We start from the raw sequence: 129,439 nt of genomic DNA on the forward strand, positions 1-129,439 counted from the left end.
TTTTAATATACCCCCAGTCAATAATTACTTTTGTATACCAAATTTAAATGTGGTTAAACAGCTTGTTTAACCTCCGAAGCATAAGTATACTGAGTATACTTAAAGCATTACCTTAACAAAGTTAAACTCAACCTAAGCCTATCCAAAAGCAGTTTAATGCTATTCTCCTTTTTTAATATACCCCCAGTCAATAATTACCTTAGCATACCAAATTTAAATGTGGTTAAACAGCTTGTTGTCCATTTGAACAATGACCTTAAATGAAAGTCCCACACTTTCTACTTATTTAAATCCGGTAGTATCTTCTCAAATCTTTCTGGCTTCTCAAATGGTTATCCATATCAATCCGGAACCTTAAATAGTTTATTGTTCTTAAATAGGATCAGGCACGTATGCAGGAATTTTTTTCCGGGAGGGGGGGGGGCAAAACCTTCGAAACAGCAGGTATAAAGTAGCAATTTTTTATTTAGTAATGCAAAAAGCACCTATATTGGAAAATACAGATTAACTTTAATCTGTAATATTGTAGCGGATGGGGAGAAGAAGACTGAAGCCTCGAAAGTACGTTTTAGGCTCATATTATGTTCATAGTGATTTACAACCAGTGTTTAATCTATTATCCCACTGAAAGGGAAATTTTAGGGTTAACAGTGCAATATGGGTGCTGGGGGGAGTTGTTACTGTATTGCAACAAGAGCTCATATGGCACTTATGACGAGGCAAGAAGAGCCAAGAGCTCATATGGTATGAGCTCGAGCAAAATTCTTAGAATCAATAGATTGATTTAAAAGGAAAATAAAAAAATGCCGGTCAGGATTTAAAATAAGAGCTCTGAGTCACGATGTCCTTCTAAATATCAACATTCATTAAGATCGGATCACCCACTCGTAAGTTATAAATACCTCATTTTTTCTAATTTTTCCTCTCCCTTTAGCCCCCCAGAGGGTCGAATGGGGAAAAACGACTTTATCAAGTCAATTTGTGCAGCTTCCTGACACGCCTACTAATTTTCATCGTCCTAACACGTCCAGAAGCACCATACTCGCCAAATCACTGAACAACTCCCCCAAAGAGAGTGAATCTAGTACGGTTACATCAATCACGTATTAAGGAGAGTTGCTTGTTCTATCCACCAAGCTTCATCCCGGTTCCTCCACTCTAAGTGTTTTCCAAGATTTCTCACTCCAACTCCCCCAATGTCAAAAGATCTGGTCAGGATTTGAAATAAGAGCTCTGAGACATGAATTCCTTCTAAATATCAAATTTCATTAAGATCACCTATTCGTAAGATAAAAATCCCCAAATTTTCACGTTTTCCAAGAATTCCGGTTTCCCCCTCCAACTCCCCCCAATGTCACAGGATCTGGTCGGAATTTAAAATTAGAGCTTTCAAGCACAAGATCCTTCTAAATATCAAATTACATTAAGATCTGGTCACCCTTTCGTAAGTTACAAATACCTAATTTTTCCAAATTACCCCCCCCCCGCGCTCCACCAAAGAGAGCAGATCTGGTCGGGTTATGTCAGTCACGTATCTTAGACAGGTCTTTATTCTTCCCATACAGTTTCATCCTGATCTCTCCGCTTTAAGTATTTTCTAAGATTTCCGCCCCCCCCCAATGACGCTGGATCTGGTCGAGATTTAAAGTAAGAGATCTGAGTTACGAGGTCCTTCTAAATATGAAGTTTCATGAAAATCCGAACACTCCTTCGTAAGTTAAAAATACGTCATTTTTTCTAATTTTTCAGAATTATCCCCCCCCCATAGAGCGTATCTGTTCCAATTATGTAAATCACGCTCTAAGACTTCTGATTATTTTTCCCATCAAGTTTCATCCCGATCCCTCCAATCTAAGCGTTTTCCATGATTTTAGGTCCCCCCCAAAAAAATTCCTCCAAATGTCACCAGATCCAGTCAGGATTTAAAATAAGAGCTTTGAGACACGATATCCTTCTAAATATCGAATTTCATTGAGATCTGATCCCCCGTTCGTAAGTTAAAAATACCTCATTTTTTCTAATTTTTCAGAATTACCCCCCCCCCCCAACTACCCCAAAGAGAGCGGATCTGTTCCGGTTATGTCAATCATGTATCTAGGACTTGTGCTTATTTTTCCCACTCTAAGTGTTTTCCAAGATTTTAGGTTTCCCCCTCCCAACTCCCCCCAATGTCACCAGATCCGGTCGGGATTTAAAACAACAGCTCTGAAACACCATATCCTTCCAAACATCAAATTTCATTAAGATCTGATCAACTGTTCGTAAGTTAAAAATACTTCATTTTTTCTTCTTTTTTTTCCGAATTAACGGGCCCCCACTCCCCCAGATGGTCAAATTATTAAAACGACTATTTCTAATTTAATATGGTCCGGTTCCTGATACGCCTGCCAAATTTCATCGTCCTAGCTTACCTGGAAGTGCCTAAAGTAGCAAAACCGGGACCGACAGACTGACAGACAGATTTTGCGATTGCTATAGGTCACTTGGTTAATACCAAGTGCCGTAAAAACGTAGATTTTAATGAAAAACGATAGTTTCCAAAATTGATCCATTAAAAGCTGTACTTTATCTTGACAAGGGGGAGGGATAAACGACCAAGGATAATTCTATTTTGCTGTGGAAACGCTCTCTTTCCAAAAAAAAAAAAAAAAAAAAAAAAAAACAGTACAATTGCTAATTACTTCAAAGAGGGTAAAAAGTTAGACAGAAAATGGGTTAATAATTGGGCAAAGACTTGACTGGATAATTGCATGCTGTAAAATCCCCCCAAAAAGGCTTCAAACATGTATCTAGATTCTTAATAAATGTCTTAATTTTGCCAGAAATCCCATGAAACCATGAGGAAATTACACATTTCACAAAAAAAAATTTGGGGGGAAGGGCCCGAAGGCCCCTCCCCCTGCGTACGTGCCAGTATAGGATCCTGTCTTGAATATACTTGTCCTGTCTGACACCCTAGGTTGACCAAAGACGAATGTTTTAAAATTGAAAGTATTCAAAAAAGAGCAATAAAAATTTAAAAAAGATTAAATTAAAAAAAAAAACAACTAAAGTTTGACTCTTTCTCTCAACTCTTCTTTTTAAAACAGTAAAAAAACTTTAGCGTAAAGAGCAGGGCGTTGATGAGGAAGCAGCCCTTTTCATATACTAAGTAATTACTGTTCATTTTAAGTTTTAATGTCGCTCTTTACTTTCAGTTGAAAACACTTGTTTTTTTTTCAAATTTAATTTCGGAACGTTTTTGAATCAATGCATGTTTCGATTTTGGCTCTCCGCAGAGGAATAATTAAAACGAAATTTGCTTTTTTTTTTTTTTTTGGCTAAATTGCTTTCTCATAATTTTGATTGAATGATTTTGAGAAAAAAGAGCAGAGGAGGAAGGCTTGTTGCCCTCTTATTTTTCGGTTAATTAAAAGGGCAACTAGAACTTTTAATTTTTTACGAATCTTTTCATTAGTAAAAGATATACATAACTTATAAATTAGCTTACGTAAAGAACCTTTTATTCTCATGTTTTTATTACATATATGAGAGGGTTCGCCCCCTCGTCAGTACCTCTCTCTTTACACTAAATCTTAATTTTTGTCCCAATTCATTAAGAATGACCCCTGAATCACAAAAGCCGTAGAATAAATAGTTGACATTACTAAAAATACTTTAGCGTAAAGAGCGAGGTATTAGGAAGAGGTGAGCCCCTCATATGGGTAATAATTTCGGTTCGTTTTAATGCTGCTCCTCACTTCCAGATGAAAAAAAACTTTTTCATATTTATTTTTTCATTGTTTTTTTTTAATAATGCTTATGAACCCTGCGCTCCCTTCCTGGAAATTTTCTCCCCCCCCCCTTATGCGTAATAATCTCTGTTCGTTTTAAGTTTTATTACTGGTTCTTACTTTCAGCTGAAAAAACTTTTCATATTTATTTTTTCCTTTTTTTAAATAATACAAGCAAATCCTTCGCCTCCTTCACAGAATTTATCTTCTCCCATGACATATTCCTCCAAGGGAAGATCTTCCCACGTAGACCCCTCACCTCACCCCCCCCCCCCGCCAAACCTAAAAATCCCCCTGAAAATGTCTGTACACTTCCAATAACCATTACTGTATGTAAACACTGGTTAAAGTTTTTAACTAGTATCCCCTCCTTCGGGGACTATGGGGGAGTAAGTTAGCCCAAGGACATAATTATTATGTTTTTCGTCTCTGCGGAACAGAATGGTTATCTCAAAGTTTTTATCCATTGATTTTGTGAAAAAAATGAGCGTGGAAGGGGGCCTAGGTGCCCTCCAATTTTTTTAATCACTTAAAAAGGGCACTAGAACTTTTAATTTGCGTTAGAATGAGCCCTCTCGCGACACTCTAGAACCACTTGGTCGATATGATTACCTCTGGGGAAAAAACAAAAACAAACAAACACGCACCCGTGATCGGTCTTAAAAATAAAAAAAAACTCCACATTTTTATAGATAGGAACTCCTACAGTAGGGTTCTCTGATACACTGAATACGATGGTATGATTTTCGTTAAGATAATATGACTTTTAACGTGTGTTTCCCCTATTTTCCAAAACAAGGAAAATTTTCTCAGGCTCGTAACATTTGATAAGTAAGATTAAATTTGATGAAATTTATATGTTTAAAATCAGCATAAAAATCTAATTCATTTTATATAAGAGTAATAGTAGTAGTGCGTAAACATTTCGTTTTTGGTAAATTGGTGATTTCTCTTTTCATTTTCGTAAGGTTCAAAATTAATACACTTAGTCGTTCCTGAGTTACACCCTTTTGATAATCCCTCACGCGAATAACGTGTGTTGATTTGTTTCAACACTCCACTATTCTTAGAAAGGCTCATCTCAATAGCCTGCGTCTTCTTGGAAAGTATGGCTGAAGGGAATTTGGCATCCAAAAAGACATAATTACGAGAGCTTTTAACAATGTTGAACAAGATATTTTTCTCGAAATTTTCATTAGATTTGTTTTTGGAAATGATAAACGAGGGGGAGAAGGGGGCTCATTCATTTTTTATTATTAGAATGGGAACTACAACTCCCAGATTTTCTAATCACATTAGCCCCATCCAAAGTTTATATCCTCAGGGTGTAACTTATAATCTTTGCCCCTGGGCTCTGGGTAGGGGGGTATCAACTCTGAAGAAATTTTATATGTTCTTGAACTATTTTTAACAGCATTCTTGAATTTTATATTAGATACGTTTAGGGGAAATAGTGCTTTGTGGGGGCACTAGCTACCCTTCATCAGTTTTGACCCTCTAAAGGGAGCTAGAACTTTAAATTTCCAATCAAATGTGCCTTCTATAAAGTTTATTCGAACCCCCTTTCCATAAGAACCTTATATGGTCCAGAGCATAACTTATAATCCTTCGGCAGGAGTTGTTTTTCAACCCTGAGCACCTTGTTATATGATCTTTTGACTATTTTGAATAAAATAGCTGTTTCAAAATTTCTCTTAGATACATTTGGGTTAAAGAATACATGGGGAGGGTTAGCTACCCTCCGATCAGTTTTGACTCTTGGGAACTATATCTCTTGATTTTCAAATGAATGAGCCCTGTAAAAATTTCCTATGATTATATTTTTCCATAAAAACCTTATATGCTAACAATATGATATTAGTCCAGCTTATAGCATTTACTGCAAAGGCTTAGGGGGAAGGTATCATCCCCAAAAACATAATTACTGGACTACTGAATTTTGTTGAACAAAATGAACATCGTAAATTTTGATTAGATGTGCCTAGAGATATGATGGGCGTGACGCAGTGCCTTCCAATTACTTTTGACTCTCAAAAATACACCAGAACATTCAATTTTCAATCGAATTAGCTCCTTGTGAAGTTTCTACGGCAACTCTTTCTGAACGAAGTGGCCAGGTCAGAAGTTAGAAAATGTATTTTTTCCTTTTTTTTACATAATCAAACAGTTTGTAGTAATGAACTGTAAGTAAGGAGCGACTCGGCAAAATAGTAGCCGAAACTCTAAAAGTGGGATTTTAATGTCAATAGATACATTAAAAGAATCAGCTTATTATGTTGATTACAAATATATAAGATTCATAAAGTTTAGTTTTACCCATAAAAAGTTACGAGCCTGAAATAATTTGCCTGATTTTTGAAATAAGGGGAAACACCCCCAAAAAGTAACACAATAACTCAATCAGATTCAGCGTACCAGATACCCCTACTGCAGAAGTTTCGAGCTCTTATATGCAAAAATGTGCATATAGCCTGAGGAAAGTTTTAGCCTGAGGAAAGATGTGTGTTTTATTTTATTTTTCCAAGACGTTTTATTTTGTTTTTTTCAAAGATGTTTTTTTGTTCAAATTTTGTTTTTTCGAGGACCATTTAAAAATGGTCTTCGACGATAGGGAGAGGGTGCATTCGAACAGAAATTAAAAGTTCTAGTGCCGTTTTTAAGTGAGCAAATAGATTGGAGGGCGACTGGGCCCACTGTTTGAAGCCCAATGACAACGTTTTTGAAGAAACTGAATTTCAGAAGGAAGACAGGGGAGGAAGGGGGACTAACACAACTAAAGTTTTCCCACCCACTACTTCATAGCAAATTAGGCCCGTGCATGTGACTTTGTTGTTGGCTTTTTCCGTTTATTGTTTATTTTTCAGCAGAAGCTATGAAATCCGATCAAAAAGATCGTCTAAAAGGCAAAATAAAGAAGAGGGAAGAAAAAAATAAGAATCTTGAAGGAAATGATGAAAGTGAACATGGTGAAAGTGAGGCGCATTGGGAAAGTCAAGACGATCCAAATAAGCTGTGGTGTATTTGCCAGACGCCACATAACAATCGATTCATGGTTTGTTGCGACAGTTGTGACAAGTGGTATCATGGCAAGTGCGTCGGAGTTACAAGGATTCTCGGTAAGTATGGAGCAGATTTGTACCACCTCTATCAAAAAGTACCCCCCCCCCAAAAAAAAAAAATACAACTGCAGGGGGTTGGTTTCCAATACCCTTTCAACTCATAAAAAAATGGAATAGAACTTTCAATTGTTGACGTAGTTTACATCCTCCATAGTCTTTGTGACAATGAAGCCGAGGTAGGAATCAGGAAAGGGAAATCGAAGAAAGGTCTTCCCAGAAAAATCCTGGAGATTGTGTATAAATTTTTACCTCCATCAGGGCCGTAGCTCCAATATTTGTATTCAAGAGAGAGCAAGAGGGGGCCCACCTCCGAATTGTCAATGAGTATGGGATATACTTGAGGGAAAGGAGTGGAGGTTCTGGTTCTATGTATTCTTTTCTTAATTTATTTATCTATTCCCTAGACGGATTTATTCTCTAGACAATTTAATCCTGTTGAGATTTATCCTGGACAATAATCCTCAACATATCCATGCATAAAAGTGAGTTGGAAAGGAGAAAGCAAGACATAAGAAGAGCGTCGTATAAGAATTCTGGCAAATGCCCCCTTTGTAAAATTTCCCCTGAAAACCTCCCTCCTCGTGAAAAATTTCTCCCATTGAAAATCACACCAACACGAAATTGCCCCCTCCCCTCTATCAAAAAAATATATCCGTACTTCCCAATAACAAATACTATACGTAAAAATTGAGCGAGTTTTGTAACTTAAAGACTTTTCCCCGGGACTTGGGGGTCAGGATATCTGACAATATCTCCATATTGTCTCTTTATTTTTGTTGAATTTAGCACAGCCTCGCAAGCCTCGCTTATGTTGTGCTATTCATTAAGAAATGTTTATTTCTTATAAAATTGTTCTACTACTACTACTACTACTACTACTAAAGGAATAGTTATTCGGCCTTTCAACTATTCTGAACAGAATAGCTATGACAAAATTTCGATAACACGATTTTGAGAAAAAGGGGCATAAGGGGCTCTATTACTATACAATCTTTTGGTCACTTAGAAAGGGCACTATGATTTTTCATTTATGTTAGAATAAGCCCTCTTCTGATATTCCTGGACAACAGAGTCCATACATTCACCCATGAAAAAAAAAATAAACACATATCCATGACCTTTCTTCTGGCAAAAATACAAAATTCCACATATTTGAAAATTGGAGCTTGAAAGCTCTACAGTAGGCATCTCGGATACGCTGAACCTAATTGTGTAATTTTAAACAAGATTCTATGAATTTTACGTGGCGTTTCCCTTTTTTCAAAATTCAGGCACATTTTTTCGGGCTGATTGTCTCTGATGGGTAACGCTAAACTTAATGTAACTTATAGGTTTAAAATCAGAGTAATTTTATTTTTTACAGTTCTGGCTACGATTAACCCAAGACGTTCCTTATTTACAGTTTGTTACCAAGTACTGTTTGATATCATATTTGATAGTCTAATACATGCTAAAATGGTGTTCAATCATTGACTAACCCTTCACTCTTCCATTCAAAAACTTTAGACCTCTTCCAAAACCAGTTTTAAATAGGGCTCAAATGGTTAATATCTGTAAATGTTTTAGCTGATATTAGTGAGACGTGGATTTGCCCACTTTGCAGAGAAAAGAACGAAAATAATGGAAGAAAAGAAAATAACTGCAGGCAATCCAGGAAGTGCCCCAAAAAGCAGAAGCTGCTAGATCCAGGGAAGAGTAAAGATACTAAACTCTCAAACCAGGTAATTGCATAGATTATGTTGGTATTATAATGGTGTTATAATTATTATTATAATTATGATAGTAGAAATTATTCTATAAATGAATGGCTTTGTTCCCTCCTCAACGCCCTACTCTTTACGCTAAAGTTTTTTATTGTTTTCAAAAGCAGAATCAAGACAAAAAGTCAAACTTTACCGCAAAGAGCAGGGCGTTGAGGAGTGGACAGTTCATTTCATATACGGAATAAATTCTATTCGTTTTAAGTTTTAATATAGCTCTTTGCTTTCAGCTAAAAGAACTTGTTTTTGTATTTAATTTCTGGACGTTTTTGAATTAATACTGGTTTTGATTTTGGCTTATCGTACATGAATAATTAAAACGAAAGTTGCTTGTTAATTTTTGCTTTTTTGGCTAAATGGCTTTCTAAAAGTTGTGATTGGAAGATTTTGAGAAAGAAAGGGGGTAGAGGAGGCGGTCTAATTGCCCCCAAATTTATTTGGTTACTTATAAAGGCCACTAGAACTTTGAATTTTATCTACGAACGTTTTTATTGGTAATAAATGCACGTAACTTACAAATTCACTTACGTAACGAACTTCTTTATTCGTATATTTTTATTACTTATATGAGTGGCTTTGCCCCTACATCAATACTTCACTCTCTACACTAGACTTTGAATTTTTTTTTCCAATTCCTTAAGAATGACCCCGGACTCACAAAAGCCATTTAATTAGAATAAATAGCTCTGTTTGTTATAAGTTTTAATATTTCTCCTTACTTTCAGTTGAAAAAACTTATATTTTTAATTTGATTTCTCACTCACAAAAGCCATTTAATTAGAATAAATAGCTCTGTTCGTTATAAGTTTTAATATTGCTCCTTACTTTCAGTTGAAAAAACTTAAATTTTTCATTTCATTTCTCATTTTTTTTTAAATAAAGCAAGAAAATTCCAACTAGAAATCCCCCATGATAAATTCCTACATCGAAAGATTTCTCCCTATAGCCCCTCCCCCACCCCTCGCACCATAAAAAAAATCCCCCTGAAAACATCTGTATACTTCCCAATAACATATACTTTAAGTAAACAATGGGCAAAGTTCCTTCTTCTATGAAAAGTACCTCCATTGAAAGATCCTCCTACGTGACCCCCTCCCTCTGACCCTTCCCCCATAGGAAAAAAAAACAAAATATGTGTATACTTTGAAATTACCAACAATATATGTAAACAATTGGCAAAGTTCACAACTTTAAGTCCTTCCCCTGGGGACTCTGGGGATTAAGTCGTCCTTGAAGACATAGTTATTAGATTTTTTGACTATACTGAATAAAATGCCTATCGTAAAATTTTGATCTGGTGACTTAGGGAAAAATAAGCGTGGGAGGGGGCCTACTTACCCTCCATTTTTGGCCGTTTAAAACGGGCACTAGAACTTTTATTTATTGTTAGAATGAGCCCTTCTCACGACATTCTAGGACCTCTGGGTCGATACGATCACCCGTAGGAAAAAAAAACCCACATAAACATGCATCCATGATCTTTCTTCTGGCAAAAAATACAAAATTCTACATGTTTCAAACAGTTCGTGGTAACGAACAGTAGCAAGTAGCGGCCCGGCTCAATAGTAAACGAAAGTCTAAAAAACAGAATTTTGATACTAATCGATGCATCAAAAGAATTAGGTTTTTATGTTCATTTTAAATATACAAGTTTCATCAAATTTGGTTTTACCCATCAAAAGATACGAGCCTGAGAAAATTTGCCTTATTTTGGAAAATAGGGGAAAACACTACTTAAAAGTCATAGAATTGACGAAATTTTTTGTTTAATTTTTTAACATTTTTGAATTAATAAATGTTTTGATTTTGGGTCACCGTACATGAATTAAGTTTATTTTTGCTAACTGGCTTTCTTATATTTTCGTTAAGATTCTATGACTTTCAGGGGATGTTTCTCCCTTTTTTCTACAATAAGGCAAATTTTCTCAGGCTCGTAACTTTTGATGTGTAAGACTAAACTAGATGAAACTTAAATATTTCAAATTAGCATAAAATACAATTCTTTTGATGTAACTATTGGTATCAAAGTTCCATTTTTTAGAGTTTCGATTACTATTGAGCCGGGTCACTCCTTACCAGAGTTCGTTACCACGAACTGTTTGAAAACAAAACTTGCAAATTTTATTTGTGTTTTTCTTTGGCTAAATGGCTTTCTCTTATTTTGGATCGGAGGATATTGAGAAAAAAGGGGTGGGGGAGGAGGCCTAGTCGCCCTCCAGTTTTTGGTTACTTAAAAAGGCAACTCGAACTTTCAATTTTTTACAAACGCATTAGAAAAAATATACGTAGGCTACCTTAAAAATTAACTTGAGTAACGAACTTCTATATTCGTATATTTTTTTACGTATATGATGGAGTTTGTCCCCTTGTTAATACCTTGCTCTTTATACTAAAGCTTAAATTTTGTCCCAATTCTTTAAGAATGACCCCAGAATAACAAAGGTCGTAGAACAAATTGTTAAAATTATTAAAAGTACTTTAGCGTAAAGAGCGAGGTATTTAGGAGGAGATGAACCCTTCCTGTGCGTAACAATTTCTGTTTCTTTTTAGTTTTAATGCTGCTCCTTACTTTCAGTTGAATAAACTTTTTCATATTTATATTTTTATTGTTTTTCTTAAATAATGCTATAAAATCCTGCGCCCCCTTCATGGAATTCCTTTCACCCTATGACAAATTACTCCAAGGAAATATCCTTCCACGTAGCTTCCTCTCCTTAACCTCTCCCCCCAACCAAACAAATCCACTTGAAAACGTCTGTACACTGCCCAATAACCATTACTGTGTGTAAACACTGGTCAAATGTGTAACTTGCAGCCCCTTCCCCAGGGACTCTGGGGGAGTAAGTCGTCACAAAGACATAGCTATTATGTTCTTCGACTATGCTAAACACAATTATTATCTCAAAATTTTGATCCGTTGACTTTGGGCAAAAAATGAGTGGGGGAGGGGGCCTATCTGCCCTCCAATTTTTTTAGTCACTTAAAAAGGACACAAAAACATTTAATTTTCGTTAAAATGAGCCCTCTTGCGACACTCTAGGAACACTGGGTCGATACTATTACCCCTGGGAAAAAGAAAAAAACAACAACAAATAATTAACATGCACATGTGATCAGTCTTCTGGCAAAAAATACAAAGTTGCACATTTTTGTGGATAGGAGCTTGAAACTTATACAGTGGGGCTCTCTTATACACTGAATGTGATGGTGTTATTTTCGTTAAAATTTCAATTTTATATTGTTTTAAAAAGTAGAGTTGTGAGAAAGAGTCAAAATTTACCATAAAGAGTGAGCGTAAAAAACTTTAGAGTAAAGAACGACGTGTTGAGGAGGGGACAACCCCTTGCATATACGGAATAATTTTTGTTTGTCTTAAGTTTTAATGTCGCTCCTTACTTGCAGTTAAAAACTTTTTTTTTTTTAAATTTAGATACAAGTTTGAAATCTCTGCAGTAGGATTTTCTAATACGCTGAATCTAATGGTTTAATTTTTATTAATATTGTATGACTTTTATAGCGTGTAACCCCTTTTATTGAAAACAATGTAAATTTTATCAGGCTCTTGTGATGAGTAAGACTAACTTGATGAAACTCATATATTTAAAATCAAAATTTGAATTTTCTTTATGTATCTATTGGCATTAAGATTCTTTTTTTTAGAGTTTCGGTTACTATTGAGCTGGGTCACTCCTTACTACAGTTCATTACCACGAACTATTTGAAACAGGTTTTCCTGAGATATAATCTAAGCATTTTTTTTTTCTGAAAACTAGGTTCTCTTCTTTCCAAGACTCTTCAAAAGATTGATGTTACTATTCAATTAAATAAAAAATCAAATTTTTTTTAACTGAAAGTAAGGAGCGACAATAAAAGTTAAAACGAACAGAAATCATTCCGTATATGAAAGGGGCTGTCTCCTCCTCACCACCCCCCTCTTTACGCTATAAATCAAGTCTTTAAATTGACAGTAAGGAGCGACATTAAAACTTAATGTCGTAACCTGTAAAGGGGACACAAGGAATTATTTCAGTTCGTTTTAAGTTCTAATGTCACTTCTTACTTTCAGTTAAAACAAACATGTTTTTTTTTATTTAATCTATGAACGTAGAGTCACAGGGAATCAGAGAGGCTTCTTTCATGCTGCCAAACCTTTACTTCTTGGTGACATAAAATACTGCCTACCATATTTGCTACTTCATAATCCATACTTAATCCATTATTCCATATTTCCTCCACTGAACAATCTTAAAAATCTTACTTACCTGATAAGACCATGAACTTTTTTACTCATCTATAACGGCTTTTAGATAAGCTGATTTAAATAGTACGTTCCCAGAACCAAGCCATATTCACTAGCCTAAAGTTTCTTCGCTAAGAAATTACAAAATCTTCTCTAACTACAAAACTGTTAACGTTTCTGTTTACACCTTACCATCTCTTACAGTAAACTAGCTACACCTTTCTAATTTGTCGCTTTTCTGGAATCTCCATTTTTACAGAATTTGTATCTCTCACCCTTCTAAAATAAATTGATCAACCTCTTCTCATTATCAAATGCTCTTCTCATTATCAAATGCACCTTTCTCTTCTCATTATCAAATGCACCTTTCCAAATCCACAGAGGGTTCTTATTTCCACTCTTTCCTAGGCTTCCAGTATTCGGGTTACAGTGGTAGCTAGCATCCTGTTTTTACTGTCACTAAGATAATGGATGAGACCAGCCAAACAATTGCCTTAGCGTGCTTCATTATTATATTTGGTGTTGCATATTTGCTCGAAATGAACAAAAGATTAATAAAAAAAGAAAAAAAATTAAAATTAAATTTCAATTTAAAAATGTAAACATGGATGATGAAAATAGACATTGATTTCTGGCCAGGCACGTGTCTCGACATGGGATTCTAGCCAGACACGAAATTGAACGCCGCTTTATATCCTTTTTAATGAAATCCATGCCTCATCACCAGCACGATCAAAACCATGATAAGCTTCTTGCAAGAGAAAACAAATCGGAGAGAACAATATTTTCCTAGGTGTCTACCCCTCTTTCTCTTCTCTCACTTTTCCTGTCTCTCTCCCGCTCTCTATTTCTAGATGATATTGTCATGGAGCTGCTGAAGGAAATTAGATAAGCTTTATTATTATTATTATTACCCTACTTTAGAACACAAACTACGACTCATACGCTATTTATTGAATACCCTCTTTTGAGTTTTAGATGGAAGCATTACATTACACATAGACTATTTTTTCACTTTTTAGTTCATTTCATAAATAATGAAGACGTCCATTTCATTTCCTTCTTTCTATTATTTTTGTTAATTATTATTCTTGTTCACTGCAACGCTATCCGTTATTGCAAGCTTCGATCTTTTATAAATTTAAAATAAATGCGTAGATCTAATACAAACAATAGATTTCTATAAAAAAAAAAAAATGTATTTCCTTCTTATTGTAAGTTCTTTTCTTTTCTTTGAAGAATGATGTACCGGAATTGAAAAGTAGACCTGAATATGCCACTGGACGGCGGCAGCCAGTCAAAACTACTGCCAAACGAGTTGGAGCCACACATGTCAAACCTATGGCATCGAAGCCTTCTGTTTATGGACAGCAGATAGCGCCTACTGCACAATTCGCTCCTCAACATAATATCGCCCCACAGCCTCCTACTTATGGACAACAACGTACTACTAATGCGACACCTATTACGTCATTCCCTTCTCAGCAAGTTGCTCCTGCTCAACCCTCTTTATATGGAAATCAGCGTCCATCGACTCCGTCAATTGTTTCTCAGCAAGCTCCACCGCTAATTACTTCTCAGCAAGCTCCACCGCCTATTGATTCTCAGCAAGCACCGTCCATTCAAGCCATGCAACAGGCAGCATATGGAACTTCTGGATCCAGTACCTTTTTGCCTGCTGCTCAAGCTGCGACGGCTTCTATGCCCGCTAAACCAGTGTTTCAACCAACTGTACCTTTCCCAATGGCGCCACAGGCATTACCTACCTCAGGTTTGGCTTTATCAATTATTTTAGATCAATGGATTAATTATTTTAGATTTTTGAATTTTTGTTATGTCTTCTGCCTTGAAGAATTAACCCTCCCCCCAACTCCCCCAAAGAGAGCGGATCCGTTCCGGCTGTGAATCACGTATCTGGGACTTGTGCTTATTTTTCCCACCAAGTTTCATCCCCATCCCTCCATTCTAAGCGTTTTCCAAGACTTTAGGTCCCCCCCCAAACGTCACAGGATCCGGTCTGGATTTCAAATAAGTGCTCTGAGACACGATATCCTTCCAAACATCAAATTTCATTAAGATCACATCATTTCTTCGTAAGCTAAAAATACCTCGTATTTCAAATTTTTCAGTAATAGCCAATCCCCACAACTCCCCCAAAGAGAGCGGATCCGTTCTGGTTATGTCAATCCCTTATCTAGGACTTGTGATTATTTTTCCAACCAAGTTTCATCCTGGTCCTTCCACTCTAAGCGTTTTTCAAGATTTTAGGCTCCCCCCAAACTCCTCCAGATGTCACCGAATCCGGTCAGGATTTACAATAAGAGCTCTGAGACACGATATCCTTCCCAACATCAAATTTCATTAAGATCCGATCACTCCTTCGTAAGTTAAAAATAACTCATTTTTCTAATTTCTCAGAGATAAGCCTCCTTCCCCCCAAACTCCACCAAGTGAGCGGATCTGTACCGGCTATGTCAATCACTTATCTAAGACTTGTGCTTATTTTTCCCACCAAGTTTCATCTAGATCCCTCCACTCTAAGCGTTATCAAAGATTTTAGGTCCCCCCCCCCCCAATGTCAAGGGATCCCGTCGCGATTTAAAATAAAGGCTCTAAGAGACGATATCCTTCCGAACATGAAATTTCATTAAGATCTGATCACCCTTCAGTAAGTTAAAATGGATCTTATAAACCTAAGTAAAAGACCAACATTGTGCTTAATTAATGGTCATAAAGGGACATCCTGTTATTAAACAAGGAGATAAAATTCAGTGACCTAATTACCAAAGAAACCAATTACCAATTCTATTAAACAAACAATTAAAGTTGTACCTATAGCTTTAAAGTTAAATCAGTTTGAATTTGTCTGTTGGGGCAACACCATCAATAAATGGATCCTTCAATGTTAGAAACTTCAAATGGTGCAGGGGACGCTGCAGGGCAGGGTGGTTCAGCAAGCATGGGCTCTCAAACAGGAAGTTTAGAATCACTTGGCACAAATAGAGCAAGTTCTGCGATGTTTCCAGATGGTGTCTCGGTTTCGTTCCCTTTGGGAAGATTCCCAACTGGTACAGTTCCGTTAAATGGAGCATTTCCAGGATTTGGTTCGCAGTTTTCGTCCCCTCAAGATTTATTAGAAGAGGGAAAAGAAGAGCCTTTTCTTACAAAAGTCAATAATGATTTTTCACTTCTGCAGCTTGGTGAGCCCTTTGTTTCTTGTTAAACATTATTTGCTATAAATAGCCCCCTCAAAGAATCAACTTTCTGCAATTTTATGCATCAAAATAGGCTATTCCTTCCCCACCCCCCCTCAAAAAGCTTAAAAAATTAAGAAGTACTGATTTTTATTCATATTTCAATACCAATACCCTACTGTGATCACAACTGTTCTCTAATGATGGTATGTTTTTGCATCGGAAAACTGATTTCCCAAGCTAACTCCAGCTTCTTTTTTCTCAAAAAATACCTCATTTTTTTCTGGATTTGAATGGCCAATAAGAAATCTTGAAAATTGAACAATTTAAGAGATTTATGGGAAATTCCTGGGAGGGTGTAAAGAAGGAGACTTGGCACGTCAGCACTTTTAGGTGAATTACGGAATTCTGACTTGATTTAAAATATGTATTTATCATTTTATTCTTTGGTAAGTGTTGTAATTTCTCTTTTTGTCATTAGTGTTCTTAGTTAAAAGCTCTTAGCTGTTCTAAATCTGTTCTAATCAAAAATGATATCTCCCTTTAGATTAAACTTAAAAATAGACGCCTTTCGATTAGAGTTAAGAAATGACAATATTTCTCTGTCAATGTCAATAACCCAGCTTAATTAATTGTGATTAAATTTTTTTCATTTAAGCTTTTCTGAAACTGATGTATAGAAGCGGTTACCTTATTTTACCTCATCTCGAGATTTAAAGGGAATGGTAATTATACAAATTCAAAAATAAATTAGAAAAATATTTAAATCAATAATGATATGGCTACGAGGTAAAAATCTCTTTTAGATATTTAATTTTTATTATCTATTTTCATTTTCGGTATTTTCAAAATTTAAAATTAAAGAGACACTGGAAATGAATAAAAATAAGATGAATAGTTTTTACTGTAAGTCTGAAAATATTCTGTCTATGTGTAACCCTTTCCCTTTTTCCAGAATTTAAAAATGACTGAGAGAAAAAATGTTTTTTTTCAAATTAAACTAATATATATAGTTCAAGATTATTATATACTCTTGAAAAACTACCCCCCCCCAAGTATGGAAAAATTGCAATATTTGGCAAAAAAAAACTCAGGATTATTTTGTTAGTGACTTAAATATAACAGCCTGAAATCCCTGGCTGAATGGTCGGTATCTGAGGCATATGAGCATAATGATTACCCGTTACTATGTAGTAAAACATGTTACGAAAAATTTCACCATCGCTATAATTTGTACCACCAACCTGCAGAACACCAGCCCGGTGATTCCTTTATTACTTGTTTCATTTTTCAAAGGTGAGTGAATCACTTTTGCTTCAGACAAAATTTATGCTCATTATTGCCGTTATTGTTAGTGTCTTTAACTTCTTTCTTTCATCCTTTGCCGTTCAATAGAGCATTTCACTTTTTCAGATGACGAGCCTTGTCGTCGCCTACTGATTACTGCTCCCCAGGCGGTAAACCAGGAGAAATTGTATGGCGTGGCTAATTTGTGCACACCTGGTCTGGAAAGGTTTTATAGGCAACAAAACATAAAATCTCCGATTGTAAGTTTTCTTCATTATATTAAATTTTATTTGAATGATAAATTTATTTCTTTGACGTGTTAACACCTGGTTTAGACGGTTTTTATAATAGGACGGACTGCTTAAAATCACCAAGGGCAAGTTTTCTTGCACAAGTTTTCTTGCAAAAAATTGCGGGGGGGGAGCCTCAAAAATTAACCCAATTTTTGATAATAAGGGGGAACACCTGCATAACATATAGTCATCTTAATGAAAATCACACCATCAGATTTAGTATGTCAGATAATTATACTGTAAAGGTTTCAAGCTCTTGTATACAATTAAATAAAATAAACAAGTTTTTTCAACTGAAAGTAAGGAGCAACTTTAAAAATTAAAGTAAACAGAAACACTAGGTATATGAAGAAGGCTGCCTTCTCCTCAACACTTCGCTTTTCACGCTAAAATTTTTGGTACTTTTGAAAAAAAAGCTTCTTATTGTTCCAGTTAAACGACCCTCGTGTTTCAGGAGTCGTTCTGAAGGAATTGGGAAAAAATTCCAATTTTAGCGTAAAGAGGAAGGCATTATTATCTAATGTCTGATCGTTTCAAAATAATCACAGGAAATCTAGCTCATCTCCATAGATAAATACCCTCCCCACTGATATATCATCAAGACAATTTAATCCCAGTGAAAGGCTCCACGCGTAAAATTGATACGGAAAAGAGAGCAAGAAATATAAAAATAATTTTGTATAGGAATTATGGCAAATTCACCAAATGTATGATTTCCTCTGACACGTTCAGCCCCTGGACACTTCCCTCCCCGTGGAAATTTCCCTCTTGGAAAACACCCCTGCAGAAAATTCGTCTTTCCACCCTAAAATGTATGCAGGCTTCTAAATAACAAATACTATGCTATAACTACATACTATAACTCGAAAACTTTTCCCGTTGAGCTTTGAGGGAGGGGTGTCATGTTATATCCAAAGGTATAGTTATTGGGGGTTTTCTCTATGATAAATGAAATAGACGTCTCGAAATTTTAATCCGGCGATTTTGGAAAAAAGGGGAGATGGAGTGGGCCTAGTTGTCCTTCAATCTCTTTGGTCAATTAAGAAGGGCATTATAACTTTTAATTTCCTTTTGAATGAGCCCTCTCTTAATATTGTAGAGCCACTGGGTAAACATGATCATCCTGGGGAAAAAACAAACTTGCATCCATGATCTTTCTTCTGGCAAAAAAATACAAAACTATAGATTTTTGTAGATTTAAGCTTGGAACCTCCACACCAGGGTTCTCAGATACGCTGAAACTGATGGTGTGATTTTTAATATGATTCTACTACTTTCAAGGGGTGTTTCTGCTTTTTCAGAAAATAAGGCAACTTTTCTGAGGGTCGTTACCTTTGACGGGTAAGACTAAACTTAATGAAACGTGTTTTGATTTTATTTGGATTTTAACTTGTATCAATTGTTATCAAAGTTCTGTGTTTTACAGTTTAGGTTACTTTTGAGCCAGGGCGCTCCTTACTTACAGTTCCTTACTATGAAATTTTTAACAAGTGGGATTTTACCAGAAGTAAGATCATAGATCCGTGTTTATTTGTTCTTTTTTCTTTGTTTTTTTTTTCCCAAGGGATGGTTGGAACCACTGATCCTAGAAGATTGAGAGAGCTCTTTTGAACGGTAACTATTGCTTTGGCTCATATTAAAAGTAAAAGCTTATTGCGAAAAGAAACTTATGGGGATTTCAGAAAAAAAGCAGAAAAGTGAAGCTCCTCAAAAGTTGTGTCAGATTAAAATGAAAAGCATACCATTGGAAATGTCATTGTCGAAAACCTTGAACAGATATATTACAGTGCCCTTCTTTGAAAAACAAGGAAAATCACTTCTTTTGTATGGGTAGCCCTGATCTGTCTCCCGTTGTTTTGTTCCTTTTTTTTATGCAGGGCAAGTGGGTTATCAGAACATTTAAAGAGAAATGTTTAACGTCTTATAAAAAATCTACTTCATATATTTATGAGCTTTTGCACTAAAGTTTTATTTTTGGAATATTTCTTAAGGGATTGGGCTATTAGACTATTAAATAAAAAACAAGTTGTTTTAACGGAAAGTAAGGAGCAACATTAACACTTAAAACGAACAAAAATTACCTCGTAAATGAAAGTGGCTGCTTCCTCATCAACTATTTTCTTTACGCTAAAGTTTGACTCTTTCTCTTAACTCTACTTTTTAAAACAGTAAAAAAACTTTAGCGTAAAAAGCGGGGCGTTGATGAGGAAGCAGCCCCTTTCATTTACAGCCCCATATCATTCAGCTGTAAAGAAATTTCTCAGTACAGATACCATATCGGATTATTGGGAACACCGTTTCGAGGTTCTGTACTGGAGCAGTTCTAGTCTCTTTTTATTGATCAATCCCACTATTTTTCCTGGGAAGGGTTTACTTTTACATCTCCAAAGACCGCTTTGTTCATAAGATTTGTGTATAGTTTTTCAGCCTGCAGAATTGATTCATTAACACTGAAATTTTCTTTGAGAGAGACTTTGAAAAGCAGAATAGCATGTAGAACGGCTCATTATTGTATGTCAGAATAGTTGCCTTCTTGTAGTGTGGGAAAAAAGAGGTTGCAACGCTGAAAAGGGTAAAATCACATATTGATGGCTATGAAACTTTTGTCTGATACATTGTACATAAATTTGCTTTTAGTTTTGCGCTCAGCTGGTCGTTTTACACTGGGACGGTGCTTCACATACAGGAAAACAAATATTTGCCAAGAGTTCAAGTTTTTTGTTGAAAAAACTGAAAAAATTGACTTGAAATGTAAAAAAAACTAGTTTATTGTCGACCTGGAATATGCAACTTTGGATATGTTTTTGACCTTATTCTTCCTATAACATGTCATAAAATAATTTATGTTGCAAGTTGTGTGCAGCACTGGCTTGTTTGCCAGTAATACATATCAGTAACACCAGCACAAATAAACCTACTGTGATATTCCCCTATGTTTATAGGACTATATAAAATTAGTATTTTACTGAGAGCACAATATCCAAGTAAAAAAGAATATTGATATAGGAGTTAAGAGAAAGTGTGCAGCGTCATAACATCAACTAATATATAAGGATTTCATAGTCTTACTCTGTCTATGATATAATTAACTTTCAGCTTGTGTTCAAAATGGATTTCCCTAGAATGCTTTATTTTCATATTGTAACCTTTTTATTGTTTAATGTTTTCAGTAAAGTGCAAGTTTTCTATATCCTTCAAACGTAGTGAAGCATTATTAGTTGGTTTATTTTTACTATTTTTTCATCGTATAGATTTAGGTAATGAGAAGGGGTCAACCCTTCTTGTTTACCTACTAATTTATGTTTCTTTTGAGTTTTTATTATTTTCAATATGCTTTAGCTCAAATATCAGACAAATTCAGGAGGTATTGTCATGGATCGTGGTATTCATCTGCACGGGCTATATGTAATATTAAATGTAGCATAGGTCGATAACTTTGTAGTTGTATTTAAAGATGTCACTCGGAAGAGTAGCTCGTATTTCATAATATTGATGAGACTCAGATTATAAATTCTATTGATAAAAATGGAAAATTATTTTGTTTTTCTCCCTCAAACAAATATTTTTTTTCCTTTTTCAGCAACAGCATGCGATGTTCGTCGCAGAGTATAAAACCACCAGCCAAGCAACAAATGCACTGGAGATGCTGCAGGGTCTAAATTCAATGCTTTTTGACTGTCCTGGTCAACTCTTTGTCAAATTCTGTTAGAAAAAATTTGTCAAATTCTACTAGAAAATTTTGAGATAGTACTATACCTTTAGATTTAACATGACCCACCAGAGTCCCTGGGGATCGGTTTTAAAGTTGTGAATTTGTGCCTTATTTACGTAGAATATTTTCTATTTCTAAGTAGACAGACATTAATTTTGGAGGGATTGGGATTTTGTGCCTGGGCTGGAATTCAATTGCGATAATTTTACAGGGAAGGAAAACTTGCATGGATTACATTTTTACAGAAAATTTTCCACTGGGGGATTTCTACAGGATTTTTTTTTCAATTTGTCTTACGCTACTTTCTCTTATTTTCAATTTTGTATGCGAAGAGTGTCCGGAGGAAAGATTTAGCTTGTTTTGAATTCCGGAAAACTTTCTATGGAAGGGAGGATTTCCAATGTGATCAGAAAAACGATTAAAGCTTAAAGTCTTTTTTCAAATGAAAGTATACTAAATCGTCTGCAAGAAATTTCACGAAGAATTCAGGGGATTTTTCACAAGGATGGAATGGTCTGCAATAATTTTAAAAGGGGTGTCTTTTTTCGTGTAGGCGGGGGGGGGCTTTCAACGGAGGAGTTTCTCCTGAGTTGAGGTTATTGTTCGTACAGGATGAGGTAGATTTACTGGTATTATTCGAAAAATGATTAGAAATCAAACAATTTTCTCAACTGAAAGTAAGGAACAACACTAAAACTCAAATGATAAAAAATTATTCCGTATATGAAGAGTTTATCCCTTCTCAGTAAATTACTCTTTACTCTAATGTTTGACAATTTGACTCAATTCCTTTAGAAAAACTCCTGAAACATAGGAGCCACTTGTGAAAATTTAGATTGAAGAGCAAGTATTGAGGAGGGGTACGACCCCTTCATGTATGGAATAAAATTTCTGTTCGCTTTGAATTTAGTGTTGCTCCTTACTTTCAGTTGAAAAGACTCATTTTACTTATTTAATAAGTGTAGAATTGCATAGTTCGGGAATAACACTGTGTTTTTAAGTTATTTATAATTTATATCGTTTTTTAGTAATATTTATAGTAATGTTTTTAAAAGTAATGTCTTTTAAGTAATCTTTGTTATATCCTGAATTTTGACCAATAAATGAACATTCAGTGAAAATATGTGTTTACTAGGGTTTCCAAAAGCTCGAACAATTCTCCGAATCTCCATTTGAAGCTTGAGTGAAATTCAATTTTACTGCCTTTGATTACTGCCAGTTGTCCTAGAATGTTGCGAGAGGGCTCATTCTAACGGAAATGAAAAGTTCTAGTGCCATATTTAAGCGACCAAAAAATTTGGAGGGCACCTAGGCCCCCTCCCACGCTAATTATTTTCCCAAAGTCAACGGATCAAAATTCTGAGATAGCCATTTTATTCAGCGTAGTCAAAAACCTTTTAACTATGTCTTTGGGGACGTCTTACTCCCCCACAGCCCCCATGGGAGGGGCAAAAAGTTACAAACTTTGACCAATGCTTACATATAGTAATGGTTATTGGGAAGTGTTCAGGAGGATTTTTTGGTTGGGGGAGGGGTTGAGAAGAGGGGTATATGCTGAGGGAACTTTCCATCGAGGATTTCGTCATGGGGGAAGAAAATTTCCATGAAGGGAGTGCAGGATTTACTAGCATTATTAAAAAAAATAATGAAAAATAAATATGAAAAAGTTTTTTTTTCAGCGGGAAGTAAGGAGCAGCATTAAAACTTAAAACAAACAGAAATTATTACCCATATGAGAGGCTCACCTCCTCCTAATACCTCGCTCTTTACGCTAAAGTATTTTTAGTAATTTCAACTATTTATTCTACGCCTTTTGTGATTCGGGGGTCATTCTTAATGAATTGGGACAAAATTTAAGCTTTAGTGTAAAGAGCGAGGTACTAACGAGGGGCAAAACCCCTTCATATATGTAATAAAAACATGAGAATACAAAAGTTCTTTATGTGAGCTAATTTAAAAGTTACGTATATCTTTTACTAATAAAAAGATTCGTAAAAAATTAAAAGTTCTAGTTGCCTTTTTAAGTAACAAAAAAATCGGAAAGCAACTAGGCTTCCTCCCCCGCTCTTTTTTTGCTCAAAATTATGAGAAAGCCATTTAGCCAAAAAAAAAATATATACAAATTTTGTTTTAATTATTCCTCTGTGGAGAGCCAAAATCAAAACATGCATTGATAAAAACGTTCAGAAATTAAATAAAAAAAAAAAGTTTTTTTTAATGAAAGTAAGGAGCGACACTAAAACTTAAAACGAACAGAAATTACTTACCACGAACTGTTTGAAAAGCTCTTCTTTTCCCTCTTCTAATAAATCTTAATTCTAGTTTTTCAAACAGTAAAAAACTTTAGCGTAAAGAGCGGGGCGTTGATGAGTAAAGAGGGACGGGCGGTACGCAAAGAGCAGGGCGTTGATGTTTCCTCATCAACGCCCCGCTCTTTACGCTAAAGTTTTTTACTGTTTGAAAAACTAGAATTAAGATTTATTAGAAGAGGGAAAAGAAGATCTTTTCAGACAGTTCGTGGTAACGAGCGACCCGGCTCAATAGTAAACGAAACTCTAAAAAAACGGAATTTTGATGCTAAAAAATACATCAAAAGAATCGGATTTTCATGCTGATTTTAAATATATAAGTTTCATCAAATTTAGTCTTTGTCATCAAAAGTTACGAGCCTGAGAAAATTTGCCTCATTTTGGGAAAAAGGGGGAAACACTCCCTAAAAGTCATATAGTCCTAACAAAAATCACACCATCACATTCAGTTTATCAGAGAACCCTATAGCAAAAATTTCAAGCTCCTATCTACAAAATGTGGAATTTCATATTTTTTGAAAGAAGACAGATCACGGGTGCGTGTTTTTTTTTTTTTTTTTTTTTTTTCCAGGGGTCATCGTATCGACCAAGTGGTCCTAGAATATCGCAACAGTGCTCATTCTAACGGAAATGAAAAGTTCTAGTGCCTTTTTTAAGTGACCAAAACATTGGAGGGCACCTAGGCCCCCTCCTATGCCAAAATTTTTCCCAAAGTCAACGGATCAAAATTTTGAGATAGTTATTTTGTTGCACATAGTCAAAAACCATAATGACTATGTCTTTGGGGATGACTTACTCCCCCACACTCCCTAGGGGAGGGGCTGCAAGTTACAAACTTTGACCAGTGTTTACATACAGTAATGATTATTGGGAAGTGTGCAGACGTTTTCAGGGGGATTTTTTTGGTTTGGGGGTGGAATTGAGGGGGGGGGACTATGTGGGAGGACCGTTCCTTGGAGGAATATGTCATGGGGGAAGATAAAATGAGTGAAAATGGTGCAAGATTTTCTAGCATTACTATAAAAAAAAAACAATTAAAAAATTAACATGAAAAAGTTTTTTCAATTGAAAGTAAGAAGTAGCTTTAAAACCCAAAACGAACGAAGATTATTACGCATATGAGGGGATCTTCTCCTCCTAAATACCTTGTTCTTTATGCTAAAGTATTTTTAGTAATTTCAACTATTTTTTCTGCGGCCTTTCTGATTCAGGGGTCATTCTTAAAGAATTGGGACAAAAATCAAGCTTTAGCGTAAAGAGCGAGGTATTAACGAGAGGAAAAAAACCCTCATATACATAATAAAAATATAAGAATATAAAAGTTTGTTACGTAAGTTAATTCTTAAGTTACGCATATTTTTACTAATAAAAACGTTTGTCAAAAATTAAAAGTTCTAGTTACCTTTTTAAATAACCGAAAAATTGCAGGGCAACTATGCCTCCTTCCCCACCCCTTATTTCTCAAAATCGTCTGATCAAAACTAAGAAAAAGCTATTTAGCCAAAAAAAGAGTTAGTATGCAAATTTCATTTTAATAATTTATGTGCGGAGAGCCAAAATCAAACATGCATTAATTCAAAAATGTTCAGAAATTAAATAAAAAAAACTAGTTTTTTTAACTGAAAGTCAGGAGCGACATTAAAACTTAAAACGAACAGAAATTACTCCATATATGAAAATGGCTGTTCCATTCTCAATACCCCGCTCTTTACGCTAAAGTTTTTTACTGTTTAATAAAGTAGATTTGAGAGAAAGAGTTAAACTTTAGATTCTACTTTTTAAAACAATTAGAAACTCTTTATGTATACTATATACTAATATATGTAAACACTGGTCAAACTTTGTAACTTGCAGCCCCTCCCACGGAAATTGTTTGGGAATAAGTCGTCCCCAAAGACATAGTTATTAGGTTTTTCGACTATTCTGAACAATATGGTAATCTCAGAATTTTGATCCGGGGATATTGGGAGAAAATGAGCGTGAAAGGGGGCCTAGGTGCCCTCTAATTTTTTTGGTCGCTTAAAAAGGACACTAGAACTTTTAATTTCTGTTAGAATTAGTCCTCTCGACATTCTAGGATTATTGGATCGACACCATCACCCCTGAGCAAAAAAACAAACAAATAAATTGAAAAAACTGTTGTTTTTGTGATAAAAATTTTTTTTGTCACTAAAAAACAAACAAATAGGATTATTGGGAGGATAAGATCACCCCTGGGGAACACTCATCTGTGATTTGTCTTCTGGCAAAAGATACAAGATTCCACATTTCTGTAGATAAGAGCTTGAAACTTCTACAGTTGGGTTCTCTCATACGCTGGATTTGATGGTATGACTTTAGTTAAGATTCTATAGCTTTTAGGGGATGTTTCCCCCTATCTTCTACAATAAGGCAAATTTTTTCAGGCTTGTAAATTTTGTTGAGTAAGTCTAAACTTTAAGAAACTTATATATTTAAAATCAGCATTAAAATACAATTCTTTTGTTATTATCAAATTAGTAATCAAAATTCCGTCTTTTAGAGTGTGGGGTACTATTGAGCCGAGTCGCTCCTTATTACAGTTTGTTAGTAAGTTGTTTATCAAACAGTTTTTTGATAACGAAACTTAAGCAGGGTACAATACGGCTCAAAAGAAACCAATAATAAGAGCCAGAGTTTTGATAACAATAGACACATCAAAGAAATTGAATTTTGAAGTTGACTCACAATAAATAAAATTTATCAAGTTCAATGTTACCCATTGAAAGCTACGAGACTGAAAAATTAACTCAATTTTGAAAAAAGGGGGAACACTTTCATAACATAAAGTTATCTTAATGAAAATCACACCATCAGATTTAGTATGTCATAGAGTTTCACTGTAAAGGTTTCAAGCTGCTGTATACAATTAAATAAAGTAAAACAAATTTTTTTCAACTGAAAGTAAGGAGCAATTTTAAATGGAAAGTTCCCTCTTGAAAACCCCCCAGCAGAAAATTCGTCTTCCCACCCTAAAATGTATGCAGGATTCCAAATAACAAGTACTATGCTATATACTATAGCTTGAAGACTTTTCACGTGGGGCTACGAGGGAGGGGGGTCATGTTATATCCAAAAGTATAGTAATTGGGGTATTCAACTATGATAAATGAAATGGCAATCTTGAAATATTAATCGGATGATTTTGGAAAAAACAGGAGGATTCACAATTTTTTTTTTTAATTTATCCAGCACAATAATCCTCAACATATCCATGCATAAAAGTAAAAGTTTTTCAGTTCAGTTGAAAAAACAGAAAGTTGAAAAAATTAGTTCAACTCAAAAATTAGTTCATTTAGTGATAAATGAAATGGCAATCTTGAAATATTAATCGGGTGATTTTGGAAAAAAGGGGAGGAGTCACAAATTTTTTTTGAAACTTATCCAGCACAATAATCCTCAACATATCCATGCATAAAAGTAAAAGTTTTTCAGTTCAGTTGAAAAAACTGAAAGTTGAAAAAATTAGTTCATTACAACATCAACAAAGGAATAATTGAAAAGTGATATATATTGTGGTTAATTACCTGTGACAGACTCATAGACTGTTGCTCAAATTTGTGGCTACAAGTATATATTTTCCATTGAATTTGGAAGTTTGAGAGGAATTTTACCTGCAGAAGTGTTCCAGGGTACTGCAGTCATTATACGGTCCTGCTATCTATCAGCAAGAGCTCCTCAGTCACTTTAAGCTGATAGGGAGCACTGCAGACAGCCTTTTCTTCTGCTTATTATTAACATTGTCACAATAATCATCGTTGTGTATATAAATATGAAATGCAGTCTGCAAGGACAGTAGCTTACAATTAAGAACAATAGACTATGAAATTGAGTTTACCTAATAATCTAATCCAATTAGTTGAATATTGGCTAAGGTTTGTTGTTCATATATTTTGATTAGTTTATTATCAGGAGTACTGATTTAGGATTCATTTGCAAAGGATCTAATCCATCACCTTGTTTGACCAGTTTTGAGTGAAGTAAGCGTGAGCAATAGCATAGCCAAGCAAGTGGGGCTTATGTCCGTTTAATTTGATTTAACCTTGGCAGCTATTATTGTGTTATTACAATAAAGGATAATTTTAGTCACTCAGATTACTCTGGAGAAAGCCCTTAAGGACTTGTCTTTGAAGCTTGGCTTGTGGCCATTTCTGCATTGTAATCAGAAATTAAAGGTCAGTTATCTGCACAATTCTCTGAAATGATGTCTGAAATTCAGTTGCTGAATTCAAAGCTCTCAGAAAAGGACAAACTAATCTCTGAGCTGAACTTGAGGATTGAACAACAGGAGCAACAATTACTGGAACTAGAGGTTAAAGACTTTAAGTTTAATCTTGTGCTTGGTTTAAGAAAGGAAAAAATGGCAAAACCCTTGAGCAAAACCTTCAAGATTTACTCAGAAGTTCTCTAGAGATTAAAGACAATATTCAGATTACTAGGTCATTCAGAGTCAAGCAAAAACAAAGCAATGTTTCTGTTTGTGGGAATACCAAGAAACCTAGTTTACTGCCTGTTGTCTTATCTTGCAGCAAGGATTCAGACATTCTTACTGTCATGAAATCAGTAGGTAAACTAAAATGTTCTTCACTGTGTTTTTGCACTGATTTGCCACCCACCCTAATTGTAATTAGAGCCCAGCTGCTTGCCAAAGCTAAGGCTTAAAGGACTAAAAAAATACCTGCATGTACAACTAAGGCAAATAGGCGCTGTTCTTAAGTTGGAGTATCACAATGCATCAAATGAGCAGTGGTCAGACAACAGTGACTAATCTAATTATCATTGTGCAGGTTGCCAAAGATTTTTTTTTGTTTTGCTTTTAAGATTGCCCAATGTTTAACTATGTTTCTCATGAATTTTTTTTTTTTTTTTTTACTTATGTATTTTGGTTTATTTTTAAAAACATCAGTTCAAAAATTATATGTGCTTTTTAGTTATTATCAGTACTCAGTAGACTAGAGATCCAATATTCTGGGTTTTGCAGTTCAGCTGCCCAGGACATGATGCAATAATGGTAAGGTTATATGATTGAAAATCATTTGGACATGCTGGGGAGTGACAGACTGATGTCTTTTGAGACAAGGCCACTTAATTTTGCTTTTTTTTGCAAATCTTTATTACTGAAAATCATAATTCAGTTGTAAATAATTCCCCATCAGCTTATTATTCATCTTTGCATGATGTTGCTAATACACCAATCCTGAATGATGTGTCAATTGGATTTATGAACATCCAAGGTCTTCTGAGTAGTTTGAATAAAATAGTTACTTTACTCCCTTCAAAATCTGTTAGTATTCTTGGTGTTTGTGATTGAATCTTTTTTGAATGAAATAACTGTACCAAATGTTGAAGTTCCTGGTTATGTTTTTACAGCAAACAATCAGTCAACTAAGAGTAAGGAGGGTTTGGGATTTTCTATTAAAGAGGAAATTTCATTTTGCCAGCTTTCTGAAATGCTTTGTGAAATTATTGCAATTGAATCTAAATTAGGGCTACAAACTGTACAAGCATGTTTTGTATATAGGCCACCTTTGTCATCTGTTTTCCTAAAAGTTAGTAGTCATTGGCTAGTTGTGAGGTGATGCTAATGGGTGACTTTAATATTGACCTAATGGATTATGAAAATGATACACCTACATCTAATTTCCTTTCCCTTTTATTTTCAAGGTTTCTTTCCCCTGTGTATAATATTTCCTGTTGTGTGACTGCTCCTTCAGCAAAATTACTTGATAACATTTTTCTTAAAAGATCAATTAAGAGTAGTAAAGCAAACTTTATTTTTCAATTTAATTTTGCTAAATAGACATTTAAAAAGGCCCCTTGCCACAAACAGAAGAATGTGGTAGGCTAAGCATTTTCATTGTGATTTCACCCAAGAATAGGAAACTTTTGACTTAAGGACCATCAGATCATTTTACTACTTTAAACTAGAAATAAACTATGTCAGTTCCTGCATATTTCTTGAGATCAGTGCAAAATGGCAATCTTTTCCATTCTTTGGCAATGTTTTCCCCACCAATATCCTCTGCCAAATTCGGAAACTGGACACGTAGTGGGATAATGGTTAAAAATGAGTGCCCAGGAGACACAGCTATCTTTGGGTGCAGCTTTAGCTGACAAGAATTTGAACTGAAAAACCTTTTCCTTATTATGTTGCTCAGTTCTATCATGTATTCTGTACACAATGTTTTGAATGCAATTTCAGCTGATAACAAAATATTGTTGTTGATAAATATAACAACTACATGACTGCCATAGTCTACTTCTTTCATATCTCAAAAGTGCTGTGGGTCCTTGAGCTGTATTAAAGGTGCTTCTGTTGTCTCCATGCAGCATGGCTTCATAAAATGGTTCATAATCACTTTATACAGCTCACTAAATTGACTACACAACATGTAAATTTAAATATCCTCCAACTGAAACAACTGATTAAGGTCAGTAAAAAATGTTAGGATATACAAGAGAAAAGGAAAATAAGCTTTGAATGTAGGAGACAATTATTTTTCGAGTATAGCTGTTGCATTGGCTGGCTTGTTTCCTTTTTTAAATCTTTCACTCCAAAAAATAAGTATCAAACAATCCCATTGTTTGAGACAACGCATAGTAACTGGAAGCTGGGGAAAACACCTAGTTGTGGAATGGTGCAGGATTCTGCGTTCGTTAAGCTCCATACACTTCTGTATTTTGGCAAGCACACCAGCCCTTTTTGGGCTTCTGCCAATGTAATTGTATAGGTCTTAACAGAGTTCTTTAACGTCTGTAGATATCTTATGACTTGCTGCACTGGCAAACAAATGGATGGAGGGGCATGTACACCAAAGAACAAATAGGTTTGGTAAATCCAGTGAAAGCTTTGCTTGCACACCACCTTTTCCCCCCATCATCACAGATGCATTAATGATTCAAAACCAATCAGATTCTGCTTTGGCACACCCATCGATTTAAGAAGAAGTTTTGTTAACACTGTAAATATATATATATATATATATATATATATATATATATATATATATATATATATATATATATATATATATATATATATATATATATATATATATATATATATATATATATATATGTATATATATATGTTTAGCTGTGCGCTGTTGTACTTCAACCAATTACAAGAATGAGTCCATCACAACTTTCTTCCATCCACCATTCTTAGTTTCGTTCACTTTACCGACATGACAAATAACAACAACAAGGCTTTTTCAATTACTCACTTCAGTACATTAGTCAATGATTACCTAATAACAAGTCTTTCTAACTAAGTTCCACAAGTCCACATAAAGTTACTTCTCCAGTTATTTAACTAATCACATGTTTATTTTTTGTGCAACCACACCAAACATCTTTTGTTGTTTCTAAGTTAGGAAATGCTCTTTTTAAGGTTTCTGGAAGCTCTTTCATAATATCAATTGCCAAGTTATGCCTCACCAAAAATCCACTTTAAATCTGTACAGCCTGCCTGATTTTCTGACTTTTTAGAAGCTTTTCATTCGTTTCATATTATCTATTGAGGACTGTACCATGGGGGCAGTAACTTACCCTCAAGGTCAATATTCCAATTTGGTGTAAGTTTTCTTTTGTCCTTCTGCCTCCTTGTGATAGCTTTCTTCGCTCCAACAGCTGTTTCGACGTGTGATTCTGCCTCATCAGTAACTGAAGGCGCTTCTTAATCTTCTAAACTGTTGCTACAGCTAGCAGCAATAGAAGAAGAAAAAGCTATCCGAATGAATGTCCTCTTCCCTTGCTATAACAGTGCTTGCAGACCGGCTCAACTCTGAATATACCTTAGCACTCCAACAGCCAGATTGTTCTATTATATTTTTTATATTACAGTTTCTTAAATTTTAAGAGTCAATAGATTGCTTTAAAAGAAAAATCAGAGGCTTAATGCCAGTCAGGATTCAAAATAAGAGCTCTGAGTCATAAGGTCCTTCTAAATATAAAGATTCATGTAGATCCGATCACCCACTCATAAGGTAAAAATACCTGAATTTTTCTGATTTTTCCTCTCCATTCAGCCCCTTAGATGGTTGAATCGGGGAAAACGACTTTATCAAGTCAACTTGTGTAGCTCCTTATCACGCTTACCAATTTTAATGGTCCTAGCACATTCTGAAGCACCAAACTCGCCAAAGCACTGAACCCCAACCCCTAACTCCCCCAAAGAGAGCGGAATCACTCTGGTAACGTCAGTTATATATCTACGACATTTCTTCCTCCAACTCCCCCCAATGTCAACACATCTGGTCAGAATTTGAAATAAGATCTCTGAGACACGAGTTCCTTCTAAATATGAAATTTCATTAAGATTTTATCACTCTTTGGTAAATTAAAAATACCTAATTTTTTCTAATTTCTTAGAATTAACCCTCCCCCCAACTCCCCTAAAGAGAGTGGATCTGTTCCGGCCATGTCAATCACGTATCTGGGACTTGTGCTTATTTTTCCCACCAAGTTTCATCCCGATTCCTCCACTCTAAGCGTTTTCCAAGACTTTAGGTCCCCCCCCCCCAAACGTAACAGGATCCGGTCTGGATTTCAAATAAGAGCTTTGAGACACGATATCCTTCCAAACATCAAATTTCATTAAGATCAGATCACTTTTTCGTAAGCTAAAAATACCTCATATTTTCTAATTTTTCAGAAATAGCCCATACCCCCAACTCCCCCAATGAGAGTGGATCCGTTCTGGTTATGTCAATAACTTATCTAGGACTTGTGATTATTTTTCCAACCAAGTTTCATCCTGGTCCTTCCACTCTAAGCGTTTTTCAAGATTTTAGGCTCCCCCCAAACTCCTCCAGATGTCACCGAATCCAGTCAGGATTTGCAATAAGACCTCTGAGACACGACACCCTTCGCAACATCAAATTTCATTAAGATCCGATCACTCCTTCGTAAGTTAAAAAATAACTCATTTTTCTAATTTTTCAGAGATAAGCCTCCCCCCCCTCAACTCCACCAAGTGAGCGGATCTGTACCAGCTATGTCAATCACTTATCTAAGACTTGTGCTTATTTTTCCCACCAAGTTTCGTCTAGATCCCTCCACTTTAAGCGTTTTCAAAGATTTTAGGTCCCCCCCTCCCCCAATGTCACGGGATCCCATCAGGATTTAAAATAAAGGCTCTAAAAGACAATATTCTTCCGAGCATGAAATTTAATAAAATTCAGTGATCTAATTATCAAAGAAACCAATTACCAATTCTATTAAACAAAAAATTAAAGTCGTGCCTACAGCTTTAAAGCCAAATCAGTTTGAATTTGTCTGTTGGGGCAACACTATCAATAAATGGATCATTCAATGTTAGAAACTTCAAATGGTGCAGGGGATGCTGAGGGGCATGGTGGTTCAGCAATCGTGGGCTCGCAAACAGGAAGTTTAGAATCACTTGGCACAAATAGAGCAGGTTCTGCGATGTTTCCAGATGTTGTCTCGGTTTCGTTCCCTATGGGAAGATTCCCAACTGGTACAGATCCGTTAAATGGAGCATTTCCAGGATTTGGTTCGCAGTTTTCGTCCCCCCAAGATTTATTAGAAGAGGGAAAAGAAGAGCCTTTTCTCACAAAAGTCAACAATGATTTTTCACTTCTGCAGCTTGGTGAGCCCTTAGCTTCTTGTTAAAACTTTTTTTGCTATAAATAGCCTCCTCAAAGAATTACTTTATGTATCAAAATAGGATATCCCCCCCCCCTTCAAAAAGCTTAAAAAATTAAGAAGTACTGATTTTTATGGCACTTGGTATTAACCAAGTGACATATAGCAATCGCCAATTCTGTCGGTCTGTCTGTCTGTCTGTTGGTCCCGGTTTTGCTGCTATAGGTACTTCCAGGTAAGCTAGGACGATGAAATTTGGCAAGTGTATCAGGGACCGGACCAGATTAAATTAGAAATAGTTGTTTTCCCGATTTGACCACCTGGGGGGGGGGGGCGGTTAATTCGGAAAAAATAGAAAAAATGAAGTATTTTTAACTTATGAGCGGGTGATTGGATCTTCATGAAATTTTATGTTTGGAATGATATTGTGTCTCAAAGCTCTTATTTTAAATCCCGACCGGGTCTGATGACATTGGGGGGGAGTTGGAGGGGGAAAACCTAAAATCTTAGAAAACACTTAGAGTGGAGGGATCGGGATGAAACTTGATGGGAAAAATAAGCGCAAGTCCCAGATGCATGATTGACATAATCAGAACTGATTTGTTCTCTTTGGGGTAGTTTTTTTTTTGGGGGGGGGAGTAATTCTTAAAAATTAGAAAAATGAGGTATTTTCAACTTACGAACGGGTGATCGGATCTCAATAAAATTTGATGTTTAGAAGGATATCGTGTCTTAGAGCTCTTATTTTAAATCCCGACCGGATCTGGTGATGGGGGTGGGGAGTTGGGAGGGGGAAACCTAAAACTTGGAAAACACTTAGAGTGGAGGGATCGGGATGAAACATGGGGGGAAAATTAAACAAAAGTCCTAGATAGATGATTGACATAAACGGAACGGATCCGCTCTCTTTGGGGTAGTTGGGGGGGGGTATTTCTTAAAAATTGAAAAAATGAGGTATTTTGAACTAACGAACGGGTGATCGGATCTCAATGAAATTTGATATTTAGATGGATATCGTGGCTCAGAGCTCTTATTTTAAACCCGACCGGATCTGGTGACATTTGGGGGGGGGTTGGGAGGGGGAAACCTAAAACTTGGAAAACACTTAGAGTGGAGAGATCGGGATGAAACTTGGTGGGGAAAAAACACGAGTCCCAGACACTTGATTGACATAACCAGAACGGATCCGCTCTCTTTGGGGTAGTTGGGGGAGGGGGTTAATTCTGAAAAATTAGAAATAAGGAGGTATTTTTAACTTACGAACGGGTGATTGGATCTCCATGAAATTTGATATTAGAAGGATATCGTGTCTCGAAGCTCTTATTTTAAATCCTGACCGGATCTGGTGACATTGGGGGAAGTTTGGGGTGGGGAAACCTAAAATGATGGAAAACGCTTAGATTGGAGGGATTGGGATGAAACTTGGTTGGAAAAATAAGCAGAAGTCTTGCATACGTGATTTACATAATTGGAACGGATTCGCTCAATTGCGGGGGGGTAATTCTGAAAAATAAGAAAAATGACGTATTTTTAACTTACGAAGGAGTGATCGGATCTTCATGAAACTTCATATTTAGAAGGATCTCGTAACTCAGATCTCTTATTTTAAATCTCAACCGGATCCAGCGTAATTGGAGGGGGGGCAGTTGAGGGGAACCAGAAATCTTAGAAAATACTTAAGAGGTGAGATCAGGATGAAACTGGATGGGAAGAATCAAAACCTGTCTAAGATACGTGACTGACATAACTGGACCGGATCTGCTCTCTTTGGTGGAGTTGGGGGGAGGGGGTAATTTTGAAAATTGAGGCATCTGTAACTTACGAAAGGGTGATCAGATCTTAATCAAATTTGATATTTAGAAGGATCTTGTGCTTTAAAGCTGTAATTTTAAATACCGATCAGATCCTGTGACATTCGGGAGATTTGGAGAGGGAAACCGGAATTCTTGGAAAACGTGAAAATTGAGGTATTTTTATTTTACGAATAGGTGATCGGATCGTAATGAAATTTGATATTTAGAAGGAATTCATGTCTCAGAGCTCTTATTTCAAATCCCGACCAGATCTTTTGACATTGGGGGGAGTTGGAGGGGGAAATCTTGGAAAAACACTTGGAGCGTAGGAATCGGGATGAAGCTTGGTGGATAGAAGAAACAAATGTCCTTGATACGTGATTGACTGAACCATACTGGATTCGCTTTTTTTTGGGGAGTTGAGGGGAGGGGTTCAGTGATTTGGCGAGTTTGGTCGTTTCCCAGATTCGACCATCTGGGGGGCAAAAGGGAGAGGAAAAATTAAAAAAATTAGGTATTTATAACTTACGACTGGGTGATCAGATCTTAATGAATTTTGATATTTAGAAGGACTTTGTGACTCAGAGCTCTTATTTTAAATCTTGACCGGCATTAAGCCTCTTATTTTCCTTTTTAAATCAATCTATTGATTTATAGAATTTTGCTAGAGCTCATACCATATGATCTCTTGGCTCTTAGCTCTTCTTGCCTCGTCACAAGTGCCATATGAGCTCTTAGCTCTTGTTATTCATCTTTCAATACCAATACCCTTCCGTGATCACAACTGTTCTCTAATGATGGTATGTTTTTGCATCAGAAAACTGATTTCCCAAGCTAACTCCAGCTTCTTTTTTTTTTCAAAAAATACCACATTTTTTTCTGGATTTGAATGGCCAATAAGAAATCTTGAAAGTTGAACAATTTAAGAGATTTATGGGAAATTCCTGGGAGGGTGTAAAGAAGGAGACTTGGCACGTCAGCACTTTCAGGTGAATTACGGAATTCTGACTTGATTTAAAATATGCATTTATTGTTTTATTCTTTGGTAAGTGTTGGAATTTCTCTTTTTGTCATTAGTGTTCTTAGTTGAAAACTCTTAGCTGTTCTAAATCTGTTCTTAAATTTTTTTCATTTAAGCTTTTTCTGAAACTGGTGTATAGAAGCGGTTACCTTATTTTACCTCATCTCAAGATTCAAAGGGAATGGTAATTATACAAATTCAAAAATAAATTAGAAAAATATTTAAATCAATAATGATATGGCTACGAGGTAAAAATCTCTTTTAGATATTTAAATTTTATTATCTATTTTTAGTTTCGGTATTTTCAAAATTTAAAATTAAAGAGGCACTGAAAATAAATAAAAATAAGATGAATATTTTTTACTGTAAGTCTGAAAATATTCTGTTTATGTGTAACCCTTTCCCTTTTTCCAGAATTTAAAAATGACTGAGAGAAAAAATGTTTTTTTTCAAATTAAACTATACGTATAGTTCAAGAGTATTATATAGTCTAGAAAAACTACCCCCCCCCCCAAGCATGGAAAAATTGCAATATTTGGCAAAAAAACTACTCAGGATTATTTTGTTAGTGACTTAAATATAATAGCCTGAAATCCCTGGCTGAATGGTCGGTATCTGAGGCATATGAGCATAATGATTATCCGTTACTATGTAGTAAAACATGTTACGAAAAATTTCACCGTCGCTATAATTTGTACCATCAACCTGCAGAACACCAGCCCAGTGATTCCTTTATCAATTTTTTCATTTTGCAAAGGTGAGTGAATCACTTCTGCTCCAGACAAAATTTATGCTCACTATTGCCGTTATGGTTAGTGTCTTTAACTTCTTATGTTTTATTTTCTTTGCTGTTCAATAGAGCATTTCACTTTTTTTTCAGATGACGAGCCTTGTCGTCGCCTATTGATCACCGCTCCCCAGGTGGTTAACCATGAGAAATTGCATACCGTGGTTAATGTCTGTACACCTGGGTTGGAAAGGTTTTATAGGAAAGAAAACACAACATCTCCGAGTGTAAGTTTTCTTCATTATATTAAATTTTATTTGAATGATAAATTTATTTCTTTGACGTGTTAACACCTGGTTTAGACTGTTTTTATAATAGGACGGACTGCTTAAAATCACCAATTGCAAGTTTTCTTCATTGCATTAATATTTTTTGTATATAAAAAAAAAAAATGTAATTCTCTAGGCAATACTAAGTTCTTTACGTTATTTAGATTTTTTACACTTTTTTTTTTTTGCTAAATGGCTTTCTCGTAGTTTTGATCGAACGATTTTGAGAAAAAAATTGCGGGGGGGGGGCCTTAAAAATTAACCCAATTTTTGAAAATAGGTTAACACCTTCATAACATATAGTCATCTTAATGAAAATCACACCATCAGATTTAGTATGTCAGATAATTATACTGTAAAGGTTTCAAGCTCATGTATATAATTAAATAAAATAAAACAAGTTTTTTCAACTGAAAGTAAGGAGCAACTTTAAAAATTAAAGCAAACAGAAACAGTAGGTATATGAAGGAGGCTGCCTTCTCCTCAACACCCCGCTTTTCACGCTAAAATTTTGGGTACTTTTGAAAAAAGCTTCTTATTGTTCCAGTTAAACGACCCTCGTGTTTCAGGAGTCGTTCTGAAGGAATTGGGAAAAAATTCCAATTTTAGCGTAAAGAGGAAGGTATTATTATCTAATGTCTGATCGTTTCAAAATAATCACAGGAAATCTAGCTCCATCTCCATAGATAAATGCCCTCCCCACTGATATACCATCAAGACAATTTAATCCCAGTGAAAGGCTCCATGCGTAAAATTGGAAAAGAGAGAAAAGACGGAAAAGAGAGCAAGAAATATAAAAATAATTTTGTATAGGAATTATGGCAAATTCACCAAATGTATGATTTCCTCTGACACGTTCAGCCCCTGGACACTTCCCTCCCCATGGAAATTTCCCTTTTGGAAAACACCCCTGCAGAAAATTCGTCTTCCCACCCTAAAATGTATGCAGGCTTCTGAATAACAAATACTATGCTATAACTACATACTATAACTCGAAAACTTTTCCCGTGGAGCTTTGAGGGAGGGTTGTCATGTTATATCCAAAGGTATAGTTATTGGGGGTTTTCTCTATGATATAACCCCCTCTATGATACGCTAAAGTTTGACTCTTTCTCTTAACTCTACTTTTTAAAACAGTAAAAATACTTTAGCGTAAAAAGCGGGGCGTTGATGAGGACGCGGCCCCTTTCATTTACAGCCCCATATCATTCAGCTGTAAAGAAATTTCTCAGTATAGATACCATATCGGATTATTGGGAACACCGTTTCGAGGTTCTGTACTGGAGCAGTTCCAGTCTCTTTTTATTGATCAATCCCACTATTTTTCCTGGGAAGGGTTTACTTTTACATCTCCAAAGACCGCTTTGTTCATAAGATTTGTGTATAGTTTTTCAGCCTGCAGAATTGATTCATTAACACTGAAATTTTCTTTGAGAGAGACTTTGAAAAGCAGAATAGCATGTAGAACGGCTCATTACTGTATGTCAGAATAGTTGCCTTCTTGTAGTGTGGGAAAAAAGAGGTTGCAACGCTGAAAAGGGTAAACTCACATATTGATGGCTATGAAACTTTTGTCTCATACATTGTACATCAAATTTGCTTTTAGTTTTGCGCTCAGCTGTTCGTTTTGCACTGGGACGCTGCTTCACATACAGGAAAACAAATATTTGCCAAGAGTTCAAGTTTTGTTGTTGAAAAAACTGGAAAAACGGACACGAAATGTAAAAAAAAAACTAGTTTATTGTCAACCTAGAATATGCAACTTTGGATATGTATTTTACCTTATTCTTCCTATAACAAGTCATAAAAATAATTTCTGTTGCAAGTTGTGTGCAGCACTGGCTTGTTTGCCAGTAATACATATCAGTAACACCAGCACAAATAAACCTACTGTGATATTCCCCTATGTTTATAGGACTATATAAAATTAGTATTTTACTGAGAGCACAAAATCCAAGTAAAAAAGAATATTGATATAGGAGTTAAGAGAAAGTGTGTAGCGTCATAACATCAACTAATATATAAGGATTGCATAGTCTTACGCTGTCTATGATATAATTAACTTTCAGCTTGTGTTCAAAATAGATATCCCTAGAATGCTTTATTTTCATATTGTAACCTTTTTATTGTTTAGTGTTTTCAGTAAAGTGCAAGTTTTCTATATCCTTCAAACGCAGTGAAGCATTATTAGTTGGTTTATTTTTACTAGTTTTTGATCGTATAGATTTAGGTAATGAGGAGGGTCAACCCCTCTTGTTTACCTACTAATTTATGTTTCTTTTGAGTTTTTATTAATTTCAATATGCTTTAGCTCAAATATCAGACAAATTCAGGAGGTATTGTTATGGATCGTGGTATTCATCTGCACGGGCTATATGTAATATTAAATGTAGCATAGGTTGATAACTTTGTAGTTGTATTTAAAGATGTCACTCGGAGGAATAGCTCGTATTTCATAATATTGCTGAGACTCAGATTATAAATTCTAAGGAAAAAGATGGAAAATTAGTTTGTTTTTCTCCCTCAAACAAATGTTTTTCTTCCTTTTTCAGCAACAACACGCGATGTTCGTCGCAGAGTATAAAACCACCAGCCAAGCAACAAATGCAATGGGGAAGGTATTGAGTCTAAACTCAATACTATTTAACTGTACTGGTCAATTCTTTGTCGAATTCTGTTAGGAAATTTTTTTATATAGTGCCATACCTTTAGATTAACATGACCCACCAGAGTCCCTGGGGATCGGTTTTTAAGTTATGAATGTGTGCCTTATTTACGTAGAATATTTGCTATTGCTAAGTAGACAGACATTATTCTTGGGGGGAGTGGGATTTTGTGTTTGGGCTAGAATTCAATGGTAATAATTTTACGGGGAAGGAAAGTCTGCATGGAGTAAATTTCTACAGAAAATTTTCCAGTGGGGGATTTCACAGGATTTCTACAGGATTTTTTTTTTTAATTTTTCTTACGTTTATTGTCAGCTCAATTTTGTATGCAGAGTGTCAGGAGGAAAGTTTTAGCTTGTTTTGGTTTCGGAGAAAAATTTCTATGGAAGGGGGAATTTCCGAAGTGATCAGAAAAACGATTAGAGCTTATAGTCTTTTTTCAAATGAAAGTATACTAAATCGTCTACAAGAAATTTTACGAAGAATTGAGGGGATTTTTTAACTAGGATGGAATGGTCCGGAATAATTTTAAGAGTTGTGTATTTTCGTGTGGGCAGGGAGGGCTTTCAAGGGAAGAGTTTCTCCTGAGGGGAGGTTATTCTTCGTACAGGATGAGCTAGATTTACTTGTATTATTCAAAAAATGATTAGAAATTCAACAATTTTTTCAACTGGAAGTAAGGAGCAACACTAAAAAATCAAAAATTATTCCGTATCTGAAGAGTTTGTCCCCTCCTCAATAATTTACTCTTTACTCTAAAGTTTGACAATTTGACTCAATTTCTTTTGAACAACTCCCGAAACACAGGAGATACTCGTGAAAATTTAGATTGAAGTAAGGTATTGAGGAGGGGTGCAATCCCTTCATATATGGAATGATTTCTGTTTGCTTTGAATTTGGTGTTGTTCCTTACCTTCAGTTGAAAAAACTTGTTTTACTTATTTAATAAATTTAGAAATGCATAGTTCGGGAACACAATTCTGTGTTGGAAGTACAATGTCTGGTTGGGTCCAAATCATCCTACATCCCTATAAATTTCTCCTCAAGATTTCTTTAGGCAACTATTGAAAGCTGGGTCTACTTTGGCGAATCTTACAGTTACATCATTGACCCCTGTCTCAGCCCAATTAATAGCCACAAAAAGACTATCACTCCTACAGACCAGGATGCTGACAATTCAGCATTTCCTCAGAAAAAGCGAGGCTTTTTACAGGAGTTCCAATTCAAATAAATAGGGGGGGGGGTTTACTTTTGTTAGAGAACTATCTAGCGGAGCTTTCTTATTGTATTTTTCTGATAAATAATACTAAAAAAGAATTTCAGCACTATTTTTCAATATGAGGGAAGAGGGCAAGCTTATAAAATTCTTTTTTATGAAAATACTAGAGCTAGTAATTTAATAATTTCGTGGCGATGCAACATTGGAATTCCTATTTTTTTGCTGTCACTGGCATTGCTTCAAAAGCTTAACATGAAACGATATAAATTGGAAAGGATAAATAAAAAGAGTAATAAAACTCCAAATAATGTTAGAAATTTGCCAATCCTTTGAAATTTTTTTAATACTATTTGCTATTTGACTGCCCTTGTCAACTCTTTGTCAAATTCTATTAGAAAATATTTGAGATAGTACTATACCTTTAGATTTAACACGACCCACCATAGTCCCTGGGGATCGGTTTTTAAGTTATGAATTTGTGCATTATTTACGTAGAATATTTTCTATTTCTAAGTAGACAAACATTATTTTTGGAGGGATTGAGATTTTATGCCTGGGCTGGAATTCAATTGGGAAAGTTTTACGGTGAAGGAAAACTTGAATGGATTACATTTCTACAAAAAAATTTTCCACTTGGGGATTTCTACAGGATTTTGTTTTTTTTAATTTGTCTTACGCTACTTTCTCTTATTTTCAATTTTGTATGCGAAGAGTGTCCGGAGGAAAGATTTAGCTTGTTTTGAATTCTGGGAAAAATTTATATGGAAGGGGGAATTTCCGAAATGATCAGAAAAACGATTAGAGCTTAAAGTCTTTTTTCAAATGAAAGTATACTAAATCGTCTGCAAGAAATTTCACGAAGAATTCAGGGGATTTTTCACAAGGATGGAATGGTCCGGAATAATTTTAAGAGGGGTGTCTTTTCGTGTGGGCGGGGGGGGGGGGCTTTCAACGAAAGAGTTTCTCCTGAGGGGAGGTTATTGTTCGTACAAGATGAGCTAGATTTACTGGTATTATTTGAAAAATGAAAAGAAATTAAACGATTTTTTCAACTGAAAGTAAGGAGCAACACTAAAACTCAAATGAGCGAATATTACTCCGTATGTGAAGAGTTTGTCCCCTCCTCAATAAATTACTCTTTACTCTAAAGTTTGACAATTTGACTCAATTTCTTTAAAACAACTCCTGAAACACAGGAGCCACTTGTGAAAATTTAGATTGAAGAGCAAGGTATTGAATTTCTGTTCGCTTTGAATTTAGTGTTGCTCCTTACTTTCAGTTGAAAAGACTCGTTTTACTTATTTAATAGTGTAGAATTGCATAGTTCGGGAATAACACTGTGTTTTTAAGTTTTTTTTATAATAAATATCGTTTTTTAGTAATATTTATAGTAATGTCTTTTAAGTAATCTTTGTTATATCCTGAATTTTGACCATTCAGTGAAAAAATGTGTTTACTAGGATTTCGAAAAGCTCGGATAATTCTCAGAATCTCCATTTGAAGCTTGAGTGAAATTCAATTTTACTGCCTTTGATTGGAAGTACAATGTCTGGTTGGGTCCAAATCATCCTACATCCCGGTGGAGTTCTCCTCAAGATTTCTTTAGGCAACTCTTGAAAGCTGGGTCTACTTTGGCGAATATTACTGTGACATCATTGACCCCTGAGACAGTGGTCAATGATATCACTCCTACAGACCAGGGTGCAGACAATTCAGCATTTGCTCAGAAAAAGCGAGGCTTTTTTACGGGAGTTCCAACTTACATGAATAGAGGGGCGGGGTTTACTTTAGTTAGAGAACTATCTAGGGGAGCCTTCTTATAGTATTGTTCTGATAAAAAATACTAAAAAAGGATTTCATTGGCATTGTTTCAAAAGCTTAACCTGAAAGGAAATAAATTGGAAAGGATAAATAAAAAGAGTAATAAGACTACGAATAATTTTAGAACTTTTTCTGTAAGTTTGCCAATCGATCGAATAATCTAAATAATATAAATTTGCCAATAGATGGAAGAATACAAACATCAGTAAAAAAAAAAAATACTTGAATTGTACCACGATTTTGTAAAATATACAATATTTTGTGGGATTGTACTAAATTATACCAGTAGCCTAGAGGTAAATTGTACAAAAATGGTACAGTTGTACCATGTTTGGTATCATTGCACTAATTGGCTAAGAGATTCTGATTTACATGAATGAATCTTAAAAACATAAATAGAGACCAACATTGTGCATAATTAATCAAATAGTTCGTAGTAACGAACTGTTTAAATATATAAGTTTCATCAAGTTTAGTCTTACCCATCAAAAGTTACGAGCCTGAGAAAATTTGCGTTACTTTAGAAAATAGGGGAAAACAACCCCTAAAATACATAGAATCTTAACGAAAGTCCCACCATCAGATTCAGCGTATCAGAGAACCCTACAGTAGAAGTTTCAAGCTCCTATCTATAAAAATGTGGAATTTTGTATTTTTTGCCAGAAGGCAGATCAAGGATGCGTGTTTGTTTGTTGGTTTGTTTTTTTTCCCTTGGGGTGATCGTATCGACCCAGTTGTCCTAGAATGTTGAAAGAGGGCTCATTCTAACGGAAATGAAAAGTTCTAGTGCCCTATTTAAGCGACCAAAAAATTTGGAGGGCACCTAGGCCCCCTCCCACGCTAATTATTTTCCCAAAGTCAACGGATCAAAATTCTGAGATAGCCATTTTATTCAGCGTAGTCGAAAAACCTTATTACTATGTCTTTGGGGACGATTTACTCCCCCACAGTCCCCGTGGGAGGGGCAACAAGTTACAAACTGACCAGTACTTACAAATAGTAATGGTTATTGGGAAGTGTACAGGCGTTTTCAGGAGGATTTTTTGGTTGGGGGAGGGGTTGAGAAGAGGGGGATATGCTGAGGGAGCTTTCCATCGAGGATTTTGTCATGGGGGAAGAAAATTCCCATGAAGGGAGCGCAGGATTTACTAGCATTATTAAAAAAAACAATGAAAAAATAAATATGAAAAAGTTTTTTTTCAGCGGGAAGTAAGGAGCAGCATTAAAACTTAAAACAAACAGAAATTATTACCCATATGAGGGGCTCACCTCCTCCTAATACCTCGCTCTTTACGCTAAAGTATTTTTAGTAATTTCAACAATTTATTCTACGGCTTTTGTGATTCAGGGGTCATTCTTAATGATTTGGGACAAAATTTAAGCTTTAATGTAAAGAGCGAGGTACTGACGAGGGGGCAAACCCCTTCATATATGTAATAAAAACATGAGAATACTAAAGTTCTTTATGTAAGCTAATTTATAAGTTACGTGTATCTTTTACTAATAAAAAGATTCGTAAAAAATCATAAGTTCTAGTTGTCTTTTTAAGTAACCAAAAAATCGGAGGGCAACTAGGCTTCCTCCCCCGCTCTTTTTTTGCTCAAAATCATTCGATCAAAATTATGAAAAAGCCATTTAGCCAAAAGAAAAAATATATACAAATTTCGTTTTAATTATTCCTCTGTGGAGAGCCTAAATCAAAACATTCATAAAATTGAGATTTTATGTTCAGAAATTAAACAAAAAAAAATTTTTTTTGAATGTAAGTAAGGAGCGACATTAAAACTTAAAACGAACAGAAATTACTTCGTATGTGAAAGGGGCTGCTTCCTCATCAACACCCCGCTTTTTACGCTAAAGTTTGACTCTTTCTCTCAACTCTTCTTTTTAAAACAGTAAAAAACTTTAGCGTAAAGAGCGGGGCGTTGATGAGTAAAGAGGGACGGGTGGTACGCAAAGAGCGGAGCGTTGATGTTTCCTCATCAACGCCCCGCTCTTTAAGCTAAAGTGTTTTACTGTTTGAAAAACTAGAATTAAGATTTATTAGAAGAGGGAAAAGAAGAGTTTTTCAAACAGTTCGTGGTAACGAGCGACCCGGCTCAATAGTAAACGAAACTCTAAAAAACGGAATTTTGATGCTAAAAAATGCATCAAAAGAATGGGATTTTCATGCTGATTTTAAATATATAAGTTTCATCAAATTTAGTATTTGTCATCAAAAGTTACGAGCCTGAGAAAATTTGCCTCATTTTGGGAAATAGGGGAAAACACCCCCTAAAAGTCATATAATCTTAACGAAAATCATACCATCACATTCAGTTTACCCTATTGTAAAGAGATTTAAGAAGTATTTTTCACCTCAAACTAATCTGGAGTAGACAATTTTGTTTTTCATTTCCTTCAGCCAAGTCTGTGTTAATAGTTAAGAGAGTATATTTTACGCCCACCTTGACTTGAGACCTGGCTATGCTTTTTTTTTTCTCACACTTAAAACCTCTAGCAGGGCACCATATGGCCAACTATTCTTTCTGGCGTACCTCGACGAGGTCCTTTGCGTGGTAATATTCTTTAGGAGATGCATTTCCTACTGCTAGGTCTGGGTATACTAGCTTCAGCTTTCACCCCTTTTACACATCTGTCCTTTTTTTTTAACAAAATATTCTGGCCCTCAATCAGCTTTCTTCTAGTCCCATAGAAAAAAATTGGGACAAAATATCAAATTGGCTGAGGAGTTTGTTGTCTACAGCAACAAAATCTACTGTTTATCTTCTGCCGCTTTTATTCCGCGTCTACTTTTCACTTTGATAGCTATAAGTTCTGCAGCTTCGGCAAAAATTGTCCTTTTCCTCAGCCAACTTACTCGGCTTTCCTTATTCCATACCCTTTTTCTTTGTTTTTGAGGACCTTTATCAACATTACCGGGAAAAATATTAGAAATAATCCCCTCATCCTCAGAAATTATCATTTAAACAATGGGTGTGTTCTCGGACATTCTAACGGAAATGAAAAGTTCTAGTGCCCTATTTAAGTGACCAAAAAATTTGGAGGGCACCTATTCCCCCTCCCACGCTAATTATTTTCCCAAAGTCAACGGATCAAAATTCTGAGATAGCCATTTTATTCAGCGTAGTCGAAAAACCTTATTACTATGTCTTTGGGGACGACTTACTCCCCCACAGTCCCCGTGGGAGGGGCAACAAGTTATAAACTTTGACCAGTGCTTACAAATAGTAATGGTTATTGGGAAGTGTACAGGCGTTTTCAGGAGGATTTTTTGGTTGGGGGAGGGGTTGAGAAGAGGGGGATATGCTGAGGGAACTTTCCATCGAGGATTTTGTCACGGGGGAAGAAAATTCCCATGAAGGGAGCGCAGGATAAAGTTTTTTTTTTCAGCGGGAAGTAAGGAGCAGCATTAAAACTTAAAACAAACAGAAATTATTACCCATATGAGGGGCCACCTCCTCCTAATACCTTGCTCTTTACGCTAAAGTATTTTTAGTAATTTCAGCAATTTATTCTACGGCTTTTGTGATTCAGGGTCATTCTTAACGAATTGGGACAAAATTTAAGCTTTAATGCAAAGAGCGAGGTACTGACGAGGGGACAAACCCCTTCATATATGTAATAAAAACATGAGAATACTAAAGTTCTTTATGTAAGCTAATTTATATGTTACGTGTATCTTTTACTAATAAAAAGATTCGTAAAAAATCAGAAGTTCTAGTTGCCTTTTTAAGTAACCAAAAAATCGGAGGGCAACTAGGCTTCCTCCCCCACTCTTTTTTTGCTCAAAATCATTTGATCAAAATTATGAACAAGCCATTTAGCCAAAAGAAAAAACATATACAAATTTCGTTTTAATTATTCCTCTGTGGAGAGCCTAAATCAAAACATTCATAACATTGAGATTTTTTGTTCAGAAATTAAATAAAAAAACAAGTTTTTTTGAATGAAAGTAAGGAGCGACATTAAAACTTAAAACGAACAGAAATTACTTCGTTTGTGAAAGGGGCTGCTTCCTCATCAACACCCCGCTCTTTACGCTAAAGTTTGACTCTTTCTCTCAACTCTTCTTTTTAAAACAGTAAAAAACTTTAGCGTAAAGAGCGGGGCGTTGATGAGTAAAGAGGGACGGGCGGTACGCAAAGAGCGGGGCGTTGATGTTTCCTCATCAACGCCCCGCTCTTTAAGCTAAAGTGTTTTACTGTTTGAAAAACTAGAATTAAGATTTATTAGAAGAGGGAAAAGAAGAGCTTTTCAAACAGTTCGTGGTAACGAGCGACCCATCTCAATAGTAAACGAAACTCTAAAAAACGGAATTTTGATGCTAAAAAATACATCAAAAGAATTGGATTTTCATGCTGATTTTAAATATTTAAGTTTCATCAAATTTAGTCTTTGTCATCAAAAGTTACGAGCCTGGGAAAAATTTGCCTCATTTTGGGAAATAGGGGGAAACACTCCCTAAAAGTAATATAATCTTAACGAAAATCATACCATCACATTCAGTTTATCAGAGAACCCTATAGCAAAAATTTCAAGCTCCTATCTACAAAAATGTGGAATTTCATATTTTTTGGAAGAAGACAGATCACGGGTGCGTGTTTTTTTTATTCTCTCCCAGGGGTCATCGTATCGACCAAGTGGTCCTAGAACGTCGCAACAGTGCTCATTCTAACGGAAATGAAAAGTTCTAGTGCCCTTTTTAAGCGACCAAAAACATTAGAGGGCACCTAGGCCCCCTCCCATGCTAATATTTTCCCCAAAGTCAACGGATCAAAATTTTCAGATAGCTATTTTGTTGCACATAGTCGAAAACCATAATGACTATGTCTTTGGGGATGACTTACTCCCCCACACTCCCTGGGGGAGGGGCTGCAAGTTACAAACTTTGACCAGTGTTTACATACAGTAATGATTATTGGGAAGTGTACAAACGTTTTCAGGGGGATTGTTTTGCTTTGGGGGTGGGATTGAAGGGGGGACTATGTGGGAGGATCGTTCCTTGGAGGAATATGTCATGGGGGAAGATAAAATGAGTGAAAATGGTGCAGGATTTTCTAGCAGTACTATAAAAAAAAACAATAAAAAAATTAACATGAAAAAGTTTTTTCAATTGAAAGTAAGGAGTAGCTTTAAAACTTAAAACGAACAGAGATTATTACGCATATGAGGGGATCTTCTCCTCCTAAATACTTCGTTCTTTATGCTAAAGTATTTTTAGTAATTTCAACTATTTATTCTGCGGCCTTTCTGATTCAGGGGTCATTCTTAAAGAATTGGGACAAAACTTAAGCTTTAGCGTAAAGAGCGAGGTTCAATTAACTAAAATGAGCTAAAGGCTTATATACTATTCTGTCAGATGAAGTGAATCAATCTTTTGCATTGTTAAAACAACAAACTCGATTAAACTCGAAATTAAACTTGCATGAGGCTGATTATGAAAAATTCCTTGATCTTCTTCATTTTGAAAGTATGTTTCATGGTAAAAAGTTTTATTTAATATAGTTTCCTTTTTTTCTTCGTTTATACCGATTAGCTTGTACATAATAAATTTCTATTCTTTTCCTAAAAATTGTAATATCCCGAAACAATAATCAATTAGTTTTGGTTCGTTAAATATTTTATTATGGCGCAGAAGATCAAATAGATCGCCTGCTGCTGTCGAATCGAGAGTTTACTATTTAAGGAAAAAGCTGTTGCTCTTTGGTGCTGTTGGAGCCTGCTTTCTAATCGTTCGGAGGATATATCTGTTTAAAATTTTCTTAAAGAATAAGGTGTTCTATTTTTATACACAATTTATACACAATTATTTTATTTCTATTCTTTTCCTAAAAATAGTAATATCCCGAAATAGTAATCAATTAGTTATGTTTCGTTAAATATTTTATTATGGCGTGGAAGATCAAATAGATCGCCCACTGCAGCCGGATCGAAAGTTTACTCTTTAAAGAAAAATCTGTTGCTCTTTGGTGATGTTGCAGTGTACTTTCTAATTTTTGGGGAAGGTGTGTTCCATTTGCATCATTTTGTTATTGGGGAGCTGCATCTTTGTCTGAATCTACTAAATACTCTTCGGCAAATATGTGTACATTTTTTTTTGAAATTCCTTTATATTCCTTTGAGTTTTATGTTTTTAGATGTTGTCGAAGCTTTACCAAGTGACCTTCAGAAGCAGGCTGACAGTTCAGACCCTTTCATTTTTCCCAAGCTTGAAGATTACCCAATGGGTACTATTCCGAGCATTTCGGTACCACTTAACTTCGAATCTCACTCTCAGGAATTTGGCTCCAGGTCCATTACTGATCAAGGTACAAATTTCAGAATGGGACTCTACTCGCAACACAGTCTGATTAGCATATTCAAAACCTTGGAGCTTCCAAACTTGCATACTTTTATGGGGATTAAGTAAAAAAAAAGGAAAAAAAAGAAAGAAAAATATTTCCGTCAGTGAACGGTTGAAGTTAAAGGCTTAGGGAGAATGGGAATTTTTACGGAAAATGGAGCCATGCTTACTATTTAGTATCATCAATGGTTGTGTCTTGGAGGAATAAAACGCAAGGTTTAAAACCCCCTCCCGAAATATTTCTTGGATTCGTAAATTGTCTTAAAATATATTAAGAAAAAGCAATGTTAAGTCACCCATCAAATTGTTTCAGTACCTTTTCCGGACTAAAATCATTTTGGCAATAAGTAATAAACACTGCTCAAACAGTTCGTGGTAACGAACTGTAGTAAGGAGTGACCTGGCGCAATAGTAACCAAAACTCTAAAAAAGGGATACTTTTGATACCAATAGCTACATCAAAAGGATCGCATTTTGATGCTGGTTTTAAATATATAAGCTTCATCAAGTTTAATCTTACCCATCAAAAGTTACGGACCTGAGAAAAATTCCCCTATTTTAGAAAATAACAGACGTTTTCTGGAGGATTTCTAGGTTGGGTGGGGGTTGACAAGGGGCGGATATGTTGGGGGAACTTTCCTTGGAGAAATTTGTAATGGGGGAAGAAAAGTGTCATGAAGGGAGCGCAGGATTCTCTAGCATTATTAAAAAAAAAACGATGCAAAAATAAATATGAAAAAGTTTTTTTTCAACTGAAAGTAAGGAGAAGCATTGAAACTTAAAACGAACAGAGATTATTACGCATATGATGGGCTCACCTCCTCCTAATACCTCGCTCTTTACGCTAAAGCATTTTTAGTAATTTCAACTATTTATTCTACGGCTTTTGTGATTCAAGGGTCATTCCTAAGAAACTGGGAAAAAATTTAAGCTTTAGTGTAAAAGCGAGGTACTGACGAGGGGGAGAACCCCGTAGTATACATAATAAAAATATGAGAATATAGAAGTTCTTTACGTAAGCTAATTTGTAAGTTACGTATATCTTTTTACTAATAAAAAGATTCGTAAAATTAAAAGTTCGAGTTGCCTTTTTAAAAAGCCAAAATCGGAGGGCAACTAGGTCTCCTCCCCCACTCTTTTTTTCTCAAAATAATTCGATCAAAACTATGAAAAACTCAATTAGCCAAAAAAATAAATATGCTATTTTTGTTTTAATTATTCATCTGCGGAGCACCAAAATCAAAACATGCATTGATTCAAAGACGTTCAGAAATTAAATAAAAAATCAAGTTTTTCAACGGAAAGTATGGAGTGAGATAAAACTTAAAACGAACAAACATTACTTCGTATATGAAAGGGGCTGCTTCCTCATCAAAGCCCCACTCTTTACGCTGAAGTTTTTTAATGTTTTAAAAAGTAGAGTTAAGAGAAAGAGTCAAATTTTAGTTAAAGAGCAGGGAGTTGATGAGGAAGCAGCCGCTTTCATATACGAAGTAATTTTTGTTCGTTTTAAGTTTTAATGTAGCTCCTTAATTTCAATTAAAAAAACTTGTTTTTTTTTTATTTAATCTACATATAGGACCATCTCTTCACGAATCCCACCATTTCTTCGCTTGTTTTTGGATTCTTCTGTTTTAAATATATTTTCAATTTTCTGTGGGTATTTTCTAAAAAATTTTGCATTACTTTTTGTTCCATCACTTCTGTAATCTTTTCTTCAATCTAACACCCTATACTTTTCTAGCTCCAGCCATTTAAACAAATATTTTTCGATTTGTAGCCGTATTCTTTGCGTTTTATCGTTCCTATTTTGCATTTTTGTTAAATTAATCATTTCTATTTTCATTTCCTTAAAGTTCTTAACTAATACGTGTAATCGTCCCTGTGTTGCACCCTTTTGAATTTCCCTCATGCGAATAACGTATGTTGCTGATCATTTCTCTTTTCACCTTCTTTTTATAAATAAGTTATTGTAAACTTGATTGAATCTATTTTCCTTTTCATCTTTGCGTATACCCATTAACTTATACACAATTATTTTTATTTATATTCTTTTCCTAAAAACGGTAACATCCCGAAAGAGTAATCAATTAGTTATATTTTGTTAAATATTTTTATTTGCATAACTTTGTTATTTGGAACTGCATCTTTGTCTGAATCTACTAAATACTCTTCGTCAAATGTTTGTACATTTTTTGTCAAAATTTTTTATATTCCCTTGAATTATATGTTTTTAGATTTTGTTGAGGCTTTACCAAGACACATTCAGAAGCAAGTTGACAGTCCAGACCCTTTCATTTTTCCCTAGCTTGAAGATAGCTCGATGAGTACTTTTCCGAGCATTTCGGTACCATCTAACATTGAATCTGACCCTCAGGAATTTGGCTCCACATTCAATACTGATCAAGGTAAAAATTTCAGAGTGTGATTCTACTCACATCACAGTCTGATTAGCATATTCAAAACCTCGTAGCTCCCAAACTTGGATACTCTTATAAGGATTAAGTAAAAAAAAGAAAGAAATAAAGAAATATTTCTGTCAATGGACGCTTGAAGTTAAAGACTTAGGGAGAATATGCTTACTATTTTGTATCAACCAGGGTTGTATCTAGGGGGTGAAAACGCTAGGTTTGAAAACCCCTCCCAAAAAATTTCTTGTATTTGTAAGATGGTCTTGAAATACAGTAAAAAAAAATAATGATCTTAACTTGCCCATGAAATTATTTCAGTAGCTTTTCTGGACCAAAATAATTTTTGGTAATAATTTATAACCATTGTCATATATATAGGACCTGCCATTTCTTCGCTTGTTTTTAGGTTCTCCTGTTTTAAATATATTTTCAATTCTCTGTGGGCATTTTCTTAAAATTGTTCTATTTTTTTTCTATTACTTCTGTCATCTTTTCTTCAATCTCCTCTGGGTCTTCTAACACTCTATAATTTTCTAGCTCCAGCTATTTTAAACGCATATCTTTCAATCTGTAGCCGTGTTCTTTGTATGTTTCGTTGTCTCGCTTTCTTTTGCTTCTTAACCTTCTTTGAAAGTACTCAGGGGAAAGCTGAAACTTTTCAAAAATGGCTTGCTTTAATCTGCCAAAGTCTTTTAAGTAGCATATCGGTAATGCCTTAAAAACAGTTTCTGATATGAGTTAAGGAAAGTTCAAGTTAATGTCAACCAGTTTTCTCTCGGCTATCCGTTTAATTCTACAGTTTCTTTTCAAAATTAAAGAATCCTTGATAACATATATGTTCATGTGTTTATATATGTTATACGTATATACATATATACGCATATATACATACATATGTATATGCATATATACGTATATGCTCATATATGACATTTTTATCTTAATGCTACTAGTCTTTCAAGTAATTGCAATAGAAGTAGTATTTTTTTTTTTGTCGTTGAAGAAGTAGTTGTAATATTAAATTGAAATTTTCCAAAGTCAATGAATCAATGAAAAGAAAATTACTCCTGAAACCATGACTTGTGCCTTTCTATATTGAGAGAGTTGATTCAGAGTTTGTACAATACATATCTTTATGACCTGAAGTGATTTATTAAACCCTTTCCTAATAATGTCATTTCTCAAGTCATTTTATCCAAAACACGAGAATGACTAGGAGAGTGTGCCCCGAATGTCGTTGCAGGGCAACTTTAAACTGTTGAATATGTAGTGACTGTACATCGTACTTCCACGAACAGTGTGCCGGAATTAAACTTTCCAGATGGACCAAAAGTCGGCTGTGCCTAGATGTTTCCGCGAAAAAAGATAGTTTAAACAAGGATAGTTCAATAAAGATTATTGTTTTTGCTGATACTTTTCCCAGTCTGCCCCAGCCTCCCCAAATTACTCCTCCACGTCTTCTATCAGGTAATGAACTGGCGAACACCATGATGGAAATCTGATCACCCCCCCCCCCAAGCTCCGAACCTTCCTAGTATTAACGATCACCTCGAAGTCAACAAATCTAGTCCCTTCTGCTAGACAGAAACTTCTACTTGTAACACTTATTTTCCAACCACCCTATCGGACTTCTCACTCCTTTCCCTTGTATCAATGAGAGATAAATTGGAATTATTAAGCAAGGAAATATCAAACAATTCATGATAAAGAACTGTAGTAAGGAGCGACCCGGCTCAATTGTAATCGAAGCTCTAAAAAAGCGGAATTTTGTTGCCAATAGTTACTTCAAAGGAATCAAATTTTTATGCTGATATTATTTCAAATTTTTAAGCTGATGATGTAAATTTCATCAAGCTTGGTTTTACCATTAAAAAGTTACAAACCTAAGAAAATTTGCCTTATTTTAGAAAATAGGGGGACATTCTCCCTAAATAATGTAGAATCTTAACGAAGATCACACCATCAGATTCAGCGTATCAGTGAACCCTACTGTAGAAGTTTCATGCTCCTATCTACAAGAATGTAGAATTTTGTATTTTTTGCCAGAAGACAGATCAGGGATGCGTGGTTTTGTTTTTTGTTTTTTCATGGACTCAGTGGTCGCAGAATGTCACGAGAGGGCTTATTCTAAAAGAAATTAAAACAACCATTCATTCAATAGCGTTCAGAAATTAAATACAAAAACAACTTTTTTTTTCGACTGAAAGTAATGAGCGACATAAAACTTAGAGCGAACAGAAATTATTCCGTATATGAAAGGGATTGTCCCTCCACGCCACGCTCTTTACGCTAAAGTGTTTTTTTATTGTTTTAAAAAGTAGAGTTGTGAGAAAGAGTCAAACTTTAGTGTAAAAAAGGGGGCTGTTGAGGACGGGACAACCACTTTCACATACGGAATAATTTCCGTTTGTGTTAAGTTTTAATATCGCTCCTTATTTTCAGTTGAAAAAACTCTTTTTTTGTATCTAATCTGCAATCACAGACCTAAGGTCAAGTCTAAGTGAAATCCCTCCAAAGTCATTTGATGTTAATTAGGATCAAAATCAGAAATAATTATTAATAAATCTCATCTCAAAAAATATTTAAATGTTTTCTGTAACAAAGGGGAGATGAAACAAGTTTGTATTTTTAAAAAAGTTCAGTTACCTAGGTGGTAACATGATTAAGAGTTTATCTGACCTAGATAACACAAAATCAAATGCTAATGAATGCGAATTAAATGTCATGACTATTAAGATAAACAATCATGAATTGACTACAGATAAGGGTATATGCAAATATGTGTGGAATGCTATTGGCAAAAAAGAAAAATATCTGCATGTTTCCAAAAATTATAATATTGAGGGTGAATGTAAGGTTTCTGACTCCCAACTATTACACCAGAAAGTTATTACTAAGTTTGGAAGTGGTCGTTGCTTTGGCTGTGGTCGGATTCATTTGTATCATTGCTATGGCGCATTCAAAAAACTTGTCCAATACCCGAAAGAATTCTCGCCAACTGTCAAACTCTCTCCCGAGTATTATCACTATGAACATTGGTCAGTCGAAAACGAAGCTTACCAGACCAGCCCACTGTTCCCAACAGACCTAAAAAGCAACATGAATATGAATTGTCAATGGCACCAAACAAACCCATTCAGAAGACCTCCATGTTACGCTCCAGCTCCATCTCAATTCAATTGCCAAATCATTCCATGTTATCAGTCCTGTTATTTGTATCAAATGAACACAAGAATCTGCAACAAGTATCCAATAGGAAATCAAGAAACCCTGGTATGACACATCGCTTCTCCTCCTACTCATTTCCTAGAATCCCTCTGGCGAATGTAAGGTCATTGGTAAATAAAATGGACGAACTATTCTTGACAAAAATCAGATTAGTATTACTTTTCTTACCAAAAAAAGGGCCTACCATTGAAGATTTTTGCTCTATTCCTAATTATGACTCTCATTTTAAGTCCAGATTTGACAAAAATGTTATCCCTCTATCTCATGGTGGAGGTATGGCTTTTTTGTTGGTCTACTGTCCCGAATCTGATTCTTTCATTATCTGAAATAGAGAACAACTGCTAATCCAGTGTTCTATGGCTCTTGACCAGATCCAAAAACCTCCCAAATGAAGTATCCTCCTCGTAGTAGATTTAAGAAGAAGCCGAAGGCATATCCGCAATTACCCTGAAGATATTGACAGAATTCGCTGCAAGTACCCTTATGCTGCAATTACATTACGTAGTGATTTTAATGAACTACACCAAAAGTGGCTTAGCTCTGCTCTTAGCTTTGATCAAGTGGTCAAGTCGCCTACATGCAGTTATAAAACCCTAGATTTGATTTTTACCAACGATGAAGATTACTATTGTGCCCCCAAAACAGCCTCTTCAGTTGGGGCATGTATCAATCTACGACGAGAAGGCCCCCTATCTCAAAGCAAAACTTAGCTTCAAATCTTGGGCTAATATCCGATGTCTTACCAATGGTAATGAAACGGCTTCTAAATTTTCAGTTGAACTTTTCCAGTCATACTGGAACTCTGTTCAAATGAGAAAAGTTACTCGAAAATCTAACTGCAAACCATAGATAAAAAAAAAATGTGCCTAATAAATGAACGAAACTTCGAGACACTGTTGGTAGCGAAATCCGTAAAGTAAGAAAGGAGCATGGTACTTTTGTGCTAAATAAGTTATTGTATTCTAACCCTAAGAAACCCCAAAAAACTATCCAAGATCTCACGGGAAAGAGCTCATCAAAGTTTTTCTCACTGGATAGTAATGGTGCCCCAGTGAGTGCAGATATCATAAATAATTATTTTGCTTCAATTTATAAAATACACCTGCCTCTCCGAAGCATACCGCCCAACAGTTCAGTGAGTGATATTTTTGTGATTGAAATAGATCAGACCCAACTTAAACTCGAAAATCTCGACACAAAAAAGTCAGTATACCCAGGTGAAATCCCTACCAAATTGATTGTGAAATATGCCCAGTATTTAAGTGTACCTCTAAGTGCTATTTTTAACCAATGTAAAGTTTTATTTATAGTTTCCTTTTTGACAATATTCAAGATAAAATCAACCCAAATCAGTGTGGCTTTAGGCCTGCAAAACTTTTGACGGCTAGAATCATCAGACAGATATGGTTATCCATATCAATCCGGAACCTTAAATAGTTTATTGTTCTTAAATAGGATCAGGCACGTATGCAGGAATTTTTTTCCGGGGGGGGGGGGGCAAAACCTTCGAGACAGCAGATATGAAGTAGCAATTTTTTATTTAGTAATGCATAAAGCACGTATATTGGAAAATATAGATTAACTTTAGTCTGTAATATTGTAGCAGATGAGGGGAAGAAGACTGAAGCCTCAAAAGTACGTTTTAGGCTCATGTTATGTTCATAGTGATTTACAACCAGTGTTTAATCAATTATATCCCACTGAAAGGGAAATTTTAGGGTTAACAGTACAATATGGGTGCTGTGGGGGGTAGTTACTCTATTGCAACAAGAGCTCATATGGCACTTATGACGAGGCAAGAAGAGCCAAGAGCTCATATGGTATGAGCTCTAACAAAATTCTTAGAATCAATAGATTGATTTAAAAGGAAAATAAAAAAATGCCGGTAAGGATTTATAATAAGAGCTCTGAGTCACGATGTCCTTCTAAATATCAAAATTCATTAAGATCGGATCACCCACTCGTAAGTTATAAATACCTCATTTTTTCTAATTTTTCCTCTCCCTTTAGCCCCCCAGAGGGTCGAATCGGGAAAAACGACTTTATCAAGTCAATTTGTGCAGCTTCCTGACACGCCTACCAATTTTCATCGTCCTAACACGTCCAGAAGCACCATACTCGCCAAATCACTGAACGACTCCCCCCAACTCCCCCAAAGAGAGTGAATCTAGTACGGTTACGTCAATCACATATTAAGGAGAGTTGCTTATTCTATCCACCAAGCTTCATCCCGATTCCTCCACTCCAAGTGTTTTCCAAGATTTCTCACTCCAACTCCCCCAATGTCAAAAGATCTGGTCAGGATTTGAAATAAGAGCTCTGAGACATGAATTCCTTCTAAATATCAAATTTCATTAAGATCTGATCGCCTATTCGTAAGATAAAAATCCCCCAATTTTCACATTTTCCAAGAATTCCGGTTTCCCCCTTCAACTCCCCCCAATGTCAGGATCTGGTCGAAATTTAAAATTAGAGCTTTCAAGCACAAGATCCTTCTAAATATCAAATTTCATTAAGATCTGGTCACCCTTTCGTAATTTACAAATACCTCATTTTTTCAAATTATCCCCCCCCCGCTCCACCAAAGAGAGCAGATCTGGTCCGGTTATGTCAGTCACGTATCTTAGACAGGTTTTTATTCTTTCCATACAGTTTCATCCTGATCTCTCCGCTTTAAGTATTTTCTAAGATTTCCAGTCCCCCCCCCCCCCAACTGCCCTCCCCCCAATGACACTGGATCTGGTCGAGATTTAAAGTAACAGATCTGAGTTACGAGGTCCTTCTAATTATGAAGTTTCATGAAATTCCGAACACTCCTTCGTAAGTTAAAAATACGTCATTTTCTTCTAATTTTTCAGAATTACCCCCCCCCCCCCCCAATAGAGCGGATCTGTTCCAATTATGTAAATCACGTATCTAAGACTTCTGCTTATTTTTCCCACCAAGTTTCATCCTGATCCCTCCAATCTAAGCGTTTTCCATGATTTTAGGTTCCTCCCCCCAAAAATCCTCCCAATGTCACCAGATCCAGTCAGGATTTAAAATCCAGTCAGGATTTCTAATTTTTCAGAATTACCCCCCCCCCCCCAACTACCCCCAAGAGAGCGGATCCGTTCCGGTTATATCAATCATGTACCTAGGACTTGTGCTTATTTTTCCCACTCTAAGTGTTTTCCAAGATTTTAGGTTCCCCCCCCCAACTCCCCCCCCAATGTTACCAGATCCGGTCGGGATTTAAAATAACAGCTCTGAGACACGATATCCTTCCAAACATCAAATTTCATTAAGATCTGATCAACTGTTCGTAAGTTAAAAATACTTCATTTTTTCTTTTTTTTTCGAATTAACGGGCCCTCCACTCACCCCAGATGGTCAAATTGGGAAAACGACTATTTCTAATTTAATATGGTCCGGTCCCTGATACGCCCGCCAAATTTCATCGTCCTAGCTTACCTGGAAGTGCCTAAAGTAGCAAAACCGGGACCGACACACTGACAGACAGATTTTGCGATTGCTATAGGTCACTTGGTTAATACCAAGTGCCATAAAAACGTAGATTTTAATGAAAAACGATAGTTTCCAAAATTGATCCATTAAAAGCTGTACTTTATCCTGACAAGGGGGAGGGATAAACGCCCTAATATCAAGGATAATTCTATTTTGCCGTGGAAACGCTCTCTTTACAAAAAAAAAAACAACAAAAAAAAAACAGTACAATTGCTAATTACTTCAAAGAGGGTAAAAAGTTAGACAGAAAATGGGTTAATAATTGGGCAATGACTTGACTGGATAATTGCATGCTGTAAAATCCCCCAAAAAAGGCTTCAAACATGTATCTAGATTCTTAATAAATGTCCTAATTTTGCCAGAAATCCCAAGAAACCATGAGGAAATTATACATTTCACAAAATTTCGGGGGGTAGGCAGGGCCCAAAGCCTCCCCCCCCCTGCGTACGTGCCAGCATAGGATCCTGTCTTGAATATACTTGTCCTGTCTGACACCCTAGGTTGACCAAAGACAAATGTTTAAAAATTGAAAGTATTCAAAAAAGAGCAATAAAAATTTTACTGGGAACGTCCTATACTGCTTCCTTGAAGGTTTGGTTAGACTTGAACTTGCTACATTGATATCACGACGTCACATCCTTACCAATAGCATTGGTCACGAGTGCCCAAAGTCACATCTGTCACATCGTTACCAATAACTTTGGTCACAAGTGCCTTAATTCTGACTATCATCAACATCTTCTTCCCTCCTTCAAAGAAAATCCCCCAATCCTTCCTCATACGAGACTTAAAGCTCGTAGAACTCCACCTACCCAACTTGATTTGTGTCGTCGAATGTTGACCGTGAGGTGCAAAAACTCTTTTGTCCCCTATTTTGTTTCTCATTTTAATAATTTATTTAACTTTTTGTTTTATGTTTATCCCTTAACATTTGTTTTATCATTGCAACTGTTCTGACGTGCTTATGCTAGCTTTTGTGCTATTTTAGCCAATAAATCATACTCTATTCAAATTCTATTATATTACTATTAGTACAAGTAGTAATGGCATTCGTATAGGCAGTGACATGCAAATATTACCTTTTTATCAATTGGTATTCCCCTTCAAGTATTCTCTAAAAGTTCAAATTGAATGGCCAAATCCATTCTTGAGATACGCCCTTTTGACAATCTGCATGCAAATAGTGAACAGTAGAAGCTACAATTGTTGTAATAGCAGTAATATTAGCAGCATTATTAATAGGAGTATAAGCAAGTACATGTTGCCTTTTAGTCAGTTGAACATCCCACTTATCATGCCCCAGAAGTTTCATCTTGATGCGGTAAGCCGTTCCAAAAATATTGTTGATTCGTTCATATCAGCAATTTGTATGCACAAAGTATTTTTTTAATTTTGTTCAACTTTCCGCTCAATGTTTCTCCGGACGTTTATTTCATTATCCTTAGCCTAGATTAAATTAAAATAAACAACTAAAGTTTGACTCTTTCTCTCAACTCTTCTTTTTAAAACAGTAAAAAACTTTAGCGTAAAGAGCGGGGCGTTGATGAGGAAGCAGCCCTTTTCATATACGAAGTAATTTCTGTTCATTTTAAGTTTTAATGTCGCTCTTTACTTTCAGTTGAAAACACTTGTTTTTTTTTCAAATTTAATTTCGGAACGTTTTTGAATCAATGCATGTTTCGATTTTGGCTCTCCGCAGAGGAATAATTAAAACGAAATTTGCTTCTTTTTTTTTTTGGCTAAATTGCTTTCTCATAATTTTGATTGAATGATTTTGAGAAAAAAGAGCAGAGGAGAAAGGCTTGTTGCCCTCCAATTTTTCGGTTAATTAAAAGGGCAACTAGAACTTTTAATTTTTTACGAATCTTTTTATTAGTAAAAGATATACATAACTTATAAATTAGCTTACGTAAAGAACCTTTTATTCTCATGTTTTTATTACATATATGAGAGGGTTCGCCCCCTCGTCAGTACCTCTCTCTTTACACTAAATCTTAAATTTTGTCCCAATTCATTAAGAATGACCCCTGAATCACAAAAGCCGTAGAATAAATAGTTGACATTACTAAAAATACTTTAGCGTAAAGAGCGAGGTATTAGGAAGAGGTGAGCCCCTCATATGGGTAATAATTTCGGTTCGTTTTAATGCTGCTCCTCACTTCCAGATGAAAAAAAACTTTTTCATATTTATTTTTTTACTGTTTTTTTTTTAATAATGCTTATGAATCCTGCGCTCCCTTCATGGAAATTTTCTCCTCCCCACCTTATGCATAATAATCTCTGTTCGTTTTAAGTTTTATTGCTGGTTCTTACTTTCAGCTGAAAAAACTTTTCATATTTATTTTTTCCTTTTTTAAATAATACAAGAAAATCCTTCGCCTCTTTCACAGAATTTCTCTTCTCCCATGACATATTCCTCCAAGGGAAGATCTTCCCACGTAGACCCCTCACCTCAACCCCCCCGCCAAACCTAAAAATCCCCCTGAAAATGTCTGTACACTTCCAATAACCATTACTGTATGTAAACACTGGTTAAAGTTTTTGACTAGTATCTCCTCCTTCGGGGACTATGGGGGAGTAAGTTAGCCCAAGGACATAATTATTATGTTTTTCGTCTCTGCTGAACAGAATGGTTATCTCAAAGTTTTTATCCATTGATTTTGGGAAAAAAATGAGCGTGGAAGGGGGCCTAGGTGCCCTCCAATTTTTTAATCACTTAAAAAGGGCACTAGAACTTTTAATTTCCGTTAGAATGAGTCCTCTCGCGACACTCTAGAACCACTTGGACGATATGATTACCTCTGGGAAAAAAAAACAAAAAACAAACAAACACGCACCCGTGATCGGTCTCAAAATAAAAAAAACTCCACATTTTTGTAGATAGGAGCTCCTACAGTAAGGTTCTCTGATACACTGAATACGATGGTATGATTTTCATTAAGATAATATGACTTTTAACGTGTGTTTCCCCTATTTTCCAAAACAAGGAAAATTTTCTCATGCTCGTAACATTTGATAAGTAAGATTAAATTTGATGAAATTTATATGTTTAAAATCAGCATAAAAATCTAATTCATTTTATGTAAGAGTAATAGTGGTAGTAATAGTAGTAGCGCGTAAACATTTCATTTTTGGTAAATTGGTGATTTCTCTTTTCATTTTCGTAAGGTTCAAAATTAATACACTTAGTCGTTCCTGAGTTACACCCTTTTGATAATCCCTCATGCGAATAACGTGTGTTGATTTGTTTCAACACTCCACTATTCTTAGAAAGGCTCATCTCAATAGCCTGCGTCTTCTTGGAAAGTATGGCTGAAGGGAATTTGGCATCCAAAAAGAAATAATTACGAGAGCTTTTAACAATGTTGAACAGAATATTTTTCTCGAAATTTTCATTAGATTTGTTTTTGGAAATGATAAACGAGGGGGAGAAGGGGGTTCATTCATTTTTTATTATTAGAATGGGATCTACAACTCCCAGATTTTCTAATCACATTAGCCCCATCCAAAGTTTATATCCTCAGGGTGTAACTTATAATCTTTGCCCCTGGGCTCTGGGCAGGGGGGGTATCAACTCTGAAGAAATTTTTATATGTTCTTGAACCATTTTTAACAGCATTCTTGAATTTTATATTAGATACGTTTAGGGGAAATAGTGCTTTGTGGGGGCACTAGCTACCCTTCATCAGTTTTGACCCTCTAAAGGGAGCTAGAACTTTAAATTTCCAATCAAATGTACCTTCTCTAAAGCTTATTCGAACACCTCTTCCATGAGAACCTTATATGGTCCAGAGCATAACTTAAAATCCTTCGGCAGGAGTTTTTTTTTCAACCCTGAGCACCTTGTTATATTATCTTTTGACTATTTTGAATAAAATAGCTGTTTCAAAATTTCTCTTAGATACATTTGGGTAAAAGAATACATGGGGAGGGTTAGCTACCCTCCGATCAGTTTTGACTCTTGGGCACTATATCTCTTGATTTTCAAATGAATGAGCCCTGTAAAAATTTCCTATGATTATCTTTTTCCATAAAAACCTTATATGCTAACAATATGAAACTAGTCCAGCTTATAGCATTTACTGTAAAGGCTTAGGGGGAAGGTATCATCCCCAAAAACATAATTACTGGACTACTGAATTTTGTTGAACAAAATGAACATCGTAAATTTTGATTAGATGTGCCTAGAGATATGATGGGCGTGACGCAGTGCCTTCCAATTACTTTTGACTCTGAAAAATACACCAGAATATTCAATTTTCAATCGAATTAGCTCCTTGTGAAGTTTCTACGGCAACTCTTTCTGAACGAAGTGGCCAGGTCAGAAGTTAGAAAATGTATTTTTTCCTTTTTTTTACATAATCAAACAGTTTGTAGTAATGAACTTTAAGTAAGGAGCGACTCGGCAAAATAGTAGACGAAACTCTAAAAGTGGGATTTTAATGTCAATAGATACATTAAAAGAATCAGCTTATTATGTTGATTACAAATATATAAGATTCATAAAGTTTAGTTTTACCCATAAAAAGTTACGAGCCTGAAATAATTTGCCTGATTTTTGAAATAAGGGGAAACACCCCCAAAAAGTAACACAATAACTCAATCAGATTCAGCGTACCAGATACCCCTACTGCAGAAGTTTCGAGCTCTTATATGCAAAAATGTGCATATAGCCTGAGGAAAGATGTGTGTTTTATTTTGTTTTTCCAAGACGTTTTATTTTGTTTTTTCAAAGATGTGTGTTTTATTTTGTTTTTTCGAGGACCATTTAAAAATAGTCTTCGAAGATAGGGAGAGGGTGCATTCGAACAGAAATTAAAAGTTCTAGTGCCGTTTTTAAGTGAGCAAATAGATTGGAGGGCGACTGGGCCCACTGTTTGAAGCCCAATGACAAAGTTTTTGAAGAAACTGAATTTCAGAAGGAAGACGGGGGAGGAAGGGGGACTAACACAACTAAAGTTTTCCCACCCACTACCTCATAGCAAATTAGGCCCGTGCATGTGACTTTGTTGTTGGCTTTTTCCGTTTATTGTTTATTTTTCAGCGGAAGCTAAGAAATCCGATCAAAAAGATCGTCTAAAAGGCAAAATAAAGAAGGGGGAAGAAAAAAAAATAAAAATCTTGAAGGAAATGATGAAAGTGAACATGGTGAAAGTGAGGCGCATTGGGAAAGTGAAGACGATCCAAATAAGCTGTGGTGTATTTGCCAGACGCCACATAACAATCGATTTATGGTTTGCTGCGACAGCTGTGACGAGTGGTATCATGGCCAATGCGTCGGAGTTACAAGGATTCTCGGTAAGTATGGAGCAGATTTGTACCACCTCCATCAAAACGTAACCCCCCCCCCCAAAAAAAAATACAACTGCAGCGGGTTGGTTTCCAATCCCCTTTCAACTCATAAAAAAATGGAATAGAACTTTCAATTGTTGACGTAGTTTACATCCTCCATAGTCTTTGTAACAATGAAGCCGAGGTAGGAATCAGGAAAGGGAAATCGAAGAAAGGTCTTCCCAGAAAAATCCTGGAGATTGTGTATAAATTTTTACCTCCATCAGGGGCGTAGCTCCAATATTTGTATTCAAGGGAGAGCAAGAGGGGGCCCACCTCCGAATTGTCACTGAGCATGGGATATACTTGAGGGAAAGGAGTGGAGGTTCTGGTTCTATTTATTCTTTTCTTAATTTATTTATCTATTCCCTAAACAGATTTATTCTCTAGACAATTTAATCCTGTTGAAATTTATCCTGGACAATAATCCTCAACATATCCATGCATAAAAGTGAGTTGGAAAGGAGAAAGCAAGACATAAGAAGAGTGTCGTATAAGAATTCTGGCAAATGCCCCCTTTGTAAAATTTCCCCTGAAAAATTAACCCCCTGAAAACTTCCCTCCTCGTGAAAAATTTCTCCCGTTGAAAATCACACCAACACGAAATTGCCCCCTCCCCTCTATCCAAAAAATATATCCGTACTTCCCAATAACAAATACTATACGTAAACATTGAGCGAGTTTTGTAACTTAAAGACTTTTCCCCAGGACTTGGGGGTCATGATATCTGACAATATCTCTGTATTGTCTCTTTATTGTCTCTTTTTTATTCTCTTTATTTCTTTTTATTTTCGTTGAATTTAGCACAGCCTCGCAAGCTTCGCTTATGTTGTGCTATTCATTAAGAAATGTTTATTTCTAATAAAACTGTTCTACTACTACTATTACTACTACTACTACTAAAGGAATAGTTATTCGGCCTTTCAACTATTCTGAACAAAATAGCTATGACGAAATTTCGATAACACGATTTTGAGAAAAAGGGGCGTAAGGGGTTCTATTACTATACAATCTTTTGGTCACTTAGAAAGGGCACTATGATTTTTCATTTATGTTAGAATGAGCCCTCTTCTGATATTCCTGGACAACAGAGTCCATACATTCACCCCTGAAAAAAAAATAAACACATATCCATGACCTTTCTTCTGGCAAAAATACAAAATTCCACATTTTTGAAAATTGGAGCTTGAAAGCTCTACAGTAGGCATCTCGGATACGCTGAACCTAATTGTGTAATTTTAAACAATATTTTATTAATTTTACGTGGTGTTTCCCTTTTTTCAAAATTCAGGCACATTTTTTTGGGCAGATTGTCTCTCATGGGTAACACTAAACTTAATGTAATTTATAGGTTTAAAATCAGAGTAATTCTATTTTTTACAGTTCTGGCTACGATTAACCCAAGACGTTCCTTATTTACAGTTCGTTACCAAGTACTGTTTGATATCATATTTGATGGTCTAATACATGCTAAAATGGTGTTCAATGATTGACCAACCCTTCACTCTTCCATTCAAAAACTTTAGACCTCTTCCAAAACCAGTTTTAAATAGGGCTCAAATGGTTAATATCTGTAAATGTTTTAGGTGAAATTAGTGAGACGTGGATTTGCCCACTTTGCAGAGAAAAGAACGAAAATAATAGAAGAAAAGAAAAAAATTGCAGGCAATCCAGGAAGTGCCCCAAAAAACAGAAGCTGTTAGATCCAGGGAAGAGTAAAGATACTAACCTTTCAAACCAGGTAATTGCATAGATTATGTTGGTATTATAATGGAGTTATAATTATCATTATAATTATGATAGCAGAAATTATTCTGTATATGAATGGATTTATTACCTCCTCAACACCCTACTCTTTACGCTAAAGTTTTTTTTTGTTTTCAAAAGCAGAATCAAGACAAAAAGTCAAACTTTACCGCAAAGAGCAGGGCGTTGAGGAGTGGACAGTTCCTTTCATATACGGAATAAATTCTATTCGTTTTAAGTTTTAATATAGCTCTTTGCTTTCAGCTAAAAGAACTTGTTTTTGTATTTAATTTCTGAACGTTTTTGAATTAATACTGGTTTTGATTTTGGCTTATCGTACATGAATAATTAAAACGAAAATTGCTTGTTTAATTTTTGCTTTTTTGGCTAAATGGCTTTCTAAAAGTTGTGATTGGAAGATTTTGAGAAAGAAAGGGGGTAGAGGAGGCGGTCTAATTGCCCCCAAATTTATTTGGTTACTTATAAAGGCCAATAGAACTTTGAATTTTATTTACGAACGTTTTTATTGGTAATAAATGCACGTAACTTACAAATTCACTTACGTAACGAACTTCTTTATTCGTATATTTTTATTATTTATATGAGTGGCTTTGCCCCTACGTCAATACATCACTCTCTACCCTAGACTTTGAATTTTTTTTTCCAATTCCTTAAGAATGACCCTGGACTCACAAAAGCCATTTAATTAGAATAAATAGCTCTGTTTGTTATAAGTTTTAATATTTCTCCTTACTTTCAGTTGAAAAAACTTATATTTTTAATTTCATTTCTCACTCACAAAAGCCATTTAATTAGAATAAATAGCTCTGTTCGTTATAAGTTTTAATATTGCTCCTTACTTTCAGTTGAAAAAACTTATATTTTTCATTTCATTTCTCATTTTTTAAAATAAAGCAAGAAAATTCCAACCAGAAATCCCCCATGATAAATTCCTACATGGAAAGATTTCTCCCTATAGCCCCTCCCCCCGTCGCACCATAAAAAAATCCCCCTGAAAACGTCTGTATACTTCCCAATAACATTTACTTTAAGTAAACAATGGGCAAAGTTCCTTCTTCTATGAAAAGTTCCTCCATGGAAAGATCTTCCTACGTGACCCCCTCCCTCTGACCCTCCTCCCATAGGAAAAAAAACAAAATGTGTGTACACTTTGAAATTACCAACAATATATGTAAACAATGGACAAAGTTCACAACTTTCAGTCCTTCCCCTGGGGACTCTGGGGATTAAGTCGTCCTTGAAGACATAGTTATTAGATTTTTTGACTATGCTGAATAAAATAGTTATCGTAAAATTTAGATCTGGTGACTTAGGGAAAAATAAGCGTGGGAGGGGGCCTACTTACCCTCCATTTTTGGCCGTTTAAAACGGGCACTAGAACTTTTATTTATTGTTAGAATGAGCCCTTCTCACGACATTAAAGGACCTCTGGGTCGATACGATCTTTCTTCTGGCAAAAAATACAAAATTCCACATGTTTTAAACAGTTCGTGGTAACGAACAGTAGCAAGTAGCGACCCGGCTCAATCGTAAACGAAAGTATAAAAAACATAATTTTGATACTAATCGATACATCAAAAGAATTAGGTTGTTATATTCATTTTAAATATACAAGTTAAAAGTCATAGAATTAAAAGTCATAAAAGTCAAACACTACTTAAAAGTCATAGAATTGACGAAATTTTTTGTTTAATTTCTTAACATTTTTGAATTAATAAATGTTTTGATTTTGGCTCACCGCACATGAATCAAGTTTTTTTTTTGCTAACTGGCATTCTTATATTTTCGTTAAGATTCTATGACTTTCAGGGGATGTATCCCCCTTTTTTCTACAATAAGGCAAATTTTCTCAGGCTCGTAACTTTTGATGTGTAAGACTAAACTAGATGAAACTTAAATATTTAAAATTAACATAAAATACAATTCTTTTGATGTAACTATTGGTATCAAAATTCCATTTTTTAGAGTTTCGATTACTATTGAGCCGGGTCACTCCTTACCAGAGTTCGTTACCATGGACTGTTTGAAAACAAAACTTGCAAATTTTATTTGTGTTTTTTTTTTGGCTAAATGGCTTTATCTTATTTTGGATCGGAGGATATTGAGAAAAAAAGGTGGGAGAGGAGGCCTAGTCGCCCTCCAGTTTTTTGGTTACTTAAAAAGGCAACTAGAACTTTCAATTTTTTACAAACGTTCTTATTAGAAAAAATATACGTAGGCTACCTTAAAAATTAACTTGAGTAACGAACTTCTATATTCGTATATTTTTATTACGTATATGAGGGAGTTTGTCCCCTGGTTAATACCTTGCTCTTAATACTAAAGCTTAAATTTTGTCCCAATTCTTTAAGAATGACCCCAGAATAACAAAGGCCGTAGAACAAATTGTTAAAATTATTAAAAGTACTTTAGCGTAAAGAGCGAGGTATTTAGGAGGAGATGAACCCTTCCTGTGCGTAACAATTTCTGTTTCTTTTTAGTTTTAATGCTGCTCCTTACTTTCAGTTGAATAAACTTTTTCATATTTATATTTTTATTGTTTTTTTAAATAATGCTATAAAATCCTACGCCCCCTTGATGGAATTCCTTTCACCCAATGACAAATTACTCCAAGGAAATATCCTTCCACGTAGCTTCCTCTCCTTAACCTCTCCCCCCAACCAAACAAATCCCCCTGAAAACGTCTGTAAAATGCCCAATAACCAATACTGTGTGTAAACACTGGTCAAATGTGTAACTTGAAGCCCCTTCTCCAGGGACTCTGGGGGAGTAAGTCGTCACAAAGACATAGCTATTATGTTCTTTGACTATGCTAAACACAATTACCATCTCAAAATTTTGATCCGTTGACTTTGGGCAAAAAATGAGTGGGGGAGGGGGCCTAGCTGCCCTCCAATTTTTTTAGTCACTTAAAAAGGACACAAAAACATTTAATTTCCGTTAAAATGAGCCCTCTTGCGACACTCTAGGAACACTGGGTCGACACTATTACCCCTGGGAAAAAGAAAAAAAAAACAACAAATAATTAACATGCACCCGTGATCAGTCATCTGGCAAAAAATACGAAGCTCCCCATTTTTGTGGATAGGAGCTTGAAACTTATACAGTGGGGCTTTCTTATACACTGAATGTGATGGTGTTATTTTCGTTAAAATTTCAAGTTTTATACTGTTTTAAAAAGTAGAGTTGTGAGAAAGAGTCAAAATTTACCATAAAGAGTGAGCGTAAAAAACTTTAGAGTAAAGAACGACGTGTTGAGGAGGGGACAACCCCTCGCATATACGGAATAATTTCTGTTTGTCTTAAGTTTTAATGTCGCTCCTTACTTGCAGTTAAAAACTATTTTTTTATTTAATTTAGATACAAGTTTGAAATCTCTACAGTAGGGTTTTCTGACACGCTGAATCTAACGGTGTAATTTTTATTAATATTGTATGACTTTTATAGGGTGTTACCCCTTTTTTTGAAAACAATGTAAATTTTATCAGGCTCTTGTGATGAGTAAGACTAACTTGATGAAACTCATATATTTAAAATCAAAATCAAAATTTGAATTTTCTTTATGTATCTACTGGCATTAAGATTCTTTTTTTTAGAGTTTCGGTTACTATTGAGTCACTCCTTACTACAGTTCATTACCACGAACTATTTGAAACAGGTTTTCCTGAGATATAACCTAAGCATTTTTTTCTGAAAACTAGATTCCCTTCTTTCCAAGACTCTTCAAAACATTGATGTTACTATTCAATTAAATAAAAAAATCAAGTTTTTTTTTTAACTGAAAGTAAGAAGCGACATTAAAACTTAAAACGAACAGAAATCATTCGGGATATGTAAGGGGCTGTCTCCTCCTCAACACTCCCCTCTTTGCGCTATAAATCAAGTCTTTGTAAATTGAAAGTAAGGAGTGACATTAAAACTTAAAACGAATGTAAATTATTCCGTATATGAAAGGGACTGTCCCATCCTCAACGCTCCACTCTTTATGCTTAAGTTTGACTCTTTTTCACAACTCTACTTTTTAAAACAGTATAAACTTTAGAGTAAAGAGCGGGGCGTTGAAAAGGGGACACGCGGAATTATTTCAGTTCATTTTAAGTTCTAATGTCACTTCTTACTTTCAGTTAAAACAAACATGTTTTTTTTTTTATTTAATCTATGAACGTAGCGTCACAGGGAATCAGAGAGGCTTCTTTCATGCTGCAAAACCTTTACTTCTTGGTAACATAAAATACTGCCTACCATATTTGCTACTTCATAATCCATACTTAATCCATTATTCCATATTTCCTCCACTGAACAATCTTAAAAATCTTACTTACCTGGTAAGACCATGAACTTTTTGACTCATCTATAACGGCTTTTAGATAAGCTGATTTAAATAGTATGTTCCCAGAACCAAGCCATATTCACTAGCCTAAAGCTTCTTCGCTAAGAAATTACAAAATCTTCTCTAACTACAAAACCGTTAACGTTTCTGTTTACACCTTACCATCTCTTACAGTAAACTAGCTACACCTTTCTAATTTGTCGCTTTTCTGGAATCTCCATTTTTACAGAATTTGTATCTCTCAACCTTCTAAAATAAATTGATCAACCTCACTTTCACTGGCACTCGTAACTAGACTACTCTTTTTCCAACATCCGATTCAAGATTCATTCTTGACAAATATTCCAGTAATAAATTTAACAACTTCCATAACTTCTTATCTTAATCTACAACTAAAGCTACATCATTCACGAACAGGAGAGTATGTATATGTACATCCCCTACATATTCACTGTCAATATTAGCTTTCTCTTCTCATTATCAAATGCACCTTTCCAAATCCACAGAGGGTTCTTATTTCCACTCTTTCCTAGGCTTCCTGTATTCGGGTTGCAGTGGTAGCTAGCATCCTGTTTTTACTGTCACTAAGATAATGGATGAGACCAGCCAAACAATTGCCTTAGCGTGCTTCACTATTATATTTGGTGTTGCATATTTGCTCGAAATGAACAAAAGATTAATAAAAAAAGAATAAAAAAACTAAAATTAAATTTCAATTTAAAAATGTAAACATGGATGATTAAAATAGACATTGATTTCTGGCCAGGCACGTGTCTCGACATGGGATTCCAGCCAGACACGCAATTGAACGCCGCTTTATATCCTTTTTAATGAAGTCCATGCCTCATCACCAGCACGATCAAAACCATGATAAGCTTCTTGCAAGAGAAAACAAATCGGAGAGAACAATATTTTCCTAGGTGTCTACCCCTCTCCCCTCTTTCTCTTCTCTCCCTTTTTCCGTCTCTCTCCCGCTCTCTATTTCTAGATGATATTGTCATGGAGCTGCTGAAGGAAATTAGATAAGCTTTATTATTATTATTACCCTACTTTAGAACACAAACTACGACTCATACAGTATTTATTGAATACCCTCTTTTGAGTTTTAGATGGAAGCATTACATTACACATATACTATTTTTTTTCATTTTTGTGTTCATTTCATAAATAATGAAGACGTCCATTTCATTTCATTCTTTCTATTATTTATGTTAATTATTATTCTTGTTCACTGCAACTCTATCCGTTATTGCAAGCTTCGATCTTTTATAAATTTAAAAAAAATGCGTAGATCTAATACAAACAATAGATTTCTATAAAAAAAAATGTATTTCCTTCTTATTGTAAGTTCTTTTCTTTTCTTTGAAGAATGATGTACCGGAATTGAAAAGTAGACTTGAATATGCCACTGGACGGCGGCAGCCAATCAAAACTACTACCAAACGAGTTGGAGCCACACATGTCAAACCTATGGCATCGAAGCCTTCTGTTTATGGACAGCAGATAGCGCCCACTGCAAAATTCGCTCCTCAACATAATATCGCCCCACAGCCTCCTGCTTATGGACAACAACGTACTACTAATGCGACGCCTATTACGTCACTCCCTTCTCAGCAAGTTGCTCCTGCTCAACCCTCTCTTTATGGAAATCAGCGTCCATCGACTCCGTCAATTGTTTCTCAGTAAGCTCCACCGTTAATTACTTCTCAGCAAGCTCCACCGCCTATTGCTTCTCCGAAAGCACCGTCCATTCAAGCCATGCAACAGGCAGCATATGGAACTTCTGGATCCAGTACCTTTTTGCCTGCTGCTCAAGCTGCGACGGCTTCTATACCCGCTAAACCAGTGTTTCAACCAACTGTGCCTGTCCCAATGGTCCCACAGGCATTACCTACCTCAGGTTTGGCTTTATCAATTATTTTAGATCAATGGATTAATTATTTTAGATTTTTGTTATGTCTTCTGCCTTGGACGAAAAATCGAGTTCTTATTAGAAACTTTTTTGTTTCTGATATTACAGTTAAACTTGAATTATTGCACAGAAGGCTATCTAACACAGCTTGTGTCCGTATTCCTTCGCGTCTTATTAGGTTCTTGTACTTGTGAGTACACGAGTTCCTTCGAAATATGAACTTTCATTAAGATCCGATCACTCCTTGGTAAATTAAAAATACCTATTTTTTTCTAATTTCTAAGAATTAACCCTCCCCCCAACTCCCCCAAAGAGAGCGGATCCGTTCCGGCTATGTCAATCACGTATCTGGGACTTGTGCTTATTTTTCCCACCAAGTTTCATCCCCATCCCTCCATTCTAAGCGTTTTCCAAGACTTTAGGTCCCCCCCCCCCAAACGTCACAGGATCCGGTCTGGATTTCAAATAAGTGCTCTGAGACACGATATCCTTCCAAACATCAAATTTCATTAAGATCACATCACTTCTTCGTAAGCTGAAAATACCTCGTATTTCAAATTTTTCAGAAATAGCCCATCCCCACAACTCCCCCAAAGAGAGCGGATCCGTTCTGGTTATGTCAATCCCTTATCTAGGACTTGTGATTATTTTTCCAACCATGTTTCATCCTGGTCCTTCCACTCTAAGCGTTTTTCAAGATTTTAGGCTCCCCCCAAACTCCTCCAGATGTCACCGAATCCGGTCAGGATTTACAATAAGAGCTCTGAGACACGATATCCTTCCCAACATCAAATTTCACTAAGATCCGATCACTCCTTCGTAAGTTAAAAATAACTCATTTTTCTAATTTTTCAGAGATAAGCCTCCCCCCCCAAACTCCACCAAGTGAGCAAATCTGTACCGGCTATGTCAATCACTTATCTAAGACTTGTGCTTATTTTTCCCACCAAGTTTCATCTAGATCCCTCCACTCTAAGCGTTATCAAAGATTTTAGGTCCCCCCCAATGTCACGGGATCCCATCGGGATTTAAAATGAAGGCTCTAAGAGACGATATCCTTCCGAACATGAAATTTCATTAAGATCTGATCACCCTTCAGTAAGTTAAAATGGATCTTATAAACCTAAGTAAAAGACCAACATTGTGCTTAATTAATGGTCATAAAGGGACATCCTGTTATTAAACAAGAAGATAAAATTCAGTGACCTAATTACCAAAGAAACCAATTACCAATTCTATTAAACAAACAATGAAAGTTGTACATATAGCTTTAAAGTTAAATCAGTTTGAATTTGTCTGTTGGGGCAACACCATCAATAAATGGATCCTTCAATGTTAGAAACTTCAAATGGTGCAGGGGACGCTGCAGGGCAGGGTGGTTCAGCAAGCATGGGCTCGCAAACAGGAAGTTTAGAATCACTTGGCACAAATAGAGCAAGTTCTGCGATGTTTCCAGATGGTGTCTCGGTTTCGTTCCCTACGGGAAGATTCCCAACTGGTACAGATCCGTTAAATGGAGCATTTCCAGGATTTGGTTCGCAGTTTTTGTCCCCCCAAGACTTATTAGAAGAGGGAAAAGAAGAACTTTTTCTTACAAAAGTCAACAATGATTTTTCACTTCTGCAGCTTGGTGAGCCCTTTGTTTCTTGTTAAAACTTTTTTTGCTATAAATAGGGTGCACTTTAATGTCGAAACATCCCAGATCTCATTGAGCCATCCGATAAATAAAGAATTAGGTCTACGCTTGAGATGACAAAAAGGAGGAGGTAGACATTTTATATATAATCCACAGCGTTGTAACCAGAGTTTTTTTGAGGGTAGGAGGGAATATAAGAATGTTTTCAAACGCTAACAAAAGTCTCCAAACGCGGAATTTAATGGTTGTTGATATTGTAAGGGGGTACCAATGGGGAGAGATATCCTGGGAAGTAACAATTCTAAGGGACTTTAACTAAAGGGCCCTTATGCTTCAGGAGTCAGTTTTAAAGAATATTAATACAAAGATAAAACTTTAGCGTAAGGAAGAAGGTACTGAGGAAAGGGCACTCTTCTTTGGTTCTAATGGGAACTTCCTCGGAGGGTGTAAAGAGGGATGCTTTGAATAGATTGCGATGTAGGATTGCATAGATGTGTTGGCCCCAGATGGCTTGGTGCTGCGGTGAGCACTTTTTAGTAGTATATACACGAAAAATTCCTTATTTGGAACCGTTCGACCGATATCCTGGGGGAACTAGAGAAAGGTAATGTTTAGCTAATGCAAAGCCAAAGTGGGAATTCTAACAAAGATTTAAAAGCCAATTATGATGAATTTCTCAATCTGAATGTAAATATTCGCAGTCCTTTTGTGTAGTTAATAATTTTGAACCTCGACTATATCAACTTCAATTTTGAACCTCGATGTTTTCAAGTTCATGTAATCACGGCTTTATGTCTAAGAAACTCTGATTTAATAGGAATAAATCGTATAAACATCAATACAGACCAAAAATGTACAAAATTAATGAGCTTAAGTGATATAATGTGACCTAATAACCAAAGAAACCAATTATCAATTCTATTAAAAAAAAAATTAGCTCCATATCTATGGTTCTAACGCTAAATTAGTTCAAATCTGTCTGTTGAGAAAAACACTATCAATAAATGGATCCTTCAATGTTACAAACTTCAGATGGTGTGGAGGGTGCAGCAGGACTTAATGGTTCGGCAGGCATGGGCTCGCAATCAGGAGTTTTAGTATCACTTGGGGCAAATAGAGCAGGTTCTATGATGTCTCCTGCTGGTGGCTTAGTTTCATTCCCACTAGAAGGATTTCCAACTGGTACAGATCAGTCAAATGGAGCATTTCCAATATTTGGCTTGCAGTTTTTGCCTCCCCCCAGGATTTAAAAAAAAGGTGGAAGAAGAACTTTTTCTCACTAAAGTTAACAATGATTTTTCACGTTTGCAGTTGGGTGAGTCTTTAGTTATTGGTTAAAACTTTTTTCTTTTTTACGCTATAAGTAGCCTCCTATGGGAAAAAACATGTGTGCAAATTTTCGCATCAAAATTGGCTTCTTTCGATACCATGATGATGATGATGATTTTATTAAGTGATTAAACCTTTACAAGTATTTCACTGCTAAATGTCTAAAAACTAACACTACAAAGGAAGAAAAAAAAAACAATAGAATAAATGAAACTAATAAATGCTACAATCAAAGACAACAATCAGGTATAAATATCAAATATTAACATCAAACCAGTCTTCTAGTCGAATACAAAAATCTGTTTAAGCATTTCCTCAATACTTTATCAGAATTTCGATACCATGAACATGTCGTAGTCTCGACTCTTACACTCTTTCTCTCAACTCTGCTTTTTAAAACAGTAAAAACTTTAGCGTAAAGAGCGGGGTGTTTATTCCCTAAATCAAAACATACTATGTGTATAAAGATTGCTGACATGGGCATATCACTAAAAAAATTTTAACAGCTTATCATACCAAGAGGAAACTTCAGGGGCATCATGACTGGGATGTTCAGTTGACCAACAGGCAAAATGTAGCTAAACTGTTACTTCTGCTATTAATGCTGCTGTTACTACTAATAATCATACACTATTACTGCTACTGCTGATCCCACTACTACCATGCTACCACATGATGCTAGTAAAATTAGGTCTATACATATGAAGGTGAAAATTTGACAGAATATTGAGGGGAAATTTGAACTAAATCAAAACAAACCATGCATAGGTAGATTGTCCAAAGGGCATATCCGAAGAATTGATTTGGGTATCATGTTGAATCTTTTGAAGAATACTTAAAGGGGAATATCAATTGACAAAAAAGTTGTCAACAAAAAATTTAACCCTCTATGTTTGTTCTAGATTGTCAGCACTGTTCTGAAGAGCCAGGGCTCTTAACGTTTACCAAAACATAGCCTACTCCTAGTCAAAACTTTTACTCAAAACAGAAATTTGTTTATATTCATTTTTCAACATTTTCCCTTCTCCGGCCTAATATTTCGCAACAGTATTATTGGTACTCCTGTAGATCCCCTGGAGATCCAGGGAATTTAAAAATTATGATAGTTAATAGTTAACCGGTTCATTTGATTCCTGAACTGTGTCGACTGAATTGTCAATGACTGCCTGGTCTCGAATCTTGGTCAGAATAATATTGTTGATTTCGTGGACGTCTTTGTTCTTGGCTGCCAGAATCGCTCGTTCACTTAGCCATTTATGATTCTTATAATTGGTTAGAGTATTCGGAAATAACTTTTCAACCAAATCATTTTTTGATGTCACTAAATTACAGAATTCAGGAGGGAATTGTTTATATTCATTTTTCAACATTTTCCCACCTCCAGCCTAGTTACCCTCCAATTTTTTGATTACTTAAAAAGGCAACTAGAACTTTTAATTTTACAAACGTTTTATTAGTAAGAATATACATAACCTAAGTAACGAACTTCTAAATTCGTATGTTTTTATTACGTATCTGAGGGGGTTCGCCCCCTCGTCAACACCTCACTCTTTACACTAAAGCTTCAATTTTGTTTCAAATCTTTACAAATGACCAAGGTATTACAAAAGGCCATATAATAAGTAGTTGAAATTACTAAAAATACTTTAGCATAAAGAGCGAGGTAGTGTGGATGAGACGAACCCCCTTATATACATAATAGTTTGTGTTCGTTTTAAGTTTTAATGCTACTCATTACTTCCAGTTGAAAAAAAATATTATCTCACTTTTAGCTTCAAACCAGCCGTGGCTAAATGTTACAATGCTACAATGGCTGTTTGCACTTAGATCAGTATAGTCTAAAACGAATTTAATATGCATGAACAGTTTTTTTTCAGCTGAAAATAAGGAGCAACATAAAACTCAAAACCAACAGACATTATTCTCCATATGAAGGGGTTGACCCCCTATTCCATACTTTGCTCTTTGCGGTAAAGTTTCAAGCAGTTTTAAAAAAGCGTTCTTTTCTAATTAAACGTCCTTTGTGTTTCAGGCATCGTTCTTAGAAGCTGGGACAAGTAACGAAATTTTAGCACAAGTCAGCTTTGTTTTTAGACTGCTTAGCGCATTTCATTTACTTATTTCATTTTTTTGCCGTTTGATATATTATTTCACTCTTTTTCAGATGACAAGCATTCCTGTAAGCTATTGATAAAAGCTCCATCCACAATCAAACAAAATTATCTTGTGAATCTTTTCAATCTTTTACCTGGGTTAATCCGTTTTGACAAAACCACAAACTGCTCAAGATTACCAACGGTAAGGTTTCTAAATTATGCTAGTTTTTTGAGTTTGTATAAAATCAACAATATGTAATATCCACTTATGAAAGGACGTTTTTCGCGTAATATACTCGAATCAAAAAAAGCTCCCAGTTCCTTTTTATCTAGTTCCTAGTTTATCTAGCCCTTAGGCAGTGGTAAGTTCTTTAAAATTTGTTATGTAAAAATTTACCGATTAATTTCCTTATTACTAATATTAACAACTCATCGCAACAACACTTCACGCTAAAGCTTGGCTCATTCTCACAACTCTACTTTTTAAAACAATAAAAAACTTTAGCGTAAAGAGCGAGGTGTTTAGAAGGGGGTAAGCCTTTTCATGTATGGAACAATTTCTGTTCGTTTTAAATCTGAATGTTTCCCCTTACATAAGAAACTTGTTTTTTATTTAGTTTATGAACGTTTTTGAATTAATGCATGTTATGTTTTTGGCTCACCGCATATGAATAATTAAACAAAATTTGCATATTAAATTTGTTAGGCTAAATAGATTTCTCATGATTTTAAATCGGACAATTTTGACAAAAAAGGGGTGGGGGAGGAGGCCTAGCTGCCTTTCAATTTTTGGTTACTCAAAAAGGAAACTAGAGTCTTTAATTTTTTTACCAACGGTTTTATTGGTAATAAATATACATAACTTAAGAATTAACTTACGCAAAAATTTTATATATTTAAATGTTTGTATTACATATATAAGGGGTTAAGCGCCTTCGTCAATACCTCACTCTTTACAGTAAAGCTTGAATATTGTCCCAATTCTTTAAGAATGGCCCCTAAATCACAAAGGCCATAAAATAAATAATAGAAATTACTAAAATACTTTAGCGTAAGGAGCAAAGTATATTGGAGGAGACGAACTCCCTTGTAAACGTAATAATTTCTGTTCGTTTTAGGTTTTAATGCTGCTCCTTACTTCTAGCTGGAATTTTTCCTTTTTTTCTGATTGTTTTTTAAATAATACTAAAAATGTTAGGGCTAATTCAAGGAAATTCTCTTCCCTTGTTATACATTCTAATATGGAAAGATCTTCCCATGTAACTCCTCCTAAAATGTGATATTAAACTTGATGGAACTTAAAATCAGAATAAAAATGCAATTCTTTTGATATAACTATTGGTATCAAAATTCCATTTTTTAGTGTTTTGGTTATTATTGAGCCGGGTCGCTCTTTACTATAGTTCGTTACCACGAACTGTTTAATTCTGCCGCAATCAACAAATCTCTCTGTAAAATATGCTGTTTTAGATTTGCGGATAATTAATTTAAGAATATTTAAGCGGTACTGCTTAAATGTTTCTAGCTTAGCATCATTTGGTCTGTTCTTGTCTTCTTTCTAAAGGGTTTGCTTTCTCTTCATTTACTTGAGGATTCCATATGCCAGATTACATTAAAATGCGTGATTTATATTAACATTCTCGCATGTGCAAGGTTTGTATAGATTTCTCTCTAGTATCTAAAATGACTTATTATTTTCTCTTTTTTAAGATTTAGCAAAATTGTGTTGTTCTTTTCCCTTAAAAAAATGTTTTATTTTTATTTTCAGGAAGAAATTTATTTGGCAGTTTATAATACAAGAAGTGAAGCAACATACGTTAGAGAAAAACTTGATGGTTTTGGAACTAACGATGGTGAACGACTCATTGTCAAATTCGATGGTGATAAGAAATAGATGTGTTATCTTTTGAAATATTTTAAGTTCCTTATTTTTTTTTACATGTCAGTAGGTTTGAAGTATTTTAGTTTATAACGTATTAAGCAACCTTCCCTTCTTTTTTTCATTTTTTACGTAACTCTTTTAATGTGTTAGAACGAAAAAATTATATTTTTCAACGGTGTAACGATGAATGTTAACATATCTTTCTGCTAAGGCTAGGTATACTAGCACTACCTATCCCCCCTTAACACATTTGTCCTTTTTTTCATTAACATCATATTTTGGCCTGAGTCAGTTCTCTTTTAGTCTCATAGAGAAAAATTTTGGACAAAATATCAAATTGGCTCAAGAGTTATAAAGGGACATATATATAAAGGGATATAAAGGGATATCCTGTTATTAAGTGATGAGATAAAACTCAGTGACCTAATTACCAAAAAAACTAATTATGATTTCTATTACAAAAAAAATCAGCCTCATATCTATAGCTTTAAAGCCAAATCAAGTTAAATTTTTCTGTGGAGCCAACACTTTCAATAAATGGATCTTTTAATGTTACAAACTTCAAATGGTGCAGGGGGTGCTACAGGGCTCGGTGATTCAGCAGGTATGGGGTCATCAACGGGGAGTTTAGAATCACTTGGCGCAAATTGAGCAAGTTCTATGATGACTACAGCTCGGGTCTTAGTTCTGTTTCCTATGGGAAGATTTCCGACTAGTATAGATCCGTTAAATGGAGCATTTCAAGGATTCGGTTCGCAGTTTTCGCCCCCCCCCCCGAGATTTATTAGAAGATGAGAAAGAAGAGCCTTTTTTACGAAAGTCTACAATGATTTTTCACTCTTGCAGGTCATTGAAGTTGTAGTTTCTTGTTAACATTTTTTCCGCTATAAGTAACCTTCCCGAGGAAATAACTTTGCAAATTTTGCATCAAATTGGTTATTTCTCCCCCTCCCACTTCAAAAAGCTTAAAAAATTAAGAAGGTTTGATTTCTGTTGATCTCGTCACCTGATAGTAGGTGGCGTTCAAGGGTCTGAATTTTCTGTATCTACAAAAGAAATTATGACCTATGTTTAAGGTTGGCTGAGACATCGTTAGCACTGGAATCGAGATATATTGCCACGGCAGCACAGTTTCAGAATAAGTTTGCCGTTTTCAAAAAAAATACAATAAAATATCCCACTAGTTTCTTCCTTTTTTATTAGTTGATGGTGCTACCCAGGTTCTTCAACTTCTTTCCCCCCCCCCCCCAGTCTTTTCTTAGTTTCACTTTTAATTTTCATATACTTTATATTTCGTTTTCGTTTTTTTTTGGTGTTTAGTCACTTATTTTTGTCCCTCTGTCCCCCTTTTTTAACCAGTTTTTAGTCCGTTTTAATGAAGTGTTTGTTAAAGTTCAGTTCGACCTGTTTTTACCTTTTTAATTGACTTTAACAAGTTAAAATATTGACTCACAAATAAGTATTTACTATGACTTTTCTTTTTGTTGTTGTTTTTTGTATTTTGCCAGTTTCCGCATAACTATATGATTTGTTGACTCCGAACCCCAAATTCGACCCTTTGCAGTCTTGTGATAGATTTTTTGGAATAAATATATTATCTGATCTAAGTGGAGACTATTCATAGTCGTCTTAAGCACCGTCAATAACATTGTAAGATCTAAGTAATGAATAAACTATATCCGAAATGAGTAAGCTATACCATCTACATTAGAATTTGCTTGTACTTGGGTCATATTCGAGCCTTGTCCAGGCTTATCATGGCATCCAGAATTTGCCGACAAGTTCCAGACAACAGGGTCTAAGCTCCAATAGCTACCTAGAACCACGTGTGCTACCTATTTGTTTTTTTCTGTTTTTCCTTCTCGTTGATTTAATTTACTCTCAGGTGCCTTGTAGTTGTCACAGTAAACCTAAACTTATGGAAATTGATCTTCTCAGCTAGTGTCTGTACCTCCTGCAGTTTTTGTGCTTTGTTTCTATATTTTACGTCAAACTAACAAACTTGTTGTCAAATGAATAAAGTAGCTATAGTCGATGTACTGGGAATGTTACGACGTTAAAAAATGACTATCGTATTCATATTTTGACTGATAAATTCTGACAATTCGAACTGGACTTATTAGGAGTTTCAGAGACTCGTATCCCAAGGGTGGGAAGCATGATTTAGGTGATATAAAATTTGTTTACTCAGGCAGTACATGGACAGAGTAGACCTCATGATGAATAAGGAAGGTGATAAGTTTTGTTTACGCTAGGAGGTTATTAATAATAGAATAATATTTGCTCTTTTTATGACTAAAAAGTTTTGGGTATCAATTGTAAAAGTATATGCCCCTGCTGAACCGACTGACGGAGAAACAAGTGACTCAGATGAATTTTACTTAGAGTTACAGGAGAAAATAGGGAGGGTCTTAGATAGAAATATAGTTTTTTCACTAGGAGATTTCCACGGAGAGGTCGGTAGAAATGGGATAGATAAAATCCTGGCATAGGTAAATTTGGTGTAGGAAAAGAGAAAGTAATGGCTATAGAGTTTTGCTATTTTGTAGGTATAACAATCTAGTTGTAACCAATACGGTGTTTGGTCATACAATGACCAAGTAAATATCACCGTCTGGGGTCAATTTAAAGCAGAATTTTCGGAAGGGTAACTACCCCCCGGGAAGTTATTATGTTGGTAGACCCCAGGATGTGAATTGAAAGAAACTTTCCAGGAAAAATTATATACTAAACTTTAAGAGTTTAAAATTTGACAATGTGGAAGATATAATTTTAGAATAATTAATTTTAGAAGAACAATTTGTGAAGTCGCTGATGGTGTCTTAGAGAAAAAAGTCAAGACTGCATTTAGGAGTATTAGTGAAAAAGTTTTATGTTTGATAGAGAGGAGAAGAGGTTTGTACAAGAATTATCTGAGTGATAGATCACATAAAAACAAAAGGAATGTGTAACAAAATTGGAGAAAACATCAAAATATGAACTAAGGAGGTGTGCAGTAGAGGCCATGGATAAAATTGCCGAGGATCTGGAACATGCAGCTAAACAGCGTAATTTACCTATTTATATATGCGATCTTTAAAAGTGAGCAATAGTTGCCTATGTATTTACTTATATATTTAAAAAAGACGACCATAAGTTTGAAGCTTAGTATATATCATTGTTAGAAATTGGGGAAGCTCAATAATATAATATTTTGAAAAGACTACAGCATGAAAAGATATTAAATTGCGTAATGAACAAAAAATTGGAAATTACAAAATTATTTGAATATACCCTAGCAAGGGATTACAGCAGCCTAAAAACCTTAAAAAAGAAAACTAAAAGTTTGAAACTTAGTAGAAATAGTTTAAAAAAAAACGTCATTACCTATATTCTTTCTTTATTAAAATTCATTAAGTTTAGTTCAGAAACGCTAAAGTTATAATGTGAACTGCAAAAATATTTACTAAGCAAAAATTTAAATATTTTGATTCAAACTAGAAAAGCGCCTGAACATTTTAGGACGAGTTTATTTTTTGTTGCATAAAATCCTTTCACTGGCTTATTAAGCTTATAGGTTTGAATGCAACCAATTAAATAGTGTCAATTAAAAATAATATATTTATGGCAATTGCTAAAAAATATATTTTAACAAGAGATCACAACAATTCAACGGTCTTAAAACAGAAAACTTTTTTGAATGCAACCAGTTATATAATGTCAGTATGAAGGTCCAAAAAACGAAAATTTTCAATTATTACAATGACATCATATGATGACAACACCGTCTCAATTTTTAGTACATGACGTCATTTTCGAAAATCGAAATTAAGGCTCTCAACAAATTTCATTTGCTCTCATTTCAGACTTAAGACCTATTTAAAACGTTTTCTTCGCGCGAGCATATCCCCAGACCCTGATTTTCCCGAACAGATAAGCAGCTGTTCTTGAGAAAACATACCAGCAATGAAGCAAGTATATATGTATCTAAATCATTTATATATATATACTAGCTGTTGGGGTGGCGCTTCGCGCCACCCCAACACCACACTTCGCGCCCCCCCAAGCCCCCCCCGCTCGCGTAAGTCGTTACGCGCCATATTAGTTACGCGCCATTGTAGTTGTGTCCCTGTGTCCCACCTGTGAATATAGATAGATTTATATATGTGTTTCAAACTACGTAAAAATTGCGAATATACAACATTCTTGGCTTTCCCATTGTCTGTGCATATACAAAGCCCTATGTACTAATAATGACGTCATATGCAAACGCTCTTTTTACAAACATGCATACACACAACTCGTTTTTATATAGATAGATAGATAGATAGAACAATACAAATTAACTGCGTAAAACTTGCGAATATACAACATTCTTCGCTGTCCAATTGTCGCTGCATATAAATAGATTGTCAGGTCTACCGACCCTCGAACATGCAACGTACAATTGTCCATGGGAAAAACAATCAGTATTAAGATCTATACCACATTTTTCTAATGATTGACCTTGAGCTTTGTTAATGGTGATTGCAAATGCTAATCGAATTGGGAATTGCAATCTTTTAAATTGAAAAGGCAGATCCGTTGGAATCATGGGAATGCGAGGAATAACAACAGCCTCACCCTCAAAAGGCCCTGTCAAGATTGTGGCCTCTATTAGGTTTTCCATTGTTTTTTTTTACGGCAAGTCGCGTGCCATTGCAAAGCTTTGGTGGGTTGATATTTCTTAAAAGTATTATTGGTACGCCTATTTTTAGTTGTAGCACGTATGGTGGAAACCCTGAAGGATCTATAGAATTTAAAAATTCAGATGGATAATTAACCGCTTCATTTGGTTCCAAAACTGTGTCGACTGACTTGTAAAGGACTGCCTGGTCTCGAATCTTGGTCAAAACAATATTGTTGATTTCGTGGACGTCTATATTTTTGGGTGCGAGAATCGTTCTTTCACTTAGCCATTTATTATTTTTATAATTTTTTAGAATATTCGGAAATACTTTTTAAATCAATTCATTTTTGGACGTCACTAAATTACAGAAATCAGCAGGTAGTTGTATACGTCCTGAAATTGAGTCTACTGGGAGCCTTCTGTTTCCAATTGCCAGCAATTGATCTGAAAATGTTTGACCAGAGTCATCGTTTTGCAATCGGACACACATATTTGTAGTTAATTTTAATATTTTAACGTGTGCCCATAAATTAGAATTTTTCAGGCAAGCATTCATTTCGTCTGCAGGAGTTAAACTACGTAAAAATTGCGAATATACAACATTCTTGGCTTTCCCATTGTCTGTGCATATACAAAGCCGTATGTACTAATAATGACGTCATATGCAAACGCTATTTTTACAAACAAACAAACATGCATACACAGAACTCGTTTTTATATAGATACTAGCTGTTGGTGTGGCGCTTCGCGCCACCCCAACACCTAGTTGGTGGGGCGCTTCGCGCCCCCCCGCGCGCGTAAGTCGTTACGCGCCATTGTAGTTGTGTCCCTGTGTACCACCTGTGAATAGAGATAGATATAAATATATGTTTTTAACTACGTAAAACATGCGAATATACAACATTCTTCGCTGTCCCATTGTCTGTGCATATAAATAGATTGTCAGGTTTACTGACTCTTGAACATGCAACATATAATTGTCCATGGGAAAAACAATCCGTATTAAGATCTATACCTCATTATTCTAATGATGTGTCCCTGTGTCCCGGTCGTCATTTATATTCCCTGTGTCCCGGTCGTGATTTGTGTCCGGGTGTCCCAGTCTGTAATTTCTCTTTGAGGTTCCCGGTCGTCACTTATTTTCCCTCTGTCTCGGTCGTCATTTGTTTCCCGGTCTGTAATTTCTCTTTGAGTGTTTTTTCTTTTTAGTTTTTTTTTTAGTTTTTTATCTTTTTTCTTTTTTCAGTTTTCTTTTTCTTCTTTATTTTTCAGCGTCACTATGAAGTACATATCGACGAACCTTTGTTTTTTAACTTAAATCTGGTAGGCATTGATGACCTTATCCAAGTCAAAATCCCAAACCCAACCATCATCGCTATCATTTTCAGTTTTGATATGTTTTGACTCTCGCTGTCCAGGTGGATTTTCATCTAACTGCGCGGTTTTGCGTTCTTTAGCCGCAAGCCTGTTTTCTTGCTGTTCTTGTGATTCCTCGGAACGCTTTCTTTTCTTACTTTCTCTATCAGCAGCAAGTTTTTTGGCATAAACTCTTTCAGCAGCTTCCTCGGCTGTTGCCATTGTAGGTTCTTCAGTCATTTTACAATTAAACATTTTTCCGTGAACAAATGTCTTAAATACCGTTAATGACGTCACCGTCAAAGCAAAAATGACGACAACTAATTTCATGACGTCAGTCAACACAGAAACATGACGTCACCTGATCCACAGACAGACAGACAACTTATTTTTATATATATAGATATAGATAGATAGATAGATACAATACAAATTAACTGCGTAAAACTTGCGAATATACAACATTCTTCGCTGTCCAATTGTCGCTGCATATAAATAGATTGTCAGGTTTACCGACCCTCGAACATGCAACGTACAATTGTCCATGGGAAAAACAATCAGTATTAAGATCTATACCACATTTTTATAATGATTGACCTTGAGCTTTGTTAATGGTGATTGCAAATGCTAATCGAATTGGGAATTGCAATCTTTTAAATTGAAAAGGCAGATCCGTTGGAATCATGGGAATGCGAGGAATAAGAACAGCCTCACCCTCAAAAGGCCCTGTCAAGATTGTGGCCTCTATTAGGTTTTCCATTGTTTTTTTTACGGCAAGTCGCTTGCCATTCCAAAGCTTTGGTGGGTTGATATTTCTTAAAAGTATTATTGGTACGCCTATTTTTAGTTGTAGCACGTGTGGTGGAAACCTTGAAAGATCTATGCAATTTAAAAATTCAGATGGATAATTAACCGCTTCATTTGGTTCCAAAACTGTGTCGACTGACTTGTAAAGGACTGCCTGGTCTCGAATCTTGGTCAAAACAATATTGTTGATTTCGTGGACGTCTATAATTTTGGGTGCGAGAATCGCTCTTTCACTTAGCCATTTATTATTTTTATAATTTTTTAGAATATTCGGAAATACTTTTTCAATCAATTCATTTTTGGACGTCACTAAATTACAGAAATCAGCAGGTAGTTGTATACGTCCTAAAATTGAGTCTACTGGGAGCTTTCCGTTTCCAATTGACAGCAATTGATCTGAAAATGTTTGACCAGAGTCATCGTTTTGCAATCGGACACGCATATTTGTAGTTAATTTTAATATTTTTACGTGTGCCCATAAATTAGAATTTTTCAGGCAAGCATTCATTTCGTCTGCAGGAGTTGATCTAGGTATTATAGGTAATGTTTGCCTGAAATCTCCCTCAAGCAATATTAATGTGCTGCCAAAAGGTTCGACTTCCCTCTCAAATCTTTCAAGCATTGATCCAGAGCCTCGAGCGATTTTTTGTGTGCTATTGTGCACTCATCCCAAATAATAAGTTTGCATTGCTGCAATACTTTACCCATCCCATATGATTTGGAAATATTGCACGTGGGAGTTTCTGTAGAATGCAAATTCAGAGGCAATTTCAAAGCGGAATGAGCAGTTCTTCCACCAGGTAGCAATGTTGCGGCTATTCCGGACGACGCAATTGCCAACGCCATATGATTTTTTGAACGAATTGATGCCATAATCAGTTTTATCACAAACGTTTTACCAGTACCTCCTGGCGCATCCAAAAAGAAAATTTCTTCAACGTTGTTATCGACACAATGCATTATCGTATCATAAATGTCTTTTTGTTCCAACGTTAACTTGGAAATGTTATTTTATACATACGACAATAGATCACTCGTACTGTAACTTTGTTCACGATCCAATTCTACACATGTCGAAACAGCAGCGATACGGTTAGGTGAAGGCATTCCCAAATCCTGAAGAGGTTTGTTTGCCATACGTACCCACAAATCTTCTATAATAACTAAAGTGTAGTTATAAGTTTCTGATGTAAAATCAAAAGTCATATTTGACGTCTCTAACTGTTTTCGATGGAGTATATTTTCGGACATTTTTGACTTATATTTTTCCCATAACTCTGTAGGAGCTGATGGAGAGCAAGTTGTTAAAATGATGCCAAACAATGCACGAATTTGACTTGGGGTTGACGTTTCGCACGCGTCATTGAAGCAGTTATCCCAGTGTTGGTCATTCTCCAATAAATTCAGAGCTTGGCATAAGTAAGTGTCATGTATAGTACCGTTTACAGTTCTCAAATACTTAAAGGATGTCGGACCGGGTACATTCACCAAAAGCAGGCGTAGAAAGAAGCATTCATGTTGATTGGGGTGAACGGTGTAGAGTCTTCCTATCGTGGTATCTTTGAAGATGGTAGGTTGGCCGTCGACTGACTTACCCTGTTTTCGACGTTCAAATACTTTATTTTTAGTATTCCACGTGTAATACGAAGGCACTTCAGTATACAGCAGTTTTTTTGCAAAAGAATCATTTTTGCAAAGCGAAAAAAAGCTGTTAATGTTGTATCCGGTGGATTCAGGGCTCTTTGTTGCACGTTGGTTTCCGTGAAATAAACACGTTGACCATTCTGTAAATGTACCGCTAAGTGAGCAACAGCTGGACTACGTTCATGTATCGGAAATGAAAGAATTCGCCAAACAGCTTCATTACAGCTTATGTATCTTCCAGGATGATATTGTACGATTTCGTCGAAATCTTTGATTTCGGGCTGCAAGCCAAAAACTGCCAGATCACTGCCTTTGTTGACGTATTTACATATGTGTTTGATTGCCTTTATGGAGTTACAGTATTCAACGTTTATGTGTGCATTAAATGTTTTTGATAATAATGGGGAATATGGAACAACCCACTGGTTATCTACTTCGATGGTGGTACCGTTACGCTTCTTATTATTGCTGTTTTACCGCCATCTTCAGTAGATCTTCTTCTATATTGTGGGTAACCATCATTGCCAGTAATTGTGTTTGATACTAAAAGTCGAGGATATTGCTTTGTGCACCTTCCTTTGGCCATGCATGGTGAATTTTCGTTCAGTGCACCGCAAGGTCCATGTATCATATTTTTTACAATAATATCATGTAACCCCTTATCGACATTTTTATCAGGTATTTCAGCGGAAATCACATCATCAATTTCGTTCGAAGTAATTTTTTTATATAGCCAGATTAGTATATGTGCGTGTGGCAAACCTCGCTTTTGCCATTCTACTGAGTGCATCCAGCATCGCACTGACCCAAACACTTCAAGTTTTACTATGTAGTTTATCAGTGATTTCAACTTTTGCCGGAAGACACGGGCCATAATGTCATGCCTATGAACCGCCGATTGTCCTTGAAGTAAAAGCTGCAGTATCTCGTCCCAAGATTGATTACATGTAAATGTAATAAATAAATCTGGACGACCATAGAGACGAACATACGCAATAGCATCTTGAGCATATTCATGCATATGACGGGGACTGCCAGCATATGACGAAGGTAAAATTGTTAATCTTCCAACGTTTGTAGTATTACCGTCATTTATAACTGCATCTCGCAAATGAATGTATTGTTCAGAGCGGAGCTTGGTCTGATTCAGGCGGATATATAGCAAACGTTCTGATTCAATTTTAGCATACATATCAACGACAAATTGGTGAAACAATTCACGGCATTTTAAAATATAATTTTCTTCATCCTGCCGAATCATTAGCCTATAGGAATAATAATGCATTGCACTGCATTTCTTATTCATTTCTTTGTTAGTGGCTGGATTCATCAATTTAATATTAAAGTGATAGCCGTCGGCTCCATCCCAAAAAATGATAGGATATTGTAGGGCATCGTAGCATCGATGAGTTTCAGCAATTCTTAACAACTGAGCGTTTCGCTTATGAAGAATAATATCTCGAGGTAAAAACTGATCACCGACCATAACGATTGCCACTTCGTCGATAGTTGGAGCATTGTATCTACGCACATGTTGGCCATGAGGCGTTTTGTCAGCAGAAATAACAATTTTAAGCGTATCAGTAGGCATCAAATCGATGGCTGTTTTGAACAGACGCACTAAATTATTATTTTCGCGGAAAAGATGTTGCAATTGGGAAACGATTGTCCTTTCAACGTTGGGAGAAATTTCGCAACGTGCATTCAATTCAGAATTTCCATCACTGATGAAGTACAATTGTAAAAATTTATGATTCTCGCCTGAGAATGGTAGAAGGGACCCTGCTCTATGATAAATTTGCCCTTTTACTTTGAAAGTAGACATAAATTGATCTGGATTTTTGATTTGGGCTCCAAACGACGTCATTTGGAAACATGAGTTGTATTTTCTGATTTTTGACAAAAAACGCTTAGATTCTGACGTAGTTCCAGTAAGGAAAGTCTTCAATGGCTCTGGTGGTGCAGCCAATAGAGGAAGTTTAACTTTTCCTGAGGTGCAACACATTCCCATTGTTTCACCATTGAATTTCAAGGCCTTGCAATAGGGACAAATTTTAGACATTGTCCCGATTTGAACACATCTACTCAAGCTATAATCATCGACTGGGCTGTACCTGAATGCCAGGCGATAACTTTCAGGTTGCTCTGATTCCTCGGCACGGTTTCTTTTCTTACTTTCTCTATCAGCAGCAAGCCTGATTTCTTGCTGTTCTTGTGATTCCTCGGCACGTTTTCTTTTCTTACTTTCTCTATCAGCAGCAAGCCTGATTTCTTGCTGTTCTTGTGATTCCTCGGCACGCCTTCTTTTTTCACTTTCTCTTTTAGCAGCAAGTCTGCTTTCGCGTTGCTTTGGTAGTTCCTTGGCACGCTTTCTGTTCTTTCTTTCTCTATCAGCCTCAAGCCTGTTTCCTTGCTGTTCTTTTGATTCCTCGGCACGCTTTCTGTTCTTTCTTTCTCTATCAGCCTCAAGCCTGTTTCCTTGCTGTTCTTTTGATTCCTCGGCACGCTTTCTTTTCTGACTTTCTCTATCAGCAGCAAGTTTTTTGGCATAGACTCTTTGAGCATCTTCATCGGCTTTTGCCATTGTAAGTTCATCAGTCATATTAAACTTAAAAATTAATAGATTTCTACGTGAACATATATGTCTTAAATATCTTTAATGACGTCACCGTCATAGCAAAAATGACGACAACTAACTTCATGATTAAATATCTTTAATGACGTCACCGTCATAGCAAAAATGACGACAACTAACTTCATGACGTCAGTCGACACAGAAACATGACGTCACCTGACAGACAGACGCACAGACAGACAACTTATTTTTATATATATAGATAAATGCACATAACTTACAAATTCACTTACGTAACGAACTTCTTTATTCGTATATTTTTATTACTTATATGAGTGACTTTGCCCCTACGTCAATACTTCACTCTCTACACTAGACTTTGAATTTTTTTTCCAATTCCTTAAGAATGACCCCGGACTCACAAAAGCCATTTAATTAAAATAAATAGCTCTGTTTGTTATAAGTTTTAATATTTCTCCTTACTTTCAGTTGAAAAAACTTATATTTTTAATTTCATTTCTCACTCACAAAAGCCATTTAATTAGAATAATTAAATGTTCGTTATAAGTTTTAATATTGCTCCTTACTTTCAGTTGAAAAAACTTAAATTTTTTATTTCATTTCTCATTTTTTTAAATAAAGCAAGAAAATTCCAACCAGAAATCCCCCATGATAAATTCCTACATGGAAAGATTTCTCCCTATAGCCCCTCCCCCACCCCTCGCACCATAAAAAAATCCCCCTGAAAACGTCTGTATACTTCCCAATAACATATACTTTAAGTAAACAATGGGCAAAGTTCCTTCTTCTATAAAAAGTACCTCCATTGAAAGATCCTCCTACGTGACCCCCTCCCTCTGACCCTCCCCCCATAGGAAAAAACAAAATATGTGTATACTTTGAAATTACCAACAATATATGAAAACAATGGGCAAACTTCACAACTTTCAGTCCTTCCCCTGGGGACTCTGGGGATTAAGTCGTCCTCGAAGACATAGTTATTAGATTTTTTGACTATACTGAATAAAATACCTATCGTAAAATATTGATCTGGTGACTTAGGGAAAAATAAGCGTGGGAGGGGGCCTACTTACCCTCCATTTTTGGCCGTTTAAAACGGGCACTAGAACTTTTATTTATTGTTAGAATAAGCCCTTCTCACGACATTCTAGGACCTCTGGGTCGATACGATCACCCGTAGGAAAAAAACCCACATAAACATGCATCCATGATCTTTCTTCTGGCAAAAAATACAAAATTCTACATGTTTCAAACAGTTCGTGGTAACGAACAGTAGCAAGTAGCGGCACGGCTCAATAGTAAACGAAAGTCTAAAAAAACAGAATTTTGATACTAATCGATACATCAAAAGAATTAGGTTTTTATGTTCATTTTAAATATACAAGTTTCATTAAATATTGTTTTACCCATCAAAAAACCAGCCTGAGAAAATTTGCCTTATTTTGGAAAATAGGGGAAAACACTACTTAAAAGTCATAGAATTGACGAAATTTTTGGTTAATTTTTTAAAATTTTTGAATTAATAAATGTTTTGATTTTGGGTCACCGCACCTGAATTAAGTTTTTTTTGCTAACTGGCTTTTTTATATTTTCGTTAAGATTCTATGACTTTCAGGGGATGTTTCCCCCTTTGTTCTACAATAAGGCAAATTTTCTCAGGCTCGTAACTTTTGATGTGTAAGACTAAACTAGATGAAACTTAAATATTTAAAATTAGCATGAAATATAATTCTTTTGATGTAACTATTGGTATCAAAGTTCCATTTTTTAGAGTTTCGATTACTATTGAGCCGGGTCACTCCTTACCAGAGTTCGTTACCACGAACTGTTTGAAAACAAAACTTGCAAATTTTATTTGTGTTTTTCTTTGGCTAAATGGCTTTCTCTTATTTTGGATCGGAGCATATTGAGAAAAAAGGGGTGGGGGAGGAGGCCTAGTCGCCCTCCAGTTTTTGGTACTAGAACTTTCAATTTTTTACAAACGTTCTTATTAGAAAAAATATACGTAGGCTACCTTAAAAATTAACTTGAGTAACGAACTTCTATATTCGTATATTTTTATTACGTATATGAGGGAGTTTGTCCCCTTGTTAATACCTTGCTCTTTACACTAAAGCTTAAAGTTTGTCCCAATTCTTTAAGAATGACCCCAGAATAACAAAGGTCGTAGAACAAATTGTTAAAATTATTAAAAGTACTTTAGCGTAAAGAGCGAGGTATTTAGGAGGAGATGAACCCTTCCTGTGCGTAACAATTTCTGTTTCTTTTTAGTTTTAATGCTGCTCCTTACTTTCAGTTGAATCAACTTTTTCATATTTATATTTTTGTTGTTTTTTTTTAAATAATGCTATAAAATCCGGCGCCACCTTCATGGAATTCCTTTCACCCTATGACAAATTACTCCAAGGAAATATCCTTCCACGTAGCTTCCTCTCCTTAACCTCTCCCCCCAACCAAACAAATCCCCCTGAAAACGTCTGTACACTGCCCAATAACCATTACTGTGTGTAAACACTGGTCAAATGTGTAACTTGGAGCCCCTTCCCCAGGGACTCTGGGGAAGTAAGTCGTCACAAAGACATAGCTATTATGTTCTTCGACTATGGTAAACACAATTGTTTTAGTCACTTAAAAAGGACACAAAAACATTTAATTTCCGTTAAAATGAGCCCTCTTGCGACACTCTAGGAACACTGGGTCGATACTATTACCCCTGGGAAAAAGAAAAAAAACAACAAATAATTAACATGCACATGTGATCATTCGTCTGGCAAAAAATACGAAGTTCCACATTTTTGTGGATAGGAGCTTGAAACTTATACAGTGGGGCTCTCTTATACACTGAATGTGATGGTGTTATTTTCGTTAAAATTTCAAGTTTATATTGTTTTAAAAAGTAGAGTTGTGAGAAAGAGTCAAAATTTATCATAAAGAGTGAGCGTAAAAAAACTTTAGAGTAAAGAACGACGTGTTGAGGAGGGGACAACCCCTTGCATATACGGAATAATTTCTGTTTGTCTTAAGTTTTAATGTCGCTCCTTACTTGCAGTTAAAAACTATTCTTTTTATTTAATTTAGATACAAGTTTGAAATCTCTACAGTAGGGTTTTCTGATACGCTGAATCTAACGGTGTAATTTTTATTAATATTGAATGACTTTTATAGGGTGTTACCCCTTTTTTTGAAAACAATGTAAATTTTATCAGGCTATTGTGATGAGTAAGACTAACTTGATGAAACTCATATATTTAAAATCAAAATCAAAATTTGAATTTTCTTTATGTATCTACTGGCATTAAGATTATTTTTTTTTAGAGTTTCGGTTACTATTGAGCTGGGTCACTCCTTACTACAGTTCATTACCACGAACTATTTGAAACAGGTTTTCCTGAGATATAATCTAAGCATTTTTTTCTAAAAACTAGGTTCCCTTCTTTCCAAGACTCTTCAAAAGATTGATGTTACTATTCAATTAAATAAAAAATCAAGTTTTTTTTAATTGAAAGTAAGGAGCGACAATAAAACTTAAAACGAACAGAAATCATTCCGTATATGAAAGGGGCTGTCTCCTCCTCAACACCCCCCTCTTTGCGCAATAAATCAAGTCTTTGTAAATTGACAGTAAGGAGCGACATTAAAACTTAAAACGAATGTAAATTATTCCGTATATGAAAGGGACTGTCCCATCCTCAACGCTCCACTCTTTACGCTTAAGTTTGACTCTTTTTCACAACTCTATTTATTAAAACAGTATAAACTTTAGAGTAAAGAGCGGGGCGTTGAAAAGGGGACATGCGGAATTATTTCAGTTCGTTTTAAGTTCTAATGTCACTTCTTACTCTTAGTTAAAACAAACATGTTTTTATTTATTTAATCTATGAACGTAGAGTCACAGGGAATCAGAGATGCTTCTTTCATGCTGCCAAACCTTTACTTCTTGGTGACATAAAATACTGCCTACCATATTTGCTACTTCATAATCCATACTTAATCCATTATTCCATATTTCCTCCACTGAACAATCTTAAAAATCTTACTTACCTGGTAAGACCATGAACTTTTTGACTCATCTATAACGGCTTTTAGATAAGCTGATTTAAATAGTATGTTCCTAGAACCAAGCCATATTCACTAGCCTAAAGCTTCTTCGCTAAGAAATTACAAAATCTTCTCTAACTACAAAACCGTTAACGTTTCTGTTTACACCTTACCATCTCTTACAGTAAACTAGCTACACCTTTCTAATTTGTCGCTTTTCTGGAATCTCCATTTTTACAGAATTTGTATCTCTCACCCTTCTAAAATAAATTGATCAACCTCACTTTAACTGACACTCGTAACTAGACTACTCTTTTTCCAACATCCGATTCAAGTTTCATTCTTGACAAATATTCCAGTAATAAATTTAACAACTTCCATAACTTCTTATCTTAATCTACAACTAAAGATACATCATTCACGAACAGGAGAGTATGTATATGTACATCCCCTACATATTCGCTGTCAATATTAGCTTTCTCTTCTCATTATCAAATGCACCTTTCCAAATCCACAGAGGGTTCTTATTTCCACTCTTTCCTAGGCTTCCAGTATTCGGGATGCAGTGGTAGCTAGCATCCTGTTTTTACTGTCACTAAGATAATGGATGAGACCAGCCAAACAATTGCCTTAGCGTGCTTCATTATTATATTTGGTGTTGCATATTTGCTCGAAATGAACAAAAGATTAATAAAAAAAGAAAAAAAATTAAAATTAAATTTCAATTTAAAAATATAAACATGGATGATGAAAATAGACATTGATTTCTGGCCAGGCACGTGTCTCGACATGGGATTCTAGCCAGACACGCAATTGAACGCCGCTTTATATCCTTTTTAATGAAGTCCATGCCTCATCACCAGCACGATCAAAACCATGATAAGCTTGTTGCAAGAGAAAACAAATCGGAGAGAACAATATTTTCCTAGGTGTCTACTCCTCTCCCCTCTTCTCTCACTCTTTCCCGCTCTCTATTTCTAGATGATATTGTCATGGAGCTGTTGAAGGAAATTAGATAAGCTTTTTTTTATTATTATTACCCTACTTTAGAACACAAACTACGACTCATACGGTATTTATTGAATACCCTCTTTTGAATTTTAGATGGAAGCATTACATTACACATAGACTATTTTTTTCATTTCATAAATAATGAAGACGTCCATTTCATTTCCTTCTTTCTATTATTTATATTAATTATTATTCTTGTTCACTGCAACGCTATCCGTTATTGCAAGCTTTGATCTTTGATAAATTTAAAATAAATGCGTAGATCTAATACAAACAATAGATTTCTATAAAAAAAAAATGTATTTCCTTCTTATTGTAAGTTCTTTTCTTTTCTTTGAAGAATGATGTACCGGAATTGAAAAGTAGACTTGAAAATGCCACTGGACGGCGGCAGCCAGTCAAAACTACTGCCAAACGAGTTGGAGCCACACATGTCAAACCTATGGCATCGAAGCCTTCTGTTTATGGACAGCTGATAGCGCCTACTGCCCAATTCGCTCCTCAACATAATATCGCCCCACAGCCTCCTACTTATGGACAACAACGTACTACTAATACGACACCTATTACGTCATTCCCTTCTCAGCAAGTTGCTCCTGCTCAACCCTCTTTTTATGGAAATCAGCGTCCATCGACTCCGTCATTTCTTTCTCAGCAAGCTCCACCGTTAATTACTTCTCAGCAAGCTCCACCGCCTATTGGTTCTCAGCAAGCACCGTCCATTCAAGCCATGCAACAGGCAGCATATGGAACTTCTGGATCCAGTACCTTTTTGCCTGCTGCTCAAGCTGCGACGGCTTCTATGCCCGCTAAACCAGTGTTTCAACCAACTGTGCCTGTCCCAATGGCGCCACAGGCATTACCTACCTCAGGTTTGGCTTTATCAATTATTTTTGATCAATGGATTAATTATTTTAGATTTTCGTTATGTCTTCTGCCTTGGACGAAAAATCGAGTTCTTATTAGGAACTTTTTTGTTTCTGATATTACAGTTAAACTTGAATTATTGCACAGAAGGCTATCTAACACAGCTTGTGTCCGTATTCCTTCGCGTCTTATTAGGTTCTTGTACCTGTGAGTACACGAATTCCTTCTAAATATGAACTTTCATTAAGATCCGATCACTCCTTGGTAAATTAAAAATACCTATTTTTTTCTAATTTCTAAGAATTAACCCTCCCCCCAACTCCCCCAAAGAGAGCGGATCCGTTCCGGCTATGTGAATCACGTATCTGGGACTTGTGCTTATTTTTCCCACCAAGTTTCATCCCCATCCCTCCATTCTAAGCGTTTTCCAAGACTTTAGGCCCCCCCTCCAAACGCCACAAGATCCGGTCTGGATTTCAAATAAGTGCTCTGAGACACGATATCCTTCCAAACATCAAATTTCATTAAGATCACATTACTTCTTCGTAAGCTAAAAATACCTCGTATTTCAAATTTTTCAGAAATAGCCAATCCTCCCCCAACTCCCCCAAAGAGAGCGGATCCGTTCTGGTTATGTCAATCCCTTATCTAGGACTTGTTATTATTTTTCCAACCAAGTTTCATCCTGGTTCTTCCACTCTAAGCGTTTTTCAAGATTTTAGGCTCCCCCCAAATGTCACCGAATCCGGTCAAGATTTACAATAAGAGCTCTGAGACACGATATCCTTCCCAACATCAAATTTCATTAAGATCCGATCACTCCTTCGTAAGTTAAAAATAACTAATTTTTCAGAGATAAGCCTCCCCCCCCCAACTCCACCAAGTGAGCGGATCTGTACCGGCTATATCAATCACTTATCAAAGACTTGTGCTTATTTTCCCCACCAAGTTTCATCTAGATCCCTCCACTCTAAGCGTTATCAAAGATTTTAGGTCCCCCCCAATGTCACGGGATCCCATCGGGATTTAAAATGAAGGCTCTAAGAGACGATATCCTTCTGAACATGAAAATTCATTAAGATCTGATCACCCTTCAGTAAGTTAAAATGGATCTTATAAACCTAAATAAAAGACAAACATTGTGCTTAATTAAAGGTCATAAAGGGACATCCTGTTATTAAACAAGGATATAAAATTCAGTGACCTAATTACCAAAGAAACCAATTACCAATTCTATTAAACAAACAATTAAAGTTGTACCTATAGCTTTAAAGTTAAATCAGTTTGAATTTGTCTGTTGGGGCAACACCATCAATAAATGGATCCTTCAATGTTAGAAACTTCAAATGGTGCAGGGGACGCTGCAGGGCAGGGTGGTTCAGTAATCATGGGCTCGCAAACAGGAAGTTTAGAATCACTTGACACAAATAGAGCAGGTTCTGCGATGTTTCCAGATGGTGTCTCGGTTTCGTTCCCTATGGGAAGATTCCCAACTGGTACAGATCCGTTAAATGGAGCATTTCCAGGATTTGGTTCGCAGTTTTCGTCCCCTCAAGATTTATTAGAAGAGGGAAAAGAAGAGCCTTTTCTTACAAAAGTCAACAATGATTTATCACTTCTGCAGCTTGGTGAGCCCTTTGTTTCTTGTTAAACATTTTTTTGCTATAAATAGCCCCCTCAAAGAATCAACTTTCTACAATTTTATGCATCAAAACAGGCTATTCCTTCCCCACCCCCCTTCAAAAAGCTTAAAAAATTAAGAAGTACTGATTTTTATTCATATTTCAATACCAATACCCTACCGTGATCACAACTGTTCTCTAATGATGGTATGTTTTTGCATCGGAAAACTGATTTCCCAAGCTAATTCCAGCTTCTTTTTTCTCAAAAAATACCACATTTTTTTCTGGATTTGAATGGCCAATAAGAAATCTTCAAAGTTGAACAATTTAAGAGATTAACGGGAAATTCCTGGGAGGGTGTAAAGAAGGAGACTTGGCACGTCAGCACTTTTAGGTGAATTACGGAATTCTGACTTGATTTAAAATATGTATTTATCGTTTTATTCTTTGGTAAGTGTTGTAATTTCTCTTTTTGTCATTAGTGTTCTTAGTTAAAAACTCTTAGCTGTTCTAAATCTGTTCTAATCAAGAATGATATCTCCCTTTAGAGTAAACTTAAAAATAGAGGCCTTTCGATTAGAGTTAAGAAATGACAATATTTCTCTGTAAATGTCAATAACCCAGCTTAATTAATTGTGATTAAATTTTTTTCATTTAAGCTTTTCTGAAACTGATGTATAGAAGCGGTTACCTTATTTTACCTCATCTCAAGATTTAAAGGGAATGGTAATTATACAAATTCAAAAATAAATTAGAAAAATATTTAAATCAATAATGATATGGCTACGAGGTAAAAATCTCTTTTAGATATTTAATTTTTATTATCTATTTTCAGTTTCGGTATTTTCAAAATTTAAAACTAAAGAGACACTGGAAATGAATAAAAATAAGATGAATAGTTTTTACTGTAAGTCTGAAAATATTCTGTCTATGTGTAACCCTTCCCCTTTTTCCAGAATTTAAAAATGACTGGGAGAAAAAATGTTTTTTTTTCAAATTAAACTAATACATATAGTTCAAGATTATTATATACTCTTGAAAAACTACCCCCCCAAGCATGGAAAAATTGCAATATTTGGCAAATAAAAAATACTCAGGATTATTTTGTTAGTGACTTAAATATAACAGCCTGAAATCCCTGGCTGAATGGTCGGTATCTGAGGCATATGAGCATAATGATTATCCGTTACTATGTAGTAAAACATGTTACGAAAACTTTCACCGTCGCTATAATTTGTACCATCAACCTGCAGAACAGCAGCCCGCTGATTCCTTTATCACTTGTTTCATTTTTCAAAGGTGAGTGAATCACTTTTGCTTCAGACAAAATTTATGCTCATTATTGCCGTTATGGTTAGTGTCTTTAACTTCTTTTTTTCATCCTTTGCCGTTCAATAGAGCATTTCACTTTTTCAGATGACGAGCCTTGTCGTCGCCTACTGATTACTGCTCCCCAGGCGGTTAACCAAGAGAAATTGAACACCGTTGTCAATGTGTGCACACCTGGTCTGGAACGGTTTTATAGGAAACAAAACACAACATCTCCGATTGTAAGTTTTCTTCATTATATTAAATTTTATTTGAATGATAAATTTATTTCTTTGACGTGTTAACACCTGGTTTAGACTGTTTTTATGATAGGACGGCCTGCTTAAAATCACCAAGTGCAAGTTTTCTTCATTGCATTAATATTTTTTTTGTATATAAAATTTAAAAAAATGTAATTCTCTAAGCAATGCCAAGTTCTTTACGTTATTTAGATTTTTTACACATTAATTTTTTCGCTAAATGGCTTTCTCATAGTTTTGATCGGACGATTTTGAGAAAAAAAATTGCGGGGGGGAGCCTCAAAAATTAACCCAATTTTTGATAATAAGGGGAATACCTTCATAACCTATAGTCATCTTAATGAAAATCACACCATCAGATTTAGTATGTCAGATAATCAAGGAGGCACACTCGTGCCTCTATAAAGAGGCGACACACGACAATGTTAAGCGATCTTCGGTTCCAGTGGTCGCAGAGGGATGGTGAGGGATGCATTTCGTAGCCCGAGCTCCAACTAAGAAACCTGCAAAATTTCATCCCCCTCCAACTTTTCCTTCATGGGGAAAATCTGGCCGAAAGTTTCGACCCGTCAACCCAATCCCCCCTTTAACGTTGTCCGATCGGGCTGAAATTCAGAAGTTAAGGTCCCCTAGGGCCCAGGAGCTTATCCGCGAAATTTCAGCTTGATCCGATAACTCCTTCCCTGTTTTCCAGAAACCACGCATAGCCACTTAAAATTCATTTACTTTTTTTTCCTAGACGCCTACAGGTCACATCCGACATCGGATCTGGGTGTACGAAGACTCATTCGATGCGGAATTCTCCGAGTAATTTTCCTGGAAAGTTTCGTAGGAAAATCTTAACCCCCCGAAAGTTTCGACCCTCCAACCCCCCCCCCCCTTTTAACGTTGTCCGAACGGGCTGAAATTCACAAGTTAAGGTCCCCTACGGCCCAGGAGCTTATCCGCGAAATTTCAGCTCGATCCGATAACTCCTTCCCTGTTTTCCAGAAACCACGCATTAGCTATTTAATTAACGGATTTCTCTCCATAAGAGCCCATGTTAATTTGAAATTTTTAAAACTTATTGAGAAGTTATATTTATACACATGCAAGTTATTAGCACAGTTGGTAGAGCGTGAGGCTTTTAATCCTCGCTGCAAGGGTTCAAGTCCCTTACGGGCGGTTTTTTTTTCACAACATCAAAAAAATTTTGATAACACCTGGACAGCTTATCATTTGAGAGATAATAGAATATTAGCTTCTTTTGAGCAAAAGAAACATTTCGGTCATTCTATCTATTTTTTTTCTATTTTATACAATGATTTAAAAGCGGGGGGGGTTGGGGGGCGGCAGCCACCCAACTTCCTCTCCTAATTCTTCTACGAGGAGTACAGGAATTATTAAATTACATCCACCATGGATTGTAGAAAAACGTACAGAAATAATATGAAAAAAACTTCGTTTTCTTAAAGAGTTAAAGAGGCTGCGTCCCAAAGTCGAACCTTAAAACGTACAGGAATTAGGAGAGGCAGTTGGGGGGCTGCCGCCCCCCAAACCCCCCGCTTTTAAAGACTCTTTTGTACAGGTTTTTTGTTTTTTTGCTAACCCACCGCTCTTGGCTTCGGAAAGGCCCTCTTTTAATTAAAAAATAATTGAAATGAATGAATAATGGAATAACTTCGAAAAATGTTAAACACAAGAGGACAGGAGAACCATTGCGCCGAAACTAGTAATTAGTATCAATGAAGTTCCCCCACAAAAAAAACCTGTCCAAAAGAATCTTTAAAAGCGGGGGGTTTGGGCGGCGGCAGCCCCCCATCTGCCTCTTCTAATTCCTGTACGTTTTAAGGTTCGACTTTGGGACGCAGCCTCTTTAACTCTTTAAGAAAACGAAGTTTTTTTCATATTATTATACTGTAAAGGTTTCAAGCTCTTGTATACAATTAAATAAAATAAAACAAGTTTCTTCAACTGAAAGTAAGGAGCAACTTTAAAAATTAAAGTAAACAGAAACACTAGGTATATGAAGAAGGCTGCCTTCTCCTCAACACCTCGCTTTTCACGCTAAAATTTTTGGTATTTTTGAAAAAAAAGCTTCTTATTGTTCCAGTTAAACGACCCTCGTGTTTCAGGAGTCGTTCTGAAGGAATTGGGAAAAAATTCCAATTTTAGCGTAAAGAAGAAGGTATTATTATCTAATGTCTGATCGTTTCAAAATAATCACAGGAAATCTAGCTCCATCTCCATAGATAAATACCCTCCCCACTGATATATCATCAAGACAATTTAATCCCAGTGAAAGGCTCCACGCGTAAAATTGATACGGAAAAGAGAGCAAGAAATATAAAAATAATTTTGTATAGGAATTATGGCAAATTCACCAAATGTATGATTTCCTCTGACACGTTCAGCCCCTGGACACTTCCCTCCCCGTGGAAATTTCCCTCTTGGAAAACACCCCTGCAGAAAATTCGTCTTTCCACCCTAAAATGTATGCAGGCTTCTAAATAACAAATACTATGCTATAACTACATACTATAACTCGAAAACTTTTCCCGTTGAGCTTTGAGGGAGGGGTGTCATGTTATATCCAAAGGTATAGTTATTGGGGGTTTTCTCTATGATAAATGAAATAGACGTCTCGAAATTTTAATCCGGCGATTTTGGAAAAAAGGGGAGATGGAGTGGGCCTAGTTGTCCTTCAATCTCTTTGGTCAATTAAGAAGGGCATTATAACTTTTAATTTCCTTTTGAATGAGCCCTCTCTTAATATTGTAGAGCCACCGGTTAAACATGATCATCCTGGGGAAAAAACAAACTTGCATCCATGATCTTTCTTCTGGCAAAAAAATACAAAACTATAGATTTTTGTAGATTTAAGCTTGGAACCTCCACACCAGGGTTCTCAGATACGCTGAAACTGATGGTGTGATTTTAATATGATTCTACTACTTTCAAGGGGTGTTTCTGCTTTTTCTGAAAATAAGGCATTTTTTCTGAGGGTTGTTACCTTTGACGGGTAAGACTAAACTTAATGAAACGTGTTTTGATTTTATTTGGATTTTAACTTGTATCAATTGGTATCAAAGTTCTGTGTTTTACAGTTTAGGTTACTTTTGAGCCAGGGCGCTCCTTACTTACAGTTCCTTACTATGAAATTTTTAACAAGTGGGATTTTTTTTTGCCAGAAGTAAGATCATAGATCCGTGTTTATTTGTTCTTTTTTCTTTTTTTTTTCCCAAGGGATGGTTGGAACCACTGATCCTAGAAGATTGAGAGAGCTCTTTTGAACGGTAACTATTGCTTTGGCTCGTATTAAAAGTAAAAGCTTATTGCGAAAAGAAACTTATGGGGATTTCAGAAAAAAAAGCAGAAAAGTGAAGCTCCTCAAAAGGTGTGTCAGATTAAAATGAAAAGCATACCATTGGAAATGTCATTGTCGAAAACCTTGAACAGATATATTACAGTGCCCTTCTTTGAAAAACAAGGAAAATCACTTCTTTTGTATGGGTAGCCCTGATCTGTCTCCCGTTGTTTTGTTCCTTTTTTTATGCAGGGCAAGTGGGTTATCAGAACATTTAAAGAGAAATGTTTAACGTCTTATAAAAAATCTACTTCATATATTTATGAGCTTTGGCACTAAAGTTTTATTTTTGGAATATTTCTTAAAGGTTGGGCTATTAGACTTTTAAATAAAAAACAAGTTGTTTTAATGGAAAGTAAGGAGCAACATTAAAACTTAAAACGAACAAAAATTACCTCGTAAATGAAAGTGGCTGCTTCCTCATCAACTATGTTCTTTACGCTTAAGTTTGACTCTTTCTCTTAACTCCACTTTTTAAAACAGTAAAAAAACTTTAGCGTAAAAAGCGGGGCGTTGATGAGGAAGCGGCCCCTTTCATTTACAGCCCCATATCATTCAGCTGTAAAGAAATTTCTCAGTACAGATACCATATCGGATTATTGGGAACACCGTTTCGAAGTTCTGGCAGTTCCAGTCTCTTTTTATTGATCAATCCCACTATTTTTCCTGGGAAGGGTTTACTTTTACATCTCCAAAGACCGCTTTGTTCATAAGATTTGTGTATAGTTTTTCAGCCTGCAGAATTGATTCATTAACACTGAAATTTTCTTTGAGAGAGACTTTGAAAAGCAGAATAGCATGTAGAACGGCTCATTATTGTATGTCAGAATAGTTGCCTTCTTGTAGTGTGGGAAAAAAGAGGTTGCAACGCTGAAAAGGGTAAAATCACATATTGATGGCTATGAAACTTTTGTCTGATACATTGTACATCAAATTTGCTTTTAGTTTTGCGCTCAGCTGGTCGTTTTACACTGGGACGGTGCTTCACATACAGGAAAACAAATATTTGCCAAGAGTTCAAGTTTTTTTGTTGAAAAAACTGAAAAAATTGACTTGAAATGTAAAAAAAACTAGTTTATTGTCGACCTGGAATATGCAACTTTGGATATCATAAAAATAATTTATGTTGCAAGTTGTTTGCAGCACTGGCTTGTTTGCCAGTAATACATATCAGTAACACCAGCACAAATAAGCCTACTGTGATATTCCCCTATGTTTATAGGACTATATAAAATTAGTATTTTACTGAGAGCACAATATCCAAGTAAAAAAGAATATTGATATAGGAGTTAAGAGAAAGTGTGTAGCGTCATAACATCAACTAATATAGAAGGATTTCATAGTCTTACTCTGTCTGTGATATAATTAACTTTCAGCTTGAGAATGCTTTATTTTCATACTATAACCTTTTTATTGTTTAATGTTTTCAGTAAAGTGCAAGTTTTCTATATCCTTCAAACGTAGTGAAGCATTATTAGTTGGTTTATTTTTACTAGTTTTTGATCGTATAGATTTAGGTAATGAGGAGGGGTCAACCCCTCTTGTTTACCTACTAATTTATGTTTCTTTTGAGTTTTTAATAATTTCAATATGCTTTATTTCAAATATCAGACAAATTCAGGAGGTATTGTCATGGATCGTGGTATTCATCTGCACGGGCTATATGTAATACTAGCTGTTGGGGTGGCGCTTCGCGCCACCCCAACACCTAGTTGGTGGGGGCGCTTCGCGCCCCCCCCAAGCCCCCCCGCGCGCGTAAGTCGTTACGCGCCATAATAGTTACGCGCCATTGTAGTTGTGTCCCTATGTCCCACCTGTGAATATAGATAGATATATATATATGGTTTTAACTACGTAAAACTTGCGAATATACAACATTCTTTGCTGTCCCATTGTCTTTGCATATAAATAGATTGTCAGGTTTACCGACTCTTGAACATGCAACATATAATGGTCCATGGGAAAACAATCTGTATTCAGATCTATACCTCATGATTCTAATGATTGCCCTTGAGCTTTGTTGATGGTGATTGCTAATCGACCATTCCCTGTCCCGGTGTCCCGGTCGTCATTTACATCCCCCTGTTTCCCCCGGTGTCCCCGTTGTAGTTGTGTCCCTGTGTCCCGGTCGTCATTTATATTCCCTGTGTCCCGGGTCCCGGTCGTCATTTGTATCCCGGTGTCCCGGTCTGTATATACATTCGTTTTTTAGTTTTGTTTTTCTCCTTTATTTTTTTCCTTTTTTTTTCTTTTTTAGCTTATTTAGATTTTTAGATTTTTTAGTTTTTTTATTAGTTTTTAGTTTTTTTTTCTTTTTAGTTTTTTTGTCCCGGTCGTCATTTATATCCCCCTGTTTCCCCCGGTGTCCCCGTTGTAGTTGTGTCCCTGTGTCCCGGTCGTCATTTATATTCCCTGTGTCCCGGTCGTCATTTGTATCCCGGTGTACCGGTCTGTATATACATTCGTTTTTTAGTTTTGTTTTTCTCCTTTATTTTTTTCCTTTTTTTTTCTTTTTTAGTTTATTTAGATTTTTAGATTTTTTAGTTTTGTCCTGGTCGTCATTTATACTCCCTGTGTCCCGGTGCTTTGTTGATTGCTAATCGAACATTCCTTTTGTCCTGGTCGCTTTCTCTTTGAGTGTCGTCATTTATTTTTTTCTTTTTTAGTTCTTTTAGTTTTTACCTTTTTTAGTTTTTTTTTAGTTTTTAGTTTTTTTAGTTTTTTACCTTTTTTTAGTTTTTTTAGTTTTTTTAGTTTTTTAGCTTTTTTATTTTTTTTATTAGTTTTTAGTTTTTTTGTAGTTTTTGCCTTTTTTTTATTTTTTTTAGTTTTTTAGCTTTTTTATTAGTTTTTAGTTTTTTTTGTAGTTTTTGCCTTTTTTTAGTTTTTTTAGTTTTTTAGCTTTTTTATTTTTTTTATTAGTTTTTAGTTTTTTTTGTAGTTTTTGCCTTTTTTTTCTCTTTGAGTGTCGTCATTTATTAGTTTTTTCCTTTTTTTTTAGTTTTTTATTGGTTTTTACCTTTATTTTAGCTTATTTTTCAGTTTTTTCCTTTTTTTTAGTTTTTTTTTATTTTTTATTTTTTTTAGTTTTTTACCTTTTTTTAGTTTTTTTAGTTTTTTTAGTTTTTTAGCTTTTTTACTTTTTTTATTAGTTTTTAGTTTTTTTTTGTAGTTTTTGCCTTTTTAGTTTTTTATTGGTTTTTACCTTTATAGTTTTTTTAGTTTTTTAGCTTTTTTATTTTTTTTATTAGTTTTTAGTTTTTTTTGTAGTTTTTGCCTTTTTTAGTTTTTTCAGTTTTGACGTCACCTGATCCAGTTTTTTCAGGTGACGTCACCTGACACATCCATCCACACATCCACAGACAGACAGACAACTTATTTTTATATATATAGATTAAATGTAGCATAGGTTGATAACTTTGTAGTTGTATTTAAAGATGTCACTCGGAAGAGTAGCTCGTATTTCATAATATTGATGAGACTCAGATTATAAATTCTATTGATAAAGATGGAAAATTATTTTGTTTTTCTCCCTCAAACAAATGTTTTTCTTCCTTTTTCAGCAACAACACGCGATGTTCGTCGCAGAGTATAAAACCACCAGCCAAGCAAGAAATGCAATAGAGAAGATATTGAGTCTAAACTCAATACTATTTGACTGTACTGGTCAATTCTTTGTCGAATTCTGTTAGGAAATTTTTTTATATAGTACCATACCTTTAGATTTAACATGACCCACCAGAGTCCCTGGGGATCGGTTTTTAAGTTATGAATGTGTGCCTTATTAATTGTATGCGAATTTATGAATTGTTGCGAGGAGTGTATGAATTGTATGCGATTATGAATTGTATGCGAAGAGTGTCCGGAGGAAAGTTTTAGCTTGTTTTGAATTCGGGGAAAATTTTCTATGGAAGGGGGAATTTCCAAAGTGATCAGAAAAACGATTAGAGCTTAAAGTCTTTTTTCAAATGAAAGTGTACTAAATCGTCTGCAAGAAATTTTACGAAGAATTGAGGGGATTTTTAACTAGGATGGAAAGGTCCGGAATAATTTTAAGAGTTGTGTATTTTCGTGTGGGCAGGGAGGGCTTTCAACGGAAGAGTTTCTCCTGAGGGGAGGTTATTGTTCGTACAAGATGAGCTAGATTTACTGGTATTATTTTAAAAATGATTAGAAATTAAACAATTTTTTCAACTGGAAGTAAGGAGCAACACTAAAATTCAAATGATCAAAAATTATTCCGTATCTGAAGAGTTTGTCCCCTCCTCAATAGTTTACTCTTTACTCTAAAGTTTGACAGTTTGACTCAATTTCTTTTCAACAACTCCCGAAACACAGGAGATATTCGTGATTTTCACGAGAATTTCACGAAGAATTCAGGGGATTTTTCACAAGGATGGAATGGTCCAGAATAATTTTAAGAAGGGTGTCTTTTCGTGTGGGTGGGGGGGGGGGCTTTCAACAAAAAGAGTTTCTCCTGAGGGGAGGTTATTGTTTGTACAAGATGAGCTAGATTTACTGGTATTATTTGAAAAATGAAAAGAAATTAAACGATTTTTTCAACTGAAAGTAAGGAGCAACACTAAAACTCAAATGAGCGAATATTACTCCGTATATGAAGAGTTTGTCCCCTCCTCAATAAATTACTCTTTACTCTAAAGTTTGACAATTTGACTCAATTTCTTTAAAACAACTCCTGAAACACATGAGCCACTTGTGAAAATTTAGATTGAACAGCAAGGTATTGAGGAGGGGTGTGACCCCTTCATATATGGAATAATTTCTGTTCGCTTTGAATTTAGTGTTGCTCCTTACTTTCAGTTGAAAAGACTCGTTTTACTTATTTAATAGTGTAGAATTGCATAGTTCGGGAATAACACTGTTTTCAAATTTTTGTTTATAATTTATATCGTTTTTTAGTAATATTTATAGTAATGTTTTTAAAAGTAATGTCTTTTAAGTAATCTTTGTTATATCCTGAATTTTGACCAATAAATGACCATTCAGTGAAAATATGTGTTTACTAGGATTTCGAAAAGCTCGGATAATTCTCAGAATCTCCGTTTGAAGCTTGAGTGAAATTCAATTTTACTGCCTTTGATTGTAAGTACAGTGTCTGGTTGGGTCCAAATCATCCTACATCCCGGTGGAGTTCTCGTCAAGATTTCTTTAGGCAACTCTTGAAAGCTGGGTCTACTTTGGCGAATATTACAGTGACATCATTGACCCCTGAGACAGGGGTCAAAGATGTCACTCCTACGGACCAGGGTGCAGACAATTCAGCATTTGCTAAAAAAAAGCGAGGCTTTTTACTGGAGTTCCAACTCACATAAATAGGGGGCGGGGTTTACTTTAGTTAGAGAACTATCTAGGGGAGCCTTCTTATAGTATTGTTCTGATAAAAAATACTAAAAAGGATTTCATTGGCATTGTTTCAAAAGCTTAACCTGAAAGGAAATAATTGGAAAGGATAAATAAAAAGAGTAATAAAACTACGAATAATTTTAGAACTTTTTCTGTAAATTTGCCAATCGATGGAATAATATAAATTTGCCAATAGACGGAAGAATACAAACATCAGTAAAAAAAATACTTGAATTGTACCACGATTTTGTAAAATGTACCATATTTTGTGGGATTGTACTAAATTATACCAGTAGAGGTAAATTGTACAAAAATGGTACAGTTGTACCATGTTTGGTATCATTGCACTAATTGGCTAGGAGATTCTGATTTACATGAATGAATCTTAAAAACATAAATAGAGACCAACATTGTGCATAATTAATCAAACAGTTCGTAGTAACGAACTGTTTAAATACATAAGTTTCATCAAGTTTAGTCTTACCCTTCAAAAGTTACGAGCCTGAGAAAATTTGCGTTACTTTAGAAAATAGGGGGAAACAACCCCTAAAATACATAGAATCTTAACGAAAGTCCCACCATCTGATTCAGCGTATCAGAGAACCCTACAGTAGAAGTTTCAAGCTCCTATCTATAAAAATATGGAATTTTGTATTTTTTGCCAGAAGGCAGATCACGGATGCGTGTTTGTTGGTTTGTTTTTTTCCCTAAGGGTGATCGTATCGACCCAGTTGTCCTAGAATGTTGCAAGAGGGCTCATTCTAACGGAAATGAAAAGTTCTAGTGCCCTATTTGAGTGACCAAAAATTTGGAGGTCACCTAGGCCCCCTCCCACGCTAATTATTTTCCCAAAGTCAACGGATCAAAATTCTGAGATAGCCATTTTATTCAGCGTAGTCGAAACACCTTATTACTATGTCTTTGGGGACGACTTACTCCCCCACAGTCCCCGTGGGAGGGGCAACAAGTTACAAACTTTGACCAGTTCTTACATATAGTAATGGTTATTGGGAAGTTTACAGGCGTTTTCAGGAGGATTGCTTGGTTGGGGGAGGGGTTGAGAAGAGAGGGATATGCTGAGGGAACTTTCGATCGAGGAAGTTCTTTATGTAAGCTAATTTATAAGTTACGTGTATCTTTTACTAATAAAAAGATTCGTAAAAAATCAGAAGTTCTAGTTGCCTTTTTAAGTAACCAAAAAATCAGAGGGCAACTAGGCTTCCTCCCCCGCTCTTTTTTTGCTCAAAATCATTCGATCAAAATTATGAAAAAGCCATTTAGCCAAAAGAAAATATATATACAAATTTCGTTTTAATTATTCCTCTGTGGAGAGCCTAAATCAAAACATTCATAAAATTGAGATTTTATGTTAAGAAATTAAATAAAAAAACAAGTTTTTTTAATGAAAGTAAGGAGCGACATTAAAACTTAAAACAAACAGAAATTACTTCGTATGTGAAAGGGGCTGCTTCTTCATCAACGCCCCGCTCTTTACGCTAAAGTTTGACTCTTTCTCTCAACTCTTCTTTTTAAAACAGTAAAAAACTTTAGCGTAAAGAGCGGGCGTTGATGAGTAAAGAGGGACGGGTGGTACGCCAAGAGCGGGGCGTTGATGTTTCCTCATCAACGCCCCGCTCTTTAAGCTAAAGTTTTTTACTATTTGAAAAACTAGAATTAAGATTTATTAGAAGAGGAAAAAGAAGAGCTTTTCAAACAGTTCGTGGTAACGAGCGACCTGGCTCAATAGTAAACAAAACTCTAAAAAACGGAATTTTGATGCTAAAAAATGCATCAAAAGAATTGGATTTTCATGCTGATTTTAAATATATAAGTTTCATCAAATTTAGTCTTTGTCATCAAAAGTTACGAGCCTGAGAAAATTTGCCTCATTTTGGGCAATAGGGGGAAACACCCCTAAAAGTCATATAATCTTAACGAAAATCATACCATCACATTCAGTTTATCAGAGAACCCTATAGCAAAAATTTCCGCTTAACTTCGAATCTGATTCTCAGGAATTTGGCTCCAGGTCCATTACTGATCAAGGTAAAAATTTCAGAATGGGACTCTACTCACAACACAGTCTCATTAGCATATTCAAAAGCTTGGAGCTTACAAACTTGTATACTTTGGTGGGGATTAAGTAAAAAAAAAGAAAAAAAGAAAGAAATATTTCCGTCAGTGGACGCTTGAAGTTAAAGGCGTAGGGAGAATGGGAATTTTACGGAAAATGGGGTATTTTCTTAAAATTGTTGCATTACTTTTTGTTCCATCACTTCTGTCATCTTTTCTTCAACCTAAGACCCTATAATTTTCTAGCTCCAGCCATTTTAAACAAATATCTTTCAATTTGTAGCCGTATTTTTTGCTTACTATTTAGTATCATCAATGGTTGTGTCTCGGAGGAATAAAACGCAAGGTTTAAAACCCCCTTCCGAAATATATTTTTTGGATTTGTAAATCGTCTTAAAATATATTAAGAGAAAGCAATATTAAGTCACCTATGAAATTATTTCAGTAGCTTTTCCGGACTAAAATCATTTTTGGCAATAAGACTATCTGTTCACCAATTCCACCATTTCTTCACTTGTTTTTGGATTCTTCTGTTTTAAATATTTTTTCAATTCTCTGTGGGTATTTTCTTAAAATTGTTGCATTACTTTCTGTTCCATCACTTCGGTCATCTTTTCTTCAATCTGAGACCCTATAATTTTCTAGCTCCAGCCATTTTAAACAAATATCTTTCAATTTGTAGCCGTATTCTTTGCGTTTTATCGTTCCTATATTGCATTTTTGTTAAATTAATAATTTCTATTTTCATTTCCTTAAAGTTCTAAACTAATACGCGTGCTGCACCCTTTTGAATTTCCCTCATGCGAATAACGTGTGTTATTGTAAACTTGATTTAATCTATTTTCCTTTTCATCTTTGTATATACCAATTAACTTATACACAATTATTTTTATTTCTATTCTTTTCCTAAAAATGGTAATAACCCGAAATAGTAATCAATTAGTTTTGTTTCTTTAAATATTTTATTATGGCGTCGAAGATCAAATAGATCGCCCACTGCAGCCGGATCAAAAGTTTACTCTTTAAAGAAAAATCTGTTGCTCCTTGGTGCTGTTGCAGTGTACTTTCTAATTTTTTGGGGAAGGTAGGTTCTATTTGCATCACTTTTTTATTGGGGAGCTGCATCTTTGTCTGAATCTACTAAATACTCTTCGGCAAATATGTGTACATTTTTTTTGAAATTCCTTTATATTCCTTTGAATTTTATGTTTTTAGATGTTGTCGAAGCTTTACCAAGTGACCATCAGAAGCAGGCTGACAGTTCAGACCCTTTCATTTTTCCCAAGCTTGAAGATTACCCAATGGGTACTATTCCGAGCATTTCGGTACCACTTAACTTCGAATCTCACTCTCAGGAATTTGGCTCCAGGTCCATTACTGGTCAAGGTACAAATTTGACAAAAAAAAATAATAGTCGGCTCTGTCCGTCGCATGTTTTTTGAATAAAGTGAATTGAATTGAAAAGTGAAAGAATTCATTTGCCAGTATGGTCTCAGAAATTATTTAAGTAGGAAAGTGATCTACAAACGCTGAAGCTTTAATTCCTTTTCTGTCAAAATTCTACCTTGTCTACAAGAATATGTTTTAAAGAAATTTTACTTCAATATAAATTGAAAAACCACAGAAAACAGAAAGCAAATAACAATAAATATTTAAATACCCTTGATTTTTCGTGAAGTAACACGAAAGTTTGAGTTTCCACGTCGCTGACACCGAGACAGGAGACAAGCCCATCATCAACTAAGTTTTCTGCAACAGGCCATACTTCAAATAGCTGCTCTTTTGGATGAGGCCAGGCCACCACAGCTGCATCAAATTTCTCAAAACCAAGACTTTGCAATGCTAAAAACGAAAACGTTGCCAAACTGAGATAGAATTGCCGAAAAATAAGTCACGAGAAGAGGCGGATATGTTGGGGGAACTTTCCTTGGAAGAATTTGTAATGGGGGAAGAAAAGTGTCATGAAGGGAGCGCAGGATTCTCTAGCATTATTTAAAAAAAAACAATGAAAAAATAAATATGAAAAAGTTTTTTTCAACTGAAAGTAAGGAGAAGCATTGAAACTTAAAACGAACAGATATTATTACGCATATGATGGGCTCACCTCCTCCTAATGCCTTGCTCTTTACGCTAAAGCATTTTTAGTAATTTCAACTATTTATTCTACGGCTTTTGTGATTCAAGGGTCATTCCTAAGAAATTGGGAAAAAATTTAAGCTTTAGTGTAAAAGCGAGGTACTGACGAGGGGGAGAACCCCTTAGTATACATAATAAAAATATGAGAATATAGAAGTTCTTTACGTCAGCTAATTTGTAAGTTACGTATATCTTTTACTAATAAAAAGATTCGTAAAAATTAAAAGTTCGAGTTGCCTTTTTAAGAAGCCAAAATCGGAGGGCAACTAGGTCTCCTCCCCCACTCTTTTTTTATCAAAATCATTCGATCAAAACTATGAAAAACCCAATTAGCCAAAAAAATAAATATGCAAATTTTGTTTTAATTATTCATCTGCGGAGCACCAAAATCAAAACATGCATTGATTCAAAAACGTTCAGAAATTAAATAAAAAAATAAGTTTTTTAATGGAAAGTAAGGAGCGACATAAAACTTAAAAGGAACAAACATTACTTCGTATATGAAAGGGGCTGCTTCCTCATCAAAGCCCCACTCTTTACGCTGAAGTTTTTTACTGTTTTAAAAAGTAGAGTTAAGAGAAAGAGTCAAGCTTTAGTCAAAGAGCAGGGAGTTGATGAGGAAGCAGCCCCTTTCATATACGAAGTAATTTTTGTTCGTTTTAAGTTTTAATGTAGCTCCGTAATTTCCATTAAAAAAACTTTTTTTTTATTTAATCTACATATAGGACCATTTCTTCACGAATCCCACCATTTGTTCGCTTGTTTTTGGATTCTTCTGTTTTAAATATATTTTCAATTTTCTGTGGGTATTTTCTAAAAATTGTTGCATTACTTTTTGTTCCATCACTTCTGTAATCTTTTCTTCAATCTAACACCCTATACTTTTCTAGCTCCAGCCATTTTAAACAAATATTTATCGATTTGTAGCCGTATTCTTTGCGTTTTATCGTTCCTATGTTGCATTTTTGTTAAATTAATCATTTCTATTTTCATTTCCTTAAAGTTCTAAACTAATAAGTGTAATCGTCCCTGTGTTGCACCCTTTTGAATGTCCCTCATGCGAATAACGTATGTTGCTGATCATTTCTCTTTTCACCTTCTTTTTATAAATAAGTTATTGTAAACTTGATTGAATCTATTTTCCTTTTCATCTTTGCATATACCCATTAACTTATACACAATTATTTTTATTTCTATTCTTTTCCTAAAAAAGGTAACATCCCGAAAGAGTAATCAATTAGTTATGTTTCGTTAAATATTTTTATTTGCATAACTTTGTTATTTGGAACTGCATCTTTGTCTGAATCTACTAAATACTCTTCGGCAAATGTATGTTTTTAGATTTTGTTGAGGCTTTACCAAGACACATTCAGAAGCAGGTTGACAGTCCAGACCCTTTCATTTTTCCCAAGCTTGAAGACGGATCGATGAGTACTTTTCCGAGCATTTCGGCACCATCTAACATCGAACCTGATTCTCAGGAATTTGGCTCCACATTCAATACTGATCAAGGTAAAAATTTCAGAGTGTGATTCTACTCACAACACAGTCTGATTTGCATATTCAAAACCTCGGAGCTTCCAAACTTGGATACTCTTATAAGGATTAAGTAAAAAAAGAAAGAAATAAAGAAATATTTCTGTCAATGGATCATTGTCATATATATAGGACCTGCGACATAAAACTTAGAGCGAACAGAAATTATTCCGTATATGAAAGGGGTTGTCCCTCCACGCCTCGCTCTTTACGCTAAAGTGTTTTTTTATTGTTTTAAAAAGTAGAGTTGTGAGAAAGAGTCAAACTTTAGTGTAAAAAAGGGGACTGTTGAGGACGGGGCAACCACTTTCATATACGGAATAATTTCCGTTTGTTTTAAGTTTTAATATCGCTCCTTATTTTCAGTTGAAATAACTCTTTTATTTATCTAATCTGCAATCACAGACCTAAGGTCAAGTCTAAGTGAAATCCCTCCAAAGTCATTTGATGTTAATTAGGATCAAAATCAGAAATAATTATTAATAAATCTCATCTCGAAAAATATTTAAATGTTTTCTTTAACAAAGGGGTGATGAAACAAATTTGAATTTTTAAAAAAGTTCAGTTACCTAGGTGGTAACATGATTAAGAGTTTATCTGACCTAGATAACACAAAATCAAATGCTAATGAATGCGAATTAAAAGTCATGACCATTAAGATAAACAATCATGAATTGACTACAGATAAGGGTATATGCAAATATGCGTGGAATGCTATTGGCAAAAAAGAAAAATATCTGCATGTTTGCAAAAATTATAATATTGAGGGTGAATGTAAGGTCATTGGTAAATAAAATGGACGAACTATTCTTGGCAAAAATCAGATTAGTATTACTTTTCTTACCAAAAAAGGGCCTACCATTGAAGATTTTTGCTCTATTCCTAACTATGACTCTCATTTTAAGTCCAGATTTGACAAAAATGTTATCCCTCTATCTCATGGTGGAGGGATGGCTTTTTGTTGGTCTACTGTCCCGAATCTGATTCTTTCATTATCTGAAATAGAGAACAACTGCTAATCCGATGTTCTATGGCTCTTGACCAGACCCAAAAACCTCCCAAATGAAGTATCCTCCTCGTAGTGGATTTAAGAAGAAGCCGACGGCATATCCGCAATTACCCCGAAGATATTGACAGAATTCGCTGCAAGTACCCTTATGCTGCAATTACATTACGTAGTGATTTTAATGAACTACACCGAAAGTGGCTTAGCTCTGCTCTTAGCTTTGATCAAGTGGTCAAGTCACCTACATGCAGTTATAAAACCCTAGATTTGATTTTTACCAACGATGAAGATTACTATTGTGCCCCCAAAACAGCCTCTTCAGTTGGGGCAAGTAGCAATCTATGACGAGAAGGCCCCTTATCTCAAAGCAAAACTTAGCTTCAAATCTTGGGCTAATATCCTATGTCTTGCCAATGGTAATGAAATGGCTTCTAAATTTTCAGTTGAACTTTTCCAGTCATACTGGAACTCTGTTCAAATGAGAAAAGTTACTCGAAAATCTAACTGCAAACCATAGATAAAAAAAAAAAAATGTGCCTAATAAATGAACGAAACTTCGAGACACTGTTGGTAGCGAAATCCGTAAAGTAAGAAAGGAGCATGGTACTTTTGTGCTAAATAAGTTATTGTATTCTAACCCTAAGAAACCCCAAAAACTATCCAAGATCTCACGGGAAAGAGCTCATCAAAGTTTTTCTCACTGGATAGTAATGGTGCCCCAGTGAGTGCAGATATCATAAATAATTATTTTGCTTCAATTTATAAAATACACCTGCCTCTCCGAAGCATACCGTCCAACAGTTCAGTGAGTGATATTCTTGTGAGATTGAAATAGATCAGACCCAACTTAAACTCGAAAATCTCGACACAAAAAAGTCAGTATACCCAGGTGAAATCCCTACCAAATTGATTGTGAAATATGCCCAGTATTTAAGTGTACCTCTAAGTGCTATTTTTAACCAATGTAAAGTTTTATTTATAGTTTCCTTTTTGACGGCAAAACTTTTGACGGCTAGAATCATCAGACAGATATTGAAAATGCAATGGCTGTATATGCAAGAAATTCTGTTTTTACGTATGGTAGGTAATTTTTTGTCTGGCTATGAGCAATGTGTCCTAAATCAGGTCCTTTAGCATTTTAATTGTTTTTAAAGATGTTTTATCAAGTTAAGACAACGCTTTTAAATTTGTGGATGATTTGATATTGCTTAACCTTTGATATACTTCTAAAACTTTGGACACTAAACCTGACTCATTCCTCAACTACTTAAAGCATTACCTTAACAAAGTTAAACTCAACCTAAGCCTATGCAAGAGCAGTTTAATGCTATTCTCCTTTTTTTTAATATACCCCCAGTCAATAATTACATTTGCATACCAAATTTAAATGTGGTTAAACAGCTTGTTTAACCTCCGAAGCATAAGTATACTGGGTATACTTAAAGCATTACCTTAACAAAGTTAAACTCAACCTAAGCCTATGCAAAAGCAGTTTAATGCTATTATCCATTTTTCAATATACCCCCAGTCAATAATTACCTTTGCATACCAAATTTAAATGTGGTTAAACAGCTTGTTGTCCATTTGAACAATGACCTTAAATGAAAGTCCCACACTTTCTACTTATTTAAATCCGGTAGTATCTTCTCAAATCTTTCTCGCTTCTCAAATGGTTATCCATATCAATCCGGAACCTTAAATAGTTTATTGTTCTTAAATAGGATCAGGCACGTATGCAGGAATTTTTTTCCGGGGGGGGGGGGGGGCAAAACCTTCGAAACAGCAGATATGAAGTAGCAATTTTTTATTTAGTAATGCATAAAGCACGTATATTGGAAAATATAGATTAACTTTAGTCTGTAATATTGTAGCAGATGGGGGGAAGAAGACTGAAGCCTCAAAAGTACGTTTTAGGCTCATGTTATGTTCATAATGATTCAGAACCAGTGTTTAATCAATTATATCCCACTGAAAGGGAAATTTTAGGGTTAACAGTACAATATGGGTGCTGTGGGGGGTAGTTACTCTATTGCAACAAGAGCTCATATGGCACTTATGACGAGGCAAGAAGAGCCAAGAGCTCATATTGTATGAGCTCTAACAAAATTCTTAGAATCAATAGATTGATTTAAAAGGAAAATAAAAAAATGCCGGTAAGGATTTATAATAAGAGCTCTGAGTCACGACGTCCTTCTAAATATCAAAATTCATTAAGATCGGATCACCCACTCGTAAGTTATAAATACCTCATTTTTTCTAATTTTTCCTCTCCCTTTAGCCCCCCAGAGGGTCGAATCGGGAAAAACGACTTTATCAAGTCAATTTGTGCAGCTTCCTGACACGCCTACCAATTTTCATCGTCCTAACACGTCCAGAAGCACCATACTCGCCAAATCACTGAACGCCTCCCCCCAACTCCCCCAAAGAGAGCGAATCTAGTACGGTTACGTCAATCACATATTAAGGAGAGTTGCTTATTCTATCCACCAAGCTTCATCCCGATTCCTCCACTCCAAGTGTTTTCCAAGATTTCTCACTCCAACTCCCCCAATGTCAAAAGATCTGGTCAGGATTTGAAATAAGAGCTCTGAGACATGAATTCCTTCTAAATATCAAATTTTATTAAGATCCGATCACCTATTCGTAAGATAAAAATCCCCCAATTTTCACATTTTCCAAGAATTCCGGTTTTCCCCTTCAACTCCCCCCAATGTCAGGATCTGGTCAAAATTTAAAATTAGAGCTTTCAAGCACAAGATCTTTCTAAATATCAAATTTCATTAAGATCTGGTCACCCTTTCGTAATTTACAAATACCTCATTTTTTCAAATTATCCCCCCCCGCTCCACCAAAGAGAGCAGATCTGGTCCGGTTATTTCAGTCACGTATCTTAGACAGGCTTTTATTCTTTCCATACAGTTTCATCCTGATCTCTCCGCTTTAAGTATTTTCTAAGATTTCCAGTCCCCCCCAACTGCCCTCCCCCCAATGACACTGGATCTAGTCGAGATTTAAAGTAAGAGATCTGAGTTACGAGGTCCTTCTAAATATGAAGTTTCATGAAATTCCGAACACTCCTTCGTAAGTTAAAAATACGTCATTTTCTTCTAATTTTTCAGAATTACCCCCCCCCCCCCCCAATAGAGCGGATCTGTTCCAATTATGTAAATCATGTATCTAAGACTTCTGCTTATTTTTCCCACCAAGTTTCATCCTGATCCCTCCAATCTAAGCGTTTTCCATGATTTTAGGTTCCCCCCAAAAATATCCTCCCTATGTCACCAGATCCAGTCAGGATTTAAAATAAGAGCTTTGAGACACGATATCCTTCTAAATATGAAATTTCATTGAGATCTGATCCCCCGTTCGTAAGTTAAAAATACCTCATTTTTTCTAATTTTTCAGAATTACCCCCCCCCCCAACTACCCCCAAGAGAGCGGATCCGTTCCGGTTATATCAATCATGTACCTAGGACTTGTGCTTATTTTTCCCACTCTAAGTGTTTTCCAAGATTTTAGGTTCCCCCCCCAACTCCCCCCCAATGTTACCAGATCCGGTCGGGATTTAAAACAACAGCTCTGAGACACGATGTCCTTCCAAACATCAAATTTCATTAAGATCTGATCAACTCTTCGTAAGTTAAAAATACTTCATTTTTACTTTTTTTTTCGAATTAACGGGCCCCCCACTCACCCCAGATGGTCAAATTGGGAAAACGACTATTTCTAATTTAATATGGTCCGGTCCCTGATACGCCTGCCAAATTTCACCGTCCTAGCTTACCTGGAAGTGCCTAAAGTAGCAAAACCGGGACCGACAGACTGACAGACAGATTTTGCGATTGCTATAGGTCACTTGGTTAATACCAAGTGCCATAAAAACTTAGATTTTAATGAAAAACGATAGTTTCCAAAATTGATCCATTAAAAGCTGTACTTTATCCTGACAAGGGGGAGGGATAAACGCCCTAATATCAAGGATAATTCTATTTTGCTGTGGAAACGCTCTCTTTACAAAAAAACAACAAAAAAAAAAAAAAAAAAAAAAAACAGTACAATTGCTAATTACTTCAAAGAGGGTAAAAAGTTAGACAGAAAATGGGTTAATAATTGGGCAATGACTTGACTGGATAACTGCATGCTGTAAAATCCCCCAAAAAGGCTTCAAACATGTATCTAGATTCTTAATAAATGTCCTAATTTTGCCAGAAATCCCAAGAAACCATGAGGAAATTACACATTTCACAAAATTTCGGGGGGGAAGGCAGGGCCCAAAGCCCCCCCCCCCTGCGTACGTGCCAGCATAGGATCCTGTCTTGAATATACTTGTCCTGTCTGACACCCTAGGTTGACCAAAGACAAATGTTTTAAAATTGAAAGTATTCAAAAAAGACCAATAAAAATTTTACTGGGAACGTCCTATACTGCTTACGATGAAGGTTTGGTTAGACTTGAACTTGCTACATTGGTATCACGACGTCACATCCTTACCAATAGCATTGGTCACGAGTGCCCAAAGTCACATCTGTCACATCGTTACCAATAACTTTGGTCACAAGTGCCTTAATTCTGACTATCATCAACATCTTCTTCCCTCCTTCAAAGAAAATCCCCCAATCCTTCCTCATACGAGACTTAAAGCTCGTAGAACTCCACCTACCCAACTTGATTTGTGTCGTCGAATGTTGACCATGAGGTGCAAAAACTCTTTTGTCCCCTATTTTGTTTCTCATTTTAATAATTTATTTAACTTTTTGTTTTATGTTTATCCCTTAACATTTGTTTTATCATTGCAACTGTTCTGACGTGCTTATGCTAGCTTTTGTGCTATTTTAGCCAATAAATCATATTCTATTCAAATTCTATTATATTACTATTAGTACAAGTAGCAATGACATTCGTATAGGCAGTGACATGCAAATATTACCTTTTTATTAATTGGTATTCCCCTTCAAGTATTCTCTAAAAGTTCAAATTGAATGGCCAAATCCATTCTTGAGATACGCCCTTTTGACAATCTGCATGCAAATAGTGAACAGTAGAAGCTACAATTGTTGTATTAGCAGTAATATTAGCAGCATTATTAATAGGAGTATAAGCAAGTATATGTTGCCTTTTAGTCAGTTGAACATCCAACTTATCATGCCCCAGAAGTTTCATCTTGATGCAGTAAGCCGTTCCAAAAATATTGTTGATTCGTTCATATCAGCAATTTGTATGTACAAAGTATTTTTTTAATTTTGTTCAACTTTCCACTCAATGTTTCTCCGGACGTTTATTTCATTATCCTTAGCCTAGATTAAATTAAAATAAACAACTAAAGTTTGACTCTTTCTCTCAACTCTTCTTTTTAAAACAGTAAAAAACTTTAGCGTAAAGAGCGGGGCGTTGATGAGGAAGCAGCCCTTTTCATATACGAAGTAATTTCTGTTCATTTTAAGTTTTAATGTCGCTCTTTACTTTCAGTTGAAAACACTTGTTTTTTTCAAATTTAATTTCGGAACGTTTTTGAATCAATGCATGTTTTGATTTTGGCTCTCCGCAGAGGAATAATTAAAACGAAATTTGCATTTTTTTTTTTTTTTTTTGGCTAAATTGCTTTCTCATAATTTTGATCGAATTATTTTGAGAAAAAAGAGCGGAGGAGGAAGCCTTGTTGCCCTCCAATTTTTTGGTTAATTAAAAGGGTAACTAGAACTTTTAATTTTTTACGAATCTTTTTATTAGTAAAAGATATACATAACTTATAAATTAGCTTACTTAAAGAACCTTTTATTCTCATGTTTTTATTACATACTAGCTGTTGGGGTGGCGCTTCGCGTCACCCCAACACCTAGTTGGTGGGGCGCTTCGCGCCCCCCCAAGCCCCCCCGCGCGTAAGTCGTTACGCGCCATATTAGTTATGCGCCATTGTAGTAGTGTCCCTGTGTTCCACCTGTGAATATAGATAGATTTATATATGTGTTTCAAACTACGTAAAAATTGCGAATAAACAACATTCTTGGCTTTCCCATTGTCTGTGCATATACAAAGCCGTATGTACTAATAATGACGTCATATGCAAACGCTCTTTTTACAAACAAACAAACATGCATCCACACAACTCGTTTTTATATAGATAGATAGATAGATAGATACAATACAAATTAACTGCGTAAAACTTGCGAATATACAACATTCTTCGCTGTCCAATTGTCGCTGCATATCTATACATTGTCAGGTTTACCGACCCTCGAACATGCAACGTACAATTGTCCATGGGAAAAACAATCAGTATTAAGATCTATACCACATTTTTCTAATGATTGACCTTGAGCTTTGTTAATGGTGATTGCAAATGCTAATCGAATTGGGAATTGCAATCTTTTAAATTGAAAAAGCAGATCCGTTAGAATCATGGGAATGCGAGGAATAAGAACAGCCTCACCCTCATAAGGCCCTGTCAAGATTGTGGCCTCTATTAGGTTTTCCATTGTTTTTTTTACGGCAAGTCGCGTGCCATTGCAAAGCTTTGGTGGGTTGATATTTCTTAAAAGTATTATTGGTACGCCTATTTTTAGTTGTAGCACGTGTGGTGGAAACCCTGAAGGATCTATGGAATTTAAAAATTCAGATGGATAATTAACCGCTTCATTTGGTTCCAAAACTGTGTCGACTGACTTGTAAAGGACTGCCTGGTCTCGAATCTTGGTCAAAACAATATTGTTGATTTCGTGGACGTCTATATTTTTGGGTGCGAGAATCGCTCTTTCACTTAGCCATTTATTATTTTTATAATTTTTTAGAATATTCGGAAATACTTTTTCAATCAATTCATTTTTGGACGTCACTAAATTACAGAAATCAGCAGGTAGTTGTATACGTCCTGAAATTGAGTCTACTGGGAGCTTTCCGTTTCCAATTGTCAGCAATTGATCTGAAAATGTTTGACCAGAGTCATCGTTTTGCAAACGGACACGCATATTTGTAGTTAATTTTAATATTTTTACGTGTGCCCATAAATTAGAATTTTTCAGGCAAGCATTCATTCGTCTTCAATGGCTCTGGTGGTGCAGCTAATAGAGGAAGTTTAACTTTTCCTGAGGCGCAACACATTCCCATTGTTTCACCATTGAACTTCAAGGCCTTGCAATAGGGACAAATTTTAGACATTGTCCGATTTGAACACATCTACTCAAGCTATAATCATCGACTGGGTTGTACCTGAATGCCAGGCGATAACTTTCAGGTTGCTCTGATTCCTCGGCACGCTTTCTTTTCTTACTTTCTCTATCAGCAGCAAGCCTGATTTCTTGCTGTTCTTGTGATTCCTCGGCACGCTTTCTTTTCTTACTTTCTCTATCAGCAGAAAGCCTGATTTCTTGCTGTTCTTGTAATTCCTCGGCACGCCTTCTTTTTTCACTTTCTCTTTTAGCAGCAAGTCTGCTTCCGCGTTGCTCTGGTAGTTCCTCGGCACGCTTTCTGTTCTTTTTTTCTCTATCAGCCTCAAGCCTGTTTCCTTGCTATTCTTTTGATTCCTCGGCAGGCGTTCTGTTCTTTCTTTCTCTATCAGCCTCAAGCCTGTTTCCTTGCTGTTCTTTTGATTCCTCGGCACGCTTTCTGTTCTTTCTTTCTCTATCAGCCTCAAGCCTGTTTCCTTGCTGTTCTTTTGATTCCTCGGCACGCTTTATTTTCTGACTTTCTCTATCAGCAGCAAGTTTTTTGGCATAGACTCTTTGAGCATCTTCATCGGCTTTTGCCATGGTAAGTTCATCAGTCATTGTAAACTTAAACATTAATAGATTTCTACGTGAACATATGTCTTAAATATCTTGAATGACGTCACCGTCAAAGCAAAAATGACGACAACTAAATTCATGACGTCAGTCAACACAGAAACATGACGTCACCTGATCCACAGACAGACAGACAACTTATTTTTATATATATAGATATGAGAGAGTTCGCCCCCTCGTCAGCACCTCTCTCTTTACACTAAATCTTAAATTTTGTCCCAATTCATTAAGAATTACCCCTGAATCACAAAAGCCGTAGAATAAATAGTTGACATTACTAAAAATACTTTAGCGTAAAGAGCGAGGCATTAGGAAGAGGTGAGCCCCTCATATGGGTAATAATTTCGGTTCGTTTTAATGCTGCTCTTCACTTCCAGATGAAAAAAAAAACTTTTTCATATTTATTTTTTCATTGTTTTTTTTTAATAATGCTTATGAATCCTGCGCTCCCTTCATGGAAATTTTCTCCCCCCCCCACCTTATGCATAATAATCTCTGTTCGTTTTAAGTTTTATTGCTGGTTCTTACTTTCAGCTGAAAAAACTTTTCATATTTATTTTCTCTTTTTTTTTAAATAATACAAGAAAATCCTTCGCCTCCTTCACAGAATTTCTCTTCTCCCATGACATATTCCTCCAAGGGAAGATCTTCCCACGTAGACCCCTCACCTCCCCCCCCCCCCCCCCGCCAAACCTAAAAAAACCCCTGAAAATGTCTGTACACTTCCAATAACCATTACTGTATGTAAACACTGGTTAAAGTTTTTAACTAGTATCTCCTCCTTCGGGGACTATGGGGGAGTAAGTTAGCCCAAGGACATAATTATTATGTTTTTCGTCTCTGCTGAACAGAATGGTTATCTCAAAGTTTTTATCCATAGATTTTGGGGAAAAAATGAGCATGGAAGGGGGCCTAGGTGCCCTCCAATTTTTTTAATCACTTAAAAAGGGCACTAGAACTTTTAATTTCCGTTAGAATGAGTCCTCTCGCGACACTCTAGAACCACTTGGTCGATATGATTACCTCTGGGAAAAAAAACAAAAAAACAAACAAACACGCACCCGTGATCGGTCTTAAAAATAAAAAAAACTCCACATTTTTGTAGATAGGAACTCCTACAGTAAGGTTCTCTGATACACTGAATACGATGGTATGATTTTCATTAAGATAATATGACTGTTAACGTGTGTTTCCCCTATTTTCCAAAACAAGGAAAATTTTCTCATGCTCGTAACATTTGATAAGTAAGATTAAACTTGATGAAATTTATATGTTTAAAATCAGCATAAAAATCTAATTCATTTTATGTAAGAGTAATAGTGATAGTAATAGTAGTAGCGCGTAAACATTTCGTTTTTGGTAAATTGGTGATTTCTCTTTTCATTTTCGTAAGGTTCAAAATTAATACACTTAGTCGTTCCTGAGTTACACCCTTTTGATAATCCTTCATGCGAATAACGTGTGTTGATTTGTTTCAACACTCCACTATTCTTAGAAAGGCTCATCTCAATAGCCCGCGTCTTCTTGGAAAGTATGGCTGAAGGGAATTTGGCACCCAAAAAGAAATAATTACGAGAGCTTTTAACAATGTTGAACAGAATATTTTTCTCGAAATTTTCATTAGATTTGTTTTTGGAAATGATAAACGAGGGGGAGAAGGGGGCTCATTCATTTTTTATTATTAGAATGGGAACTACAACTCCCAGATTTTCTAATCACATTAGCCCCATCCAAAGTTTATATCCTCAGGGTGTAACTTATAATCTTTGCCCCTGGGCTCTGGGCAGGGGGGGGTATCAACTCTGAAGAAATTTTTATATGTTCTTGAACCATTTTTAACAGCATTCTTGAATTTTATATTAGATACGTTTAGGGGAAATAGTGCTTTGTGGGGGCACTAGCTACCCTTAATCAGTTTTGACCCTCTAAAGGGAGCTAGAACTTTAAATTTCCAATCAAATGTGCCTTCTCTAAAGCTTATTCGAACACCCCTTCCATGAGAACCTTATATGGTCCAGAGCATAACTTAAAATCCTTCGGCAGGAGTTTTTTTTCAACCCTGAGCACCTTGTTATATTATCTTTTGACTATTTTGAATAAAATAGCTGTTTCAAAATTTCTCTTAGATACATTTGGGTAAAAGAATACATGGGGAGGGTTAGCTACACTCCGATTAGTTTTGACTCTTGGGCACTATATCTCTTCATTTTCAAATGAATGAGCCCTGTAAAAATTTCTTATGATTATCTTTTTCCATAAAAACCTTATATGCTAACAATATGAAACTAGTCCAGCTTATAGCATTTACTGTAAAGGCTTAGGGGGAAGGTATCATCCCCAAAAACATAATTACTGGACTACTGAATTTTGTTGAACAAAATGAACATCGTAAATTTTGATTAGATGTGCCTAGAGATATGATGGGCGTGGCGCAGTGCCTTCCAATTACTTTTGACTCTGAAAAATACACCAGAATATTCAATTTTCAATCGAATTAGCTCCTTGTGAAGTTTCTACGGCAACTCTTTCTGAACGAAGTGGCCAGGTCAGAAGTTAGAAAATGTATTTTTTCTTTTTGTAGTAATGAACTTTAAGTAAGGAGCGACTCGGCAAAATAGTAGACGAAACTCTAAAAGTGGGATTTTAATGTCAATAGATACATTAAAAGAATCAGCTTATTATGTTGATTACAAATATATAAGATTCATAAAGTTTAGTTTTACCCATAAAAAGTTACGAGCCTGAAATAATTTGCCTGATTTTTGAAATAAGGGGAAACACCTCCAAAAAGTAACACAATAACTCAATCAGATTCAGCGTACCAGATACCCCTACTGCAGAAGTTTCGAGCTCTTATATGCAAAAATGTGCATATAGCCTGAGGAAAGTTTTAGCCTGAGGAAAGATGTGTGTTTTATTTGTTTTTCCAAGACGTTTTATTTTGTTTTTTCAAAGATGTGTGTTTTATTTTTTTTTTTCGAGGACCATTTAAAAATAGTCTTCGAAGATAGGGAGAGGGTGCATTCGAACAGAAATTAAAAGTTCTAGTGCCGTTTTTAAGTGATCAAATAGATTGGAGGGCGACTGGGCCCACTGTTTGAAGCCCAATGACAAAGTTTTTGAAGAAACTGAATTTCAGAAGGAAGACGGGGGAGGAAGGGGGACTAACTCAACTAAAGTTTTCCCACCCACTACCTCATAGCAAATTAGGCCCGTGCATGTGACTTTGTTGTTGGCTTTTTCCGTTTATTGTTTATTTTTCAGCGGAAGCAAAGAAATCCGATCAAAAAGATCGTCTAAAAGGCAAAATAAAGAAGGGGGAAGAAAAAAAAATAAAAATCTTGAAGGAAATGATGAAAGTGAACATGGTGAAAGTGAAGACGATCCAAATAAGTTGTGGTGTATTTGCCAGACGCCACATAACAATCGATTTATGGTTTGCTGCGACAGCTGTGACGAGTGGTATCATGGCCAATACGTCGGAGTTACAAGGATTCTCGGTAAGTATGGAGCAGATTTGTACCACCTCCATCAAAACGTACCCCCCCCCAAAAAAAAAAAAAATAAATAAAAAAATACAACTGCAGCGGGTTGGTTTCCAACCCCCTTTCAACTCATAAAAAAATGGAATAGAACTTTCAATTGTTGACGTAGTTTACATCCTCCATAGTCTTTGTGACAATGAAGCCGAGGTAGGAATCAGGAAAGGGAAATCGAAGAAAGGTCTTCCCAGAAAAATCCTGGAGATTGTGTATAAATTTTTACCTCCATCAGGGGCGTAGCTCCAATATTTGTATTCAAGGGAGAGCAAGAGGGGGCCCACCTCCGAATTGTCAATGAGCATGGGATATACTTGAGGGAAAGGAGTGGAGGTTCTGGTTCTATTTATTCTTTTCTTAATTTATTTATCTAATCCCTAAACAGATTTATTCTCTAGACAATTTAATCCTGTTGAAATTTATCCTGGACAATAATCCTCAACATATCCATGCATAAAAGTGAGTTGGAAAGGAGAAAGCAAGACATAAGAAGAGTGTCGTATAAGAATTCTGGCAAATGCCCCCTTTGTAAAATTTCCCTGAAAAATTAACCCCCTGAAAACTTCCCTCCTCGTGAAAAATTTCTCCCGTTGAAAATCACACCAACACGAAATTGCCCCCTCCCCTCTATCCAAAAAATATATCCGTACTTCCCAATAACAAATACTTTACGTAAACATTGAGCGAGTTTTGTAACTTAAAGACTTTTCCCCAGGACTTGGGGGTCATGATATCTGACAATATCTCTATATTGTCTCTTTTTTATTCTCTTTATTTCTCTTTATTTTCGTTGAATTTAGCACAGCCTCGCAAGCTTCGCTTATGTTATGCTATTCATTAAGAAATGTTTATTTCTAATAAAACTGTTCTACTACTACTATTACTACTACTACTACTACTACTACTACTAAAGGAATAGTTATTCGGCCTTTCAACTATTCTGAACAAAATAGCTATGACGAAATTTCGATAACACGATTTTGAGAAAAAGGGGTGTAAGGGGTTCTATTACTATACAATCTTTTGGTCACTTAGAAAGGGCACTATGATTTTTCATTTATGTTAAAATGAGCCCTCTTCTGATATTCCTGGACAACAGAGTCCATACATTCACCCCTGAAAAAAAATAAACACATATCCATGACCTTTCTTCTGGCAAAAATACAAAATTCCACATATTTGAAAATTGGAGCTTGAAAGCTCTACAGTAGGCATCTCGGATACGCTGAACCTAATTGTGTAATTTTAAACAAGATTTTATTAATTTTACGTGGTGTTTCCCTTTTTTCAAAATTCAGGCACATTTTTTTGGGCAGATTGTCTCTCATGGGTAACACTAAACTTAATGTAATTTATAGGTTTAAAATCAGAGTAATTCTATTTTTTACAGTTCTGGCTACGATTAACCCAAGACGTTCCTTATTTACAGTTCGTTACCAAGTACTGTTTGATATCATATTTGATGGTCTAATACATGCTAAAATGGTGTTCAATGATTGACCAACCCTTCACTCTTCCATTCAAAAACTTTAGACCTCTTCCAAAACCAGTTTTAAATAGGGCTCAAAGGGTTAATATCTGTAAATGTTTTAGGTGAAATTAGTGAGACGTGGATTTGCCCACTTTGCAGAGAAAAGAACGAAAATAATAGAAGAAAAGAAAATAACTGCAGGCAATCCAGGAAGTGCCCCAAAAAGCAGAAGCTGCTAGATCCAGGGAAGAGTAAAGATACTAACCTTTCAAACCAGGTAATTGCATAGATTATGTTGGTATTATAATGGTGTTATAATTATTATTATAATTATGATAGCAGAAATTATTCTATATATGAATGGATTTATTCCCTCCTCAACGCCCTACTCTTTACGCTAAAGTTTTTTATTGTTTTCAAAAGCAGAATCAAGACAAAAAGTCAAACTTTACCGCAAAGAGCAGGGCGTTGAGGAGTGGACAGTTCCTTTCATATACGGAATAAATTCTATTCGTTTTAAGTTTTAATATAGCTCTTTGCTTTCAGCTAAAAGAACTTGTTTTTGTATTTAATTTCTGAACGTTTTTGAATTAATACTGGTTTTGGTTTATCGTACATGAACAATTAAAACGAAAGTTGCTTGTTAATTTTTGCTTTTTTGGCTAAATGGCTTTTAAAAGTTGTGATTGGAAGATTTTGAGAAAGAAAGGGGGTAGAGGAGGCGGTCTAATTGCCCCCAAATTTATTTGGTTACTTATAAAGGCCACTAGAACTTTGAATTTTATTTACGAACGTTTTTATTGGTAATAAATACACGTAACTTACAAATTCACTTACGTAACGAACTTCTTTATTCGTATATTTTTATTACTTATATGAGTGGCTTTGCCCCTACGTCAATACTTCACTCTCTACACTAGACTTTGAATTTTTTTTCCAATTCCTTAAGAATGACCCCGGACTCACAAAAGCCATTTAATTAGAATAAATAGCTCTGTTTGTTATAAGTTTTAATATTTCTCCTTACTTTCAGTTGAAAAAACTTTATATTTTTAATTTCATTTGTCACTCACAAAAGCCATGTAATTAGAATAAATAGCTCTGTTTGTTATAAGTTTTAATATTGCTCCTTACTTTCAGTTGAAAAATTTTTCATTTCATTTCTCATTTTTTTAAATAAAGCAAGAAAATTCCAACCAGAAATCCCCCATGATAAATTCCTACATGGAAAGATTTCTCCCTATAGCCCCTCCCCCACTCCTCGCACCATAAAAAAATCCCCCTGAAAACGTCTGTATACTTCCCAATAACATATACTTTAAGTAAACAATGGGCAAAGTTCCTTCTTCTATAAAAAGTTCCTCCATTAAAAGATCCTCCTACGTGACCCCCTCCCTCTGACCCTCCCCCCATAGGAAAAAAACAAAATATGTGTATACTTTGAAATTACCAACAATACATGTAAACAATGGGCAAACTTCACAACTTTCAGTCCTTCCCCTGGGGACTCTGGGGATTAAGTCGTCCTCGAAGACATAGTTATTAGATTTTTTGACTATACTGAATAAAATACCTATCGTAAAATTTTGATCTGGTGACTTAGGGAAAAATAAGCGTGGGAGGGGGCCTACTTACCCTCCATTTTTGGCCGTTTAAAACGGGCACTAGAATTTTTATTTATTGTTAGAATGAGCCCTTCTCACGACATTCTAGGACCTCTGGGTCGATACGATCACCCGTAGGAAAAAAAAACCCACATAAACATGCATCCATGATCTTTCTTCTGGTAAAAAATACAAAATTCTACATGTTTAAAACAGTTCGTGGTAACGAACAGTAGCAAGTAGCGGCCCGGCTCAATAGTAAACGAAAGTCTAAAAAACAGAATTTTGATACTAATCGATACATCAAAAGAATTAGGTTTTTATGTTCATTTTCAATATACAAGTTTCATCAAATATTGTTTTACCCATCAAAAGATACGAGCCGGAGAAAATTTGCCTTATTTTGGAAAATAGGGGAAAACACTACTTAAAAGTCATAGAATTGACGAAATTTTTTGTTTAATTTTTTAACATTTTTGAATTAATAAATGTTTTGATTTTGGGTCACCGCACATGAATTAAGTTTTTTTTGCTAACTGGCTTTCTTATATTTTCGTTAAGATTCTATGACTTTCAGGGGATTTTTCCCCCTTTTTTCTACAATAAGGCAAATTTTCTCAGGCTCGTAACTTTTGATTTGTAAGACTAAACTAGATGAAACTTAAATATTTAAAATTAGCATGAAATACAATTCTTTTGATGTAACTATTGGTATCAAAGTTCCATTTTTTAGAGTTTCGATTACTATTGAGCCGGGTCACTCCTTA

General features: G+C 35.5%; 3 protein-coding genes across 11 annotated transcripts; all 3 read left to right on the forward strand.

Annotated features, from left to right (window-relative positions):
• Nucleotides 1-5,619: 5,619 nt before the first annotated feature.
• Nucleotides 5,620-42,012, forward strand: LOC136039256 (uncharacterized). 3 transcript variants are annotated; one of them, XM_065722816.1, is made up of 5 exons: nt 5,620-6,889; nt 8,459-8,613; nt 14,132-14,663; nt 17,500-17,633; nt 39,737-42,012. In XM_065722816.1, exons 1-5 carry the CDS (start codon nt 6,646-6,648, stop codon nt 39,863-39,865), a joined length of 1,194 nt encoding a protein of 397 aa, XP_065578888.1. In that variant the 5' UTR covers nt 5,620-6,645; the 3' UTR covers nt 39,866-42,012. The 3 variants fall into 3 exon arrangements, with proteins under 3 accessions (XP_065578888.1, XP_065578887.1, XP_065578889.1); XM_065722815.1 differs by lacking the exon at nt 39,737-42,012 and adding an exon at nt 21,247-22,492 and having other exon boundaries at nt 5,626-6,889; XM_065722817.1 differs by lacking the exons at nt 8,459-8,613; nt 39,737-42,012 and adding an exon at nt 21,247-22,492 and having other exon boundaries at nt 6,735-6,889.
• On the forward strand, nt 27,057-80,353 carry LOC136039257 (CXXC-type zinc finger protein 1-like). 7 transcript variants are annotated; one of them, XM_065722824.1, is made up of 9 exons: nt 27,066-27,580; nt 37,009-37,142; nt 49,031-49,201; nt 51,474-51,644; nt 63,427-63,680; nt 65,300-65,454; nt 71,179-71,710; nt 76,852-76,985; nt 78,552-80,353. In XM_065722824.1, the coding sequence occupies exons 7-9, from the start codon at nt 71,569-71,571 to the stop codon at nt 78,675-78,677; spliced, it is 402 nt and encodes a 133-aa protein (XP_065578896.1). In that variant the 5' UTR covers nt 27,066-27,580; nt 37,009-37,142; nt 49,031-49,201; nt 51,474-51,644; nt 63,427-63,680; nt 65,300-65,454; nt 71,179-71,568; the 3' UTR covers nt 78,678-80,353. The 7 variants fall into 7 exon arrangements, with proteins under 7 accessions (XP_065578893.1, XP_065578896.1, XP_065578894.1 ...); XM_065722822.1 differs by having other exon boundaries at nt 27,070-27,580; XM_065722818.1 differs by lacking the exon at nt 65,300-65,454 and having other exon boundaries at nt 27,070-27,580.
• Nucleotides 79,231-107,183, forward strand: LOC136039656 (uncharacterized). Its single transcript, XM_065723560.1, has 4 exons — nt 79,231-79,269; nt 95,106-95,637; nt 98,671-98,804; nt 105,732-107,183. Exons 1-4 carry the CDS (start codon nt 79,231-79,233, stop codon nt 105,858-105,860), a joined length of 834 nt encoding a protein of 277 aa, XP_065579632.1. The 3' UTR covers nt 105,861-107,183.
• The last annotated feature ends 22,256 nt before the right edge of the window (nt 107,184-129,439 follow it).

This window comes from Artemia franciscana, chromosome 19, assembly GCF_032884065.1.
Source record: "Artemia franciscana chromosome 19, ASM3288406v1, whole genome shotgun sequence".
Taxonomy (NCBI): domain Eukaryota; kingdom Metazoa; phylum Arthropoda; class Branchiopoda; order Anostraca; family Artemiidae; genus Artemia; species Artemia franciscana.

What these genes read in the sequence shown, in the direction of transcription:
- LOC136039256 (XM_065722816.1), top strand. Translation starts at nt 6,646, where the DNA reads ATGAAATCCGATCAAAAAGATCGTCTAAAAGGCAAAATAAAGAAGAGG. An exon ending in CGGAGTTACAAGGATTCTCG is followed by an intron (nt 6,890 to 8,458) that starts GTAAGTATGGAG and finishes TAAATGTTTTAG; the next exon opens with CTGATATTAGTGAGACGTGG. An exon ending in ATACTAAACTCTCAAACCAG is followed by an intron (nt 8,614 to 14,131) that starts GTAATTGCATAG and finishes TTTTCTTTGAAG; the next exon opens with AATGATGTACCGGAATTGAA.
- LOC136039257 (XM_065722821.1), top strand. Translation starts at nt 51,560, where the DNA reads ATGAGTACTTTTCCGAGCATTTCGGTACCATCTAACATTGAATCTGAC. An exon ending in CACATTCAATACTGATCAAG is followed by an intron (nt 51,645 to 63,426) that starts GTAAAAATTTCA and finishes TTTATTTTTCAG; the next exon opens with CGGAAGCTAAGAAATCCGAT. An exon ending in CGGAGTTACAAGGATTCTCG is followed by an intron (nt 63,681 to 71,178) that starts GTAAGTATGGAG and finishes TTTTCTTTGAAG; the next exon opens with AATGATGTACCGGAATTGAA.
- LOC136039656 (XM_065723560.1), top strand. Translation starts at nt 79,231, where the DNA reads ATGGTGCAGGGGGTGCTACAGGGCTCGGTGATTCAGCAG. An exon ending in AGGGCTCGGTGATTCAGCAG is followed by an intron (nt 79,270 to 95,105) that starts GTATGGGGTCAT and finishes TTTTCTTTGAAG; the next exon opens with AATGATGTACCGGAATTGAA. An exon ending in AAAACACAACATCTCCGATT is followed by an intron (nt 98,805 to 105,731) that starts GTAAGTTTTCTT and finishes TTCCTTTTTCAG; the next exon opens with CAACAACACGCGATGTTCGT.